Source organism: Rhinoderma darwinii, chromosome 3 (genome assembly GCF_050947455.1).
Source record: "Rhinoderma darwinii isolate aRhiDar2 chromosome 3, aRhiDar2.hap1, whole genome shotgun sequence".
NCBI lineage: Eukaryota > Metazoa > Chordata > Amphibia > Anura > Rhinodermatidae > Rhinoderma > Rhinoderma darwinii.
Window position 1 is genome coordinate 274705076 of NC_134689.1, and position 144179 is coordinate 274849254.

At 44.7% G+C, this 144179-nt stretch overlaps 1 protein-coding gene across 1 annotated transcript; it reads right to left on the bottom strand.

Moving 5' to 3' along the window:
- Nucleotides 1-9290: 9290 nt before the first annotated feature.
- Nucleotides 9291-63919, bottom strand: AQP9 (aquaporin 9). The gene is made up of 6 exons (XM_075857943.1): nucleotides 63702-63919; nucleotides 57379-57505; nucleotides 42451-42588; nucleotides 25598-25716; nucleotides 21970-22187; nucleotides 9291-9893 (listed from the first exon to the last, which is right to left on the bottom strand). The coding sequence occupies exons 1-6, from the start codon at nucleotides 63882-63884 to the stop codon at nucleotides 9719-9721; spliced, it is 960 nt and encodes a 319-aa protein (XP_075714058.1). The 5' UTR covers nucleotides 63885-63919; the 3' UTR covers nucleotides 9291-9718.
- Between the last annotated feature and the right edge of the window lie 80260 nt (nucleotides 63920-144179).

The window sequence follows — 144179 nt, forward strand, 5'->3', positions numbered from 1 at the left end:
TCGGACAGCTGAGACCCCCACAGTTTACAAGAAGGTGGGTCCCGTACCCCTCAGTTCAAACGAGGGGTACGGGACCCCCGTTCTCGTAAACGGTGGGTGTCCCAGCTGCCGGACACCCACCGATCATTAGTGCACCTCCGGTCGCATCACCTCCTGCTGATCGCTCGCACACACTTGTCAGGAGCGGGGCAATGACTGTATTACACAGCCGCAGCCCCGCTCACTGCATTCATGTATAACAATTCTAAGTTGTGCAGCCGCACGTATCTAAATAGTATTGATGCATCACTACACGACATTACACAACATTACATTAAACATGTTGCAATACTTACCTGACCTGCTGCGGTGCCCTCCTGTGCTGCTCTGCTGTCCGCTCCCCATACAGCGCTTCTTAGACTGAGTCTAAGACACGCCCAGTGTTCTCGGATTGGCCACAGCTGCTCTGTCCAATCCATTAACAGTGGGCGTGTCCTACAGACTAAGGGGCGCTGGTGAAGTGCACACCCCACCCTCTGCACTGTAAGTGACCAGGCCAATCAGGTCACGAGTAAAGTTTTTAATTTTAAAAAAATATGAACCTCCAGCCGCCCCCCCCCCTTTTTTTCTTTGTCTGATCGGGGGAGGGGGGAAGGTGGGCAAGGTACCCCACAGTGTGAAATCTGACTTGTCTGCTATAATCTATGCCAGTTTCCTAGAGTAAATTATATTAAATTTGTTGGGTCAAATTGGCTCCGCCCCTTTTGGTAAACCATGCTCTTTTTCACAAAAATTGAAAGGGTGGCGTAATAAGGGCCCTTTTGTGACCTTTTTACACCAGAGAACTGGCATAAGGTTAATAAATTCCCCCCACGTACTACGAAACCATAGGCACTGTGTGTGCTGCCGTATTTTACTTCCAGTTGGCACCATATTCTCAACTACAAGAAATGCTACTAGAGGAAAACACCTCTGCAATAATGCATCTGGTGGAACATGCCACATTTTTTTGTGTTGATTCTGTATGAAATAATTAATCAAATCGGGAGTGTCCATAGGTACAGTAAGGTATCATACACTTCTATAGGAGCCTTAGTACGGTTCTGTACACCTTAGAGCCATAAAAAGGCCAAGTGCATAAGGCCTAATACTCATGGAAAGGGATTTTGTAACAACTACTGAAGAGTCTCAACTTTTAGCAAGTTATAGATAAGGTTGGTCCGAATTTGGTCCGAATTTCCCTAAAATGTGGGGTTTGTTGCACGCGAATCGCAGGACAATGCTGGCCGCCAATTTACATATTAAGGATCACATGACCTTGGACGCGTGTCCCTATAATGCCTCGCAGGCAACCTGCCGAAAAAACACTGCGGTAATCCCATCTTCTAGCACAGCCAATCTTGTGGGATATAGGTGGATGAAATTACGGAAGAGACTAGCACTCGGCGGGGGGTGCAACCGCCCGGGGCACAAACGGTCCTGGAATTGCCGGGACTGTCCCAAATTTACGGAGACAATTCCTGCAAATTACTGTCCCGGGAGGTTTCCCAGCAAATCTTGCCTCTTCATATTCAATTGTATCTGTGTCCTCGGGGCGCAGATACAATTTAATACTATGGTGGAGCAGGAAACTATGGGTTTTCTACCATTTACTATGCTACAGGCCACATTAGGCCTGCAGCCTTTGAGACGTTGGGACATGATCCTTGCGAATTGCAGCGTGATGATGTCACTGGACCGCGTCCCGACGCCTCATAGGCTGCAGGGCTGAGGAGGCTGTGGAGCTCCATTCTTCGAGGAATTCTTCTTTGGGGACACCTGAGCACTATCTACAGGGAGGTTGTGTGGCACTATCTACAAAGGGTGGAGTGTGTGTTACTATCTAAAAAAGTGGAGTGTGGCACTATCTATAAAGCGTCGAGTGTGGCACTATCTACGGGAGGTGTGGCACTATTTACAGAGGGAGAGTGTGGCACTATTTACAGAGGGATTGTGGCACTATCTACAGGGGGCAGTGTGGCACTATCTACAAAGGGAGGAGTGTGTGGCACTATCTAAAAAAGGGGGAATGTGGCACTATCTACAGGGGGTGTGGCACCATCTACAGAGGGGGAGTGAGGCATTATCTATAAAGGGGGGAGTGTGTGGCACTATCTACAATGGGGGAGTGGGGCACTATCTACAAGGGGGGAGTGTGGGTCTTTCTAAAATCTAGTTACATCGACATTTTTGAATAAACACATTAAAATGATTAGAAACAACACTACTCTTGCCTATGAGCTATGTATGTGATTTCATTCTATCTTTTATACACAGGCGCTTGCTCTGCTCTTATTATTAATGTTGTAAGCATTATTTGATTTTGGAGGGGGGGCACTTAATTTACGCCCTGTTGGCCAAATTCCCTAGAAATTGCCCTGGAAATTACTAATCCTGGCTTGCCATTGAAGAGCTTGAAAGGGGTTGGATACAGTCCTAGAAGACATCAGAGTCAGAAACAAGTTTCCAGGGTAAGCGGGGCACTTGCAATTTTGTAGAATTTAATAGGACCAAAACGAATTGGACGCCCAACTCGATTGAATCGGACCCAAAACAAATTACGGGAAATTTTCTCATCTCTAGTTAGAACTTATAGGAAAAGCAGTTGAGATTACAAATTCTCTCATATTGCTGTACTACAGTACAAAGGAACACTCGATCTCTATACTAAAGAGTCAGTATATGCTGACACATTTTCCAAAAATGAATTATCAGAATAGTACAAACCCTTTCAAAGTAAAGTGTCTAGAAGAGTGTCAGCACAATAATGTGATTCTACAGTCTACAGACAGGTTCTTTTTATTGCCTGTTTAACACAATGATCTTTTTTTTACATGATTTAGGTTATTCTGTTGAAAATCATTATCATCATTGAAAACACTTTCTTTACTTACCCATGAAAAAGTGCAGTATTATTTTTACATTGTATTCTTTGTATTTATTTGGTCGTTTCCATTATTAATCAAATTAAGCACTTACGTGTATCAGTATGATATCTAGTTTTTTGTATAAATGATGTAAAAATATATTGTACTGTCTCATTTAATATATCAGTGTATAATAAAAACTCGTTGTTTCAGATAAGAAAGAACACAGCACTCACCAAATGTAATGTAAAAGCAGTTTTCCTGTATTCATACATTTTCAAAACATGTGGCATTGTGGATACAGTTTCAACATGCCAGGTGACGGCCGGTTTGCATAAAAACGCGCTTTTTCCAGGCCCCTGATAATCCTGAACCCGTAACTAAAGCTTAGCCCTAAAATAAATACACTAAAAAAAAAAAAAAAGCTTGGCTACTTTTCCTCCCAATTGTATTGACATTTTAGTAGTTTTGGATTCTGGGTTTGATTCACAGAAAGTCAACCACTGCCTTGAGTTTTTTACTGTGTTTATTTGCATATATTCCCACGCTCCAAATACCTGCTTAGTATCATTAACCTTCTACAAATTGAACCTACAGTGTGTGGGTATTGGGTTGTGATTTAATTACATCTTCATGTTTTCTCTTGTGCTGCACTTCTACTATGGAATGCTCTTTTTTGGTGAACATTATTTGAATGTGTTTTTCTAAAATGTACATACATGAAAATGGGCAGTTGTGCTTTTACACTGCACTTTCATAAAATTTGTACTTTGGGATTATGACCCTTTAAACATAACACAATTCCTGACTGCATCCTCCCGCTCTACTCTATCCCATACACCTCTATACAGTAGACTTTATACTTGTCTAGATCACACAGAGGTGGCTCATTTAGCCTTATTTATAACAAACTTGTAATCATATGTGGCAGATGCACTGAACAAAACAAGTGCTTTCACCATCTGTATCATGACCGTCATTCTTTAGCTTGTAAGTTCTAAGGAGCAGGACCCTCTATCTTTGTGCCTCATTGTTTGTATACTCACTTAGTTTTTCCGTATCTCCCATTCATATAGGATAGCATCTGTGCATGCACACGCACCTCTGTGCTGAAAACATTCTCAGGATTGGTCCTAGCAGCCAGATCCCTACTGATTACATGCCTATGGCATATCTAATTGACACATAATTAAATTGTTTAAGTCTTTAATTTTATATACAATTTATAAAATACACATGAAAACTTACTGGTACTTCTATACAAGGTTTGATGAAATTTTAAAGCTGTTTAATTATCATGAGATTTTAATATTATTCATACGTTTGAATATCGAGAGTAGTCAATGCAGAATGCAGCTATAATGCCATGGTCAAGACATTTTCTCATGTCCTATGCCTCATTGTTGTTATCACTGAGCCCACTGATTCATTTTTCTTGAATCTGCTGTCCATGTATTGTAAGTTTGTTCTAGGGTTGGGGGTGAACTCGAGTGCGTAGAATTGTATGGTTTCAGCAAGGGCTTCGGAGTCTCATACACATCAGGCAGCATTTTGATACATTTTTTCCCAAGTACATTGTTAATATTATATTCACACTCTGCAGCAAACTTTCCAATTATTATTATTATTTTGTTTTACTTTACAGCACTTCATATATGTATACATTCAATGGGTTACAGTTTGTATAAGCGGCAATTTTGCATATTAATTACTGCATTTGGGCTTCATTATAAATACAGTAGTATGCCTATAGTGGGTAAACCTTTAACCAATGCAGATGAGAGCTACTTTGTATATATATATTTTATATATATATATATATATATATATATATATATTTTTTTTTTTTTTTATATACATATATATATATATATATTTATTGATTATGTATCCAGTCAATCACTTGAACTGTATAGTAATTGAGTCTGCCATGTGTGGTAATGGAAACATATAATATCAAATGCTCAATAAAAAGAGAAAACATTGTTATTATATCGTTCTTATTATCACTGTATAGAGAGTAAACATTATAGCCGAGGTCTACAGATGGCATGCATAGAATTGATGGTCTATTCATACTATAAAAAGAGTCCCATAGCATAGCTATAAGGGTTGCAGAAGAGGCAACTGAGCCCCAACAACTTATGGCGTACAGTTCTCCCAGTCACATAAGACCCCAGAATTATAAGAATGTGGTACACAGGTTTTATTAAATTGCACAATGCTGTGATCATGCTAGACAGAACTATATTATTATACAAAAAAATATGTATATATATATATATATATGCTATGCAGCATGTCATTTTGAGATTTAGTCGCATTTGAAGTCATTGCCAGTTAGTGTTTTCACTGCCATCATGACTATTTTTTTTATTTCTTTTTTATCCAACAAATGCAAACATCTCTACTAAAGAAAGGAGGAAAAACTTCATAAAGGGAGAATATACACATATAATGCGAGAGTAAATTTGGTCATAATATCTTAGTGAAGCTCATTGTGCCCTAATTTCCTTTAAATAGTTTGAGAAAATATAAAGACTAATAGATAGTCTATACATGTTTTTTATTTCAAAATCAACTTTCATTAAAGAGGATCTATCACTAGTGTATTAATGCCCTATCTCCTAACTAATCTAATAGGCGCTTTGCTGCTGATAACTACAGTGTAATTTTTTTTATAAAAAAAACCTTAATTATTTGCAAAGTTATGAGCATTTCTTAAATATGCTAATTTGGCTATACTTGCCAAATGGGAGGTTACTCTTTCTTTTCACTCTGGGTGGTGTAGTGTTTTCTGTCTGATGCTGTCCAATCAGCGTCATACAGTTCTCCTCTTCCCAGTCCAGCCCAACACAGCGTGATCATATAGTATACAGCTCCCATTCCCGACTGTGTTTTCAACTGGTTATAGATTCGAATCTCATCTTTCATATGCCACCAGAACCACTGTTCTAGCTAGTCCACAGCCCGAGATATGACTATTTGAAGTGATCCCCCTTCCGGTCTAGACTGTCTCTCATACTGTGTGTGAAGCAGCTTCATGCTGATAGGGCAGCTTCAGAGGCTGTGTGGTAGCTCCACCTCTGGAGAATCGCTGGTGTTGACACCCACTTGTCTAGTATATTCCTCATTTGCACATTTAGATAAAAGCTCAGAACTTTTAACATAACAAACATTTTGGGACACAATTTTCACAATTATCAGTGTTACAGTGCCTATTAGATTAGTTAGGAGATTGGGCATTACTAAACTAGTGACAGATCCAATTTAAACTAATCTGTTTAGACCATCCTCCCAATACTCATCAATATCTGCCTTAGAACCCAAGAGGTAGTCAGAGGCAAAGCTGGACCTTCATGTGAGTTGACGTGTAAATTATGATAATCTGTAATGTATATTCACATACAAACTACAAAAAAATATGTGTTTATATGTATAGTGATCAGTGAGGGATCTTAGTCTTGTGTGATTATATCATTTTAGTACATAAAATTAGTATTGCATGTCATAGTATCTCATATGTTATACGGGTCAGTGGGGTTTGCCAGCCACAGGAGACCAATAACAATTGCACACCCTAAACCTCATATAGCAGTATGTATGTAGTTAAAGTGTAGCTAAATGTTTGACAAACTTCTGACATGTCATAGTGACAAGTCAGAAGTTTGGATTGGTGGGGGTCCAAGCACTGAGTCCCCCACCAATAGCTAGAACGAAGCAGCTGAAGAACTCGTGTGAGCGCTCAGCTGCTTCGTGTCTGTTCGACTTTTTCCAGAAAGCCGATGTATCGGAGTACGGGCTCATAGACTTTCTATTGAGTCCGTACACGATACATTTATTTCCGGAGAAAGCCGAACAGACACGAAGCGGCTGAGCACTCACACGAGCACTTCAGCTGCTTTGTTCTAGCGATTGGTGGGGGTCTCAGTGCTCGGACCCCCACCAATACAAACTTCTGACATGTCACTATGACATGTCAGGAGTTTGTCAAACCTTTAGCTACCCTCTTTAAGAGAGTGCAGCGCAAGTAACATGCACACTTTACTATCTACAGCAGGGGTCTCAAACTCGGCCGGGTAAGTGGGCCGCATATAGAAAAAATGGGAAGTTGACGGGCCGCATTACTTTCAAATTTGATGCAATACAAAATTATTGTTAATCAATTAGTTATTTGAACTACTATAACACTATATTACTAGAATAATAATACTACATTACTATAATAATAGCGCTAGGTTTAAAATTTGAGATATTTCTCCACGTGCTTATTTCAACAATCCAGCTTTCCAGTTTAAGTGTCGCTAAATGCAGTCCGCGGGCTCAGTTAGCACACATGTCAAGATTGGGCAGCCCCTTTTTAGATAGTGCCGCAGTGCCCTCTGTGGATGCTGCCGCAGTGCCCTATGTGGATGCTGCCGCAGTGCCCTCTGTGGATAATGCAACACACCCCTAGATAAGGCCACAGTGCCCTCTGTAGATAAGGCCACAGTGCCCTCTGTAGATAAGGCCACAGTGCCCTCTTTAGATAAGGCCACAGTACCCTCTGTAGATAAGGCCACAGTGCCCTCTGTAGATAAGGCCACAGTGCCCTCTGTAGATAAGGCCACAGTGCCCTCTGTAGATAAGGCCACAGTGCCCTCTGTAGATAAGGCCACAGTGCCCTCTGTAGATAAGGCCACAGTGCCCTCTGTAGATAATGCAACACACCCCTAGATAATGCCAGTGTCCTCTTCAGATACTGCCACACACCCACTTGTAGATAATGCCACAGTGCCCTCTGTAGAGGCTGCCACAGTGCCCTCTGTAGAGGCTGCCACAGTACCCTCTGTAGAGGCTGCCACAGTGCCCTCTGTAGAGGCTGCCACAGTGCCCTCTGTAGAGGCTGCCACAGTGCCCTCCGTAGAGGCTGCCAAAGTGCCCTCTTTAGAGGCTGCCCCAGTGCCCGCTGTAGAGGCTGCCCCAGTGTCCTCTGTAGAGGCTGCCCCAGTGCCCTCTGTAGAGGCTGCCCCAGTGCCCTCTGTAGAGGCTGCCCCAGTGATGTCAGGGGCTTGCACAGAGCTGGAGTCCCGGAGCAGAGCCGCTTCTGGCACTCTGCCTGGGATTCCAGCTCTGCTCCTGACATCACTGTCCATATATGGACAGAGATGTCAGGGGCAACCCCAGAGCTGGAGTCCCAGGCAGAGCGCTAGTAGGCTCTTCCTGGGACTCCAGCTGTGCTCCTGACATCACTGGGACTCCTGCTCTGGGGAAGCCCCTGACATCATTGTCGATGTATGGACAGCGATGTCAGAGGCTTCCCCAGAGTCCCGGAGCAGAGCCCGGGACTCTGCTCTGGGGAAGACCCTGACACACTGTCCATATATGGGAAGCGATGTCAGGGAATTCCACAGAGTCCCGGAGCAGAGCCTGTACTAGCGCTCTGCCCGGGACTCCGGCTCTGGGGAAGCCCCAGACATCGCTGTTCATATGTGGACAGCGATGTCAGGGAATTCCACAGAGTCCAGGAGCAGAGCCGACACCAGCGCTCTGCTCCGCTCTGGGCAAGACCCTGACACACTGTCCATATATGGGCAGCGATGTCAGGGAATTCCACAGAGTCCCGGAGCAGAGCCGACACCAGCGCTCTGCTCGGGACTCCGGCTCTGGGGAAGCCCCAGACATCGCTGTTCATATGTGGACAGCGATGTCAGGGAATTCCACAGAGTCCCGGAGCAGAGCCGACACCAGTGCTCTGCTCAGGACTCCGGCTCTGGGGAAGCCCCAGACATCGCTGTTCATATGTAGACAGCGATGTCAGGGAATTGTCCACAGAGTCCCGGAGCAGAGACGACACCAGCGCTCTGCTCGGGACTCCGGCTCTGGGGAAGCCCCAGACATCGCTGTTCATATGTGGACAGCGATGTCAGGGAATTCCAGAGTCTCAGAGCAGAGCCGATACTAGCGGCTCTGTGTCCCGCGGGCCGCAGATGACAGCCCCAGGGGCCGCGTGCTTGAGACCCCTGATCTACAGCATATCATGGTGCAAAATATTTTATGTGAATTTAAGGGGGAAAAAAAGTGGGTAATCCATTTAAAGCTTTAAAAGTATAAACTAAGTTCCCAATGATTGGCTTCATATTCATTTTTTGACTGTGGGGGGTAGCTGAACAGTTTTTGAGGTCACGCTGGAAGAAATAATATTTGAGAAGTTAACAGTAAAAAGAGTTACAATAGAAGATCTGACATGTTTCTAGAAGCATTTTTCCGGCCCAGTGGGTTTGAGTAGCTGTGAGACACTGAATGTTTATGGCTTCATAGATTGACCTCACTAGCAGCATAATTGATAGCAGCGCATCATACATTTTCTTGTAGATGGGAAACAGCATCTTACTGAAGTGAAGTTCTTGGCCTTTGACAGTAAAATCATTTTAACACACAGCAAATTTTAATGGTATTGATGATTGATCACAGTTATTACACATTAATGCATGACAGGACCAATTACCTGCATATACCTCTGTGACCCAGTCCATGGTCCATTAGTGCTTCATTAAGAAGGATGATTTATGCCTGAGCAATTAAGGGACATTATGACTATCCCCTGATACTTTTATGTTGGAGATTGAAGGCTAGAAATAAAATACTAATGAGAACCTTTAAAAACTCTCATATTTTGTTTTAATTCTGACTTATAATTTTGCGTAATTAGTTAAGTCACGTCTTAAAGTTATATCACCATAAACCAATCACAGAATGTCCATGTTCAAATGAAAAAGGCATGTTGGCTTATGCACCCAAGACCATACAGCCCATGGATGTCAGAGTACAGTCCAGTGAAGATTTGCAGTCTCTCAGGCCATGCTGGCAAGTTCATGTTTTTCAAAGTGATCAATATCAAGGTTATGATTCAAGGCGTCTGGTTCCTTTTTGTGATGAGCTTCGATGCATAGAATGTATATGTAGGCCCCAATAACAGCTCCACACATTGGTCCAACCACAGGTATCCACCAAAAGTTATTGCCAGCTCTGTGTATGTGAAAAAATGGGAATGGTTAACGCCAAGAAATAAGAACAAAGATATGGTATGTTTCACTAGATGTTAAAAGGGTTTTCTTTTTTGGACAATAACTATTTGTTAAAAGGATTCCTTCACAATAAGCTGATCGCAAATTGTCCCCCTGCTGGAACCCCCAGTAATCGGCTGTAATATGTGGGGAAACTTGGCAACAACAGTTAAATTTCCATACAGCATCACCAAAAGGAAAATAAGGCAATACACAGTGTCCATACTAATCAATGAGTTTTTCTTTGTAATGAAGGACAGGTGTAATGTCTGCCACTTCCCGCCACCGTGGTTTACTTAACTGCTACCGGCATCCTCCTTCTTCTCTTCTCTGAGTACGGCGCCTGCGGTCTCCCACTCCGCCGACGCTCTGCCCTGGGTCCTAGAGTGCACACACTCTCTCCTACTCTGTTAAATGGTCAGCGCATGCCAAATTTATTCACCCAGCTTTCCCTGGATATTTAAGTTCCTCTTCTTCCTTTGCTCTTTGAAAGGGTATTTTGGTTCTTTCTAGTGTTCCGAGTGTAGCTCTGCTATTTTGTCTATTTGATTACCTGTGTTTTACCTCCGCATGTACCATCCTTGCCTACCGTCTGCCCCGACCTCTTGCCAGGGAACATTGACAAACTACTGCCCCCTGCCCTGACCACTTAGTGACCCATTACGAACCTTGCTGCCTGCCTTGACCTTTTGCTATACCTGACTACTCTTACTTGTATTTCACCTGTTATGTTGGCCATCACAAAGAGAAACTAGTCTGGAGGTAGAAACCTGGGGTACCCGTGCAGCAAAGTCCAGATCCCTGTATAGGGGTTAAAGGGTGAATACCTGGGGTTCCCTTAGACTCCGCACCCCGGTTTAGCCCTATGTCAAATCCATTGGTGACAAAGTTGGTTTACACCCCCCCCCCTGCTCGGCCCGTGACAGAATATCTCCTGGGCCCCGTGACAACAGGGCAGGAACAGAGAGCAAGAGACACTCTTTAGTGATGCTCTACAGTCTGGCCAAGAGATAATAATCCTGAACAGAGGACCTCCTCTATTACCTCAGAATTTCTAGTAGGATAAATGTATTTTCTAAACTGGACAATCTTTTTTGATGTGTAGAAATTTGCTTGGATAGAAGTCACTTGGAGAGCCATAATAAGGGTGTTTGAAATTTATTATTTGTATTATTATTTTTAGGTGTCCAGATTTTTTTTTTGAGATCTAGCTAAATTTAATAGGGAATGTCTCATATATTTAATTTTAGTTTTATTAATTAGATTTAATTCTGTAGAAGTAAAATTATGTAGGGTTTTTTCTCCTTTTATATATTGATTTTATAGACAGCACAGAATGGTGTCTGTGCTTTATAGCAGCTGAAATGAATGGAAGTCATTTGATAGAGAGAATATTATATTCTTTCAATCTCCAGGAAGTGATGGAGCCCAGCCCCCTCTTCCAGAGAATTACAGACAGTGGCGGATTATCATATGGGCGTTTCGGGCGGCCGCCCGGGGCCCGAGGCTTCCAGGGGGCCCATGGCAGCCCGAAACGCACATTATCTCGTAAATCTATTCAGCGCGCTAGCGCTGCTAACGGCCGAAGATGGGGAGGAGCAGGGAATTCGCCGGGATCCAGGGGTAGGACACGCCTCCCTGACAGTGCGGGCCGCCGCCATTGAGTAACAGAACAGCGACGGACGGCTGTTCTGTTACTCCAAAGCAGCAAGAGAAGAGCCGGCGGGCGGTCACCGGCGCTGAGGTCAGTACAGGATTATCCTCCTGCCCAACTGGTTCCCGACCGCTGGCTGTATTTTTACGGCCAGCGGTCAGGGACGGGTGCTTAAAACCCGAGCCATAGACTTTCTACGGCTCGGGTTTTAACTTGCTGCCCGCGCGATCGGGCAGCTGAATGTCGGGTCTCCGGCTGTCAGTGACTGCCGGGGACCCTGAGGAGAAGACAGAAGCAGCTTTCGCTGCTTCTGTCTTCTCCGATGTCTTCTTACACAGCGTTGAATGAACGCTGTGTACAGGAATAGAGACAGCAGCAGCGGCGCTGTCTCTATTCCTCCCGGTGATCATGTGACAGGTCACATGATCGCCGGGTGCCGTTAGTGGCAGACTGTTGCTGGGTCTTACTAGACCCAGCACAGCCCTATTAGTGACAATCGTCACTGTGAGAGGGCTGATTTCCCCTGTAACTGGGGCTGCTGTGCAGCTCCAGTTACAGTGGAAAAACATGGTGTAAAACAAAGAGAAAGTAGATATAAAGTTCCCCAAAGGTCTTTTTTGACCTTTGAGGATCAGAACATAGTAATAAAAAATAGTAAAGTGCAAAAAAAATAAATAATAATAAATACACATAAAATACCCACCCCAAAAAAAACGTTCCCCCCCCGCCAATCATTGTTGTAACGCTAGCGCTGACCCAATTACCCTAATATAGACATGTAATATATTAAAATTTACGGTAGACAATGACGATCACAGATAAAAGGTCTATTTTAGGGTAAAACAATGTTATTACCAAAAAAAAATAGCTGAAACGTAAAAAAGCTTCTTTTTTTACTATTATTTTCAAACTTTATGAATAAAAATTCTAAAATGGCAAAAAATGTGTGCATAAAAACGATAAAAAACGAAACCTGCATTGTCTACGGAAAAAACGTCGCAAAAATAACGTCGGTTTTATTTTTTTTTAATAAAAATGTGTGTTTGGTGCAACTTTGTAATTACGTTTTATTAAAAAATATTTTTACTTTTTGAGATACAGCTGCTTTGTATCCTGTATCCGTCAGGTCAGCAGGACTGACGGGATCAGTGAAACGGGCCCTGCGCTAAATTATAATCTTAGATGTGATAGATTTGAGGTGGATCCTGCGTGTCACTGATCCCGTCAGTCCTGCTGACCTGACGGATACAGGATACAAAGCAGCCGTATCTCAAAAAGTAAAAATATTTTTTAATAAAATCAATCAATCACACTGATACACAGACATACTATATATATATATATATAATTATAATATAAAGTTTTTAAATGTGTACATAACCTTGTGGCACTATATACAAGGGGGAGCGCTGTGTGGCACTATATACAAGGGGGAGCTCTGTGTGGCACTATATACAAGGGGGAGCGCTGTGTGACACTATATACAAGGGGGAGCGCTGTGAGGCACTATATACAAGGGGGAGCGCTGTGAGGCACTATATACAAGGGTGAGCGCTGTGAGGCACTATATACAAGGGGGAGCGCTGTGAGGCACTATATACAAGGGGGAGCGCTGTGAGGCACTATATACAAGGGGGAGCGCTGTGAGGCACTATATACAAGGGGGAGCGCTGTGAGGCACTATATACAAGGGGGAGCGCTGTGAGGCACTATATACAAGGGGGAGCGCTGTGAGGCAAGGGGGGGCTGTGTAGTGCTATCCACCGTGGTATGTGTGTGGCGCTCTTTATAGGGGGGGCTTTTTGGTGCTATTTACAAGAGGGGGAGGGCTGTGTGGCGCTCTCTACAGGGGGGCTGTATGGCACTATCTATAGGGGGCTGTGTGTAACGCTCTCTACGAGGGGGATGTGTGATATATAGAGGGGGCTGTGTATGGCGATATCTATGGGGGTGTGTAATATCTACAGGGGCTGTGTGTGGCACTATGTACAGGGGGCTGTGTGTATGGTGTTTTACAGTGTGTGGTATTATATTCAGGCGCGCAGTGTTTGGTGCTATTATATTTAGGGGTACACTATGTGGCACCATGATAACTTTATTTTCGTTTATAGGTGTGGAAATGTTGGAAAAGTGAGGAGACGTCTAAGTGGCAAATTCTGCAGAAATGAGTCATGGCCGGGAGAAGTCGTCATGAGCGCTGGACCGGATGGAGAAGAAAAGAGGAAAAAAACTACTAGAATCTGAGACGTCGTCACCTGTGAGTCACTAGATTTATAGAGAATCTGTCACCTCTCCTGACATGTTTATTATAGGAAATCCTTGTATTTCACAAAAAGTCTTTCTGCGGTCCAGGACTGATAGACAATTCCCCTTGTCAGAAGGTTGTGTCCCTGCACAGTGTGATCCTGTCAGTATGTAGGGACACCGCGCTGTGACAAGGGGAATCGTAACACTGTTAATGCTTGCCCAAAAAGGTAGTGTTAAAAATAGTTACGGTGAGGAAGGGGGGCCCAAGTTTGGGTAACAGCCCAGGGCCCATGGTCTACTTAATCCGCCACTGATTACAGAGTAAGGGTTCTATTACACAGCCTAATATGGGCTGTGAAAGCGAGAGAGACAGCTCGTTTGTTAGTGCTCGTTTGCTTCTTTCACAGGAAACAATGATTGCTTATGTTTGGGGATGAGTGATCGTTACTACGATCGTTCGTCCACATACATTTCCATCATGTCGACAGCACATCTCCCTGTTTACACACCATCTACAACGATAATATTTAATGTTTCATAAACTAGCAGATCAGACGACTAACGAGCGTTTGCTCCTTCGTCGGCTTATTGTTGCCCTGTTTACACAGGGCAATGATCAGGAACGAGTGTGCATACAAACGCTCATTTGCCCGTTCATTGGCCCGTGTAATAGGGCCTTAAATGCATACCAATCCTTATCTTTGTATATAGTGCTAAGTGTTGCTATCCTACCTTACCTACTACCTCCAGCAGTGCAATAGAGCCATCATTTAATCCCTTACCCCCTAATGATAATGAGATAACTAACCCAGTCTACAGGAAAGCTGTAGTTTCAGTCTATTGTGATTGCTCTAGTGGCTATTGTGAAAACTGAAATCGATTTATTTATGGCTATGTTACACCAAAAAGTAGGGAAAAAAATCCTTTAATGTAATCAGTTATGATAAAAAGTGCTCAGTAAAAACAAGTCAGCGAGTGTTACTACACCCACTGAACCATGCACCAAGCTGATGTTCAGGCAGGGCTGCACTGTCCATGAGGCGAGATGAGTTTCACCCTCGCTGCCACACTCTCCTGCACTATAATTGTATCTGCATCTATAGGATGCAGATACAATTACATGCATAAGCACTGAATGGCAGGGCACGTGGGGCACCATCTACAGGGGGGCTTTATGTGTGGCACTAACTACAGGGGGCTATATTTAAGGCACTATCTACAGGGGGGTGCTATATGTGGGGCACTATCTACAGGGGGCTGTATGTGAAGCACTATCTTCAGGGGCTACTATCTACAGGGGGATCTATGGGGACCACTATCTACAAGGGGTCTATGTAGGGCACTATCTTCAGGGGCTCTATGGGGGGCACCATCTACATGGGGCTCCATGGGTTTGGTATCTACAGGAGGCTCTATAGGGGGCTTTATGTGGGGCACTGTCTACAGGGGGCTCTCGCTGGGGCACTGTCTACATGGGGCTCTATGTGGGGCACTATGTGGGGCACTGTCTACAGGGGGCTCTATGTGGGGCACTGTCTACAGGGGGCTCTATAAGAGGGACTCTATGGGGGACACTATCTACAGGGGGCACCATGGGGGGCACTATCTACAGTGGGCACTGAGTGAGTGTGTGTGTTGGACAGTGTATGGTGCTGTTATACTCAAGGAAAAAGTGTATAGCACTATTAAAATTAGAGATGCAGTCTATGGTGCTATTATATATAGGGGCGTAGTGTGTGGCACTGTAAAAGAGCATGGAGTAATAGTGGGGTCCACTGGCTAGTGTCGCCCACTACTACTACCTCCTTTAAATCAGGGACACTAGGGTTATGCCTAGTTCCCCTACCTTTTTCTTATACCAACGTCAATATAATTGCTTTTGCTATTAATTAAAGGGAATGTGTCTGTAATGACGAGGTAGGGAGACAGACAGGTGAGCCCTAATCTACCCGCCACTCAGTCCCTGCCTACTTGCACGACCCGTCCTAGGCGACGGCGTACAACTGGGCGATGGTCCCTATGCTCAGTATGTGCATGACAGACAAACAGACAAGGGTACACAGAAGCTAAGGGAAGTGGGGCAGTTTCCCACGGCAACACCGTGAGCAACAAGAGTAGTGAACGAGCCGAGTCAAACCAGGAGTGTACGAGGTACCAAACGCAGAGCAGCAGCGTAGTCAGTAAAGCCAGGGTCAAAATGAAGCAGAGGTCAATAGTAATAGCTGGAACAGCAGAGCCAGTAAACGAGAAAGAATCACAGGCAAAGACAAGAAGCAAATTAAGGTATACATAGACCGAGGGTGGGAGCTAGAACCGTCTGGCCAGGCTGTGATAGGTTCTCCCACTCCTCAGTCTACCAGCCTGAGTGGTAGCAGATCGAGTCACTCTATCAGACCTAGGAGCAGATGCAGACTGATTAACGACAGGTGTCGATACAGAAGCTGTGTCTGGCAGATCCTTTACAGTACCCCCCTTTTATGAGGGGCCACTGGACCCTTCCTAGGTGGACCTGGCTTATTGGAGAACCGAAGATGGAACCTCCTAAGCAATACCCCAGCGTGAACATCCCGGGCGGGTACCCAAGTCCTCTCCTCAGGCCCGTATCCTCTCCAATGGACCAGGTACTGGAGGGAGCATTGGACCATCCTGCTGTCCACAATCTTGGCCACCTCGAATTCTACCCCTTCAGGGATGAGAACAGGGACCGGAGGACGGGGAGCAGCGTTTCAGGAAGGAGGCATGAAATACGTTGTGTATTTGAAAAGACGGGGGTAACTCCAGCCGGAAGGAGACAGGGTTAAGGACCTCAATGACCTTGTACGGCCCTATAAACTGGGGAGCAAATATTTGGGATGGAACCTTAAGGCGCAAATTTTTTGAAGACAGCCACACCAGATCCCCGACCACAAACAAGGGGTTAGCAGAACTTCTTCTATCTGCCTGAGTCTTTTGGATAATCTGGGATGCCTTTAGGTTCTTCTGAACCTGGGCCCAGACTGTGCACAGTTCCCAATGAACGACATCTACCTTGGGATTGTTGGAACCACCAGGTGAATCGGAGGAGAACCGTGGATTAAACCCAAAATTACAGAAAAAGGGGGAGACCCCTGACGAGTTACCGACCCGGTTATTAAGGGAAAATTCGGCGAGGGAAATGAAGGAGACCCAATCATATTGACAGTCAGAGATAAAACACCTTAAATATTGTTCTAGAGACTGATTAGTCCTCTCAGTTTGGCCATTAGTTTCAGGATGGAAGGCCGAGGAGAAGGACAGATCAATCTCCAACTTTTTACAGAAAGCTCTCCAAAACAATGAAACAAATTGTACCCCTCTGTCAGAAACAATATTGACAGGAACCCCATGGAGATGCAGGATGTGTTTGACAAACAAGGTAGCTAACGTCTTGGCATTGGGTAGTTTCTTGAGGGGCACAAAGTGGCACATCTTTCTAAAGCGGTCTACTACAACCCACACCACCGACTTGCCTTGAGATGGAGGCAGATCGGTGATAAAATCCATGGAGATATGGGTCCAAGATCTCTGGGGAATGGGCAAAGAACATAGTAAGCCCACTGGTCGGGACCTGGGAGTCTTGGACCTAGCACAAATTTCACAAGCGGCGACGTAGGCCTTATAGTCATTAGGCAACCCAGGCCACCAATAGTTTCTAGCAATGAGGTGCTTGGTACCCAGGATGCCTGGATGGCCAGATAGTGCAGAGTCATGATTTTCCCTGGGTACCCTTAGCCAGAATTGCAGGGGAACAAACAGCTTGTTCTCAGGAAGGTTCCCGGGAGCTGAACCTTGATCGGCCTCAATTTCGGAGACTAAGTCAGAATCAACAGAGGATATTATTATACCTGGGGGCAAAACACAGGCAGGATTTTCCTCCGAAGGAGGGCTGGCCATGATGCTACGCGACAGTTCATCAGCTTTCATATTTTTAGACCCAGCCCTATAGGTGACCACAAAGTTGAATCTAGTAAAAAACAACACCCACCGAGCTTGTCTTGGGTTTAGCCTCCGGGCAGATTCTAGGAAGACCAGATTCTTGTGGTCGGTAAGGACCAGTACCTGGTGCCTAGCCCCCTCCAAGAAGTGGTGCCACTCTTCAAATGCCCATTTAATGGCTAAGAGTTCGCGGTTGCCCACGTCATAGTTACTCTCAGTGGGCGAGAACTTCCTGGAGAAGTAGGCACAGGGACGGAGATGGGTGAGGAACCTGGTACCCTGGGACAAGACAGCACCCACTCCCACCTCGGAGGCGTCAACCTCCACGATGAATGGCTCCATTTGGTTAGGCTGAATCAGCACTGGGGCAGAGATAAAGCACTTCTTACTTAAGGATCTTAAAAGCCTGGGCCGCCTCCGGAGGCCAGTGGAGGAGATCAGCACCTTTGTGAGTAAGATCCGTAAGAGGCTTAGCGATGACCGAGATGGAGGCCTCCGAGGTGGGAGTGGGTGCTGATTAACCACCGGCGTCGACACAGAAGCTGTGTCTGGCAGATCCTTTACAGTGTCGCTATAAATTTTTTAAACTTTTTTAGTTAAACAATCATTATTTGAGTGATTACACATTTATTTAATTTTTTCACAAGTCAGGAAATATTATAAATTAGATTTCCATGTGCTGGTCACCAGAGTGAGCCGTTCCCAAAATTGCAGCATGGTCAATGTAGTAAAGCAACCTCATTGCTTTATGCTGCAAATTAGGGGTAGACACACTCGCTGTAGTGTCCTCACACAATCCCCCCTCCCTTATTCTGGCTAGTGCCAGGAGAAGGAGGGGGTTGCAACTTCAAACCTCCTACACTGTGTGCCGCCATTTTCTGAGCGAATGCACAGTGTAGGAGGATTAGATACGGTGCTAAGCAGACAGTATAACACTAACATACACAAACATAATACACACAACACAAACATAACTTACCTGTTCCTGTCGCCGCTGCCTCCTCCGCTCCTATTCCTTGCGCCTTCGCTTCCTTGAACATATGGCCGGAAGCCGCGGCCGGAAGTCATCATCTGACTGTCTGGCAGCAGCTTCCGGTCCACATGAAAATGGCGCTGGATTTCGCTCTGCTAATGAGCTTCGTTTTGGTCTGTGTGGGAGCGGCGCACACAGACGGCATACGCTGCAGTGAATGGAACGGCTCCCGTTCCCATTCTCTATAGGGATGTATGTGCCACATTCCATCTCTGTATGTGTCGACAAATCGAAAATTTCATGACACCATCCCTTTAAGGGAATACGACCGTATAGTAGAAATGAAGGTAATATTTATATATGCAAAATAATGGCACCTAGATAAACCAAACACAGTAAATAGTCACAGTATAGTATCAGTGTATCCCAATACACTTAATATCTTAATATGTATTGAATACACTAACACAACACGTGGTACAGTATAAACAAGGTATTACAAGTACTAATCTATACCACCACCCACTTATCCAAACATACATATAAGTTGTGTTACAATACACTACACGCTCACTATTTCTGTCTCACTCCCTCCTAAATTTAACTGTCCCTGCATTCTAAGGGTTAATAGGGGATGTGGAAGCTAAAGGGTTACCAGGGGATTGTCAAGTATGCAGGTGGGAAAAGGTTAACCGGGGATGTGTAGGTAGGTCAGAAAGGGTTACCAGGGGATGTGAACAGGGGATGTGCAGGTCAGCAAGGGTTACTCAGGGGCAGCAAGGGTTAACTCAGTGGCAGTAAAGTTTAACTAGGGTCTCTGGGGAAGCAGGGGTTAACTCAGGGGCAGCAATGGTTAACTATGGACTCAGGGGCAGCAAGGATTAACCAGCGGCAGCAAGGGATAACTATAGATGTACTCAGGGGATGACAGGTGGAGAGAGAGTTAAAGTGTAGCTGCGGCTTCACTTGATACTTAGCGTTGTGGTGAGGAGCCGGAGACAGGAGACAGGAGCCAGAGCAGGAGACAGGAGCAGGTCGTTGGTGGAGGGTGAGGTCCCACTGGAGAGCTGTGCTCCATTGGTGGTGTGGGAGGCGGGACTCAGCTGAGGTGAGCCAGACATTGGTGGACTGGTGAGAGCAGGTCCCAGCTACTGAGCGCACCGACGCATGGCTATTTAAACCCTGCCGGTACACTCGTAGCGGGTTGAGTAGCGCTCGCCCCCGGCTAACATGGGTCAGCGCGGTGATATGGAGTCACCAGCCAAGAGTGAACGCGAGAACGCCCATGCGCGCGCAAAGATATTAATGGAGACAGGAGATCAAAGCAGTATCTCCTGTCTCTATCACTAATAACTAATTGTCCTGCCTTGTTGTGAGGCCGTTGCTCATGACCAGGGCTGTGACATTACATACACTATATACACTATATATACATATACATATATATATTTTAGGGGACACTTCCATTTACAGGCACCATGAGAATTTTATCTTCCTTTATCTTCCTTTATAAGTGCAGAAAAGTGAGAAGCTGAAAACGTTAAACTTCCCCTTGGACCAATTGATGAATAATCGCTGCATTGATTAACTTAATTATTTTCTACTATGATTAGAAATTAGCGAATATTGCATCCATTTAAAAAAAAAAAGGTGATAGAGAAGAGATTGGTAGTGAGCTCAACATATCAAGTGGTACAACTTTGACTGTAGAGAAGAATTACTGTAACAACAAAAAGGACCGAAAGCAGCATTGCATATTTAGGGACATGTCATGTCAAACAAACTCACTAGTGTTTGGCTTATGCGCCTTAATCCTGTCTGAGATAGATATAAATCCAAATCAAAGGTCGTTATACAAACCAGTGATATAGAGAAGAATATAAAAAAGAATTATGGACGGAGTAGCTGGATATCTTGGTCTTTATCTCCTGTTACTATTTTGTGTGATCTGACCGTATATATGAATAATGAAGTCATAACCCAAGTCTTTCTATGAAAAAATAAAATGAACTTTATTATTATCATGAGGTCCAGTGGCACTGGTAGCATCGGGCATCCGGGGCATAAGCCCCATATTTTTGGCCTGGCACCCCGGATCCCCAGGCGACTGCCACATTCAATTGTATCTGCGTCCTTGGAACGCAGATACAATTCAATACTATGGCGGAGCAGGGAGCTGTCAGCTCCCGGCTCCTCTATTCACTAGGCTACAAGCCATGTCCCTGCATCGGGCAAGTCTATGCATGTGGCTGAGGAGGCCTGCTGTGCAGTTCTGTTCATCGTGGGAACAGGGCTAGGTGAGTTTAGGTATTATTATTTGTTTGGGCAGCACTATTACATAATGGGGACACTATCTACAGGGGGCGCTGTGTGGCACTATCTACAGGGGTTGGAGTGGCACTATCTATGGAGACTGTGGCATTCTCTAGAGGGAGCACTGTGTGTGGCATTATCTACAGTGAGCATTCTGTGTGGCACTCTCTACAAGGGTGACTGTGTGTAAGACTCTCTCTACAGTAGGCAATGTGAGTGGCACAATCTACAGGGACTGGTGTGTTACTCTCTACCGGGGGACCGTGTCTGACTATCTCTACAGGGAGTACTGTGTGTGGCACTCTCTACAGGGGGCACTGTTTGTGACACCATACAGGGGGCACTGTGTGTGGCAGTCTCTACAGGGGGCATTGTGTGTGGCAGTATCTACAGGGGGCACTGTGTGTGGCATTCTCTACAGGTGTCTATGTTTAGGTCCTTCAGGCATAACTTTGCTTTGGACCACAGAAATGCCAAATCCGCCCCTGGGGGTAAGTACAAGAATACTTGCTGCTGGAGCCCTGTATCTTAGCCTATCATGTGTGATAATGACTGCTGGGGCCCTGTATCTAAGCCTATCATGTGTGATACTGTCTGCTGGGTCCCTGTATCTAAGCCTATCATGTGTAATTCTGTCTGCTGAACAGCGATATCTAAGCCTATTGTGTGATACTGTCTGCCAAGCTGCTTTATCTAATCTTATCATTTCTGATACTGTCTGCTGAGACAATGTTTCTATTTCTATCTAGTGGTGTAGCAATATCTAGGGGGTGTAGTCTTTTAGATATGCTGTCTCTGAATTATATAATTTTTTTTGGGGGGGGGGAAACATATGCCTTGGGGCTTGTGCCCCTGATCTTTTAAGACCCTAGTAACTCCCCTGATTAGGTCACTTACGTAAAAACTTCTGAGCCCCAGCCAGCCAGAGCTGTAAAGATTCTTGGGCCTAAATCTCTGGCTGGGTTCATAGCTCCTCCACAGTTAGATCCCAGTGATAGTCCTAATGCCAGAATGAGGAGTCCAACAGCAACTGGCTCTAGTCCATTGGGGGCTGCTATGTTCTTTTTGTCAAATATGGCAAACACCAAAATAAGCAGCAGTGCAGTAGACATCATCTGTGCAAAGGGAGAAAACAGTATTTTAAGTCCTAGTGTAAAAAAAGACAGAGCATAATAGATTTAATTAAATGTTTCATTTTTATTTTTTTCCTGCTTATATCAATTTAACACTATTCACGAAAAAATTCTGATCTTTCACTGCCGTGAACATTTTAATTAAAGTCACAATAAAACAGGCTCGCAACAGTTATTTAGACTCTGCTACTATATGTCTGGGATGTAAAGGATGTATAAAAAAAAGTGTCTGCATTTTTCCAGTGTCAGTCTTTTTTTCTAATTTTGTACAACTATTTTAATAAAGAGCATTTATCTATAACATATTTGGTTATTTTTAATATCTTAATACACTATATAGTCAAAAGTATGTGGACATCCCTCCTAATTATGAAGTTCAGGTGTTTCAGGCATACCCATTGCAGACAGGTGTGTAAAATTAAGCACCCAGCCATGCAATCTCCATAGGCGAACATTGGAAGAACTCAGTGACTTTAAACGTTGCACTGTCTTAGGATGCCACCTTTGCCACAAGTCAGTCAGTGAAAATTCTCATCTGTTAGATCTGCCACTGTCAGCTGTAAATACTATTATTGTGAAATGGAAGCGTCTAGGAGTAATTCCATGAAGCGGTAGACCACACAAACTCACAGAGCGTGTTCACCAAGTGCTGAAGCAGATGGTGTGTAAAAATCGCCTATTCTCTATTGTATCACTTACTACAGAGTTCCAAACTATTATTGGAAGTGACATCAGCACTAGAACTGTGTGTCCAGAGATTCATGACATGTGTTTCATAAATCCTGTTTTACTATCTGGCAGTATGATGTACGAGCCTGAGTTTGGCAGATGCCAGGAGAACACTACCACTACCATGGTGCCTTCTGAAAAAATATGGTGGAGTATATAGCGGTTAAAAGAAGGAGAACAGAAGACGCTTCATAGAGTGAGTACATCAGATTTAGGTGAGCGTTTTCTCTGGAGCAGGAAAAAGGGAGGCTCACCTTTAAATGTTGTTCAAGGATAGGCACAAAACTATTGCAGGGTGTAGTAACAGCAAGGATGCTGCCGGTGTCGATATCCCTAGGTCGTCAGGTACCTGCCTCGCCAGGGAGAGTAATGATGTAGATATAGAGATGGAGACCAATTTGGGATCCACTGTAAAAATAAGACACCCTCAGAGCACAAAACTTCCACGACTCAGTAAGTTGCTGATAAACGGTTTTTTTAGTAGAAGACAAAATAAAATGAATAGAATGAAAGTCTCTGAAATACTAGTCAGAGACTTTCATACTATTCATTTTATTTTGTCTTGTTCAAATAATAAATAGTTTATCAGCAACTTACTGAGTTGTGGAAGTTTTGCGCCTGGAGGGTGTCTTATTTTTACAGTGGTTCCCAATTTGGTCTCCATCTCTATATCTACCTTAAAATTTGGTGCTTAAGGAATAATTGTATGCTTCCAACTTTTTAGCAACAGTTCGGGGAAGGCTCCTTCCTGTTCCATCATGAAGTGAGATGTATAAAGACATGGTTTGATGAGTTTGGTGTTGAGAAACTCGAGTGCCCTGACCTCAACCCCATCAAAGAACTTTGGGATGTAAATGCTCTTTTGATTGAATGGGCACACATTCCCTCAAAGACACTCCAAAATCTTGTAGAAAACCTTCCTAGAAGAGTGGAGGTTGTTTTAGCCGCAAAAGCAGGCCCAACTCCCTATTAATACCCATGGTTTTGTAATAGGATGTCTAACAAGCTCATATAGGTGTGATAGTCAGGTGTCCTCATACTTTTGGCCATATAGTGTAAATCAGCTGCGAAAGCAAGGTGACGATCAATGTTAAAACATTACAGCCCCCACAGATGTCATCACCAATTTTCCCTAGAGTCCTGAACTGCAAATCTGCAACGTTGCAAGAGAGGGACATCAAAGCATAATTAGGCCAATCTTCCATTCACATATCTGGGAAGTTGGAAGGGTAACTATATCAGTTGTCACCGATGATTGGGCATAGCTACTAGGGTACTAGGCATAGTAGATACTATGGGACCTAGTAGCCAACGAGGCCTCCTTCACTCAGAGGTGCAGTTAAAGTTTTTGTTGCCTATATAGTGCAGCATAGGCTATTATTAAAGAATAATGTAATGGAGACTGTGTATGCCTTGTAAATACCTGTTTTAGTTGATGGGCTATTTATGGGTTGTCTGCCGTCTTAGTTCCTTCTTCCTCTCTGATATGGTTCCCCTAATGCCGCCTACGTTTCCCATTATGCCTCTGGCTTTGAAGATGGGGCAGAGTCTTATCACACTGCACTTGCTCTTCTCTAAGTTCTTTCTAAGTGCAGTAAGTGATAGATCAGTGACATTCTGTACTCACACTTCTGTACTCACACTGCAAAGTCTCAGTGTATTCCTATGGTATGCAGCTTCACACTGCTCTCGTTGCCTCCTGCATGTCACATATCAGTGACATACTGTAGAAATTCTGTCCCCTAACTCATACTGCATAGTCTCAGTGTAGTCCTATGTGATGCAGCTTCTGCCTGTTTCCACTGCTTCCTTCTAGTCATAGATTTATCTGCCAGTTCTTACAAGCGGAAGACAGCAAGGAGCAGCATCTCATAGAAATACACAGGAGATTCTGCACAGCACTCACACATAGTATAGACAGTCAGTATGTCAGTGTAAGATAGAGAAGTTTTATAACTCTGCAGCTAATCATTGAATGGACTCGCCTATTATATCACTGCACTCCTACGCCCTTAGACAGGGCAGACATTATTTCTTTAGCAGCACTAAATGCATGGGTAATATACAGGGGAACAAGGACGGGGATTTGATAGGTGATGATGTAATCCTGTAGTTCACAGATAGTCTACACATGAGAGCTGTGGTAGTCAGACGGAGATCACATGACACAGCTGCTCATAAAGAAAAGGGTTCAAAATGTATAGATGCAATTGAGCTGGGAAGAAACGAATGACACTGCTAGAATATTGTTGGTGAGTTAGCCTAACTTGTGCTAATTTTTTGCCAGAGTGCTTCTTTAATGATAACTGTAAATGGTGAAAGGGGCTGTGAATAAAAAAAAAAGACACATGGGATACTGTGGAGACCAAAATAATCATTAGGTTCTCATTTGCTGCTGAAGGTGGTCATGGTAAAAAGGTTACCACTCTACATTTTACTATGAAGCCCCATGGTGACTTGTAACACCTCTTCCTTCCTACGATAGCTGTCTGTTTCCAGATCTACATGGCACAGTGGAGGATCTGATTATGTCCTTTCCTATGAGAAATCAATTGTGCCACATACATCCAACTATAATGGTATTATATTCTGAATCACACATTATTACTTATCACAATAGTATCAAAATATAAATGAGCATTGATATAATCATTTGAACTTACTTGATCTGCAAGTCCATTTATTGTTGAAAGATATGGAGATGGATAGGTTGCAAAAATATGTGCTGTAGCATTTGGGCCAGTTACTGTAAGCACTCCTCCAGAATATTTCATTAATGCATCTGTAAAACACGCCAAAATGTTTGCTCTTAATGCATAATATGACATGTTTAAAGCACACACACAATTCTTAGCTCTTATGTACTTTTGTTGAATTATAATGTCTTATGATAAACTTTTCTCATAGTATGACTGTTTTGCTCTAAAAAAAAAAGGGTTATGTGTGCTTATGAAAAATAGAGAAAAGTATCTATATGTGTCTGAATGGTTACCGGATGATGCCCCCATAGCTCAGTAGTTATTTTTGTACAGCACTGTTGTTTACATTTTGCTAATGCTTGCTGTGGGCAAGATTACCAATGTATATAACTCCCATGATTCCTCTCCCCTCTCACAAACATTGCCTATATTATGGTGTACGGTAGTGTTGTAATTACTCACTGTCTTCACAAACAACAAATAGTTTGTGATTAATGAGGGAGAGTGAACCCATGAAAGTAATTATTGAATATCATTTACCATTCAGTAGAAAAATCCATAGTATAGAGGGTTAATAAGTATGTAAAGACATTTGTCAGGCCTTGAAAGTCTCAGTAAATAAATGTTTTGAAGAATTATAATAGACTGAAGTTTTATGGCCTCAAGATAAGGTTTTCATGTTTTAATGAGACTAAAGGCCCTTTTACACCAGCCAATAATCGGCCGATGCAGCGAGCGCCGTTCAACGAGACATCGTTGATCGGCATTTGCTCCTGTCGCACGGAGCTATGGATGGGGACGAGCGGTCGTTACTCCGATCGCTCGTCCCCAAACGTTATTATCATGTTGGCAGCACGTCTCCCTGTTTACACAGGGAGATGTGCTCCCGACAACGATATTATTTTACTTTTTTAAAACGATACGACCAGCAGATGATGGAGTGTTTGCGCGATCATCTGCTGATCGGTGCCCTGTTTACACAGGGCAATTATCGGCAACGAGCGTTCTGCCCGATAATCGCCCAGTGTAAAACCCCCTTAAAAGTCTTTGCCATGACCCAAAACAATTATTCCACCTGCAAAATTAACAAGCTGGAACTTTATAGATATATATATATGCTTCCATAGTTTCTTTATGCAAGTAATATATTTATATACTATGACGTGACCTTTAATGGGATTGGTTAAGCTACCTCTATAACTGGGCTGGAACTAAGTCATATATGAATGCTATTGTTCTTCAAACTTGTATTGGCTTTTTGTGTATAAATTAACCACACGAGGCCTCAAGCACAAGAGAAATGCCACATGTGTGAGACTGATGAACATCCGTTTCTATGTGATCTTTCCGCTGCATCGTTATCTTGATTTGGACTCCGAGGCTGGATTCTTCGAGTACCTTTAGCTTTCCCTAACCCAGGCTACTCCGCCAAACCTGTACCTGATTTACTGTGTGAATGTAAGTTGAAGTAGTATATCCCTACATGAACATCTATCCCTGACTGTATAAATGTGAGAGAGCGTATGCCTGTATGTGGGTACTTGGACAAGTTAGGGAGAACTTAGCTGTGGTTAGGTGCCTAGATGGGCTATAAGAGCTAGTACTGTATAGTCGATTATTTGGACGATGTTCACAACTGCTATTTGGGTATTGTATGACACTATACATAGATTTGCACCATATATAACATTATTATTTGCACAATATGGCATGCCTCTGTCATTCCAAATTCTCTCTGTAATGCCTTTCCTAATGTTTGGAAATGAGTTATTAGCTATAATATTGAAATATATATTGAGCTATAATATAACTGCTAGTGACTAAGGCTAAGACTAAGTCTTTTTACACTTCTTTGACGTGGAAACCGTGTCAAAAAACGCGCCAGAAACTTCTAAAGATGCCTCCCATTGATTTCAATGGGAGGCGGAGGCGTTTTTTTCCAGCAAGCGGTAAAAAACGCTTGCAGGAAAAAGAAGCGACATGCCCTATCTTCGGGCGTTTACGCCTCTGACCTCCCACTGACATCAATGGGAGGCAGAGAAAGCGTATTTTGCTTCATTTTTGCCCGTGGCGCTCAATGGGCGCGAGCGAAAAACGCCACGACACACGTGCAAACGGCATGCAGGCAGATTAAAATCTACCTCAAAATTCAGTTTGGAATTTTCTGCCTGCAAAAAACTCAGTGTAAATATACTTAACAGGAGCAGAAAAGATTGGCAGACATTTTCTCATAATAATCCATTTTATATATCTATATATATTTACAGTCTAATTACACTTCTGTAATTGTGAGTATATAAATATAAATATATGTATATATGTATATATATATATATATATATGTATATATATGTACACACAATTACAAAAGTGTAATGAGACTGGGACACAGCTTCACTTAACTTGCTATTCCACTCTATTTACAGGTATACAGTGCTACTTTTCTTCAGCACTTGGTAATAACAAACATGAAGAGCTACAGATATTTGTTTTGGACAGTGTATTCTTCCCGAGAGTTTAGAATCTACAGGACTGGGATGTGATACAACTGATGAAAGTACCAGTACCAGCCACGTGTAATTAAAGAAACATTAAAAAAGAAAACTGCTATATACCTTTGCTTTAAGGTATATAAGATTAACAGTGACCCATGAAAATGGGAGGTTTCTCTCACGTTCCGTGGGTATGTGGACCCACTGGGTCATACAGCTGTAGCGGGATAGCAGCTAGCCAAACAGAATACCAAGTCAATGTCTATAGTCCGAGTAAGGGTACCTGTGGTAGTTCAGAAAGTAGCGATGGTTAGGCTCGGAAGGGGCCTTGGCAGCAGACACCAGGCTTGATGCAGCACATCAGACATGATCGGTGGCACAACACGACTCCAACTCTTTAAGGCACAGGAACAAGGTAGCACAGGATACAGGTATCAGAAACGGGAACACTGGGAACTGGAAAACACTAAGGGACTAAGGGAACATTTTCAAGGACTGACACGGGTAAACACAACAATGCTCAGGCAATGAAGGAAGGGGCAGGGCCCTTGTTATAGTCCAGAGTGTGTATGGGCTAATTACTGATTTTCTTCATGTGCATGCGCTGGCCCTTAAAGGCCGGGCACGAGCGTGCACCCTACGGGGCACAGCAGAACGAAGCGGAAGTGAGCGTTGGTGTCTCCTGAGGAGGAGATGCGGGCGAGTGCTCACAGATCCATGGCTGCGGGCGTCGGGTGGTAGGTTATCCCAACGGTCTGTGGCCATGGGCGTTACAATATCCCCCCCCTTACGCCCCCTCTTCTTGGGGCCAGAGTGGGAGAGAAACTTCTTCATGAGGGTAGGAGCATTGAGATTCTCCTCTGGCTCCCAAGACCACTCTTCTGGACCAAACCCACTCCAATCCACCAAATAAAAAGTTCTTCCTCCCACTTTTTTGGTGTCCAAGATCTCCTTAACCTCGAATGTATCTGATCGACCGCTGGAGGAAACTGCAGGACTAGGAGTCTTGGTGTAGCGGTTTAGGACCACATGCTTCAGGAGGGAAACATGAAAGGAGTTGGGGATCTTGAGGGTGTGATGAAGCCGAAGCTTTTAGGAGACAGGACTGATCTGCTGTAGGATCTTGAAGGGTCCGAGGAACCTGGGACCAAACTTGTATGACGGCACCCTCAGCCGGATATTTCTAGAGGATAGCCAGACCTTGGTACCCGGGAAGAAACTGAGGAGGCTCTCTTCTGTCTGCCTTTCGTTTCATGCGGTTGTCAACAGCAGAATAGAGGATCGGGTTTGCTGCCAGATCTGCAGGAAGTCCCTGAATGCAGAGTCAGCTGCGGGCACCTGGGACGTAACTGACACTCTCGTAGATAGTTCGACATGATCTGATTGATTCTCTCGACTTGACCATTGGACTGGGGTTGGTAGGCTGTGGAAAAGTCCAACTTTACATCGAGGAGTTTACAGAGGGCTCTCCAGAACTTTGGGGTGAACTGAACCCCCACGATCAGACACGATATGCAGAGGTAAGCCATGCAGGCCGAAGATGTGTTGGATGAAGAGGTTGGCCATACGAGAAGCAGAAGGTAGGCTGGTCAGTGGAACAAAATGAGCCATTTTCGAGAATCGGTCCACCACCACCCAGACCGTGCTGCATCCAGCAGAGGGAGGCAGATCCGTGACAAAGTCCATTGCTATATGCTGCCAGGGAGCATTGGGCACCGACAGTGGCTGGAGAAGGCCAGCAGGCTTGGAGTGAGCAACCTTGTTAGCCGCGCACACCATGAAGGACGAGACAAAGTCCATGATGTCTTTGGGCAGCATGGGCCACCAGAAATGACGGGCAATGTCCCCAGCGAAGAATTCTTCTTCTGTCTGCCAGGCGTACAAAAGTCCTCCCCGGAGGGATGTCTCTAATTTGCAGAGGGTTGACAGAGACAATGCAGGACGGATCAATGATGTTTTGCAGAGACTCCATGGCATTCTCAGTCTCAAACGAACTGGACAATGTATCGGCCCCCACATTTTTGTCGGCAGGGTGGTAGTGGTGCTCAAACTGGAACTGGGCAAAGAACAAACTGGGCTTGCCGGGGATTCAGCCGACTGGAGATAGGTGATGTTCTTGTGGTCGGTAAATATCAGAATAGGGTGAGCTGCGCCCTCCAGTAGATGTCTCCACTCCTCCAGAGCCAACTTGATGGCCAGTAACTCCTGATCCCCAATAGAGTAGTTGCGCTCTGCGGAAGAGAAAAGTTTAGAATAATAGCCACATATCACTGCCTTGCCTTTGGGACCTCTCTGAAACGGAAGTGCGTCTGCACCAACCGAGGAGGCGTCCACCTCCAACGAAAACTGTCGAGACACATCAGGATGATGGAGGGTAGAGACTGACATGAAGGCACTCTTCAGGCTATTAAACGCAGATTCTGCCTCTGGAGTCCACACCTTGGCATTCATGCCCTTTTTGGTGAGGGTAGGGATGGGCGCCGTCAGTGAAGAGAAGTTTGGGATGAACTAACGGTAGAAGTTGGCGAATCCAGAAAAGCGCTGTATGGACCTTAAGCCTTGAGGGAGTGGCCATTCCAGGACGGACTTTACCTTCCAGTATCCATCTTGAGGTCTTGATCCGAAATGATATAGCCCAGGAAGGGTAGAGAATTTTTCTCAAACACGCACTTCTCCGGTATGGCATATAAGTGATTCTCCCTTAATCGCAGCAGAACTTGACGGACGTGTCTCTGCTGAGTCGTCGGGTCTGGAGAAAAGATCAAGATGTCATCGAGGTAGACCACGACACAGACGTAGAGGAGATCTCGGAAGATGTCATTGATGAACTCTTGGAATAACGAGGGGGCGTTACACAGGCTGAAAGGCATTACCAGGTATTCATAGTGCCCATCTCGGGTGTTGAATGCCATCTTCCATTCGTCACCCTGGCAGATCTAGATTATGTTGTGAGCCCCCCGTAGGTCTAGCTTAAAAAAAATCTTGGCTCCTCGTATGCGGTCAAACAGTTCAGAGATTAGTGGCAACAGATATCTGTACTTGACCGTGATCTGATTGAGACCCCAGTAGTCGATGCAACTTTTTGACAAAGAAGAACCCGGCCAGGGAGGAGGACCTTTGTATAAAACCCCTCTCCATATTCTCGTGGATATAAGCGGACATAGACTGGGTCTCTGGCAAGGAAAGAGGGTATACCTGTCCACGAAGAGGTGACGCATCTGGAACCAGTTCAATGGGACAGTCATACGCCCTGTGTGGGGGCAGCGTCTCAGCCTCCTTCTTGCAGAAGGCATCCGCAAACTGCGAGTAGTGAGGGGGTAATCCTGCCAACGACCGAGGAAGAGAAGGTTGGGGTGGATGGATCTTTCCTTGACAGCTGTTGAGACACTTGGGACCCCACTGGAGAACCTCACCAAAATTCCAGTCCAGGACTGGGGCATGTAGTCGAAGCCAAGGCAGACCCAGCAGCACAGCCCTGGGCAGGATGAGGAAAAAAATTAGCTCTGAGTGAAGAGCTCCAACATGGAACCTCAGCGGTTTGGTCTTAGATATACAACTGGATCAGGCAGAGACAGACCGTTCACTAAGGCAACAGCCAAAAATGTCTCCAGGGGAACTGTGGGCAACTGGAGGAGATCCACTAGGTCTCTCTGGATAAAATTGGCTGCAGATCCAGAGTCCAGATAGGCCGATACCCAGTGGGTCTTCCCGCCGGACACTATGGTCACGGGGAAGGACAGTTTTGAGGAGAGTTTTTTATCCAGCGCTGTATTGCCTAGGGTTGTCTCCCCAACCAATCCTAGGCATCTGAGTTTTTTGGCTTTAGCGAACACAGACGCACAACATGGCCTCCGAGGTCGCAATACAGACAAAGTCCCAAAGTGCGTCTGCGTGGTTTCTCCTGGATGGATAACGTAAGCTGGTCCACCTGCATAGGCTCCTCAGGTGGGCCAACTGGCGAGGGCAACAGGGATTGCTGGAAAGTGGGGGCAAGCCTGGGGAATCTTCTCTCCCGACGAACCTCTTGAGAATGTTCCCGGAGGCTCATGCCAAACCGGCTGACGAGACCCGTCCCGGCTCCTCAAATACTGTGCGAAATGTCCGTAAGAACCCCTGGAATTCACAGGTCTCTGGTCCTTGACACTCCCAAATAGGATTCGCCCATGTTAATTCCTTGCCAGAAAGAAGCGAGATAATGAAAGCAATCCTTGCGCCATCAGAAGGGAACGATCTGGCATGTAGAGTGAAGTGGATCTGGCATTAGTTCAGAAATACCCTGCAGGTACTCGCGTCTCCATTGTAGCGAGGCTGTAGTAGCAGCAAGAATTGGGGATCAGCACTGGTACTGGCAGGAGGTGTAGCAGGAGGAACAGCTGGGGTAACTGGAATGGGAGCTTTGGAGACTGCAGCTTGCGCATCCAGCCGCTGTGCAATGGAGTTCACTGCCAGGAGGAGTTGGTCCTGTCGTAGCCGAAGGTCTCGCAGGTCTGCTTGCATGGTTTATGACATCGTCATGGTCTTGGGTTGACCACCGGGGCCATGGTCTGAGCGTACTGTCACGTTCTGTGGGTATGTGGACCCATTGGGCTGTACAGCAGTAGTGGGACAGCTGCTGGCTAAACAGAGTATCAAGTCAATGTGTATAGTCCGAGTAAGGGTACCTGTGGTAGTTCAGACAGTAGCGATGGTTAGGCTCGGATGGGACCTTGGCAGCAGACACAAGGCTTGATGTAGCACAGCAGACGTGATCGGTGGCACAACACGACTCCAACTCTCTAAGGCACAGGAACATGGTAGCACGGGATACAGGATACGGGTAGCAGGAACGGGAACACTGGGAACTGGAAAACACTAAGGGACCATTTACAAGGACTGACACAGGTAAACACAACAATGCTCAGGCAATGAAGGAATGGGCAGTGCCCTTCTTATAGTCCAGGGTGAGTATGGGCTAATTTACTGATATTCTTCATGTGCGCACGCTGGCCCTTTAAGGCCGGGCACGAGCGTGCGCACGCACCCTACGGGACACAGCAGAACGAAGCAGAAGTGAGTGTTGGCGTCTCCTAAGGAGGATATGCGGGCCAGCGCTCACAGATCCATGGCTGCGATGGGTGAGTAATCGCTCAGTCTGTGGCCATGGGCGTTACAGTTTCTATGCATTACAACAGTGGTTCCCAAACGTTCTGAGGCCGGGACCCACTTTTGGCTGAGTCTATTTTACATAGCCCCATTTGAAAAAGTCCCTGCAATATCGAAAAAAATTATAATGCTCTTGAAAACCAAAGAACACCATCCAAAAAACTACCAAAATAGAAGTATATGGTGCAACAATGGCACAAAATATTCAGTCTGGCGTATCTGAACATCATTTGTAGCTAGATGGCACTGGAGTCTTCTGGAGACAATTTAATAATAAAGTTAAAAAAAATAATGCTAATTATGTGCCTGTTTTTCAGAAACTAGCTTCTCAAATCTGGGCTCTGTGTTTCATAAACATACAGTGATATAATTTTCAAGTTCAAGGCGATTTCTTGCTTTTGTTTTGATGGCAGTCATAGATGAGAAAGTTATTTCGCACAAATACAAGGTTGCAAATGTAATTTTAAAAAATTAAGAGCTTATTTTGCAAGCTCGAGGTAATCTTTCATTCTTTTTATCCAAAACTGGTCTACGTTTTGGGAAAAAAAATCTAGTTTCAACATTCCATCAGTATATACCACGTTCCAAATTATTATGCAAATGTTATTTTTCGCTGATTTTCCTATCTAGTCGATGCAAATGACAGTCAGTATAATCTTCAAGCCATCAACTGTTGGAGTAGAATGCAAATTTTATTGAACAAATCTCCTAATGATAACCAGATTTTTTTTTAGAAGTAAAAAACTTATTTTCTGCTTGAATATCTTTGCAGGATGTCAGAATAGCCTCCCAGAGCTTCTGTTTTGATGTGAACTGCCTCTCACCCTCAAAGATATTTTGCTTGAGGATGCTCCAAAGGTTCTCAATAGGGTTGAGGTCAGGGGAACATGGGGGCCACACAATGAGTTTCTCTCCTTTTATGCCCATAGCAGCCAATGAGACAGAGGTATTCTTTGCAGCATGAGATGGTGCATTGTCATGCATGAAGATAATTTTGCTACGGAAGGCACGGTTCTTCTTTTTGTACCACGGAAGAAAGTGGTCAGTCATAAACTCTACGTACTTTGCATAGGTCATTTTCACACCGTCAGGGACCCTAAAGGGGCCTACCAGCTCTCTCCCCATGATTCCAGCCCAAAACATAACTCCGCCACCTCCTTGCTGATGTCGCAGCCTTGTTGGGACATGGTGGCCATTCACTAACCATCCACTTCTCTATCCATCTGGACCATCCAGGATTGCACGGCACTCATCAGTAAACAACACGGTTTGAAAATTAGTCTTCATGTATTTCTGAGCCCACTGCAACCGTTTCCGCTTGTGAGCATTGTTTAGGGGTGGCCGAATAATAGCTTTATGCACACATGCAAACCTCTGGCGGATACTACACCAGAGGCACCAGCGGCTTCAAATACCTGTTTGCTGCTTTGCAACGGCATTTTAGCAGCTGTTCTCCTAATCCTATTAATTTGTCTGGCAGAAACCTTCCTCATTATGCCTTTATCTCAACAAACCCGTCTGTGCTCTGAATCAGCCACAAATCTTTTCACAGTATGATGATCACGCTTAAGTTTTCTTGAAATATCCAATGTTTTCATACCTTGTCCAAGGTATTGCACTATTTCACGCTTTTCGGCAGCAGAGAGATCCTTTTTCTTTCCCATATTGCTTGAATCCTGTGGCCTGCTTAATAATGTGGAATGTTCTTCTTAAGTAGTTTTCCTTTGATTGGGCACACCTGTAAAACTAATTATCACAGGTGTCTGAGATTGATTACAATAATCCAAAGAGCCCTAAGGCCTCATGCACACGACAGTAGCCATGTGCTCGGCCGTGATTTTCGTGTCGGCCGGCTGCGGACTGTCAGCCGCGAGCCGCCCGCAAATCGTACATTATTTTCAATGAGCCCAGACCGCAGAACACGGCCGTAATAAGACAGGTCCATTCTTTCTGCGGTGCGGGCTCCCGGGCCGTGCACGGACCGTAAAAACTACGGTCGTGTGCATGGCCCCATAGAAATGAATGGGGCCGCAATTCTCTCGTGGATTTTCGGGGGAATTGCGGCCGCAAAAGCACGTTCGTGTGCATGGGGCCTAAGACACAATACCACCCATGAGTTTAATTGAAAAACAAATAATTAAATGTTTATGACACTTAAATCCAATGTGCATAATAATTTGGAACACGGTGTATATTTCAATGAGGTTTTCCTTCATTTTTGCTGGAATTTCTGTCAGTTGAATGAAACTGCCTGAAAACGCATTCAGTATCCATCTGTGACTGTCGTACTTGTTTTGAGTTTCTTCTGGGAAATACTCAAGAAACTGTTGTTTAAAATTGTGCAAACTTAATTGCATGTCCTTATGAATAGGCTCAGAATTTGCTGTATCATACGTAACCAAATCTTCCATGAGTTTTTGAATACACTGAAATGATTCAAATTCCTTTTTGTCAAGTGACGTCGTCCAGAAATCAAGTTTCTTTATAAATCCATTCATTTTATCCCTGGCTGAGATTATGTTAACATCTCGGCCTTGCAAACTACTTGTAATGTCCGTGGCTGCGGGCTGTCTGCTCCAACCACGCCCTGACAGCCGCAGCCACGAGTCGGCAAGCTCTGGCCCCAGCTTCCGCCTCAGGAGACGCCAGCTCTCGCGTCCACTCACCTCTGCTGGATCCCGTAGGGTGCGCGCGCACGCTCGTGCCCGCTCTTAAAGGGACAGCGTGCGCACCGGACCTCATGTACGAACTTTGACCCGTGAGTACCCTGGACTATAAGAGGGGTCCAGCCCCCTAGTTCTATGCCTGAGCGTTGTTGTGTTTCCTTAGTCTGTCTATGCAAATGATCCCCTAGTGTTTCCTGCTCCCAGTGTTTCCTATTCCTGTACCTGTATCCCGATCTAGTGCCGTACTTGCTATAGTCCTGCTGTGCTGGATACCATGCTCGTCTGCTTCCCCACGCCTGACGTCCGCCTGCTGCCTAGTTCCTGCCAAGCTACTTTCTGTGCTGCCACAGGTACCCTATATCCTATAGACTTAGACCTGCGCCCTGTTGGACAGCTGCCTTACCGCCAAGGCGGTACGGCCCAGTGGGTCCACAGACTCTTCGTGACAGTACGCTCAGGCCATGGACCCCGCTGGCCGGTTCAAAACTATGACGACGACACATGAGATGCGAGCAGATATGCTGCACCTCTGGTCCCGACAGGACCAACTCCTCCAGGCGTTGAACATTCTTGCACGTCGGCTGGAGGCACAAGCTGCCGTTCCTCCTACTACACCTCCTGTCAATGTGGGTCCTCAGTCTACACCTCTTGCCAGTATTGACCCACGTGTTTCTTTGCCACTTCCTGACCGCTATGATGGAGAAGCAAGTACCTGTCGTGGTTTTCTTAATCAATGCCAGATTCACTTTAGCCTGTATGCTAGGACATTTTCGTCTGATGGTGCCAGGGTCGCTTTCATTATTTCTCTCCTCACCGGAAAGGCCCTTGCATGGGCGAAACCTGTCTGGGAGAGACAAGGACCAGAGACCCGTGACTTCCTTGCCTTCCTTCTGACTTTTCGCATGGTGTTTGAGGAGCCTAGACGGGTCTCATCTGCAGCGGCTTCTTTGATTGACCTGCGCCAAGGAGACACCTCCGTGAGTGAGTACGCCATCCCCTTCCGCACCCTGGTGGGAGAGCTCGCATGGAACAATGAGGCTATAATCAGTATAAGTTATCTACCCAAGAGAGGCAACGCAGACGCCAATCTGGACTCTGTCTTTATTGCGGCCTTGATGGCCATCTGGTGCGCCTGTGCCCCCAAAAATCCCAAAACCTAGGGTTGCTTGGAGTGACGACCTTGGGTAAAGATGGACTTCTGTCTAAATTGTCCATACCCGTGACTATAGTGTCCGGCGAGAGAACACATCAGGTCTCTGCGTATCTAGACTCGTTTGGCTCAGCCTTCGCTGCCTCGGTCATTGGCAGGATTGCCGGGTCATTATGCTGCCTTTTCGGTCTTCAGCAAGAGGGTGGCGGAGACTTTGCCTTCACATCGGGCGTGTGGCTGCCCTATTGAACTGATACCTGGTGCATCTCTTCCCCGTGGTAGGGTATATCCTCTCTCCTTGCCAGAGACTCTGTCCATGTCCTCTTATGTGAAAGAGAACCTAGAAAGTGGCTTCATACGAAAGTCTTCCTCCCCGGCAGGAGCCGGGTTCTTCTTCGTCAAAAAGAAAGATGGCTCTCTTCGTCCTTGCATCGACTCCCGTGGTCTTAACCAGATAACGGTGAAGAATAAATATCCATTGCCACTGATCTCCGAACTGTTTGATCGAATACGTGGTGCAAATTTTTTTTCTAAACTAGACCTGCGTGGGGCTTACAACCTACTCCGGATTCGTCAGGGCGATGAATGGAAGACAGCATTTAACACCCATGATGGACACTATGAGTATCTAGTAATGCCCTTCGGCCTATGTAATGCTCCCGCTATCTTCCAGGAGTTTGTGAATTACATTTTCCGTGACCTCCTCTATGTTTGTGTTGTAGTCTACCTTGATGACATCTTGATTTTCTCCCCAGATCCTGTGACGCACCAGAGACATGTCTGTCAGGTTCTGCTACGGTTAAGGGAGAATCGTCTGTACGCCAAGTTGGAGAAGTGCGTATTTGACAAGGATGCTCTACCCCTTCCTGGGCTACATCGTCTCGAATCGAGGCCTCAAGATGGACCCTGAGAAGGTAAAGTCTGTCCTCGAATGGCCATGTCCTAAAGGCTTGAGGGCCATACAGCGCTTTTTGGGATTTGCTAACTTTTACAGGCAGTTTATTCCGAACTTCTCCTCACTGACTTCTCCCATCTCTAAACTTACTAAGAAGGGTATGAACGCCAAGGTGTGGACTCCCGAGGCAGAGTCCGCATTCAACAGCCTGAAGAGTGCCTTCACGTCAGCCTCTATCCTCCATCATCCAGACGTTTCCCTACAGTTCTCGTTGAAGGTGGACGCATCCTCTATCGGTGCTGGTGCACTCCTGTTCCAGAGAGGCCCCAAGGGCAAGTCAAGGGTATGTGGATACTTCTCTAAGCTCTTCTCTTGCACAGAACGCAACTACTCGATTGGGGATCGGGAGTTACTGGCCATCAAATTGGCTCTGGAAGAGTGGAGACATCTACTAGAGGGCGCAGCTCACCCGATCTTGATTTTTACGGACCACAAGAATCTGACCTACCTCCAGACGGCCCAAAGGCTGAACCCTCGTCAGGCCAGGTGGTCACTGTTCTTTGCAAGGTTTCTGTTTGAGCTTCATTATTGCCCGGCCGACAAGAATGTGAGGGCCGATGCCTTGTCCAGGTCTTTCGAGACAGAAGACACCATTGAGAATCCACAGAATATTATCGATCCATCCTGCATTGTCTCGGTCAATCCCCTGCAGATTGGGGACATTCCTCCTGGGAGGACTTTTGTGTGCCTGGCTGATCGTGGAAGAATCCTCCGCTGGGGTCACTCCTCTAGACTGTCAGGTCACGCGAGGTTACGTATGACCCGGGATTTGATTGCTCGTCATTTTTGGTGGCCCTCTCTGCCCAAGGATCTTGTGGACTTCGTTTCTTCCTGTGCTGTATGTATAGCCAACAAGGCCACCCACTCCAGACCTGCTGGCCTGCTCCGCCATTGCCTGTGCCCAATGCTCCCTGGCAGCATATAGCTATGGACTTTATCATGGACCTGTCTCTCTCTACTGGATGTAGTGCTGTCTGGGTGGTGGTGGACCGATTTTCGAAGATGACCCACTTCGTTCCTCTGACCGGTCTTCCTTCTGCTCCTCAGTTGGCCAAATTATTTATTCAACACATCTTCCACCTGCACGGCTTGCCACCGAATATTGTGTCTGATCGGGGGGTTCAGTTTACCTCGAGGTTCTGGAGAGCCCTCTGCGGACTTCTTGGCATGAAGTTGGACTTTTCTTCTGCCTACCATCCTAAGTCTAATGATCAGGTCGAGAGGATCAACCAGATTTTGGAGAACTACCTACGCCACTTCATCTCCAAACAGCATGATGACTGGGTGCAGCTGCTCCCATGAGCGGAGTTCTCCTACAACAATCACACCAGCGAGTCTACTAGGAATACACCATTCTGCATTGTCTACGGCCAGCATCCACGAATTCCTCTCCCGGTGCCTGATACTTCCGAGGTACCTGCAGCTGACTCCACGTTTAGAGACTTTTTGCAGATCTGGCAGTAGACTCGATCCTCCATCCCAATGGCAGTGGACCGCATGAAACGGAAGGCAGACACAAGGAGACGAGAGCCTCCTCGGTTTCTTCCTGGCACTAAGGTCTGGCTGTCATCTAGGAATATCCGACTGAGGGTGCCATCATGTAAATTTTCCCCCAGGTTCCTCGGACCGTTCGAGGTCCTGCAACAGATCAACCCTGTCGCCTACAAGCTTCGGCTGCCTCCTACCCTCAGGATTCCCAACTCCTTCCATGTCTCCCTCATGAAACCGATGATCCTAAACCGCTATTCCAAGACTCCCAGCCCTGTGGTTGCCTCCAGCGGCCCCTCGGACATCTTTGAGGTCAAGGAGATCTTGGACACCAAGAGAGTGAGAGGAAAGACTTTTTATTTGGTGGATTGGAGGGGGTTCGGCCCCGAAGAGAGGTCCTGGGTGCCAGAGGAGGACCTCAATACTCTTCTGAAGTTTCTCTCTCACTCTGGCCCCAGGAAGAGGGGGTGTAAGAGGGGGGATACTGTAATGTCCGTGGCTGCGGGCTGTCAGCTCCAACCTCCCCCTGATAGCCGCAGCCACGAGTCGGCAAGCGCTGGCCCCAACTTTCTCCTCAGGAGATACCAGCGCTCGCGTCCACTCACCTCTGCCAGATCCCGTAGGGTTCGCACGCACGCTCGTGCCCGCTCTTAAAGTGGCAGCGCGCACACCGGACCTCATGGACGAACTTTGACCCGTGAGTATCCTATATCCTATAGACTCAGACCTGTGCCCTGTTGGTCAGCTGCCTTACCGCCAAGGCGGTTTCGGCCCAGTGGGTCCACAGACCCTTCGTGACACTACTATTCAAAGTAGGCCAGTCTAAGAAGCCAAAGAGAATTTTAAAATAGATTTGCATATTATGATTTCTCGTCTTGCTGGTACATGAAAAGTTCTGTTCTTAACTGGAAAAGTCTTGTCAACACATTACCCCTGGAAAGTCATCTTACTTCCGTGTGGTACAGAAGATTTTCATATAACGAACCCATGTCTTCACAGATTTTTCTGAAAATTCGAAAGCTCTTCCTTTGATGGAATTTACGGCTTTATTGACTGATTTTAAAACACAATCCATTTCAGCTGGTAATGATTTTGATGCAAGAGCTTCTCAATGTAGAAAACAGTGTAGCCACGTAGCATTTGGCATTCTCTGTTTTAATCTGACAATGAGACCACTTCAATGTCCTGTCATTGCTTTGGCACCATCGGTGCATATTTCAATGCATTTTGTCCAGTCGATATCGTGGTTACTAGTACTTTGCATAAAAGTGTAAAATAAACGGTTTCCAGTAGTATTGGTTTCTAGTGGCTTACAAAATAAAATATCTTCTGTAACACCATTCTCTGTATCATATCTTACAAAGACTATCAATTGGGTGCAGTTGGAAATATCTGTTGATTTGTCCATGTGTAATGAGTCATACATGCACCTTTTCAAATTTTTAAGAACTTGTATTTTAATATCTTCTGCCATGTCGCTGATCCTTCTTTGAATGGTATTATTGGAGAGAGGTATTTGCTTTTGCTTATCAGCCACTTTTCACCAACCAACGGTTCACTCTCCAGGTTTGACTCGGCTCGTTCACTACTCTGTTGCTCACGGTGTTTCCGTGGGCAACTTCCCCTCTTCCCTTGCTTCTGTGTTCCCTTGTCTGTTTTGTTTGTCATTCACATAGTGAGCATAGGGACCGTCGCCCAGTTGTACGCCGTCGCCTAGGACAGACTGTGCAAGTAGGCAGGGACTGAGTGGCGGGTAGATTAGGGCTCATCTGTCCGTCTCCCTACCCCGACATTACATAATCACAGGCACAGTCAAACCTGGAGAGTACGCGGTAACAAAAGCAGAACAGGAGAATAGTCAGTCAAGCAGGGTCAATATGAAGCAGAGGTCTATGGTATTAGCAGGAACAGCAGAGCCAGGAAACACAAGAATCACAGGCAAAGGACAGCAAATGAAGGTATAAATAGACCAAGGGCGGGAGCTAGAACCGTCTGGCCAGGCTGTGATAGGTTCTCCCACTCCTCAGCTTACCAGCCTGAGTGGTAGCAGATCGAGTCACTCTATCAGACCTAGGAGCAGGTGCAGAATGATTAACCACGGGCGTCGACACAGAAGCTGTGTCTGGCAGATCCTTTACAGCTGAGCTCCATCTTGTTTTTTAGACTAACGTTACACAATGATGCAACCTAGAACGCAAGTCGTCGGAAACATCGAAATCACAAATAAATTTTACCACGACTTGTGGGGCGACATCGTGTCACCATGTAGCCCTAGCCTACAGAATAAAATACTAGACAAAACTTCATCTACTTCATTTTATTATTATTATTATTTATTTAGACTCACAAATAATAAGCATCAGAGATCATCTTTACATTAATGTCTGTGTGTGAACTTACAGGATACAGTCAATCAGGTATCTCCATGCGAATCTCCACTATTACTATATCAAGTTTGCAAAAATTTGTAAAATCTAATTGTCATACAAGATAACATATCTCACCAGCATCTAGGGTTAGTAAAACCTTTTAATTCTCCAGAACTCCTCTGTGTTTAATGAGAAAAATAAAGTGTATGTCATTTTCAAAGATATTTGATTTCATGTTGGGATGAACCACATCTTCACATATTGGGTCACACACTTGGCCCAGTAATGACATCAAGCTCGTATTGTACTGTGCATGGATATCTTTAGTCTTCATTGTTATGATGGTGATGTATACCTTGTGGGATCTGCACTAGCATAGCCAAGTGTACAATTAATGTTGTATTGCGCCTACTACAGTATCTAACCTGATCTAGAATTCTAGGACTGGCACTTCACTTCTTAGCACACCAACATATAGAGACTTTTAGGCTGTGTATACTGTGTATGGAATGGGATCCACTGGAACATATCTTTACTGTAATACGCAGAACATACCATAATAAACACCAAAAACAGCTGCAGATCCAGTGATCGCCCCCAGGAACTGTGCACTCACGTAGAAAGGAAGTTTGACCCATGACATCTTTCCAGTCATACACATGGCAAAAGAAACTGCTGGATTGATGTGGCCACCTGAAACAACAAAACAGAGTAGATATATTTTACATTATAGATTTAAATTACCAATGTCTGTTATGCTGTTGTTGTCTGTAAGGATATTGTGTTTATGTTTATGTATATGGAGTTTCCATTAACAAACAGAGAAATGGAACAACAGAGTGGAACATAAAAACACAGCAATATCTAATATACAGAACCAATACGGAGAACAACCAAAATCCCCCTCCACATCATAAAAATATTTTACTAAATGTAACATATATCATATATGGGGGGCATACACATGGTATAAATGGTGACAACTCACTACATGGAAATAATAACCTAAAAAAAAAGAGTCTATAAACCACTAATGCGGTATAAAGCATGTAAACTTTATTAAATACAAAAGCATAAGACACATATAATAAAAATTCTGAGATGATTACCACAGTGTGATAGATGGATACCAGGCAGCAGCAAGTTAGACGGACATAAGTGCGGACGCACGTCTCGGAAACCCTCAGACAAAGGCTTCCAGCCGAAGCGCACGTCGGGGTGCTACTTGCTGCGCTAATCATCTCTGAATTTTTAATATATGTGTCTTATGCTTTTGTATTTAATAAAATGGACATGTTTTATACTGCATTGGTGGTTTATAGACAATTTTTTAGGTTATTAATATCTAATGTAGAGTATAATATTACCTTATATGACATTTTATTTACTTCAGATAATAAAATGTTTGTGGCTTGCAATTATTTTATTTTTTTTAAGAGCGATATTGATGTTGGGTCTGAATACCAAGTGCACCATTGATTTACTAAAATTACACTGAACTAAATCATTGTTATCACAATAATGTATATACCCTAAGGGCTTGTCCACACAAAACGGAATTGTTGCAGAAAATTTCTGCAGCAATTCCGTTGAAAATCAAAGGCTTTCCGCTGCGGCAAAAACTTACCATTTCCTGCGGTTTTTGCAGCAGAAAATGGTGCGTAAATTGCTGCCTTTTTCCCAATGTTAGGAGATGGAGACGTCTCCTCTTAAAAACGCAGCAACTCTGCACACTATCTGTAGAAGTAATTGACATGCTGCGGTCTGAAAAATACGCACCGCAGGTCAATTTTGCCTCTGAAATTTTACACAACATGTGGATGAGATTTGTTAAATCTCATCCACTATGCTGCTCCTGTATTCTGCTGCGTTATTGCTGCCCGAAATTCTGGCCGGAAAAAACGTTGCAATTCCGCAGCGTGTGGATGAGCCCTAATAGGCACATATGGTAGTTACCAAAATGCAAATGGTTTATACGATTGTGACACAAGTAAAGACTTGCCATCAGGTATTTTGCTACTAGCATTTTAATTATAACATCATAAATCCAAATTATAAGTGTAACTTGTCATCAATAATATTATGGAAAAAAATGTCATCATCAGAGAATTACAATCTAACTAATAATTATGGAATATTTACTCAGAAAGAAATTGATTATGTAGCGTTAGCCAGCATTGATACCATATACAGTACATGTTCATTTTAATTTGTATTCTCAGTCTAGGTCTTGTTTTTATAGTCTTATGGAGTTTACTCATTGTTTATTCCATATTAGATTAGCTGGAGTATTCCTACATATCTAGAATTTTTGTATGTAGAACAACTGCTCAAAGCATACATAGCACTTCTAAGGCTATATTCACATCACCGTTCCTTTCCGCTGAGGAGTTCCGTCTGAGGTTTCCGTTGGGTTAACCTCTCAACGGAAAGGCAAACGGAAACCTTAGTTTCCGTTTCCCTCACCATTGAACTCAATGGTGATGGAAACCTAGCTAATGGTTCCGGTATGCCACCGTTGTGACAGGGTTCTGTAGTTTTGATGGAATCAATAGCGCAGTCGACTGCGCTATTGGTTCCTTCAAGAACAGCGGTATTCTACACTAATAAGATACTAAATTCCAGCTATGGATATCTGTAACCTTTGAGTTACAAATAGTGGCCTTGATTCCTTGAGTTTCTGTTTGTTTGCTCTTAAGGTCGCTATGTCTTTGTACAAGTAAACATAGATATTATGTATCATGTGAAAGGTTTTTGCCCCTCTGTAGATAACTATTTACATGGACACTAACTTTTAATACAACTTGTACTAATCTAATAGAGTACCTGATATCTAGCAACTTTGCAATTTATTTTCTTCAAGAAATGTTCTGTTTTTATGCCCATGCCTTCATTTTGAAGTCTTGTAGCCACCAGCTTGGTGTACTATGTACTTTGGACTGTGACACACTCACTAGTATTGCATTTTTTCTTCCTACATATTATACAGACATATTCTAGTTCTGTCTGTTTGCCCGTATTTGTCTATCTTTTCCCACGAATCAATAACAGGGCTGATTTAGGTTGGGTTCACACGACCTATTTTCAGACGTAAACGAGGCGTATTATGCCTCGTTTTACGTCTGAAAATACGGCTACAATACATCGGCAAACATCTGCCCATTCATTTGAATGGGTTTGCCGACGTACTGTGCCGACGACCTGTCATTTACGCGTCGTCGTTTGACAGCTGTCAAACGACGACGCGTAAATTGAATGCCTCGGCAAAGAAGTGCGGGGCACTTCTTTGCAACGTAATTTGAGCCGTTCTTCATTGAAGTCAATGAAGAGCAGCTCAAGATTACGGGCGTCAAAGACGCCTCGCATAATTCGAGGAGGAGCTTTTACGTCTGAAACGACGCAGCTGTTTTCTCCTGAAAACAGTCTGTCTTTTCAGACGTAAAAGGAAGCTAGCGTGTGCACATACCCTAAGGGTATAATGGGTAGGTTCCAGTGCAGGATCGCCCTTGTCAGGGTGACTATTCCACCGTGTTAGACAGGGGTTACAATAGCCTTTACCAGGGATAGTCCTCTACGTTGTCATTCCCTACCCCATCCCTAAGACAAGAATTGCATTTATACTTGGGTTGTGTCACACCAATTGGTACTTTATGGTTACTGTCGACTATATAGACATTATAGTTAGTATTTTTTTGCCCATATGTGTTTAGATCACCCCTTTACTTCCCTATAATTATATACAACATCAGTGTGTATTTAAAGTGCACTAGGTAGGCTCAAGTGCAAGAGTGCCCTTATCAGGGCGACTATTCCGCCATGTTAGGCAGGGGTTCGAATAGGGTAGAAAAGAGAGAGTTTTCCCATATCGATATTCCCAATCCCCTCTCCTATAGATATGAATTATATTCACTTGGTACTGGTGTTGTTTTGCGCATTTTTTTTGTATATTAAAGGCTACGTTTGAAAGTGGTGGTCCTTTCTGTGAAAAATATTTCATTGGATCCCCCACTTTGTTCTGTATATAGCTTGCTGACAGCTGTTTGGTCAGTACTGTGATTCCATGACTGTGTAAACAGTCACTTCATCGTTTCTGGGACATGTAAGTTCTCTTCTCTCACTTATAACTAAAAAGGTTCATGTAAGGGCTAATGCTGGGTTCTCATGTCATGCTAAAAATGCATTTTTTTTTGCCTCAAATTGCACCAAAACCACACCATTTTGCTGCAATTTCACAAAAATCACAGCAAAGTGGCACAAGGACACTTTACAAAATCCCCTGGCTTTTTAATACCACCTTTTTTGATAAAGCGCAAAGGTTATTTCTCTGCTATCCAGAGTGTCTATCAGCTATATCGTCCGATTCCTACAGCTTCCTAAAACTGTACATGGGAAAATCAGAATTATTTCCCTCCTCACTCCTCTCTTCTATCAGATCTTGCAAAAAAAAAAAAAAAAACATTCTTCTATGTGGCCTCCCATCTAACACTCTTGCACCCCTCCAATCCGTTGCATGTTTAATCTACCTCTCAACTTGTTCCTCTCCTCTCTGCCATTCCCTGACATGTGCTGGCCAGATAATGTCAAGTGCCCTTGGTGCCCCGGGCTTGTTAAAGAAGTTTTTCTGGAGTATATATTGGCCTATGCTTAGGATATAGACCATCAATGTTTGACCCCCGACCTCCGGTACCCCCACAAATCACCAGGACCAAGTGAATGGGGCTGAGCTGTTGTAACAGGCACAGCTGTACATATGAATAAACTTGTGAGCGCTAATTCTGCTAATCTGTGGGGATTCCGGGGGTAGGACCCTCAGTGCTCACACATTAAAGATCTATTCTATGGATAGTCCAAAAATTTAAACTAGGAAACCCCTGTGGGTTTTTTCTTGTCTTTTGGTATTTCTTTTTGCAGAATAACTATACTAATTACATTATTTCAAAAATAAAAATATCAGAAGAAAGGCTGTGGAGTACAAGGAAATAACAATGCTGGCTATGCTGGGGCTTTAAACTGTTATCAACTAGCATTCATTTAGCTCAGTTAAAATCTAAAAAGCTAAAAATTATCAACACATATGTGATAGCAATTTTGTTCCCAAGCAGACAGCTACTATATCGACATTGTGGCTGTTCACACACTTACTGTCATACAGCAAAGTTTATGGATCTTATGTACATAGTTTATATGTGCACTTCTGGGAAAATGTGCGCTAAAGTTTATCTGGCTAATAGTATGTGGTACCTGGCCATCACATCTACACATGAGCTTGTCAGATATCTCATTTCCAAACCATGGGCGTTTATATGGAGTTAAAAAAGCAAAAGAGAGACCCCCTAGTGGCTGGCAGGGATGAATAAACAATGAAGAGAAATGTGCCGAGGCACAGAAGTCCCAGTTTCCCAGCCACCAGTCGATTAGTGTCAGTAAAGGCAGTTAAAATATAACTTTTATTAATGTATCAAACAGACAGACAACAATGAAGAGTAAAAATTGTATCAAGAGACGGCCAGTATGTATCACAGGAGTCAATGTACATGCACCCAGCACATCGCTGGACGCAGTGAAAGAGACTGATTCGGCAGCTGCAGACTGCCGTGCATAGGAACAGTCCCACACGAGTAGAGGCAATGACTGGGCCGTCAGTGATTTATTAAAATGGCGATAGCCCCCCCGACATGTTTCGCTGCAGAAGCAGCGTCCTCAGGGGATAACACGGGGCTAATCACGGAGCTTAGCCCCGTGTTATCCCCTGAGGACGCTGCTTCTGCAGCGAAACATGTCGGGGAGGCTATCGCCATTTTAATAAATCACTGACGGCCCAGTCATTGCCTCTACTCGTGTGGGACTGTTCCTATGCACGGCAGTCTGCAGCTGCCGAATCAGTCTCTTTCACTGCGTCCAGCGATGTGCTGGGTGCATGCACATTGACTCCTGTGATACATACTGGCCGTCTCTTGATACAATTTTAACTCTTCATTGTTGTCTGTCTGTTTGATACATTAATAAAAGTTATATTTTAACTGCCTTTACTGACACTAATCGACTGGTGGCTGGGAAACTGGGACTTCTGTGCCTCGGCACATTTCTCTTCATACTTTATATGGAGTTAAACCCCCAATTGAGACTATTACAGCTTCCACTCTTCCGGGAAGGCTTTACAAAAGATTTTGGAGTATGTCTGTGGGAATTTGTGGAAATTATGCCAAATTAACATTTTTGAGGTCAGACACTGATGTTGGACAACAAAGTCTGTCTCAAAATGGGCATTTCAATTCATCCCAAAGGTGTTTCATGTGGCTGTGGTCGGGGCTATATACAGGCCACTCGAGTTCCTCCAAACCAAATTTTTCAAACTATGTCTTTATAAACCATGCTTTATGCACAGTCATGCTGAAACAGGAAAGGGCCTTCCCCAAACTGTTGAAACAAAGTTGGAAGCATACATATCTTTGTATGCTGTAGCACTACCGTTACCATTTGTTACCATTTGTTGGAAATAAGGAGCCTAGCACAAACCCTGAACAACAGCCTTAGACCTTTATCCCTCCTCCACCAAATTTTATAGTAGATGCTATGCCTTCCATTCGATAGCAGTCTACTGGCACCCGCCATACCCAGATTCATTCATCAGGCAGCTGGATAGGGAAATGTGATTCATCAGTCTAGAGAACACGTTTCCACTGCTCCAGTGGCGTAACTACCGCTGTAGCAGCCGTAGCGGCTGCTACGGGGCTTGCAGCATGAAGGGACCCATGCCGCCCGCCTGCACGGGCCCCCCCATAGCCGGAGGATCCGCTAGCAGCCGCTACGGCTGCTACAGCGCGACGCCACTGAATTGGGTTGTTCCTACAAAAGACATGTGGGATCGCTGGGACGCCCAGCGATAAGGAGAACGGGAGACCGAAAGTCCCCCGAAGTTCTCCATGACAAACCTCGGACTTCTGGGGTCTGTCGGCTGCTCCATAGAAATGAATTGTGCACCAGTCGCGCTCCTGCGCATGTGTGACTAGCGCTCCTTTAATTTTGATTGAACTGCGCAGATCCTGGAAGTCCAAGGTTTCTCATGGAGAACTTCGGGGGACTTTCGGTCCCCCGTTCTCCTTATCGCTGCCAGTGATCACACATGTATCCCCTATCCTGTGGCATCTCTTTTGTAGGACAAACTATAGGCTGGTCTTTTTTGGGGGGTTGGGGGCTGTATGGCGTTACCTACAGGAGGGGTTTGAAGCTGTATGGCGTTATCTACAGGGGGGCTGTATGGCGTTATCTACAGGGGGAGGGCTGTATGGCGTTATCTACAGTTTGTGCTGTGTGGCGTTATCTACAGGGGGAGGGCTGTATGGTGTTATCTACAGCGGGGCTGTATGGCGTTATCTACAGGGGGAGGGCTGTATGGTGTTATCTAAAGGGGGGCTGTATGGCGCTATCTACAGGGGGGCTGTATGGCGTTATCTACAGGGGGCTGTATGGCGTTATCTACAGTGGGGGCTGTATGGCGTTATCTACAGGGGGGATGTATGGCGTTATCTACAGGGGGGCTGTATGGTGTTATCTACAGGGGGGCTGTATGGCGTTATCTACAGGGGGGCTGTATGGCGTTATCTACAGGGGGAGGGCTGTATGGCGTTATCTAAAGGGGAGGGCTGTATGGCGTTATCTACAGGGGGAGAGCGGTTGTAATGACGGGGGTGGGGAGACAGACAAGTGAGCCCTAATCTACCCACCACTCAGTCCCTGCCTACTTGCAACGACCCGCCCTAGGCGACGGGGTACAACTGGGCGACGGTCCCTACGCTCAATAAGTGCACGACAGACAAACAGACAAGGGTACACAGAGCTAGGGGGAGAAAGGGGCAGTTGCCCACGGCAACACCGTGAGCAACAAGAGAAGTGAACATGCCGAGTCAAACCAGGAGAGTACGAGGTGCCAAACGCAGAGCAGAACAGTAGTAAACAAGCCGAGTCAAACCAGGAGTGTACGAGGCACCAAACGCAGAGCAGAAGAGTAGTCAGCAAGCCGGGATCAATAAGAAGCAAGGACTATGGTACAAGAAGCTGCAGCAGGGTCAGGAAACCAAACGAGAAGAATCACAAGCAAAGGAGGAACAGGAAAGGCAGGTATAAATAGACAGAGGGCGGGAGCTAGCTCCGTCTGGCCAGGCTGTGATAGGTTCTCCCACTCCTAAGCCTGCCACCCTGAGTGGTGGAAGATGGAGTCAGTCTCACAGACATAGAAGCAGGTGCAGACTGATTATCTATGGGCGTTAACCCCGAAGCTGTGCCTGGCAGATCCTTTACAGTACCCCCCTTTTATGAGGGGCCACCGGACCCTTTCTAAGTGGACCTGGTTTACTGGGGAAACGAAGGTGAAACCTCCTGACCAATATCCCAGCGTGAACATCCCGAGCGGGTACCCAAGTCCTCTCCTCAGGCCCATATCCTCTCCAATGGACCAGGTACTGGAGGGAGCCTTGGACCATCCTGCTGTCCACAATATTGGCCACCTCGAATTCTGCCCCCTCAGGGGTGAGAACAGGGACCGGAGGTTTCCTCGAGGGAGCCAAGGACGGGGAGCAGCATTTAAGGAGGGAGGCATGGAACACGTCGTGTACTCGAAAAGATGGGGGCAACTCCAGTCGGAAGGAGACAGGATTGAGGACTTCAATGACCTTGTACGGCCCTATAAACCGGGGAGCAAACTTCTTGGACGGGACCTTAAGGCGCAAATTTTTAGACGATAGCCACACCAGATCCCCGACCATAAACAAGGGGTTAGCAGAACGTTTTCTATCTGCCTGAGTTTTTTGTATGCTCTGGGACGCCTCTAGGTTCTTCTGAACCTGAGCCCAGACTGTGCACAGTTCTCGATGAACGACCTCTACCTCGGGATTGTTGGAACTACCAGGTGAAACGGAAGAGAACCGTGGATTAAACCCAAAATTACAGAAAAAGGGGGAGACCCCTGACGAGTTACTGATCCGGTTATTAAGGGAAAATTCGGCGAGGGGAATGAATGAGACCTAATCATATTGACAGTCAGAGATAAAACACCTTAAATATTGTTCTAGAGACTGATTAGTCCTCTCAGTTTGGCCATTAGTTTCAGGATGGAAGGCAGAGGAGAAGGACAGATCAATCTCCAACTTTTTACAGAAGGCTCTCCAAAACAATGAAACAAATTGTACCCCTCTATCAGAAACAATATTGACAGGGACCCCATGGAGACGCAGGATGTGTTTGACAAACAAGGTAGCTAACGTCTTAGCATTGGGTAGTTTTTTGAGGGGCACAAAGTGGCACATCTTACTGAAGCGGTCTACTACAACCCACACTACCGACTTGCCTTGAGATGGAGGCAAATCGGTGATAAAATCCATGGATATATGGGTCTAAGGTCTCTGGGGAATGGGCAAAGAACGTAGTAAGCCCGCTGGTCGGGACCTGGGAGTCTTGGACCTAGCACAAACCTCACAAGCGGCGACGTAGGCCTTAACGTCTTTAGGCAACCCAGGCCACCAATAGTTTCTGGCAATGAGGTGCTTGGTACCCAGGATGCCTGGATGGCCAGATAGTGCAGAGTCATGATTTTCCCTAAGTACCCTTAGCCGGAATTGCAGGGGAACAAACAGCTTGTTCTCAGGAAGGCTCCCCGGAGCTGAACCTTGATCAGCCGCAATTTCAGAGACTAAATCAGAATCAATAGCGGAAATGATTATACCTGGAGGCAAAATACAAGCAGGATCTTCCTCCGAAGGAGGGCTGGCCATGAAGCTACGTGACAGTGGATCAGCCTTAACATTTTTAGACCCAGCCCTATAGGTAACCACAAAGTTGAACCTGGTAAAAAATAACGCCCAACGAGCTTGTCTCGGGTTTATCCTCCAGGCAGATTCTAGGAAAACCAGATTCTTGTGGTCGGTAAGGACCGTTACCTGGTGCCTAGCCCCCTCCAGGAAGTGGCGCCACTCTTCAAATGCCCATTTAATGGCTAAGAGTTCGCGGTTGCCAATATCATAGTTACTCTCAGTGGGCGAAAACTTCCTGGAGAAGTAGGCACAGGGACGGAGATGGGTGAGGGACCTGGTACCCTGGGACAAGACAGCCCCCACTCCCACCTCGGACGCATCAACCTCCACGATAAATGGCTCCATTTGGTTGGGCTGAACCAGCACCGGGGCCGAGATAAAGCACTTCTTAAGGACCTCAAAAGCCTGGACAGCCTCAGGAGGCAAGTGGAGGAGATCAGCACCTTTGCGAGTGAGATCCGTAAGAGGCTTAGCGATGACCGAGAAGTTAGCAATAAACCTCCTGTAATAATTAGCGAACCCCAGGAAGCACTGTAAAGCCTTCAGGGAGGCAGGTTGGACCCATTCTGCCACAGCCTGGACCTTGGCGGGGTCCATGTGGAATTCATGAGAAGTGAGGATTTGGCCCAAAAATGGTATCTCCTGCACCCCAAACACACATTTTTCGGTCTTTGCAAACAGTTTGTTTTCTCGAAGGACCTGGAGCACCTTCCTGACATGCTCAATGTGGGAGGACCAGTCCTTGGAAAACACAAGTATGTCATCAAGGTACACTATAAGAAATAACCCCAGGTAGTCTCTTAAAATCTCATTTATGAAATTCTGGAAGACCGCGGGAGCATTACACAACCCAAAGGGCATGACGAGGTATTCGAAATGACCTTCGGGCATGTTAAACACAGTCTTCCACTCATCCCCCTCTTTCATGCGGATAAGGTTATATGCCCCCCCGTAGATTAAACTTAGAGAACCATTGGGCCCCCTGAACCTGATTAAAGAGATCAGGAATCAGAGGAAGGGGATACTGGTTCCTTACAGTGACCTTATTCAAGCTTCGGTAGTCAATGCATGGCCTAAGACCACCATCCTTCTTCCCTACGAAGAAGAAGCCAGCACCTACCGGAGAAGTAGAGGGGCGAATGTAACCCTTGGCCAGGCATTCCTGGATATACTCTCTCATGGCTTCACGTTCGAGACAAGAGAGATTAAATATCCTACCCTTAGGGAGCTTAGCTCCTGGTACCAAATTGATTGCGCAATCATATTCTCTATGAGGAGGTAACACTTCGGAGGCATCCTTAGAGAAAACATCGGCGAAGTCCTGAACAAACTCAGGTAGCGTGTTCACCACCTCAGGGGGAGAAATAGAATTAACAGAAAAACATGACGTCAAGCATTCATTACCCCACTAAGGGTAAGGTCCCCAGAATTCCAGTCAAACGTGGGATTATGCAACTGCAACCAGGGAAGGCCTAAAACCAAATCGGATGATAATCCCTGCATTAACAGTACAGAGCACTGCTCCAAATGCATGGAGCCAACAAGGAGTTCAAAAACAGGGGTATGCTGTGTAAAATAACCATTAGCAAGAGGAGTGGAGTCGATACCCACTACCGGGACAGGTTTAGGCAAATCAATCAAAGGCATAGCTAGAGACATAGCAAATTCCACAGACATGATATTAGCAGAAGACCCTGAATCCACGAAGGCACTGCCGGTAGCAGACCTACCACCAAAAGAGACCTGAAAGGGAAGCAAGATTTTATTACGTTTCATATTTACGGGAAATACCTATGCGCCCAAGTGACCTCCCCGATGATCACTTAGGCGCGGAAGTTCTCCGGCTGCATTCTTACACTTAGGACAGTTGTTCACTTGATGCTTGTCATCCCCACAGTAGAAGCAGAGACCATTCTTCCTGCGGAAATCTCTACGTTGTTGGGGGGACATGGAGGCCCCGAGTTGCATAGGTACCTCCGAGTCTTCCGGGGAGGAACGAAGCAACGGAACCTCGGGAGGCATCATGGGGGAGTCAGAGGAGAAAACATCAAGACGTTCAAGTCGTCGTTCCATGAGACGTCGGTCAAGTCGTACCGCTAAAGCCATAACCTGGTCTAGGGAGTCAGAAGAGGGATAACTAACTAGCAGATCTTTCAGGGCGTTCGACAGACCCAACCTAAACTGGCACCTTAAGGCAGGGTCATTCCACCGAGAAGCTACGCACCACTTCCTAAAGTCAGAGCAATACTCCTCAACAGGTCTTTTACCCTGACGTAAGGTCACCAGCTGACTCTCGGCAAAAGCAGTCTTGTCAGTCTCGTCATAGATGAGTCCGAGAGCAGAAAAGAAAAGATCAACGGGGGAAAGTTCAGGGGCGTCAGGAGCCAAGGAGAAGGCCCATTCTTGGGGCCCTTCCTGGAGCTGGGACATAATTATACCCACCCGCTGGCTCTCCGAACCTGAGGAGTGGGGCTTTAAACGAAAATAGAGCCTACAACTCTCCCGAAAGGAGAGAAAAGTCTTCCGGTCCCCTGAGAACCGGTTGGGCAACTTGAGGTGGGGTTCAAGAGGTGAGGTGAGGGGGACTACCATGGTAGCATCAGGCTGGTTGACCCTCTGAGCCAGGGCCTGGACCTGTAGGGAGAGACCCTGCATTTGCTGAGCCAGGGTCTCAAGGGGGTCAATAGTGGTGTCAGGGACCAGGGTAGACTAGGTATGGGCTTGTGATTATGTAATGACGGGGGTGGGGAGACAGACAAGTGAGCCCTAATCTACCCACCACTCAGTCCCTGCCTACTTGCAACGACCCGCCCTAGGCGACGGGGTACAACTGGGCGACGGTCCCTACGCTCAATAAGTGCACGACAGACAAACAGACAAGGGTACACAGAGCTAGGGGGAGAAAGGGGCAGTTGCCCACGGCAACACCGTGAGCAACAAGAGAAGTGAACAAGCCGAGTCAAGCCAGGAGAGTACGAGGTGCCAAACGCAGAGCAGAAGAGTAGTAAACAAGCCGAGTCAAACCAGGAGTGTACGAGGTACCAAACGCAGAGCAGGAGAGTAGTCAGCAAGCCGGGGTCAATAAGAATCAAGGACAATGGTACAAGAAGCTGCAGCAGGGCCAGGAAACCAAACGAGAAGAATCACAAGCAAAGGAGGAACAGGAAAGGCAGGTATAAATAGACAGAGGGCGGGAGCTAGCTCCGTCTGGCCAGGCTGTGATAGGTTCTCCCACTCCTAAGCCTGCCACCCTGAGTGGTGGAAGATGGAGTCAGTCTCACAGACATAGAAGCAGGTGCAGACTGATTATCTAAGGGCGTTAACCCCGAAGCTGTGCCTGGCAGATCCTTTACAGCTGTATGGCGTTATCTACAGGGGGCTGTGTATGACTCTATCTACAGGGGGCTGTATGGTGCTATCTATAGGGGGCGCTGTGTGGCGTTATCTACAGAGGGAGGGCTGTATGGCGTTATCTACATGGGGCTGTATGGCGTTGTCTACAGGGGAGGGCTGTATGGCGTTTTCTACAGGGGAGGCTGTATGGCGTTATCTACAGGGGGAGGTCTGTAAGGCGTTATCTACAGGGGTCTATATGGCGTTATCTACAGGGGGCTGTATGACATTATCTACAGGGGGAGGGCTGTAAGGCGTTATCTACAGGGGGGTTGTAAGACGTTATCTATAGGGGGCTGTATGACGTTATCTACAGGTGCTGTATGGCGTTATCTACAGGATAGGTCTGTATGGCATTATCTACAGGGGGCTGTGTATGGTGCTATCTACAGGGGGCTGTATGGTGCTATATATAGGGGCGCTGTGTGGCGGAATCTATAGGGAGGCACTATCTACAAGGGGGGTTGTGTGATACCCAGGGGAGGGGGGGGGCAGTCAAACTTTGCTATGGGGCCCAGTCTTTCCTTATTACGCCCCTGAGCGGAGGAGTGTGTTACACCACTCCAGCCGACGCTTAGCATTGTGCATAGTGATCTGGGGCTTGTGTGTAGCTGCTCGAGCAGGGAAACCCATTTCATGAAGCACCCGACACAAAGTCCTAGAGGACAAACTGACTTGTGGCAAAGATTGCATCCTATGATGTGCCACAATGAGCACTTCAGTGCAACCCATACTACTACCAATATTGGTCTATCGATATTGAATGGCCGTGTGCTTTATTTTATGCACCTATTTTCAATGGGGGTGGCTAAAACACCTGAACTCAATAATTAGGTGGGGCATCCACATACTTTTGGCCATAGAGGCTAAATTACAGTATATTTTAGGCAGTTGTTCATTTTATATATATATATATATATATATATATATATATATATATATATATATATATATCTTCATACAGATACAGTATATTACCGATAACACACATATAAAAGTATTTTGCTTATCTTCATTGTATCTACCTCCAAATGAAGTATTTTTTAATGCACAACCTGTTATAACATGTCTATATTTGTATCCATTCATTAACAATATTAAGCAATATTCCGTATAGATGGAGCCACCAGCCTTCAGCATTGTATTTTCCATTTTATTGCCATAAATTTATGGTAAGTTTGTCTTTCAATGCGTGAATTACTATTGCTTAACTGCCTGTTGTATAACCAAGTGCTTTCACATTATTGCAAATCCAATTTATATGCATCTAAGTGATATAGAGGCTTTAAAAGGAGACCATCTCCATTCACAAATACAATTAGATTTTTGATCTTTGATCTTTATTATTGAACACCAGCTGCTGAGGTTAGTGTATACTTGGCTTGCATTATTCTGTCACCTATATGATACGTAAAATATCTGTCGATCAGTCATCGAACTGTAATAAATGTCACGTTTGTAAGGAAGATGAATCGATATATTGTTTGCTGTCCTGTTTCTAGACAGTGGGCAGTGATTTAAAGACCTATTCCAGCAATGCCGTACAAACATGCAGAGCAGGAATATGAAGTAAATTGCTGTTCGTTGATCGGCGGTCATTTACACGGCCCATGTCGGGCCGTGTGATATTACATCAAGAGGCTGCGTGTAACCTGTATGGAAGTAACATTTACCCACACGGATCTAACATTTATCACCTATCAAATGGATAGATGATACACATTATCCTCTGGAATACACCTTTAAAGGGTTTACGTGGGGACCAAAAATTATTAGCAGTGTACTCACTTGCCTAGAAACAGGACAGCAAACAATATATCGTGCATCCAGATATTACACTAAAGTCTATAGTAAAATATGCACTAAACACAACTGCGTTTTGGTTTGTGTTTTTTTTTGGGCAATTTTGTGGTCAGTGGTGTTTTTTTCCAAATACAACATGCACTGGGTATTTTCTTTTTTTCTATGCGTTTTTTTCTACAGGCTTCACTAGAAGATCTCAAAAACGCCATAAAAAAAGCATGTACAAAATGACACCACATGAAAAAGACCACCAAAAACACCACTAAAAATGCCATAAAGAAATGCATGATACATATGAAAACTGCTAGCGTTTTTAGAAGCGTTTTTTTTAATGCAGTTTGATGCAGATTTGAAACACCAGAAAAGTTGTGTGTGTGAAGGAGGCCTAAAAGCTGTACCTGGGAGTTATTATGTAGGGTGTTGAATTGAATTGGTTTCTTTGACATTTAAAAAAGGTTGTCAAAATATTCTATTTGCTTACCTGACACTCCCCCTGTTGCGTAGATCGCCATAGTGACTCCCAGTGCACAGCCAACAATAACCCCCAGGGTTCCTCCAGACGTTCCATAGTTGAGAACAGATGTGGCAACACTACAACATGTGAAGGTCTAAATTTGAAAGAAAAATTACAAATCAACAAATCTTTATATTATTATATTCTTAGAATTCTGTGCAGAAATTTCGCAGACTTTACAGTAGCAGCAAAGTGGATGAGATTTTACAAATCTCAGGTCCACATTGCGGAAATAAATAGCAGAAAAGTTGTGTGGAAAGTGTTCTGAGGTGCAAATTTCAAATCCGCAGCATGTCAATTTATGCTGCGTAGCCCGTAAACTTCAATGGGGAGCATAAATTACGCACTAAAATACGCAAGTTGAGTTTTGTTGATTCCGCCGCAGATTTTGTGTTGCAGAAAATCTGCAGTACATCCTAGATTGTAATTAATAACCTCCAAATGCAAAATAGTAGTGGGCTAGGCAATGTCCCTACTGGACAACCTCCCTTTTATAATGAAAAGGCAACTCCATAAGAGATATATACACAAAAGAAGCAGAGTACAAAGCCAAGTATATATTAAAACTAGCAAGTTTTTATTAAGTACACATAAGAACAAACATATTAAAAAGGTACATGAAGAAAGACTCTATATAATGTAAACACAGGTAAATGGTCCAGCCAAGTATATAATGGATGTTATAATATAATCCTTATATTAGAGATGTATGAACTGGGCGGTATATTGTCATGTAGACCGTTAGTTCACTGTATGTAGACCATTCAATTGTGGACAAAAGTGTCCAAAGGGTAAATACCACAACAGGAAAACTAATATTATCATTGGTAATTCAGATAAACCTTACCCATATCAGAAGTCTTGGAGACCTGGATGCCTGTATGTTAAACCCCGATGCGCGTTTCGCGATGTCCGCTTCCTCAAGGGGTGTGTGGTGTCTAACTATAGTGGGCCCTAAATAGTATGTAACCCAGATAATTTCTATTAATTTTAATTATGTTTCCCACGTTTCCCACATCCGTAGGTTCTCAGTGCCCCTTGAGGAAGCGGAGATCGCAAAATGCGCGTCTGGGTTTAACATACAGGCATCCAGGTCTCCAAGACTTCTGATATGGGTAAGGTTTATCTGAATTACCAATGATAATATTAGTTTTCCAGTTCTGGTTTTGTCTTAAAAAAGCATGCAAAAGCTGCAACAAATCTGCACTGTGTGATCAAGGCCTTATAGTTCATCTACAGAATAATAGCTTATCAACATGGCAATAAAAAGGTTGGATCCAAATAGGGACAGCAACAATATGTATTAAATTGTTTTTAAAAAAAGTACATTCAAAAGTGTATTGTAGATTGTACTCTTCTCCATGCAGTATGAATAGGTAAAGTGTTTCTAAATAAAAAAAAATCCAAGCAAAATTATACAAATCTGGAACTCTCAACTTTTGAAAAGTGATTTTAATAAACATGAGTCACAGGACTTCCACACCGGTCTTTATACTGGTGGAGTGCACACATAGAAATGTTCTAGTGTGGTCTTATTATCAGAATAACTTGGCGGCCTGTGGCCTTGAATAGTGCACCATAGTCTGTTGTGAAGTAAAGTAGTCTGCTGTTAGACAGATAAGGAGGCCAAGGGGATTTTGTAGTCCTTGGCTGCCTAGGAGACGTTTATTTCACTACCTGAGAGTATATTTCTGGCATATGGAATGTATACCATCATAAGGATTGTCTACTTTAGATAAAGTGTCATGCTAAGGCATATTAACGTAATAGAGGGAGGTATCCTACTTGTGTCTCGCTCTATGGTCGGGTCTTCACGTAGCGTAAACGCTGCAAACTTTCTGAAATTGAATTCTGTACGGAAATTCCGCTGCATTTATAGTAGCAGCAAAGTGAATAATATTTAGAAAATCCCATGCCCACGCTGCAGGGGACAAAATGCAGAAAGTGTTCTGCGAAGCAACTTTAAATTCCGTAGCATGTCAATTTATGCTGCGGGTTCTGTGCGGTGATGCTGCGTGTTTGGTCCATAGACCTCAATGGGGAGCAGAAATTCCACAACAGATTTGTTTTGTTGCAGTTTTTGCAGCGTTGACGCAGTGGAAACGCAGTAAAAACCTATGGAAATCGGCAGGTGCGCATATACTTTGCTTTAATCAATGTTTAACATTAATTCTGATGGTAAAAGCGCTGTGGGAAAAAAACACAGCATTTCCGCAGCAATATGCTCAGCAAAAACACACTATTTGGTGCAAATTTCTGTGACAAATTTATCTGCGATTTTTATTTTTTTTTAATACCGCTGCAGATTTTCTGTTGCAGAAAATCTGCAGCGTATCCTGTGTACCCTAAAGGACCCGGCGCATCTGTGCATTATACATTCATTGCAATGGACTCTACAATCTAATGCCTCATTAGCCCTGCAGGAAATTGACGCTTTGGCTGGATTCACACGAGCATGTTCGTTCCGTAAATGACGGAACGTATTTCGGCCGCAAGTCCCGGACCGAACACACTGCAGGGAGCCGGGCTCCTAGCATCATAGTTATGTACGACGCTAGGAGTCCCTGCCTCTCCGTGGAACTACTGTCCCGTACTGAAAACATGATTACAGTTCGGAACAGTTGTCCCGCTGCGAGGCAGGGACTCCTAGCATCGTACATAACTATGATGCTAGGAGCCCGGCTCCCTGCAGTGTGTTCGGTCCTTGACTTGCGGCCGAAATACGTTCTGTCCTTTATGGACCGAACATGCTCGTGTGAATCCAGCCTTACTGGCCTCTTCTATGGAGATAACATCTGATCACTGGGGGTCCCATCAGCAGGATACCCCATGATTGGTTCATCTTAAGGTACGGTATAGTGGCCACTAGTCATGGCTTGTCCAACCCCTTTAAAGGGAATGTGTTGCTAGCAAATATTTTTTTTTTTTTTTAGTTAAACAATTAGTGTGTAGCTGATTAAACATTGTTCTAATTTTTTTTATTTTTTTCACGAGTCAGGAAATATTATAAATTAGATTCTAATTTATAATATTTCCCAGTGCTGGTCACTAGATGGAGCAATTCCCAAAATTGCAGCATTGCATGTGGTAAAGCAACCACATTGCTTTATGCTGCAAAATTGGAAAAAAATCCCTCGCTCTAGTGAGCTCTCAGAATCCCCCCCTCCTTTATCCTGGCTAGTGCCGGGAGAAACGAGGGGATTGAACGGTCAAACCTCCTACACTGTGTGTCACCATTTTTTGAGCTAACACACAGTGTAGTAGGTTTACATACAGTAGTAAACACACACTGAAACACGAACATACATAGAAATAACTTACCTGCTCCTGCCGCCGCCGCTCCCTCCGGTCCGTCCGCTCCGTCTGCTGCCGCTGCTCCAAATGCACAAGTCCGGAAGCCGCGACCGGAAGTAGTAATCTTACTGTCTGGCCGCGACTTCCGGTCCACAGGAAAATGGCGCCGGACGGCGCACAGTTCAACTTGGACTGTGTGGGAGCGGCGCATGCGCCGTTCCCACACAGACGGCGTACACCATAGTGGATGGAACGGGCCCCGTTCGCATTCACTATGGGACTGTAGCTGCCGTATTCCATGTCTGTATGTGTCGTTAATCGACACATACAGAAATGGCAAAAAAATGGCAGCCCCCATAGGGAAGAAAAAGTGTAAAAATAGAAAAAAGTAACACACAAATAAATATAAACGTTTTTAATAAAACACTAACATCAAACTGATATAAAACATTTTTTTTTTGGTGACACTGTTCCTTTAATTATTACTAAAGAAACGAGAATGATTATACACGCTTTCATAACTTATGGCTGCAGCCAACACTGAGTACTATAAGAAGATATATAATGTATTTATTGTTGCGTAATTGAATGAAAAAACTGATGCATTGCAACACAGAAAATCTGTAGCAAATTAATTTTACAATTTGTACTTTTGTAATTTACAATAATAATCGTAATTAATAATGGCTATAAGTTTTATCGTTTACACCATTCATACCGAAAGGACCAGTGTAAACTTTAGTTGTCCGGTTTCACCAAATTAATGTTATTTTTTGTATAATAAAAACTTATACGATTTTCGAATATACTTTCTGTATTAATGTCTCCCGGTTTTCACTATCTCTGCTTGTTGTTATTCAGCAGGAACATTTATTGTTTACTTCCAGTGGATAAAATTCTGTCCATGGTCATGTGATGGACACACAGGTGCACAGGCCGTTAGAAGACACAACTCTGATACACATACTGTAACTGTAACGATCAATGCACCTGTGTGTCCGAGAAAGAGACCTTCCTGAAAATCTATGACAAGTGCCATTATAGGCATAAACATTTAGAATGCAAACCTTGGATGGCACCAGGATACCAGGCAATAGGAAATATTATGGCAGCATTTTGCCACTATTCTCAGTATATTCAGAGTTCCTGTTGGTATTGTACACAGAGTTCATTGCACCCTATTTTGAAAGGCGGATGAACTGTGACTTCTAATCAATACGTAAAGTTTAGGACAAAAGTACCAAGAGTTCAGGGATAGGGCCCATGTGTAAAAGCCTTTGGTCTGCTCACATTTCCCTGGCATAAAAAAAGTAAAAATCAGTCATGTAAACTCTGTATAAATAAATTCACTTGTTTGTCACAACTTGTTTGATTTTCCTCATGAGGATGGGCATTCAGGGCACATTTCAACATGTTTCGGCACAAGGTAATCTTTTGTGGGAGCAATACATAAGTCACTTGGAGTTTAAACATTTAAAAAAAAAAAAGTTAAATTACATATTTTTCTCGCTGATGTTTTAAGACACAGAATTCTTTATGAAACAAATACCAAAACACAATCTGTGATAGTGAGGTTCACATCTGTATGTGTGTCACGTGCAGATTGCTGCTTCCAAGCCCTAGGGTTGTATCTAGGAAGTGCTGACCTGACAGAAATAACTTTAAAAAAAAGAAAGGAAGTTACAAAACTAAAAAGTCACATGATTGAAAACAAGTCTGCAGCAGAAATGTGCAGCGTTCAAGCCAGCAAATAAATAGTATTGATAAAAAGGATTCAGAGCAAATAATGGTCCTACGAGGACAGGACAGGAATCCATACTTGTTAATCATTAATGTGAGGTCCCCTTGGGCACTGTTTTGTTGGGACAGGTGTGTATGTGTGTGTGTGTGTGTGTGTGTGTGTGTGCGTGTGCGTGTGCGTGTGCGTGTGTCTGTGTGTATGTGTGTGTCTGTGTGTGTGTGTCTGTGTGTCTGTGTGTGTGTTTGTGTGTGTGTGTGTGTGTGTGTGTGTGTGTATATTCATACCTTAATCCCTTGAATTTTTTTTTTCTTTTTGCATTCAGGCAGGCATAACTTTATGTAGTACTTTATGTAGGTGGCATATTTTATTACATATACGTTACGGTTTGATTTATATTCATTTTTATTTTGGCAAGCAAATCCATTTCAGGTTTTTTTCTACAGCATGCACCGATCATCATAAATTATGCAATGAATGTATTGTTCAGGTTGTTACAGATGTGACCATACCAAATATGTGTGTATTATTTCATGTTTTTGGACTTAAATCTGTTCTACTGGTCGAGCATGTGCAATTGTACACCACAATCTCTGTATAGCGGTATAGTTTCTCTCCCTGTGCTGTGATTCCGGGTATGCCCTCCCTCGCAGCACAGGGCATAGCACGCGTTTCACCATAGCTACATGATCCTCTGTATTGTATTGGAGCTTAAAAAAAATTCAATAAAATTGTAATATTGCAGTCATGACGGAGCCATTTTCTTGAACAAGCTACGCTAGAACAAAGGGGGAACCCAGAACAAAGTGAAGGAAAGCACACTTAGAAAAGTAAGATTATGAGGGCATAGGGGATTATTTTTTACTAAATCTGGCAGGTACTGGGGTAGGAAAACATAGGATTTTGGTCCAACTCCTTTAAGAAATTGCTTTCTATGAAATCCCCGTATATATTAGTCTAGGTTCCCCCGAATAGGAACCTACACTTTAATATTATTTTACTATTTAACCATATAGTGATTATAAGAGCATATATAAAAGTGGATTAAAATGACATGACATTATTAACTAGATCATATAATTGTACATATCACTTTTGTATTCTATCTACTACAGTTAATCATAAAGAACTTATACTGTTTTGTCTTACACTTGGAAATATTCTATATTTCATATTACAAACATAGTCAAACAGGCTTCAGAGAAATGCACACATCAGCAAGTACGCATAAAGAAACAGGAAAACAGCGGACACTTACTACCAACAGACATGTACCGAAAAATTCAGAGAGGGTTTCCTTTGCCAGACTGTTCCTCAGGGCTATTCTTTCTAAACAGCTCCTGTTTTCCTTCATGTCTAAGGTGCTGTACTTGCTGCTCCTCCTGTCGCCCTTGGTGGCGTCAGCTTCAGACATCCTCTTCTGCAGATTTTGGGTTCCCATTTAACTATTAACCCACGTGGGAAAGTGTATACTGTGTGCATCAGCTCCACTGAATGGCCTTATTCATATAGTGCCAGGAAAGTCTATTTCCTGGACTGCCATTGGCTAAATTAAACTATGTAAATAAAAATTAAAAAAAAGCACAGCTCATCCTAAAATTATTCCACATCATTTTTTTAAATGTGCATTTATAAAATATCATATCATGTGAATGACAATGTTCTGATTGAAAGGTATAATTGGAACCCACGCCTTAAGTTATTATATTTATTATAACTTAGCGAACTTTATTACAGTAAATATAAAAGCAATGTATAGAATGCATTGCTTATTTATGTCTATAGAAACATTTTAATTCTACACAGAGTTAACAAAGACCGTCGGGAACCATTCGAGCGTCGGCGCTGGAGTGGCAGAGGATTTAACCCCTTGAGGACACAGCCAATTTAGTTTTTTTTCATTTTCGTTTTTTCCATTGTCACATTCCAAGAGCCATAACTTTTTCATTTTTCCATCATAATAGCCATATGAGGGTCTGTTTTTTCCAGGGCGAGTTGTATTTAACCCTTTAATTTTTCTATTTGTGCCTCTCTGCCTTTCAGCAGCCATAACTTTTTTATTTTTTCATTGAGGAGTCCTTATTTTCTGTACTATTTTTTTTCGCAGTTTGAGTGTAGTAAAAAATATTTTTTGCTGTGTGAATATAGAAAAACAGCGATTGCCTGAATAGTTTTTCTTGTTTATATTTTATCCTGTTCATGTTTCACACTAAATAACCTGTTAGATTATTTCTTCAGGTTATTATGGTCGTTTAGATACCTAATATGTGTAGGTTTTTTGTTTCTTTTAATGTAGTGGCAATAAAATATATTTTACGCAAAATATTACTTTTTTTTTTTTTAGACATTTTTTTTAATGTATTTCTTTTTTTGCTACTTTTTTTTAATCCCATTATTGGATAACTTTATTTATAACTATATTTTTTTACTTATAATGTATTAGCATACTTTTGTATGCTAATACATTACACAGTGTCACTATGACGCAGGCTGCTGTTAGGGCAGCACATAGTGTGCCCTAACAGCAGGCAAACTGTGCAGACAGCCCTGGGGTCCTTTCTAGGTCTCCAGGACTGACTGCACAGGGATCCTCCGGTCTTTGATTACATCACCGGGTTTCCGGTGACACGATCAAAGCTCCTGCTTAGAGAATGAGCACTCACAGGAGTGCTCATCAGCCTCTTCTACAGCGACATTAAAAGACGTTGCTGTAGACGAAGCACCTGCACCACCTGCCGTCAAAAGACGGTGGGCAGTCGTTAAAGAGTTAATGTATCATATAATGTATAATGTAAATTATTTTATAAGGTGAAATTGAAAAAAAACCCTGGTAATTCCGCCATCGTTTTTGGGGTTTAGTTTATACAGCATTAACTGTGAGGCAAAAATGACATGTTAACTTTATTCTGTGGGTCAATACGATTACAGCAATACCAAATTTATGTCGTGTTTTTTTTATCTTTTACAAAGTAAAGATAAAAATTTGTTTTGTATTGCCATATTCTGAGACCCATAATCTATTCATTTTTCCATCCATAGAGCTGTGTGAGGGTTTGATTTTTAACGCGCCGTGCTGTTGTCTTTATTAATACCATTTATGGGGTACATGTGTCTTTTATCTTTTTTTAGGCTTGCTTCACACAGCCATGTTCAATCCATGAGATACGGACCGTATGTTGGATGTAATTCCCAGAGCGAACACAGTTCAGGAAGCCAGACTCCTAGCATCATAGTCATCCATGATGCTGTAAGTCACTGCCTCCCATACTGAATACTGTCCCGTACTGAAAACATGATTACAGTATGAGACAGCATTCCCGCGGGGAGGCAGGGACTCTTAGCATCATAGATAACTAGGATGCTAGGAGTCCGGCTCCCTGAACTGTGTTTGGTCCGGGAAATATGTTCAACATACCGTCCGTATATCACAGGGATTGAACACGGCCGTGTGAAGAAAGCCCTAGGGGAAGGCATGGTGACCAAAAAGCAGGAGCATGAATTGTGGTGTTTTTTTTTTTACAGCGTTCACCGTGCCGATAAATATCGTTATATTGTAATAGTTACGATTTTTTTCGGATGTGAAGATACCGATTATGTATATTATTTTTTATTGTTTACAATACTTTAGGGGAAAATTGCAAAAAGAATTTTTTTTCACTTTAATTTTTTTTTCCTGTATTCCTAAATACTATTTATTTTCTACATTCTTTTTTAATCCCACTAGGGTACTTGGACATGTGATTGTTTGATCGCTTGGACAATACACTGCAATTCTTATGTATTGTGCTCTTTGCTGTCTTCTATAAAGCTCTGCCTCCGGCAGACCAGGGAGCCTTCATTAGGCCCCTGGCTGCCATGGCAACCTTTGGGCAGTCTGCGATAGCATCAGTGGGGGAGCGATGGAGTGACAGAAGGATCCTCCTCCTCTGTCTAACGGCCAGAATTGGCGTTATCTCCAATCCCGGACAGTAGTGTGAGGAGTCATCTGTAATATACAGTTGATACCCAGTGCATATCAAGCCCGGTCACCCTGTGATACCTCTCTAAACTCCCCCCTCCCGACTATAACGTACACGTATGTCAAATGTCAGCATAACGTTTTTTGAGCTTTGACTGCTTTCTCCTACAGGCTATCCTACCCCTGTAACAACGAGCGCTTTTCTTCACTGCAGGGAAAGCGTTCATTGGTTAATAGTTACAGGCTATGTTTGTGTGACAGGTGTTGTTCAGTAACCAATGAGCACTTTCCCTTACTACAGTGGAAGCACTTATTGGTTAAAGAGGCTCTGTCACCACATTATAAGTGCTCTATCTCCTACATAAGGAGATTGGCGCTGTAATGTAGGTGACAGTAATGCTTTTTATTTAGAAAAACGATCTATTTTAAACCACTTTATTAGCGATTTTTAGCTTTATGCTAATGAGTTTCTTAATGCCCAAGTGGGCGTGTTTTTACTTTCGACCAAGTGGGCGTTGTACAGAGGAGTGTATGATGCTGACCAATCAGAGTCATGCACTCCTCTCCATTCTTTTACACGTTCTTACTAGAACACGATCTGCAGCCACATACACAGACATTAACGTTAATCAAGTGTCCTGATAATGAATATACATGACATCCAGCCAGGACGTCATGTGTATTCAGAATCCTGACACTTCTGAATCTTTTCTGTGAGATTTCCAGCAAGGGAAACAAAATCTCTTTTACCTCGTAATCTCGCGAGATTACGTGTGGCTTGCTGGAATCTCACAGAAAAGATTCAGAAGTGTTAGGATTCTAAATACACATGACGTCCAGGCTGGAGGTCATGTATATTCATTATCAGGACACTTGATTAACGTTAATGTCTGTGTATGTGGCTGCACATCGCGTTCTAGTAAGAACGCGATGCTGCTGTGTAAATGAACGGAGAGGAGTGTATGACGCTGACTGGTCACTGATTGGTCAGCGTCATACACTCTGTACAACGCCCACTTGATCGAAAGTAAAAACACGCCCACTTGGGCATTAAGAAACGTAATGCTTTTTATATAGAAAAACTATCTATTTTAAACCACTTTATTAGCGATTTTTAGCTTTATGCTAATGAGTTTCTTAATGCCCAAGTGGGCGTGTTTTCACTTTCGACCAAGTGGGCGATCTTAACCCTTTCCCGCCGCAGCCATTTTTCGGATTTTCACTTTTGTTTTTCCCCCCCGCCTTCCAAGAGCCATAATTTTTACAATTTTTCCATTGTAGATTTTCATGGCACCATTTATTGCACCATATAATGTAGTGGGGAATTGTAAAAAAAATATTTGTGGGGTGGAATAGGAAAAAAAACAGTGATTCCTTTATCTTTTGGGGGTTTTGTTTTCATGTTGTTCACATGCGGTGAAAATGCTAACTTTATTCTGCGGGTCAATACGATTATGGTGATACCAAATTTATATAGGTTTTTTTTTATGTTTTACTACTTTTACAACGAAAAAACTGCTTGTTAAAAATAAAATGTGAGTTTTGTTGCCATATTCTGAGGGCCTAACTTTTTTATTTTTCTGTCGCTTGAGCTGTATGAAGGCTTATTGCGGGGCGAGCTGCAGTTTATATTGGTACCATTTTGCGGTATATGAGACTTTTTGATCACTTTTTGTTCCATTTTTATGTGGCAGATGAAGTGTCACTGTACCTTAAATGTATGGAAATTTGCATTCAAGCCCACCTGCCCATGACATAAATGTACGTCATGGGGTGGGAAGAAGTTAATTCTTCTCCGACCAGAGTGTTTTTTGCTTATAGAGGTTTTCCCCAGGGATGTCATTCTAAAAAGAAAAATGCCGGGGCTATAATGTCTGATGAGATAGACAGCAGCGGTACTGTCCGATTAATCTAATATTTTTGTGTGTCGTCATGGATATATACTGTGGTTAGTTATTGCATCATTTCTAGGCTCGGGGACCCGCACCTATCTCTAGAACGGGGCCCCTAAACCCCGTTCTACTGCTCTGTGTTGTGTCTGGAGCGTGTGATTTCTGACCATGAATTACAGAATCAGCATAGCTCGCTGGGTAGTGAATGGCAGAAGTGAACGTAGTAGTGAATGGCAGTTACGGAAGCAGCGTAGCATCTGAGCTATGCTGTTTCTGTAACTACCATTCAGTTCTATAGGACTTACGGAAACAGCGTAGCACAGCGAGCTACACTGTTTCCGTAATTCATGGTCGGATATCACATGATTCAGCCACAACACAGGGAGATAGAACAGGGTTTAGGGGGCCCCATTCTAGAGATAGGTACGGGTCCCAGAGGTGGGACCTGCATCTATCTAACATTTATGACATATCCTGTGGATATGTCATAAATGTCTCTGATGGGAAAACCCCTTTAAGAAAATTGAAGTGCTGGTTGCGAACAGGTTTAGGCAGGTTGTTAGCAGATAAAAATCTGTTACCATTAAAAACATATTTTAAGTCCCATATATTAACCTACCGACTGAGTAAGTACTCTTCTTCAATTTGACTGATCATTAATAGTTATGAAATATTCATTGTGTTGTCCAGGGGCGTTGCTAAGGTCTTAAAATATCAGGGAGACATCCTGAGGCATAGAACTGGTGCCAGATAATTTTACCTTTCATTAAAACGAATCGATGTATGATAGTATACCTCTAAATTATATATAGTAATACAGTTACCATGTAACCCCACTATACAAGGGCCAAATAATAGTGCCAAATGATTACTACATATTACCACCACATAATGTCTGAATAACACAACACTTTCCTGAATAAAAAAACACTTTACAAAGACCAATGTTCCCACCATACAGTGACCATATCATGGTACATACCAGTTCTAGACAGACGTTCTGCAAACCATATTAGTGAGTATAGTACAATTAAATCCAATAACTTACAGGTGATGTCTTCTCTGATTGCTTTCATTTACTTTCCCTTTTCTTCTCCCCCTGACCCAGATCGCCATTATGACTTCAGTTAAACTTCAGAATGTTAAAGAAAATAACTACCTAACTTTCAGAGAAGTTTTATTTTGCAGTGTCACCTTCAAAAAAGTGCCTCTTTTTTCAGAAGTCCAATAAAACATTAGTATGAATAATTGAGTTTATATTGTGATCTATGATTGCATCGGAACAAAGTATAGTCGATAGGAAAGGAAACTGTATAGCGTTGTGTATCCCAGCAGTCTGGAGCCAAGTGGAACGATCATCAGTGGACATGATGTGGTAGGGATATCTCACGGCAACCCTATAAGAGATTCATTGCAAACTTCTCAAGACATTACATTATTGGTCAAATTGTTTTTAAGATACCCAAGAATATAAACCTTCTTAGTACGAAGAGAGTGTTTAATGGTCTTTCCTATTTTAACTCATTAATATACCCTTCTCCCACCTACAAATCACCTTGTCCTATTCCTTGTTCTTATTCTCCTATTGTTGAAGGCCGCTCTACTTTAGTTGGCTATTACACATAAAAAAAATCTCCATATTTCACATCAATGTGCTCTTACATATATACTTTTTGAATTATGTCAGGAACAAACACCTGTTTTGGTTGAATTGAATGCTGTGTATACCATTGAAAGTAATTTGTTTTTTTAAAATAAAAATGTCAGTGTGTTTGCTGCAACTTTCAAATAAGTTGTTATTAACAATTATTTTAACTTTTTGAGATACAGCTGCTTTGTATTCTGTACCATAGGACTGACTGGTTCTGTAAAGGATCTGCCAGGCACAACTTCTGTGTATACGCCCATAGGTAATCAGACGGCACCTGAGTCTATGTCTCTGAGACTAACTCCAGCTTCCACCACTCAGGCTGGCAGGCTTAGGAGTGGGAGAGCCAATCGCAGCCTGGCCAGACGGAGCTAGCTCCCGCCCTCTGGCTATTTATACCTGCCTTTCCTGTTCCTCCTTTGCTTGTGATTCTTCTCGTGTGGTTTCCTGGCCCAGCTACAGCTTCTATCTATTTGATCCTGCACCATACTGACCCTGGCTTACTGACTACTCTCCTGCTCTGCGTTTGGTACCTCGTACACTCCTGGTTTAACTCGGCTCGTTCACCACTCTTGTTGCTCACGTTGTTGCCGTGGGCAACTGCCCCATTTCCCTTAGCTTTGTGTACCCTTGTCTGTTTGTCTCGTGCACTTACTGAGCGTAGGGACCGCCGCCCAGTTGTACCTCGTCGCCTAGGGCGGGTCGTTGCAAGTAGGCAGGGACAGAGTGGCGGGTAGATTAGGGCTCACTTGTCCGTTTCCCTACCCCCATCATTACATAATCACAAGCCCATATACCTAGTCTACCCTTGTCCCTGACTCTACTATGGACCCCTTGAGACCCTGGCCCAGCAAATGCAGGGTCTCTCCCTACAGGTCCAGGCCCTGGCTCAGAGGGTCAACCAGCCTGACGCTACCATGGTAGTGCCCCTCACCTCACCTCTTGAACCCCACCTCAAGTTGCCTGACCGGTTCTCAGGGAACCGGAGGACTTTTCTCTCCTTTCGGGACAGTTGTAGGCTTTACTTTCGCTTAAAGCCTCACTCCTCAGGTTCTGAGAGCCAGCGGGTGGGTATAAATATGTCCCGGCTCCAGGAAGGGCCCCAAGAGTGGGCCTTCTCCTTGGCTCCTGACGCCCCTGAACTTTCCTCCGTTGATCGTTTCTTTTCTGCTCTCGGACTCATTTATGACGAGACTGACAGGACTGCCTTTGCCGAGAGTCAGCTGGTGACCTTACACCAGGGTAAAAGACCTGTTGAGGAGTATTGTTCTGACTTCAGGAAGTGGTGCGTAGCTTCTCGGTGGAATGACCCTGCCTTAAGGTGCCAGTTTAGGTTGGGTCTGTCGAACGCCCTTAAAGACCTGCTAGTTAGCTATCCCTCTTCTGACTCCCTAGACCAGGTTATGGCTTTAGCGGTACGACTTGACCGACGTCTCAGGGAACGACAACTTGAACGTTTTTGTGTTTTCCCCTCTGACTCCCCCATGATGCTTCCCGAGGTCCCGTTGCTTCGCTCTTCCACGGAAGACTCTGAGGTACCTATGCAGCTCGGGGCCTCCGTGTCCCCCCGACAACGTAGAGAGTTCCGCAGGAAGAATGGTCTCTGCTTCTATTGTGGGGATGACAAGCATCAAGTGAACACCTGTCCTAGGCGTAAGAATAAGCAGCCGGAAAACTTCCGCGCCTAAGTGATCATCGGGGAGGTCACTTGGGCGCACAGGTATTTTCCGTAAATATGAAACGTAATAAAATCTTGCTTCCCTTTCAGGTCTCTTTTTGTGGTAGGTCTGCAGTGCCTTCGTGGATTTAGGGTCTTCTGCTAATATCATGTCTGTGGAATTTGCTATGTCTCTAGCTATGCCTTTGATTGATTTGCCTAAACCTGTCCCGGTAGTGGGTATCGACTCCACTCCTCTTGCTAATGGTTATTTTACACAGCATACCCCTGTTTTTGAACTCCATGTTGGATCCATGCATTTGGAGCAGTGCTCTGTACTGGTGATGCAGGGATTATCGTCCGATTTGGTTTTAGGCCTTCCCTGGTTGCAGTTGCATAATACCACGTTTGACTGGAATACTGGGGAGCTTACCAAATGGGGTAATGAATGCTCGACGTCATGTTTTGCTGTTAATTCTATTTCTCCCCCTGAGCAGGTGAACATGCTACCTGAGTTTGTTCAGGACTTCGCTGATGTTTTCTCTAAGGAGGCCTCCGAAGTGTTACCTCCTCATAGAGAATACGATTGCGCTATCGAATTGGTACCAGGAGCTAAGCTCCCTAAGGGTAGGATATTTAATCTTTCTTGTCCCGAATGTGAAGCCATGAGAGAGTATATCCAGGAATGCCTGGCCAAGGGTTACATTCGCCCCTCTACTTCTCCGGTAGGTGCTGGCTTCTTCTTCGTAGGGAAGAAGGATGTTGGTCTTAGGCCATGCATTGACTACCGTAACTTGAATAAGGTCACTCTAAGGAACCAGTATCCCCTTCCTTTGATTCCTGATCTCTTTAATCAGGTTCAGGGGGCCCAGTGGTTCTCTAAGTTTGATCTACGGGGGGCGTATAACCTTATCCGCATCAAAGAGGGGGATGAGTGGAAGACTGCATTTAACACGCCCGAAGGTCATTTCAAATACCTCGTCATGCCCTTTGGGTTGTGTAATGCTCCTGCGGTCTTCCAGAATTTCATAAATGAGATTTTAAGAGATTACCTGGGGGTATTTCTTGTAGTGTACCTTGATGACATACTGGTGTTTTCCAAGGACTTGTCCTCCCACATTGAGGATGTCAGAAAGGTGCTCCAGGTCCTTCTGGAAAACAAACTGTTTGCGAAAACCGAAAAATGTGCGATTGGTGTACAGGAGATACCATTTTTGGGTCAAATCCTCACTCCTCTTGAATTCCGCATGGACCCCGCCAAGGTCCAGGCTGTGGCGGAATGGGGCCAACCTGCCTCCCTGAAGGCGTTACAGTGTTTCTTGGGCTTTGCTAATTATTACAGGAGATTTATTGCTAACTTCTCGGTCATCGCTAAGCCTCTTACGGACCTCACTCGCAAAGGTGCTGATCTCCTCCACTGGCCTCCTGAGGCTGTCCAGGCTTTTGAGGTCCTTAAGAAGTGCTTTATCTCGGCCTCGGTGCTGGTTCAGCCCAACCAAATGGAGCCATTTATCGTGGAAGTTGACGCATCCGAGGTGGGAGTGGGGACTGTCTTGTCCCAGGGTACCAGGTCCCTCACCCATCTCTGTCCCTGTGCCTACTTCTCCAGGAAGTTTTCACCCACTGAGAGTAACTATGACGTGGGAAACCGCAAACTCTTAGCCATTAAATGGACATTTGAAGAGTGGCGCCACTTCCTGGAGGGGGCTAGGCACCAGGTAACGGTCCTTACCGACCACAAGAATCTGGTTTTCCTAGAATCTGCCCGGAGGCTAAACCCGAGACAAGCTCGATGGGCGCTGTTTTTTACCAGATTCAACTTTTTGGTTACCTATAGGGCTGGGTCTAAAAATATTAAGGCCGATGCACTGTCGCGTAGCTTCATGGCCAGCCCTCCTTCGGAGGAAGATCCTGCCTGTATTTTGCCTCCTGGTTTAATCATTTCTTCTATTGATTCCGATTTAGTCTCTGAAATTGCGGCTGATCAAGGTTCAGCTCCCGGGAACCTTCCTGAGGACAAGCTGTTTGTTCCCCTGCAATTCCGGCTAAGGGTACTTAGGGAAAATCATGACTCCGCACTATCTGGTCATCCAGGCGTTCTGGGTACCAAACACCTCATTGCCAGAAACTATTGGTGGCCTGGGTTGCCTAAAGACGTTAAGGCCTACATCGCCGCTTGTGAGGTTTGTGCTAGGTCCAAGACTCCCAGGTCCCGACCAGCGGGCTTACTATGTTCTTTGCCCATTCCCCAGAGACCTTGGACCCATATCTCCATGGATTTTATCACCGATTTGCCTCCATCTCAAGGCAAGTCGGTGGTGTGGGTTGTGGTAGACCGCTTCAGTAAGATGTGCCACTTTGTGCCCCTCAAGAAACTATCCAATGCCAAGACGTTAGCTACCTTGTTTGTCAAACACATCCTGCGTCTCCATGGGGTCCCTGTCAATATTGTTTCGGACAGAGGGGTACAATTTGTTTCATTGTTTTGGAGAGCCTTCTGTAAAAAGTTGGAGATTGATCTGTCCTTCTCCTCTGCCTTCCATTCTGAAACTAATGGCCAAACTGAGAGGACTAATCAGTCTCTAGAACAATATTTAAGGTGTTTTATCTCTGACTGTCAATATGATTGGGTCTCATTCATTCCCCTCGCCAAATTTTCCCTTAATAACCGGGTCAGTAACTCGTCAGGGGTCTCCCCCTTTTTCTGTAATTTTGGGTTTAATCCACGGTTCTCCTCCGTTTCTCCTGGTAGTTCCAACAATCCCGAGGTAGAGGTCGTTCAACGGGAACTGTGCACAGTCTGGGCCCAGGTTCAGAAGAACCTAGAGGCGTCCCAGAGCGTACAAAAAACTCAGGCTGATAGAAGACGTTCTGCTAACCCCTTGTTTATGGTCGGGGATCTGGTGTGGTTATCGTCTAGGAACTTGCGCCTTAGGATTCCGTCCAAGAAGCTTGCTCCCCGGTTTATTGGGCCGTATAAGGTAATTGAAGTCCTCAATCCTGTCTCCTTCCGACTGGAGCTGCCCCCATCTTTTCGAATACACGACGTGTTTTATGCCTCCCTCCTTAAACGCTGCTCCCTGTCCTTGGCTCCCTCAAGGAAACCTCCTGTTCCCGTTCTCACCCCTGAGGGGGTGGAATTCGAGGTGGCCAAGATTGTGGACAGCAACATGGTCCAAGGCTCCCTCCAGTACCTGGTCCATTGGAGAGGATACGGGCCTGAGGAGAGGACTTGGGTACCCGCCCGGGATGTTCACGCTGGGGTATTGGTCAGGAAGTTCCACCTTCGTTTCCCCAATAAACCAGGTCCTCTTAGAAAGGGTCCGGTGGCCCCTCATAAAAGGGGGGGTACTGTAAAGGATCTGCCAGGCACAACTTCTGTGTATACGCCCATAGGTAATCAGCCTGCACCTGAGTCTATGTCTCTGAGACTGACTCCAGCTTCCACCACTCAGGCTGGCAGGCTTAGGAGTGGGAGAGCCTATCGCAGCCTGGCCAGACGGAGCTAGCTCCCGCCCTCTGGCTATTTATACCTGCCTTTCCTGTTCCTCCTTTGCTTGTGATTCTTCTCGTGTGGTTTCCTGGCCCAGCTACAGCTTCTATTATTTGATCCTGCACCATACTGACCCTGGCTTACTGACTACTCTCCTGCTCTGCGTTTGGTACCTCGTACACTCCTGGTTTGACTCGGCTCTTTCACCACTCTTGTTGCTCACGGTGTTGCCGTGGGCAACTGCCCCATTTCCCTTAGCTTTGTGTACCCTTGTCTGTTTGTCTCGTGCACTTACTGAGCGTAGGGACCGTCGCCCAGTTGTACCTCGTCGCCTAGGGCGGGTCGTTGCAAGTAGGCAGGGACAGAGTGGCAGGTAGATTAGGGCTCACTTGTCCGTTTCCCTACCCCCATCATTACAGGTTCAGTCAAAGTGGATCCTGCATGTCTATGACACTCAGAATCCACCTGTTATTCTTCACATTTAATTTAATAACTTAGATGTGATAGATTATAGGTGGATCCTGCATGACACGCAGGACCCGCTGACACTGAACCCGTCACGTCCGCGGGACTCACGGATTCAGGTCTTAGCAAACAATACAGCTGCTGTACCGAACCCACTTTCAAAGGTTTAGGCTATGTTCACACGGAGTATTTTGGGCGAGGAATATCTGCCTCAAAATTCCGTTTGGAACTTTGAGGCAGATATTCCTCTCCCTGCATGTCGATTTTCGCGGCAATTATCGCGCCGTTTTTCGCCCGCGGCCATTGAGCGCCGCGGGCATAAAACAGCGAGAAATACGCTTTCTCCTGCCTCCCATTGAAGTCAATGGGAGGTCAGAGGCGGAAGCGCCCGAAGATAGGGCATGTCGCTTCTTTTTCCCGCGAGGCAGTTTTACTGCTCGCGGGAAAAAGACGCCGACGCCTCCCATTGAAATCAATTGGAGGCGTTCTCGGGCCGTTTTTGCAGAGTTTTGCGACGAGGTTTCCGCGTCAAAAAACTCGGCAAAATACCCCGTGTGAACATAGCCTTACATAGCCTTTAAAGGGTTTATTAAGACTTGAACATGTTAAAGAGGGTGTATAAGATTAGGAAAAACAAAGCTGCTTTCTTCCACTCTTGTCCGAGTCTGGCAATACAGCACAGTCTCACTAAGCTGCACTGCCACAGACAGTCCATGGAAAAGAAAGCAGCAGTTTTAACAGAAGAAAGCAGTAATGTTTTTATAATCTCATACAACCCCTTTTAATCATAATAATAATAATAATAATAATAATAATTAGGGTATGTTCACACGGCCTATTTACGGACGTAATTCGGGCGTTTTTGCCCCGAATTACGTCTGAAAATAGCGCCTCAATAGCGCTGACAAACATCTGCCCATTGAAAGCAATGGGCAGACGTTTGTCTGTTCACACGAGGCGTATATTTACGCGCCGCTGTCAAATGACGGCGCGTAAATAGACGCCCGCGTCAAAGAAGTGACCTGTCACTTCTTTGGCCGTAATTGGAGCCGTTATTCATTGACTCCAATGAATAGCAGCGCTAATTACGGCCGTAATTGACGCGGTGTTCAAGCGCCTGCACATGCCGTTACGGCTGAAATTACGGGGATGTTTTCAGGCTGAAACATCCCAGTAATTTCAGCCGTAACGGACGCCCTCGTGTGAACATACCCTAATAGTTATAATAATAATTTAAAAAAAAAACAGTGGTCTTGTGACCTATTTTATCCCTGTCAATTCTACTGCCGTGTCCCCTTAGGGTATGTTCACACGCTTAGCAAAAAAAGTCTGAAAATACGGAGCTGTTTTTAAGGGAAAACAGCTCCTGATTTTCAGCCGTCTTTCAAGCAAACTCGCGTTTTTCGCTGCGTTTTTTATGGCTGTTTTTGGAGCTGTTTTTCTAAAGAGTCAATGAAAAACGGCTCCAACAATGGCTCAAGAAGTGACATGCACTTCTTTTTCACTGGCATTTCAGGGGCCTGGAAGAAGCCGGAAATGCAGGCGAAACGTGCGTCGGGACATGGTAACGTGTTTTAACTTTCCAATGTAGCCTCCAAGCCTGCAATAATTCTTGTCACCGGCAAACAGGTAAGGTGCACATCTTTATAAAAAAAAAGCCGTGTATGTGGGTTATTTAAACTCACAGGCATCTGCAATCACCATTCTTCATGTCTGCCGCTCACACCGGTTCCGTGAAGTTAGGTTGACGGCATCAGATCTAATACTTACCCTCCTGGTTCCTGTTACGTGCATCTCACACTGCGCAAATACACGGTAAGGCTATGTTCACACGGAGTATTTTGGGGGAGGAATATCTGCCTCAAAATTCCGTTTGGAACTTTGAGGCAGATATTCCTCTCCCTGCACGCCGATTTTCGCGGTAATTATCGCGCCGTTTTTCGCCCGCGGCCATTGAGCGCCGCGGGCATAAAACAGCGAGATATACGCTTTCTCCTGCCTCCCATTGAAGTCAATGGGAGGTCGGAGGCGGAAGCGCCCGAAGATAGGGAGTTTTACTGCTCGCGGGAAAAAGACGCCGACGCCTCCCATTGAAATCAATGGGAGGCGTTCTCGGGCCGTTTCTGCCGAGTTTTGCGACGCGGTTTCTGCGTCAAAAAACTCAGCAAAATACCCCGTGTGAACATAGCCTTACAGCGAGAGCTGCGAGCCTGCTGAGTCCTGTCGCAATATTCTTTATCTGTCTCTCTACCTGTGTCCCAACTACTCTGCCGGTGATATGCATCCCACCACTACCCGATGGGGCCTCTCCACTGCTGGGCTTTAATACAGCCCGGTGAAGAGACTAAGGCTGCGTGTCAGGCAATGAATGTACATTTATTACATAAATAGTGTGGTCTAGCCCTACCAGACAGCCTTTATCACATTGCGTAGCCACCCTGGGACAAGGATATATATAATTGTTGCCTATAGGCACAGGCTCATGCTATACTCGGACATATAATCCATAGTGCAATAATAGGGGACATTTGCACTTTTCAAGGCTATACAACATTGGATTTTTTAATCTATTCATTATTAATTAAAAAAAAAATATTTTTTATTCATATTTCTAATTATTTTCATAAGACGCATTCTTTTCCCAACTTCCCTTCCCCAATGTCAATTTCTAAGTCTATCTATGGCCACAAAGGTTTCAACACATGTTTAAGTCTCCTCCTCGGGTGTACACTTTATGAGCCGAGAAGTAAAACGTGTAATCCCGGCAACAGCATTGCAGTCCCTCCAAGTGTCAATCACATCAATAAAGGGGAGAAAACGTGCCATAGATAAACTCGTGTGGGAGAGGGAAATTGGCATGGAGTGACTGATACCCGATTTATCCAAGCATACATCCATGGCTAAATTAGAATCTTTTCTCATAATTATTGGACCTTCCACCAATGAGTGCAGCTGGCGCCACATGGTATGAAAACAACCTGACTTGATGGGTGTTGGGTGCATAATATGTGAGAAATGTGATGGGGGATCAAGAAAGGTACGTGTGCCCATTAGAAAACGATCCTCAGGATCTGTGAAGATGTTGTAGGGAATAAAGGGGACAAAACCCAACTCTGCATTTTTGGTGGATATGCTGGGTATATGCCATATGAAAATACGACAGAGTAGAAGAATGAGAGAGGTAAGTGTCCTGTAGAAAAATAATGGATTTATAATACAAAAATGCTTGTCAGCGTTTCAATGGCTCAACGGACCGTGTGAAGGGTCGGTGAGAAAATAGGACATGTCCTATTTTTTCAAGCTTCTTGCATCCCTCCATAGAATCTAGTCTATGGGGGATGCTCAATATCGCATCCTGCAGCGCAGAGCACGGATGCACCTCGGACGTGAAAAACTGCAGTTTTTCACGTCCGAGATGTGCAACGCCCGTGTGAATCTAGCCTTAGGGTGAAAACAAGGGGAGGCATATCTGTATGTTTCAGGCAACCCCTAATAAGAAAACCATACCTTCAAGAATGGTTCTCAATGTGGACATTAGCAGTATCAAGCTGGTATTACAAGTCTTCCAGCATTTTAGAGTTTTGGTTCACCAGAAACATGGTGAACCCAACGTGAATTGCAGTAATTTTGAAACATAGTTTGTCCTTCTCCCCCTTCAAAGTCTGGATACACATATAAAATGTCCTCTTTTGTTTGGGCTTGTGGCCTGGTAGATGGTCGTGGAGGAGGGGGAGTTCTTACGGAATCTATGTAAATTCTGGCAAAGAGTCGATTGTACCTTTCTGCACAAAAGCCAACGGCGGACTCTGTCCCTACCCTAGGGTATGACGGAATACAGCAGGAACATCCTGGGAGAGTGGCTGTGAGGCGACAGGCTGCACCCTAGGAGAAGAAGGAGGAAATAGTTGTGCTCACTGTCACGATCACAGGGTATGTGGACCCACTAGGCCACTCCGCCGCAGCGGAGAGGCAGCTGACCAGGTCACAGTCTATCCAAAAGTCTATAGCAGTTCGTAACACTTGGGTACCTGAACTAGTACGGACAGTGGCTGTGGCTTCAGCACGGATGGAGGTCAGCGCAGCAGGTAGCGCCAGACGTGGCAGGCAGTACAAGATGTGGCAGAAGACACCGGACGTGGCAGAAGACACTGGACGTGGCAGAAGACACTGGACGTGGCAGAAGACAGCAGGAGAAGTAGACACGAATCTAACTCTAGAAGGCACAGGAACAAGAACACAGCACGGGATACAGGAACAGGTGACAGGGCACGGGTAACAACAGGAACAGGAAACACTAAGGGACCATTTGCAAGACAGACTTGGGATAAACTAACAATGCTCAGGCAAGGATCGGAAGGGCTGGGGCCATCTTATAGACCAGGAAATCATGTGGATTGATGATGATGATTGTTTTAAGGTGCGTGCGCTGGCCTTTTATGAGCGGGCACGAGTGTGCGCGCCCACCCTACGCGACACAGCAGACCAGAGCGGAAGTGAGCTCTGGCATCTCCTAGGAAGGAGATGGGGGACCAGCGCTCATGGATCCATGGCTGAGGGTGTCGGGAGGTGAGTAAACCCGACGGCCCGTGGCCATGGACGCTACAGTATCCCCCCTCTAACGCCCCCTCTTCTTGGGGGCAGAGCGAGAGAGGAACTTCTGAATGAGAGCAGGAGCACTGAGGTTCTCTTCCGGCTCCCAGGACCTCTCCTCAGGACCAATCCCTCTCCAGTCCACCAAATAGAAAGTCCTTCCTCCTACCCTTTTGCAGTCCAGGATCTCCCTCACCTCGAACACATCAGAAGAACCGCTGGGAGCAACTGTGGAACTAGAAATCTTGCTGTAGCGGTTCAGGACCACTGGTTTCAGGAGGGACACATGAAAGGAGTTGGGGATTCTGAGGGTAGGATGCAGCCACAGCTTATAGGAGACAGGGTTTATTTTGTTGCAGAATTTCGAAAGGACAAGGGAACCTGCAAGCAAACTTGTATGAAGGCACCTTCAAACGAATGCTCCTAGAGGATGGCCAGACTTTGGTACCCGGAAGATACTAAGGCAGCTCTTTTCTCTTAGTATCTGCTTTTCGCTTCATGCGATCGACTGCCAGCAAAATAGAGGACCGGGTCTGTTACCAGATTTACAGAAAGTCCCCAAATGCAGAGTCAGCAGTGGGTACCTGAGATGTAGTCGACACTGGAAGAGGGACTCCAGGATGCTGACTGTACAAAATGTGAAATGGAGTGGAAGTGGTGGACTCACTTGTGTGGTTTTTGTACGAGAACTCGGCCCATGGAAGTAGCTGTACCCAGTTATCGTGCTGTAAAGAGATGAAGTGGCAGAGATAATTCTCCATGATCTGGTTGATCCTCTCAACTTGCCCATTGGTCTGGGGGTGATAGGCTGAGGAAAAGTCCAATCTCACATCCAGGAGTTTACAGAGGGCTCTCCAGAACTTTGAGGTAAACTGAACCGCCCAGTTGGACACAATGTGAAGAGGCAAGCCATGCAAGCGAAAGATGTGTTGAATGAAGAGACTCGCCAGTCGGGGAGCAGAAGGTAGGCCGGTCAGCGGGATAAAATGTGTGATTTTAGAGAACCGGTCCGCCACCACCCAGACAGTGTTGCATCCTGCTGAGGGGGGAAGGTCTGTGACAAAGTTCATCGCAATGTGCTTCCAGGGGGCATTGGTTACAGGCAGAGGTTGAAGCAGGCCGGCAGGCTTGGAGTGAGTAACTTTGTTAGAAGCACACACCGTGCAAGAGGAGACAAAGTCCAGAACATCTTTGGGTAGCATGGGCCACCAGAAGTGACGAGCAATCAGGACTCAGGTTTTACGGACACCAGTGTGCCCAGCCAGTTTAGAACTGTCCCAATGAGAGAATTCTTCTCCTGTCTACCAACCGAACAAAAGTCCTCCCTGGAGGGACGTCTCTAACCTGCAGAGGATTAGCAGTGACAATGCAGGATGGATCTATGATAGTCTGAAGGTAAATCCACCGTGTCTTCCGTCTCAAACGATCTGGACAGGGCATCGGCCCTCACATTCTTGTCAGCAGGACGGTAGTGGAGCACAAACTGAAAAACGGGTGAAGAACAGCGACCACCTGGCTTGACGGGGATTTAGTCGTTGAGCGGACTGAAGCTAGGTAAGGTTCTTGTGGTCGGTGTAGACCAAGATGGGGTGAGCTGCGCCCTCTAGAAGATGTCTCCACTCCTCCATAGCCAATTTGATGGCCAGTAGCTCCCGATCTACAGTAGAGTAATTGTGCTCAGCAGAAGAAAAAAGTCTTGAGTAGTAGCCACATACTACTGCCTTTCATTTGGAGCTCCTCTGGAACAGATGTGCACCTGCACCAACAGAGGAAGCGTCCACCTCCAATGAGAACTGCCGAGATACGTCAAGATGATGGAGGATCGAAGCTGAAGTGAAGGCTTTCTTGAGGCTAATAAATGCGGACTCTGCCTCTGGAGTCGACACCTTGGCGTTCACACCCTTCTTGGTAAGGGTAGAGATGGGAGCCGTCAGAGATGGGAAGTTTGGAATAAACTGCCGGTAGAAATTCCAGGACAGACTTTAGTTTCTCAGGATCCATCTTAAGACCGTGATCCGAGATGATGTAGCCCAGGAGGGGCAAAGACCTCTTTTCAAAGACACACTTCTCCAACTTGGCATATAAACAATTCTCCCTTAGTCGCAGAAGAACCTGACGAACATGCCTCTGATGGGTCATCAGATCTGGGGAGAAAATCAAAATATCATCGAGATAAACTACAACACACATACAGAGGAGATCTCGGAAAATATCATTGACAAATTCCTGAAACACTGCGGGAGCGTTACACAGTCCAAAGGGCATCACTAGTTATTCGTAGTGGCCATCATGGGTGTTAAATGACGTCTTCCATTCGTCCCCCCGGCGAATCCAGATTAGGTTATAAGCCCCCCGCAGGTCTAGCTTAGAAAAAATTTTGGCTCCTCGTATGCGATCAAACAGCTCGGATATAAGTGGCAATGGGTATTTGTTCTTGACCGTGATCTGGTTGAGACCACGGTAGTCAATGCAGGGTCGAAGAGATACATCTCTCTTATTAACGAAGAAGAAGCTGGGGAAGAGGAACTGTGGATCCGGAACAAACAGGAGGAGCAACGGGCAGTGGTACAGCAACAGCCTCTGGAGGATGAACCGGAGGTGGAAAAGTGAGTAGATCCAGACGGACCAAGATAGAATTCACAGCCTCAAAGAGTTGATCCTGACGTGTGCGTAGGTCATGCATCTCCGTCTGTATCTTCTGGACTGCGGTCTTGGGATGGCCAGCGTGTTCCATGGCCTGAGCGTACTGTCACGATCACAGGGTATGTGGACCCACTAGGCCGCTCCGCCATAGCGGAGAGGCAGCTGACCAGGTCACAGTCTATCCAAAAGTCTATAACAGTTCGTAACACTTGGGTACCTAAACTAGTCCGGACAGTGGCTGTGGCTTTAGCACAGATGGGGGTTGGTGCTGCAGGTAGCGCCAGACGTGGCAGGCAGTACAAGATGTGGCAGAAGACACCGGACGTGGCAGAAGACACTGGATGTCGCAGAAGACACTGGACGTGGCAAAAGACACTGGATGTGGCAGAGGACAGCAGGAGAAGTAGACGCGAATCCAACTCTAGTAGGCACAGGAACAATAACACAAGACGGGGTACAGGAACAGGTAACAGAGCACGGGTAACAACTGGAACAGGAAACACCTAGGGACCATTTGCAAGACAGACTTGGGATAAATTAATAACGCTTAGGCAAGGATCGGAAGGGCTGGGGCCATCTTATAGACCAGGAAATCATGTGTATTGATGATGATGATTGTTATCATGTGCGCACGCTGGCCCTTTAAGAGCGGACACGCGCGTGCGCGCGCACCCTGCGGGACACAGCAGACTGGAGCGGAAGTGAGTGCTGGCGTCTCCAAGGAAGGAGATGGGGACCAGCGCTCACGGATCCATGGCTGTGGGCGTCGGGAGGGGAGTAAGCCCGACGGCCCGTGTCCATAGACGCTACACTCAACATATGATATCTGGTGGATTTGGACTGAGGTATGGTCCCTATTTAGTGCTGTATTAAATGCACTCTTCCATGTTCTTGTGGCGGACCCAATATTTATGATTTTTTTTAAATGTAATGCAATCTCTGTGGATACTGTAGCATGTTATTTGAAGGTGTGGCAGCCTTCAATGTCCTGTTCCTATTCTCCAATGTATTGTATCATGGTTCATTATAGTGCTATTCTAGTCCTCTTTCTCTAACACAATTTGGACTGTCCTGTGATCTCCTTGACACCGTATATGGATGTGCATGGAGCTAGTTCCTTCTGAAAGAACCTGTCATAAGGCACTCTCGACAGAGACTCCTAATTATTACTTTTACCCTTGCAATTGGACATTTCATGTCTAGTCGTGATTTAACGGTCAATTGTTTATTTTGAGCCTTGTTATATTGTATTACCTTGTTTGATCATGTCAAGTTTAAGGCCCTATTACACAGGTCAATGATCGTGCAATCAGGGCAAAGATCAGCCGATGAACGATCTGCACTTTTATGTAGAATCAAAAATCATCGTTGTTGGCAACACATTTTTCTGTGTAATCAGGGGGATGCGCTGCCGACATGATGAAAATGTATAGGGACGCGCGATGATCAATCAGCTGTCTTGTTGATCGGCACTCGTTTACATGTTGGGCCCTTTAGTAGTACCCTTAGTCTTGAACTGAATCCCTCTGCGAAAGGCAAATGTTTTTGTACTTTTCTGTGCAAGCTATAATTCAATAAAGCTATTTGTAACATATTATTATAAAATTATGGTAACGTCGGCGGTCGCTGACCACAAACTCTTTTCATCCTGCCGACGCCTTTCTCTCCAGAGATTACAGCACATGCGGACGTCCTGTCCCGCAGTGACCACAGTGACCAAAACGGTGCGCGTGAGCTCAGTCCAGCCTTAAAGAGCCAGAGTGCACACATGTGTGAGATTGACCTGATTGCTCCCAGATCACCCTGGACTATAAGAAGGGCCCTGCCTCTTCCTTCATTGCCTGAGTATTGTTTGTACCTTCCCGTGTCAGTCTTTGCAAATGGTCCCTTGAGTGTTCCCCAGTTCCCAGTGTTCCCGTTCCTGCTACCTGTATCCTGTATCCCGTTCTACCGTGTTACAGTGCTGTACAGAGTTGGAGTCGTGTTGTGTCACCTCCTACACCTGTACCTGTTGTCTGCCTGCTGCCACAGTTCCATCCGAGCCTAGACCATCGTTACTGTCTGTACTGCCACAGGTATCTTTATCCGAACTATAGACTTTGACTTTGTACCCTGTTTGGCCAGCTGCTATACCGCTACGGCGGTACGACCCAGTGGGTCCACATACCCACAGATCGTGACAATTATATAAAAAATAATTCACTAGAAGGAAGTTCCAGCTTTTTCCTACCAATTATTTTGGGCTGGCTCATTTGAAGCCAAATCAAAATTCCTAATCAACTTTTTAGTGAATAATAATTATGATCATATTAATTCTATATAGTTACCTGATAGTTGTGTGTCATTTAATACCTACTGTAGAGAACTTCTGCCATTGTCTGCCATATAATTTTCTGATCATTGTCTGTGGATGATATTTATAAGTAATTTATTGGTCTGTCTTTGACGTTGGTTCTATAGATACTGAGCAATTTAGGTAAATACTATTCTTCTAGCCAAACACTATCTGTTCTTAAAACATGAGAACTTAATAACGCAGCCCAGTCTAACAAATATTTGATTATTTTGTCACAACTCACTACCTATGGTTTTTGTTTACAATTTTCTACTTCAGGTTACTGCAGCAGATGTGTGAATATACCCTAGCAAAATACAAATGGAAAGATGTGCCATTTAATGGCAGGGACGTAGCTAGGGGGGGGGGCCAGGTGGGGCATATGCCCCGGGCGCAACTTAGAGGGGGTCGCCAGCGCCACCTCCCCCTGACCTATAATTGTACCTGTGTATATAGGACACATGTACAATTTGAAGCAATGAATGGTCGGGTACGTTCCGTGCCCGGCTATTCAGCTCTTTTGTACCAGTGAAGCGACATCGCGCTTCCGTCGCTGAAAGGCGCTGACTGACAGGGAAAGTCATTCTGCCCAGCCAATCAGCGCCTTTCATAGACGCTTTGTTCAACCCCCAGGAGACCTGCGCAGAAGAGAGCAGGTCTCCTTTGCTGCCGGCCGGCGTGGGAGCGGGATTAAGGTGAGTTTAAATAGTTTATTTTATTGTAATAAAAAGTGTGTGGCATTATCTACAAGGGGGGCTTCATCTACTGGGGGGCTTTATCTATGGGGGGCTTTACAGGGGGCTTTATCTATGGGGGGGCTTTATCTTCAGGTGGGGCTTTAACTACAGGGGGGCTCTATCTACAGGGGGGGCTATATACTGGGGTGGGCTATCTATGAAGCACCATATACAGGGGTGGGCTATATCTACAGGGGGGCTATATACAGGGGTGGGCTATCTATGGAGCAGTATATACAGAGGTGGGCTATATCTACAGGGGGCTATATACAGGGGTGGGCTATCTATGGAGCACTATATACAGGTGTGGGCTACATCTACAGGGGGGCTATATACAGGGGTGGGCTATCTATGGAGCACTATATACAGGGGTGGGCTATATCTACAGGGGGGCTATATACAGGGGTGGGCTATCTATGGAGCAGTATATACAGAGGTGGGCTATATCTACAGGGGGCTATATACAGGGGTGGGCTATCTATGGAGCACTATATACAGGTGTGGGCTATATCTACAGGGGGGCTATATACAGGGGTGGGCTATCTGTGGAGCACTATATACAGGGGTGGGCTATATCTACAGGGGGCTATATACGGGGATGGGCTCTCTATGAAGCACTATATACAGGGGTGGGCTATATCTTCAGGGGGCTATATACACTGGTGGGCTATCTGTGGAGCACTATATATAGGGGTGGACTATATGTTGAGCACTATATACAGGGGTGGACTATATGTGGATCACTATATACAGGGGTGGACTATATGTGGAGCACTATATACAGGGGTAGACTATATCTACAGGGTGGCTATATACAGGGGTGGGATATATCTACAAGGGGGCTATATACAGGGGTGGGCTATCTGTGGAGCACTATAGGGAGAGCTATTTGTGGGACACTATATACAGGGGTGGGCTACATGGGGGCACTATCTATGGGGGCACTATCTACAGGGGGCTCTATGGGGGGCACTATCTACAGGGGGCACAGTGTGTCTGTGTGGGACACGGTGTATGGTGCTATTATAATTAGAGGTGCAGTGTATGGCGCTATTATATTTAGGGGCGTAGTGTGTGGTATAATGAGAATTTTATCTTTATTTATAGATGTAGAAATGTTGGAAAAGTGAGAAGCTGAAGACATCTGAGCGGCAAACCGCAGAAATGGGCTGTGACCGGGAGAAATCATCATAGGCGTCTGGACCGGATGGAGAAAAAGAACTAGAATCTGAGACCTTCACCGGTGAGTCACTTAATGAAAATGTTTATTCTGCCTCTAATCAGTAATGTAGTCACTGTATGATTTGCAGCGAGATGATGGGGGGTGTGATTATGATATGATTTATTTTTTGTGAAACAGCATCTCCCAGCATATCCTCATCATTGTTCGGGCCATGCTGGGAGCTGTAGTTTTACGCCGTACATACCTATACGGCAGGGGTTGCACTAAATTGAGCTGTATTTGTGCTGGTGTTGTATTTATGTACTGAGCTTGGTTCTGGTGCTGTATATATGTACTGAGCTTGGTTCTGGTGTTGTGTATAGAACTATAATGCTTGTAAAATGTAAAAATGTTTTTATGCTCGAGTTACATACAAAGAAATGTGGAAAAGAAATGACGCGTCATTGATTGGTAGAGAAAACAAACACGGTGAGGGGAAGGAGATGTCGGGAAAGAGGTTGGGGGGGACGCCAAACTGAATCTTTGCCCCGGGTGCTGAAGAACCTAGCTATGCCTCTGGTTAGAGACCCTGATAATTTTACTAGACATACTGGCCTTCATACAGTACATAGAAAATGTGGAAACTAAAAATATCAGTATTGCCTATAGCCTATTACCTATACCAACCAGAATTTTAGAGAGAGTGATCTCGGACCAGGATATAAACTATAGAGGCAGACCATACGGCTGTTATAGGGCTCTAGGATAGAGACGACCCACCCCTGGTTGTCCCATCCATTTTGTTACTGGGACGCAAGAATCTGTGCATGACTCCCCATCTATAGGAATTGCATTGTTAGCAAACAAGGGCCATGGAAAGGGCATGGCGAGGAAAACAAACACTAGGCCTTTCTGTCCTAGGATGCAAAATCTGGCACCCAAATATGGCACACTCACTTCTATGTAAATCATTGTCTGAGTCTCTGGCATTAAATGGTCATAGGCCCCTTACCAACCAATATAGATAAGATACACTTGGTTTGGGTACACTAATTGCCTTTGAAGAGCATTTATCACTTGCATATTTGTGCAGGCCTGGACCCCTTGCTGCTCATTTATTAAAATGGTAATGTCGATTGTAAAAGCAGCGGGTCGGATGGGCAGGACGGGCTGCCCACTCTGTGACATTAAGAGCAGGCCACCAGGAATCTGCCTGCTAGGACAGATTGTCAGTCTGGACCTTGGGTGTATTCCTATACACTCTGACACTATCCAATCAGTTTTGACAGCGTCAGAGTGTTTAGCTGTAAGGGTATTTTCACACGCACTGTTTTCAGACGTAAATCAGCTCCGTTATTTCAGCCGTAATGGCATGTTGAGGCGCTTTTCGCTGCGTCCATTACGGACGTAAATGAAGCTGTTTTTCCATGGAGTCAATGGAAAACAGCTCCATTTACGTCTTAAGAAGTGACAGGTACTTCTTTGACGCGGGCATCTTTTTTACGCCCCGCCTTTTGACAGCGGGCGTCGGCACAGAACATCGTAAGACCCATTCAAATGAATGGGCAGAAGTTTGGCGACGCTATTGAGCCGCTAAAACGCCAGAATTACGTCCGTAAATAGTGTGTGTGAACCCAGCCTAAGGCTGGAAACACACAGAGTTTTTGTTGCAGATATTGAAGGAGTTTTTTTAGCCAAAGGACTGAATTCAAAAAGAATAGCAAATATAAACAAATAAATTATACTGCTCCATCCTCCGGGATCCACTTCTGGCTTTGGCTCATAAAAATGCATCAAATCTGCACCAAAAATTTCATGTGTGTTTCCAGCCTAAGAGTCTGGGGATGATTCCAATCCCATGGCCAGAGGTCATAAGTTCCATTTTGTTTGCATTCTGTGTGCTCGGCTGGAGATTCAGTATTTAAGTAGCTGTCCCTTTAAATACAATGTGTTGTCATTTAACCTGTTCTCCTATCATCTCCAGGAACTGGAGATGATAGAGGAAGACATGTTGTGGAAATGGCCAATTTGTATGTTATGAGTTCGATGTCATTTATGCTGTATTGCATTTGTGCTTTGTTATGCTGTGCCATAACAGCAGTAAGGGCATGACAAGCATGGTTATGCTGCATGCCTCATTCTGGGGGCAGCCCTCAACTGTTATAGACAGCTGTTCCCGTCTAACGGGTTAAATGCGCGGGCTACAGCCTATTTGTGTGGAGTGCTGCTGCTGAAGTGTAGGTATGGCACAAGTGCTGGGTAGTGCTGGAAGTACGTGAATGCCCTGGGAGCCAGAGTGGGTCTGGAGCATTGGTGGGTGACGGGCAGGAGCCTCCCCATAATTATATTTGGAATAGGCTCCAAGTCAGAAGGCCAAGTAAGGTCCTGGATCGAAGCGGACGTGCTCCTCTATCAAGGAGGGTTGCCAAAATTCTGTCCTTCAACTGGGTAGTGAGCCAGCCATCATAGTCTGAACCAAGTTGAACCAGATTTCAAGAGACTGTGCCTCATGTCTATATCTACCAAGAAGTGTTGTATTACTGCCTGATTGCGAGTGTGTACGTGAGTAACACCGGTCTAAATAAAGAACTTTGCTTTTGCCATAAACCCTGGTCTCTATTACATTTTTTCGCAACTACCCTGCGCATTGGCCTCATATCACTATGGCTGTCATTACATAGAGACACACCCTGTTTGTGAGGGAAATGGGAACACTCCAGTACATATATTAATACATTTGAACCCCTTAGTGACCAGCCTTTTTTAGGCTATAATGACCAAGCTATTTTTTACGTTTTCCATCATCTCATTCAAAGAGCAATAACTTTTTTATTTTTGTGTTGACATTGCTGTATAAGGTCTTGTTTTTTGCGAAACAAGTTGTATTTTTTTAATAGCACCATTTTGTGGTACATATAATTTATTGATTAACTTTTAGTAACTTTTTTTTTGAAGGGAATAGAAAAAAAACAGTAATTTTGCCAAAGTTTTTTGCTTCCTAAATTTACACTGTTTATCATGTGGTATAAATAGCACAATCATTTTATACACCAGGTATTTACGATTGCAACGATACCAAATGTATACAGTTTTCTTATTTTTTACTACTTTTACACAGCAAAAACACTTTTTCTTAAAAAAAAATTTTTGTATCTCCATATTTGAAGGGTCATAACTTTTTTATTTTTCCGCCGATGCAGTTGTATGAGAGCTTTTTTTTGCAGGTCGACTTGCAGTTTTTATTGGTAGCATTTTGGAGTACATGCGTCTTTTTGATCACTTTTTAATTCAAATGATTTTTTATTGAAGTTTTTCAGACAAAGAAAACAAAGGAGCATCAAAATCAACCCTGTCTCATAATAGCAAAAGACATTGAGGAAATTTACAAGCCAAGAATACTCAGGATATTAGAAAGTATAAAAATGCAGCATAGGAAATTTCCAATACAGTAAGTCCAATACATGTTGAAAAATGAACAAACTAACAGGTCATGTCATATTAGACTAAGCATGTTCATGACGACAGTGTACATTCAATTCGCAAGTACAGATTATACATACAAACAGCAACAACAATAACAGAAACAGAATTACTGTGAACAAGCCTAACAAGGATTCAGTAATTAAAGAGGCTCTGTCACCAGATTTTGCAACCCCTATCTGCTATTGCAGCAGATAGGCGCTGCAATGTAGATTACAGTAACGTTTTTATTTTTAAAAAACGAGCATTTTTGGCCAAGTTATGACCATTTTTGTAGTTATGCAAATGAGGCTTGCAAAAGTCCAAGTGGGTGTGTATTATGTGCGTACATCGGGGCGTTTTTACTACTTTTACTAGCTGGGCGCTCTGACGAGAAGTATCATCCACTTCTCTCCACAACGCCCAGCTTCTGGCAGTGCAGACACAGCCGTGTTCTCGAGAGATCACCCTGTGTCGTCACTCACAGGTCCTGCATCGTGTCAGACGAGCGAGGACACATCGGCACCAGAGGCTACAGTTGATTCTGCAGCAGCATCAGCGTTTGCAGGTAAGTAGCTACATCGACTTACCTGCTAACGCCGATGTTGCTGCAGAATGTATAAATGTGTTGTCCTTTACAGTAGTGTCAGATTCCCTTGGAATGTAAGATCCATATGACTATGAATAAAATGTTTAACCCCTTAATGCACCAGGACGCACCGGTACGTCCTGCATTGAAGTGCTTTAAGCCACAGGGACGTACCGGTGCGTCCTGGCTAAAAACTGTCACCCTGTTAAAGGACAAGGTGACAGAACTGTGCCGTCAACTGTTTATGACAGTTGATCGGCACAGTAAGACGGCAGGGGACCATTCACAGCGGTCTCCTGCCGGCGATCGCTGTGATTGGTCAGTCATAGCAGACTGACCAATCACAGCTCTATGACGTGTGTATGTGATGACGCTGGCTCAGAAGCTGAGCCAGCGTTATCACCGCTGGGAATCAGCTGTCCGACGCCCCTCTGCAACCCCTTCGATGCATCGATAAACGTGATCGATGCATCGAAGTGGCTTGTAGCCTGTCGGCGATGGTTGCCACGGGCGCGGGTGTCAGCTGTTTGTCACAGCTGACATCGTGCCCTAATGGCCAGGACCGGAGCTAGGCTCCGATCCGGCCGATTAACCCCTTAGATGCAGCTATCGCTGCATCTAAGTGATTAGATCGTACCCTATGGTTGCTAATAACAACCATCGCAACCCGCGAGTGTTCCGATGGTTGCTATGGCGACCATAGCCTAACAATCGCTTCCTAGTACGGAAGCCTATCAGGCCCCGCCGGGAGGCGAAGCCTAATAGGCTTGCTGTCAGTGAATCGCTGACAGCTCTAATACACTGCACTATGTAGGTAGTGCAGTGTATTAGAATAGCGATTAGGGCTTCATGCCTTCAAGTTCCCTAGTGGGAAAAAAAAAAAGTTAAAACAAGTTAATAAAAATGTTGTAAAAAAGTTAAAAAAAATACGTTTCATGTTAAAAAACACTATAACAGCCTTTTTTCCTATAATAAGTCTTTTATTATAGGAAAAACCAAAAAACATAAAAAAAAGTACACATATGTGGTATCCCCGCGTCTGTAACGACCCCAACTATAAAAATATCACGCTATTTTATCCGTACGGTGAACACCGTAAAAAAATTAAATAAACAACGATTCCAGAATCGCTGTTTGTTAGTCACTACCCCTTAAAAAACAGAATAAAAAAAGGGATCTAAAAGTTGCATGTGCCCCAAAATTATACCATTAAAAAACGCAGCCCGTCCCGCAAAAAACAAGCTCTCCCACCGCTTTTTTGACGGAAAAATAAAAAAAGTTATGGCTCTCAGAATCTGGTGACACCAGAAATAAATTATTTGAAACAAAAGTGATTTTATCGTGCAGATGCTGCAAAACATAAGAAAAACTATATATATATGGTATCGCCATAATCGTACCGACCCGCAGAATAACGTAAAATTGTCATTCATAGCGCATGGCGAACGCTGAAAAAAAATAATAATAAAAAACATCAGAATTGCAGGTTTTTGGTCACCTTGTTTGCCAAAAAAATGAAATACAAAGTGATCAAAAAAATCGAATGTACCCCAAAATGGTACCAATGAAATCTACAGATTGTCCCGCAACAAATAAGCCCTCACACGGCTCCGGTGGAGAAAAAATAAAGACGTTTTGGCTCTCAGAATATGGCGATGCAAAATGTGCAAAGTGCGCAAAAGCAAATAAGATCGGGTGCCATTTATCAGTGCGACACCGGCCACATATCTGCGGATTATTATTTATTTACCCCATTATTATACTCTCTTATTATACCCCTGATGTACTCCGCACAGCTTACATATGCCCCCACATCATAACTGAAATACCAGCAAAACCCCAAACAAAACAACTAGCGAGCAAAATCCACGCTCCAAAAGCCAAATGGCGCGCCCTGCAGCGTGCCCAAGCAGCAGTGTACGTCCACATATATGGCATCGCCATACCCGGGAGAACCCGCTTAACAGTTTGAGGTATTTGTCTTCAGTGGCACGAACTGGGCACAAAATATTGTGCACTAAAATGGCGCATACCTGTGGAAATTTGCAATTTTCACTTTGCACCATCCACTAAGCATTCATTTCTAATAGAAAAAAAAAAACCTGTGTGGTCAAAATGCCTTGAGGGGTGCAGTTTCCAAAATGGGGGTCACTACTTGGGGGTTTGTTTTACTATTTGACCTCAGAGCCCTGCCGTTGTGGGCTAATGCTGCAAAAATCACCAAAATAGGTCTCACATGCGCCTTTCACTCCTAAGCCCTGTCATATGACCAGGCAAATGATAATTGCCTTGAGGGGTGTAGTTTACAAAATGGGGTCACTTCTCAGGGTTTTGCACTCTACTCTGGTACCTAAGAACGCTCTGCAAATGTGACATGGCGCCCCTACACCAGTCCAGCAAAATCTGTGCTCTAAAAGCCACATGGCACTCCTTCCATTTTGAGCTCTGCCATGTGCCCATACAGCAGTTTAGGGCCACACATGGGGTATTGCCGTACTCGGGAGAAATTGGGTAACAAATTATGTGTTGTTTTTTTCTCCTATTACCCCTTGTGGGAAAAAAAATTGGGTGCAAAACTACATATTTTCGGGAAAAAATTTTTTTTTTTCATTTTCACTGCCTCATTCTAAAACAATCTATGAAACACCTGTGGGATCAAAATGCTCAGTACACCCCTAGATGATTACCCTGAGGGGTAAAGTTTCCAAAATGGAGTCACTTCTCAGGGGTTTCTACTGTACAGGTACTTCAGGGGCTCTGCAAATGCGACATGGCGCCCAAAAAACAATCAACCAAAATCTACATGCCAAGTAGCACTCCTGCCATTCTGAGCCCTGTGGTGTATCCAAGCAGCAGTTTATGACCACATATGGGGTATTACCGTACTCGGGAGAAATTGCTTTACAATTGTAGATTTTCATTTTCACTGCATAATCCCAATAATTCAGCAAAAAAACTGTGGGGTCAAAATGCTCACTATACCGCTAGATCAATTCCACGAGGGGTATAGTTTCCCAAATGGGGTCACTTTTGCCGGGTTTGCACTATTTTGGCCCCTCAGTGGCTTTGCAAATGTGACATAGGGCCGCAAACCATTCCAGCAAAACTTGAGCTCCAAAAGTCAAATGGTGCTCTGTCCTTTCTAACTTCCGCCATGTGTCCAAACAGCAGTTTATTACCACATATGGGGTATTTCTGTGCTCAGAAGAGTTTGCTTTACAAATATTGGGGTGTTTTTTCTCCTTTATCTGTTGTAAAAATGAAAAAATCTGAGCTAAAACTACATTTTATTAGAAAAAAATTTAGATTTTCAATTTTACTGCATAATTCCCATAAATTCAGCAAAAACCGTGTAGGGTCAAAATGCACATTACACCCCTAGAAAAATTCCTTGAGGGGTGTAGTTTCCAAAATGGGGTCACTTTTGGGGAGTTTCCACTGTTATGGTCCCTCCAGGGCTTTGCAAACACGACATGGCACCGAAAACCATTCCAGCAAAATCTGCGCTCCAAAATCCAAATGGCCCTCGTTCCCTTCTGAGCCCTGCCGTGGGTCCAAACAGCAGTTTATTACCACATATGGGGTATTGCCGTAATCGGGAGACATTGCTTTACAAATGTTGGGGTGCTTTTTCTCCTTTATTGCTTGTAAAAACTAAAACATCGTATGTTTTTTCAGAAAAAAAGTAGATTTTCATTTTCACAGACCAGTTCCAATAAATTTAGCAAAAAACCTGTGGGCTAAAAATGCTAACTATACCTCTTGAAAAATTTCTTGAGGGGTGTAGTTTCCAAAATGGGGTCACTTTTGGGGGGTTTCCACTGTTTTGGCACCACAAGACCTCTTCAAACCTGACATGGTGCCTAAAATATATTCTAATAAAATAGAGGCCCCAAAATCCACCAGGTGCTCCTTTGCTTCTGAGGCCGGTATTTCAGTCCATTACCACACTAGGGCCACATGTGGGATATTTCTAAAAATTGCAGAATCTGGGCAATAAACATTGAGTTGCATTTCTTGGGTAAAACCTTCTGTGGTACAGAAAAAACTGTGTTACAAATGAATTTAGTAAAAAAAAATTGAAATTTGTAAATTTCACCTCTACTTTGCTTTATTTCCTGTGAAATGCCTAAAGGGTTAAAAAAAAATCTGAATGTGGTTTTGAATACTTTGAGGGGTGCAGTTTTTAAAATGGGGTGTTTTATAGGGGGTTTCTAATATATAAGGCCCTCAAAGCCACTTCAGAACTGAACTGGTCCCTGAAAAAATAGCCTTTTTAAATTTTCTTGAAAATGCGAGAAATTGCTGCTAAAGTTCTAAGCCTTGTGAGGTCATAGAAAAATAAAAGCACGTTCAAAAAACGATGCAAACATAAAGCAGACATATGGGAAATGTTAACTAGTAAATATTTTGTGTGGTATTAATATCTGTTTTACAAGCAGATACATTACAATTTAGAAAAATGCAGATTTTTGCAAATTTTCTCTAAATTTTGGTGTTTTTTACAAATAAATATTGAATTTAACGACTACATTTTTTTCAGTATCATAAAGTACAACATGTCACGAGAAAATAATCTCAGAATCGCTTGGATAGGCAAAAGCATTCCTGAGTTATTACCATATAAAGTGACACATGTCAGATTTGCAAAAATCGGCTGTGCCACAAGGCCAAAATAGGCTGTGTCCTTAAGGGGTTAACTCTAATATACCTAAACATTTTGTTTTCTGTGGGATAGAAAAAGATGCAATCAAGTTTTCAAAACTCAACAGAGTGTTATTATTAAAAAGTTGGTCACGCGTCATAATGTCTTTCAATTTCCAATTCCCAAGGTCCATGTCAATAATGGCCAATTCTAAAAAATCCAATGGAATATACGACCTAGGTATGTGTAAACATTCTGTGGAGTTCACATGTATGTGTGTCCAACAAGTCAAAGTTGCTTTAGTGAGTGGAGATAGCCCCTCCGGAAGTGGTAACCTTTCAAGTGGTAGGAACAACAGGGCCTTTAGGTGCCATGATCCCAAGTAAGACGCTTCAATATGTACCCAATGTTTTGAAACGTCCTCCTCCCACCAATACACCGCTTGAGCAGCCAAGGTCGCCACATAATAATTATATAGGTGAGGAACCCCCAATCCCCCTGAATTCTGAGCCTTAAACATTACGTGAGTAGCAATTCTCGTTGTTTCTTTGCCCAAATGAAGGTCATTAATATACGTTGAATTTGTTTGAAATATGATGTGGGGAGTGATATAGGGAGAGTCCTAAACAGGTACAATAGTTTTGGTAGCAAAAGCATCTTAAACGCTGCGATTCTGCCCAGCCAGGAGACTACTACCTTCAGCATTCTGTCAATTTCAGCTTGAATCACCTTATTAAGTGGAACGTAGTTTGCTCCAAATAGATCTCTATGTTTTTTAGTCAATCTAAGGCCCAAATATGTGATATCTGACATGTTCCAAACAAAATTATATTTAGACTGGAGAAAATGTATAGAGGATGTTGATCGATTCAAGGGAAGGATCTGTGATTTCTGTGTATTGAGTTTATAAAGAGATACTCTACTGAAATTTAGTATGCATTCCATAGCTGCTTCTAAATAGGATTAGACAAAGACAAAATGAAATAATCTGCATATAATGATATAGTATGTGTCCTCTAACCTATTTTAATGCCATGGACCGCCTTGTGTAGTCTGAGAAGTTGAGCTAACGGTTCCATAGAAAGCACGAATATAAGGGGTGACAAAAGGCAACCCTGTCTAGTTCCATTCGGAATTCTAAAATCTTTAGATAGAACCCCATTCGTAGAAATTTTTGCCGAAGGATCTCAGTAAAAGGCTTGTATAGCTGACATTATGACACCCGAAAACACAATTTTCCGCAGAGTCGAGAAAGCATCCAATCACGAAATACGGTCAAGCGCTTTCTCCGCATCCAATGCAAGCAAAACAGAAGGAATGTGTTTTTGTTCAATGAAATGTAACAGATCAATTATTCTTCTGGTGTTATCTGAGCCTTGTCGTCCTTTTATAAAACCGGTCTCATCATCTACTATTAGGTGGGGCAAAATAGGGGATGATCTATTCGCAATTATTTTAGCGTATAATTTCAAATCAATTGTTCTTCTGGTGTTATCTGAGCCTTGTCGTCCTTTTATAAAACCGGTCTGATCATCTACTATTAGGTGGGGCAAAATAGGGGATAATCTATTCGCAATTATTTTAGCGTATCATTTCAAATCAATGTTAAGTAACGAAATTGGTCTAAAATTTTGAGGTTAGTCAGAGGCTTTTCCCGGTTTCGGTAGAGTAATTATTAAAGCCTCTTGATTTTCTCTAGGGAAAGAGCCAGAAGTTTGTACTGCTTGGAAAAATCTGCATAAATATGGCGAAAGGATCTCTCTAAGAGATTTATAGTACGTGTTTGTGAGGTTGTCTGGACCTGGTGCTTTGTCTGGGGGCAGCGTAAATATTATATTATTTATTTCAGATTCTGAAATCGGGGCATTTAGAGTGTGTAATTAATCTGCTGTTAGTTTGGATAGGGGAATGTTATCCAGAAAAGCTTGAATGTCTTCTGTAGTTGGATGTGACATGAACGGATCTTTATTTAAATTATACAAAGTTTCATTAAAAATCTTAAAACGATTGGCAATGTTTACCGGATGTGAAATTTGTTCTTGTGTGGTAGGGTCAAGTAAAAAGGGGATTCTTGTTTTTTGACGCTGTTGTTTAAGACGGGAAGCTAGCAACTTTCCCGCTTTATTATCTTGCGAATAATAAAGTATTTTCGTTTTGCGCAAGATTTTCTCATACTCAGAGCCCATAGCTAATCTCAGTTCTTGACGAAATTTGCGTAAACTCGCGGCTTGTTATGCCGATGGAGCGACCTTATTTATAGTTTCTAGTTTGTATATTTGTTCCGTAAGGTTAGTAATTATAGCCAACCGTTGTTTCTTTTCTATATGTCCCATACGGATCAGGGACCCTCTTATGTATGTTTTATGAGCATTCCAGAGCGAATTAATATGTATCCCCCAGTATCATTAGTTGCAAAGTATTCATTAAGATCTCTCAATATGTCTTGTTTATATTTAGAGTGGGCGAGGAGGAAAGGGTTACATCTCCAGACGATGGTGCGGTTGGCATTGTTATGTTCCTTCAGTGTTAGGGTATGTTCACACGACAACGCAAAATACGTCTGAAATTACGGAGCTGTTTTCAGGCGAAAACAGCTCCTGAATTTCAGACGTTTTTGCAAGTGGAGGCATTTTTCGCGGAGTCCATTACAGACGTAATTGGAGCTGTTTTTCAATGGAGTCAATGAAAAACGGCTCCAATTACGTCCCAAGAAGTGACATGCACTTCTTTGAGGAGGCCGTCTTTTTACGCGCCGTCTTTTGATAGCGGCGCGTAAAAAAAAGCCCGTCTGAACAGAACACCATAAGACCTATTGAATTCAATGGGCAGATGTTTGACGACAGTTTGGAGCGTTTTTTTCGGCCGTAATTCCAGGCGTAAAATGCGGCGTGTGAACATACCCTTAGGGTTATAGCCGCATGGTCAGACCATTTAATGCATTCAATAGTTAAATTAACCATAAGGAGTAACAAGTCTTTATCAATAAAAAACATATCGATTCTAGAATAGCAGTTGTGTGGGCTAGAGTAGAATGAGAAATCCTTCTCTGTACCATGGTGTAACCTCCAGCTATCATACAACTCTTTATTCCAGATCAATGACCGTAGCAATGGTTGATCAGATCTGCTACTAGAAGTGGAGTCCAGAGCTGTATCCATTACCATGTTAAAATCTCCACAAATGATCAATTTGCCTGCCTTATAGTTATCAAGTGTTCTAAACATTCTATGCAGGAATTGTATTTGATGTGTGTTCGGGACATATAAGTTTACTAACGTATATTTTACATTGTTAATGAGACATACCAACAATATAAACCAGCCGTTGGGGTCTACATGTAAATGCACTAATTGAAACGCTACCGTGTTCTTAATAGCAATTAACACCCCTTTGGATTTTGTCTTGTAACAAGAATTAAATATGTGCGGGAAAGCGTGGGGCTTAACACAGTGTGCATGCTTAGAGAGAAGGTGAGTCATCACTATTACACCCTAATCTAAACAGTGTTGAGTTGAGGGCCCTCAGGGATTTGTCTGGTGATGTGTCCCTGACGATCAAGCCAGCTGACAAGGGCGGGGCCTTGGTCGTCATGGACACATCGCTATATCTTGACGAAATTACGAGTCAAGTGAATGATGTCAGTGTCTATGAAAGGGTTCATGGAGACCCTAAATTTAGGATACAGCAGAGGATTTCACACATACAGCAGGCCCTAACAGCGGGGATCATTGATAAAGATCTGTCTGAATTCTTAATGGTTACACATCCGGTTACCCCAGTTATTTACTGTCTCCCCAAGACACACAAATGTCTACACAAACCCCCTGGACGCCCCATCTCTGCTTTATCCCACATTCAGGACACGACAGATTTTTTAGTAAAATTATCCAATGTATTCTTAACCAGTGACGTTATATTAGCGTCTTTTGACGTCTGTAGCTTGTACACATCCATTAACCACAATAGGGGACTTAAAATGGTCAGTGAGGCCCTTGCAGGGTCTGACTTTTCCGACATAGGCGTACAATTTCTTATGGACCTGTTAGAGGTGGTTCTCACTGAGAACTACTTCTTGTTTTCTGACTCCTTCTACATCCAGAGAAGGGGGACCGCCATGGGCTCTAATGTGGCTCCGACGTATGCCAACATGTTCATGGTGGCCCTCGAGGAGCGACACATCTATGTATCCCACCACTTTAGTCATGTGCTCAGGTGGTCGAGATACATAGATGATATATTTGTCATCTGGACTGGCACTATGGCACAACTTTTAGACTTCTTCGAATTTCTTAATTCTATAGATGAGGACATCAAATATACGATGGAATCCTCTATTAGGAGTTTACATTTTTTGGACACTCTGGTCTATAGGGCGGGTGGCAGGCTTGTTACTGACCTATATCAAAAGGATACTGGGAAACAAAGGCAGGATCCAGCGCTGAGATGCGTTTAAAATGGAAATCGATTTTTCCAAGTTTAATGTTATAAGTTAAAAGGAAGTCCAGTGGTATAGGTCCAGGGTGTGCAAGAAGTGGAAGGAGGGTATCCTCTGTGGCCTACGCGTTTCGGACGACGCTGCGTCCTTAGACTTGGCTGTCGATCGCGTCTTGGAGTTTCATCCCAGAGCGAGTCCTGGAACGCAACCAAATTAAATAAAACTTTAATAAAATGACAAACATACAAACCTATGTCATCTCTAGGATGAGTCCTGGAACGCAACTGAATCAAATAAAACTTTAACAAAATGACAAACACGCGATCTGACATGTGTTTCAACAAACACACATACATATACAAAAAAAGCATTGGAAATACAATGATACAATAATAATAATTAAAAGTTCAATTTCTACATTGTCCAAACCCTTGTTTAATATTTATTCATGGTAGCAGGATATTCATGTACGATGTTTGCGTTCCACTACAAGACAACCATGGCACGCAATCACCTTTCACTCACCAGCTGTTCCTACCATTACGGCATATATAAGACAGCGCGCTCTTTTTTGAAAATTAACCACAGCCAAGTCTAAGGACGCAGCGTCATCCGAAACACGTAGGCCACAGAGGATACCCTCCTTCCACTTCTTGCACACCCTGGACCTATACCACTGGACTTCCTTTTAACTTATAACATTAAACTTGGAAAAATCGATTTCCATTTTAAACGCATCTCAGCGCTGGATCCTGCCTTTGTTTCCCTGTTTCCTACTTGTAACCCGTGTGCCGACACGAGGAACCGGGCGCTATCAACGACACACTGGAGTGTGTCAGGTGAGCTGGAGGATTTCTCCACATGTTTCTTTTGATACAATTTTCGGTCAAGTGTCTCCTCACGAGCTCCCTATGTGCAACCAGTGAAGTCATCATATCTACAATGCATGCACAACTTTCATATGTACCAGGTGTATGTTGAAGTGGTTTAAAACGTATTATTCTATATATCAAAGCACAAGGCCACAACTTCCCAAGAAACTATATACAAGTAACATGTTTCATGGATACAATTCCTAGACAAAGAACATTTTTTTGGCTTCAGCAACCCTGTGTTTTGTTTTTAACCCAACTCGCTTTGTACTTATGACTTGGAGAAAATTCTCAGTATTCAAAAACTATACCAACAATATGACTCATGATAGCAAGCACACTCGCTTTGAATTAGCGGAAAAAGTATTTGGTCACCATGATAACCTTCCGGAAAAAAATCAAGATATGGAAGACCTTTTCCACATGCTAGAAAAACACCTAGCTCAGCAAGCAAAAATCTGGTGGGACTTGACCACCCTCAAAAACTACATTGCAAAAAACATGATCCCCAGAGGCTTACGGCTCAGAAAAACACCAAGTTTCATTTACAACGAAGAATTCCAGAACCAATGGAATCAAGTTCTCTCAACCTGCTCCATCAATCTAATGAAATTAATAACGGAACAAGAAGAACAAAAACTAAAAGAATTGGACACTCACATATCAGAAACAAGCAAATCATTAGAAACATTTGTCAACTCACCTTCCTATGATCTCCTTCACAACAGAACTTCAGCAGCTATTGACAAACTCGATCATGCTATTGCAGAAATAAAGAAAAATAAATTTCAACGAGATACAAAGGATTACACCAGTAATGAAGTATATAATTGGAGTCACAAAACAAGGAACTATACCAGACCAAGACCTATCCTGAAGAAAAGGAATCAACAATTCAATCAATATAGAGATCTACCCAATAGAGTCAGTTTTAGCTCGACCGAATTAGAATCTGCAGATGGTACTTCAGAAGATGACATCAATCAAACGTGTCCCCGTCTCAATTACAGTTCAAAAAACGGGGAAGGAGGGGCGGCAGGAAACATAAGCCGAACAAATCAAGAACAAAACCGTCGCCTCCGCCCAAGAAAATACCAACAATACCGATAACCAATGTCACCAATCTATCTTCTACTGTGTTGACTCCAGAGCAGAATGAAGCATTAACATTAGGGCTTAATTTTGCCCCTAAGAAAAATTTCAATCTATTCAACACAATATTAGATATTAATAAATTCATACGTAATTTAACGGTCAAAAAACACTTCCTCCAGAATGAAACTAACTCTGACTCTACACCAATGGAGTTAACATCCGCAATCACATCGTCAGATGAGACCAGATCCAAAGCAACGATAGCATCAATACCCACAGACTTCACATTTCAAGAACTCTCAACCATGGTATCCCTAGACCATTTACGTAGTGAAACAGACAATCAAATTGTCACGATGGCACACAACTTTACTACATCAAATCCGAAATTTTATCCTATCAGCTCACGTACGGATTCAATGGATCGTTTCCAAACTGTCATAGAAAAAGAGCTACATAACCTCGCAGACAGTCTTAAAAACAAACATCCAAAAACAAACATGTCAACAAAACTAAAAAAAGCAGTAAAATCACTACAAGAGAACAAAGATATAACTATTAAAATGTCAGATAAAGGTGGCAATGTCACAGTTTTGAATAGAAAAGATTACGAACAATCAATCATCAATATGCTATCTGACAAAACCACTTATAAAATCTTGACCAGAAACCCTGTCGACATAATCAAACACCAGATGAAAAAACTACTGGAAGACGGTTTACAAGACGGTTTCATTACCCAGAAACAAAAGGAGTATATTTACATCGAACAACAAATTACTCCCATAATCCATGCGCTACCCAAGGTCCACAAACAAACAGTACCTCCACCTATGAGACCGATAGTCTCTGGTATAGGATCAATCCTAGAAAAGCTATCAGAATGGCTAGATACATTATTACAGCCTCTAGCACAAAATACACCTGGTTTTTTAAAGGATACAAAACATGTCCTTAATATATTTCATAACAAAATTTGGGAAAAAAACTTTTCCTGGCTTACATGTGACGTCGTGTCACTTTACACGTCAATTCCTCACGAAATAGCCTGTACTGCTCTCAAATTTCATCTAATGAAATACAGTACATATGAAACAAATTTCCAAACCTATATAATAGAAGTACTCATGTTCCTATTAACTAATAATTATTTTCAATTTGACACGAAATATTACTTACAACTAAAAGGTGAGTCCATGGGGGCTAAATTCTCTCCATCAATAGCCAATATAGTGATGTCATGGTGGGAACATTTCCACATTTTTTCGCCCAATAATACGTACAGCAATTGTATAGAATGGTACGGTAGATATATCGACGATATTCTGATTATTTGGAAAGGAGAAATGGACATCATACCCGAATTTGTAGCAGCACTTAACAACAACAAGTGCAATTTAAAATATACCTATCATCATGATACTTCACAAATTATATTTCTAGATTTGGAACTAAAAGGAGATGAAGGCTTTTTCATTTCAACGAAAACCCATCGTAAACCCACAGCCACTAACAATATTCTTCATGCAAAAAGTGACCACACAATGCACACAATCAGAGCCATATCTCTGGGTGAAATGCACAGGGCAAAAAGAAATTGTACCAGCCAGGACCAGTTCGAGCTTGAACAAAAATCAATACAAACAAGATTACAAGAACGAGGTTATCCGAAATGGACATTGACCAGAGCCAGCAACATTATAAATCAAAAATCAAGAAAACAACTTCTTGGTCAACAAAAAACTGTAAATAAAAAACAAGAATCACAATCGGTTGCCAATCAACCAACACTCATCTTACAACAAAGTAATCAATTTACCAAAATAAAAAGTATAGTTAACAATTACCTGCCTATCCTCATGGAGGACGACACATTACGCACAATTCTATCAGGAGGTTGCAGGATAGTAGCTAAAAAAGCCTCCTCTTTGGGCAACACTCTGTCTCCCTCGCTATACACATCTAATGCTAAGACAACAACAACATGGTTAGAAACCAAAGGCTTTTACAGATGTGGCCAACATCCATGTAAGACCTGCTCTTATGTATACCCAACAAAAAATTTCAGTAATTCTACACAAACAGACAATTTTACAATTCAAAATTATATTAATTGTAATTCAGAGTCAGTTATTTACCTAATTGAATGCACGGAATGTCAACTCAAATATGTTGGTTGCACAATTAGAAAATTTAAGACGAGAATCTTAGAACATCTGAGCTACATAAGAAACGCAAATATTCTCAATATATCCAATGCGGCCAAACATTTTATTTCTCATCACAACAGATCCACCAAAACTTTCCGTTGCTATGCCATTGAAAAAATTCAGCCGCCAAAGCGAGGTGGAGATATCAAACATAAAACTCATCTAAGAGAAGCGTATTGGATATACAGGCTAAACACAAGATACCCAGAAGGTCTTAATTTAAAGAAAGAATTGATGTATCTCTATTAATTCATTTATAAACGTAATGGGTTCTAATCGAAAAATATGCCACCACGATAACTAAATAAGACCAAGCCATCATATCCAAACCACTCCGAGGTATCTATACATTCCAACTCAGGAATTTTTAAACAAGCACCTCCACACATGTACAGACATAATATTTGCTAGTTGCCTTGTACATACGAATAGTCACTATATCCCAGTCATGTATTATGTAAGTTTCCTCACACCACCAGATATAGTTGTGGTCCAACCTACACTTCCCCACATCTTATCCTCGTTAACGCCAATCAGAGCCCCGTTCTTATGATCATAAAATAAAAATTTACAAGACACACAGTCTTACATATTAATTCGGAACATACAATATATATTTATACATTTAAAATAAATATATATTTTTCTAAGTGAGCAAATAGTCATTGTACTAAAACATGAAACAAAGACACAAATGCAAATCAAACAATACTTGCATACAACAATATCCAATATTGAGAAACAAGACAGGTAAATTCCACAATATAAAATTTACACTTTGCTAAATCAGTGGTGATCTACATAGTAACCATCACCATACAAGATCAAAGAATTTTTTACAAAGCAATATTACTTACCTATGTTTGGTGATGGATCCGGACACGGTTTGAAGTCAGGCTGTCGATCGCGTCTCGGAGTTTCATCCCAGAGCGAGTCCTGGAACGCAACCAAATTAAATAAAACTTTAATAAAATGACAAACATACAAACCTATGTCATCTCTAGGATGAGTCCTGGAACGCAACTGAATCAAATAAAACTTTAACAAAATGACAAACACGCGATCTGACATGTGTTTCAACAAACACACATACATATACAAAAAAAGCATTGGAAATACAATGATACAATAATAATAATTAAAAGTTCAATTTCTACATTGTCCAAACCCTTGTTTAATATTTATTCATGGTAGCAGGATATTCATGTACGATGTTTGCGTTCCACTACAAGACAACCATGGCACGCAATCACCTTTCACTCACCAGCTGTTCCTACCATTACGGCATATATAAGACAGCGCGCTCTTTTTTGAAAATTAACCACAGCCAAGTCTAAGGACGCAGCGTCGTCCGAAACGCGTAGGCCACAGAGGATACCCTCCTTCCACTTCTTGCACACCCTGGACCTATACCACTGGACTTCCTTTTAACTTATAACATTAAACTTGGAAAAATCGATTTCCATTTTAAACGCATCTCAGCGCTGGATCCTGCCTTTGTTTCCCTATTTCCTACTTGTAACCCGTGTGCCGACACGAGGAACCGGGCGCTATCAACGACACACTGGAGTGTGTCAGGTGAGCTGGAGGATTTCTCCACATGTTTCTTTTGAAAAGGATACTGATCGCAATAGTGTATTACGATATGAGTCAACATCCTCGACGGATGGTGGAATCACTACCTTTTAGCCAAATGCTAAGGGTTAAACGAATAGTGGCAGAGCCCCAATGTCTTGGTCCACGCCTTGATGAGATGAGTGACAAGTTTGTTGAGCGTAGATACCCTCTACAAATGACAGTATGTAATCTACTTTTTTTAAATGTACACCTGGGTGATTTATTAACTACTTATGCAATGTTCTCACTTGGACTGCTTATTGTCTGTACCAGTCCCTTATTAAACTGTATGCACACATGTAATTTTCACCCCTAGTTATGTCTGTATTTTATAATCGCTTTATTTGTAATTTATTATATATTTATTTAATACTTTTTACTTGATCACTGCTTTATTGTTTAATGACTCTGTGAGTCCTTAAATACTTGGTTTTTGAATGTGTTTTACTATGCTTGAGAAAGATCCTGAGGGATTGAAACGTTGCATGGGTGATTCAAGGTTTTCTAAGTTTTGGAAGTGCTTCCTCCTTGTCCGTTTTTCTGTCCGATATTGTGGACCTTGGACCGAGTTCTGAAGAGGCGTGAACCGCTTTGGCGGTTCAGTGCTGTGGTATTTCTCTACTCTTGTATGTAAAGGACATCACAAGCTAAGGATTTAGCCTTTTTCCACATAAAGTTGCGTTTTTGGGTAGTGTTAAGCCCATTTACATTTAGAGATGCTAATTTAAGAGTCATTGGTTACAGTAAAAGGTGTGCTGCAGATCCATTCCCTTATCCCATTTGTTTAGGACATGTACATACATAGCAATATGCAGAGGAAGTGAACGAGAAAACCATCTGATGCCATTCCAGAGTACAAAAGTATCAATGTGAGAGAAAATATTGGTATCAAGAATTTCAAAAGGACATTTGTTCTGCCCTGAAAATTGCAATAATTCAAAGCCATATATAAAGCACAGTTTTCAACACAGAAATAATAGAAAACCACAAAATATAAAACAAGAAAACAGCAAAGGCTGGAAAACATATGTGTATGGGGGAAGAAAGTCAGTATCAAGTGGATTCAAGATGGACGTCTTGTGCGCCAAAAAAATAATTCTATAACGTACCCTCTACAAAGGCATCTAGGTACCTTCAACGATGCGGTTGAGATTGTCGAGAGTTCTGGTGCAATTCTACCGCCACATGCGGGCAGCGCGCTCACCGGACATCGTGGATGAACTTTGACCCGTGAGTACCCTGGACTATAAGAGGGGTTCAGCCCCCTAGTTCGATGCCTGAGCGTTGTTGTGTTCCCTAGTTTGTCTATGAGATGGCCGCCCACTGTGTTTCCTGTTCCAGTCCCTGCTCCAGTCCCTGTACCTGTTCCAGTTCCAGTTCCTGTTCCTAGCATTTCATACATTCCCGGTCTGGCACTAAGCTGTGCCAAAGTCGTGCCCTGCTGCATCCCCATCTGACCTGCTTCACCTCGCCTGATGTCCGCCTGCTACCTAGTCCCAGCCGAGCCTGCCCTGCTGCTGTCTGAGCTGCCATAGGTACCTATAGAACTATAGACTCTCACCTGCTCCCTGTTGGCCAGCTGCCTTACCGCCAAGGCGGTATGGCCCAGTGGGTCCACAGACCCTTCGTGACAGTACGCTCAGGTCATGGACCCCGCTTGTCGATTCAAGACTATGACGACGTCACAGGAGATGCGAGCGGATATGCTGGACCTTCGGTCTCGACAGGACTAACTCCTCCAGGCGTTGAACATTCTTGCACGTCGGCAGGAGGCACAAGCTGCCGTTCTTCCTACTACACCTCCTGGCAATGTTGATCCTCAGACTACACCTCTTGGCAGTATTGACCCATGTGTTTCTTTGCCACTTCCTGAACGCTATGATGGAGAAGCAAGTACCTGTCGTGGTTTTCTTAATCAATTCCAGATCCACTTCTGCCTGTATGCTAGGACATTTTCGTCTGATGGTGCCAGGGTTGCTTTTATCATCTCACTCCTCACTAGCAAGGCTCTTGCATGGGCGAACCCTATCTGGGAGAGACAAGGACCAGAGACCCGTGACTTCCCTGCCTTCCTCCGGACTTTTCGTGAGTGAGTACGCCATCCACTTCCGCACCCTGGCGGGAGAGCTGTTATGGAACAATGAGGCTCTGGTGTCTGCATTCTGGCATGGACTATCTTCCAGAATTAAAGACGAACTTGCCGCCCGGGATCTGCCGTCTACCCTGGATGACCTCATCTTTCTGTCTGCCCGGATTGATATACGGATCCGTGAACGCCTCCAAGAGGTTCAACGGGAGGGAGCCCTTCCTACTCTGGTTCCTACTTTGCAGCAACCCCTGCTGTCCTCAGATGTCGATCCTTCTAAGGAGTCGGTAATAATGGACCAGTGTAAGTTATCAATCCAGGAGAAGCAACGCAGACGCACATCTGGACTCTGTCTTTATTGCGGTCTCGATGGCCATCTTGTGCGCCTGTGCCCCCAAAGATCCCAAAACCTAGGGTTGCTAGGAGTGATGACCTTGGGTAAAGATGGACTTCCGTCTAAATTGTCCATACCTGTGACCATAGTGTCCAGCGAGAAAATGCATCAGGTCTCTGCGTATCTGGACTCTGGATCCGCTGCTAATTTCATCCGCAGAGATCTGGTGGACCTTCTGCAATTGCCCACCACCCCTCTGGAGAGCCCGTTGACAGTTGCCTCAGTGACTGGACTACCTCTGCCAGACCCAGTTATAGCTGTGACCAAGCTGCTGAGGCTCCAAGTGGGAGCCCTTCACTCTGAACTTCTGCCGTTCTATGTCCTACCCAAAGCTGTTAATGCTGTGTTGCTGGGCCTGCCTTGGCTCCGACTGGACTGGAATTCTGGAGAGGTTCTCCAGTGGGGCCCTGAGTGTCAAGGTCGTTGCCTGGTGCGGATTCGTTCGGCTCAGCCTTCGCTGCCTCGGTCATTGGCAGGATTGCCGTGTCATTATGCTGCCTTTTCGGACGTCTTCAGCAAGAGGGAGGCGGAGACATTGCCCCTACATCGGGCGTATGACTGCACTATTGAACCGATTCCGGGTGCATCCCTTCCCCGTGGTAGGGTATATCCTCTCTCCTTGCCAGAGACTCTGTCCATGTCCTCCTATGTGAAAGAGAACTTAGAAAGGGGCTTCATACGAAAGTCTTCCTCCCTGGCAGGAGCCGGGTTCTTCTTCGTCAAAAAGAAAGATGGCTCTCTTCGTCCTTGCATCGACTACCGTGGTCTCAACCAGATCACGGTGAAGAATAAATATCCGTTGGCACTGATCTCTGAACTGTTTGATCATATACGTGGTGCAATTTTTTTTTCTAAACTAGACCTGTGTGGGGCTTACAACCTAGTCCGGATTCGCCAGGGTGATGAATGGAAGACTGCATTTAACACCCGTGATGGACACTATGAGTATCTAGTAATGCCCTTCGGCCTGTGCAATGCTCCCACGGTCTTCCAGGAGTTTGTGAATGACATTTTCAGTGACCTCCTCTATGTTTGTATTGTAGTCTACCTTGATGACATCTTGATTTTCTCTCCAGATCCTATGACGCACCAGAGACATGTCCGTCAGGTTCTGCTACGGTTAAGGGAGAATCGTCTGTACTCCAAGTTGGAGAAGTGTGTGTTTGACAAGGATGCTCTACCCTTCCTGGGCTACATCATCTCGAATCGAGGTCTCGAGATGGATCCTGAAAAGGTAAAGTCTGTTAAGGAATGGCCACTCTCTCAAGGCTTGAGGGCCATACAGCGCTTTTTGGGATTAGCCAATTTTTACAGGCAGTTTATTCCAAACTTTTCCTCACTGACTTCTCCCATCTCTAACCTTACTAAGAAGGGTATGAACTCCAAGGTGTGGACTCCTGAGGTAGAGTCCGCATTCAGTAGCCTGAAGAGTGCCTTCACGTCAGCCTCTATCCTCCATCATCCGGATGTCTCTCTGCAGTTCTCGTTGGAGGTGGACGCGTCCTCTGTCGGTGCTGGTGCACTCCTGTTCCAGAGAGGTCACAAGGGCAAGTCAAGGGTATGTGGATACTTTTCCAAGCTCTTCTCTTCCGCAGAACGCAACTACTCGATTGGGTATCGGGAGTTACTGGCCATCAAATTGGCTCTGGAGGAGTGGAGACATCTACTAGAGGGCGCAGCTCATCCGATCTTGATTTTTACAGACCACAAGAATCTGACCTACCTCCAGACGGCCCAACAGCTGAACCCTCGTCAGGCCAGGTGGTCACTATTCTTTGCAAGGTTTCAGTTTGGGCTTCATTATCGCCTGGCCGACAAGAGTGTGAGGGCTGATGCCTTGTCCAGGTCTTTCGAGACAGAAGACACCATAGAGAGTCCACAGAACATTATTGATCCATCTTGCATTGTCTCGGTCAATCCCCTGCAAATTGGGGACATTCCTCCAGGGAGGACTTTTGTGTGCCTGGCTGATCATGGAACAATCCTCCGCTGAGGACACTCCTCTAGACTGGCAGGTCACGCGGGGTTACGTAAGACTCGGGATTTGATTGCTCGTCATTTCTGGTGGCCCACACTGCCCAAGGATATTGTGGACTTTGTTTCTTCCTGTGCTGTATATGCAGCCAACAAGGTCACCCACTCCAAACCTGCTGGTCTGCTCCAGGCATTGCCTGTGCCCAATGCTCCCTGGCAGCATATAGCTATGGACTTTATCACGGACCTGCCTCTCTCTGCTGGATGCAGTGCTGTCTGGGTGGTGGTGGACCGCTTTTCGAAGATGGCCCACTTCGTTCCTTTGACCGGTCTTCCTTCTGCTCCTCAGTTGGCCAAGTTATTTATCCAACACATCTTCCACCTGCACGGCTTGCTGCAGCATATTGTGTCTGATCGGGGGGTTCAGTTTACCTCGAGGTTCTGGAGAGCCCTCTGCAGACTTCTTGGCGTGAAGTTGGACTTTTCCTCTGCCTACCATCCTCAGTCTAATGGTCAGGTTGAGAGGATCAACCAGATTTTGGAGAACTACCTACGCCACTTCATCTCCAAGCAGCATGATGACTGGGTGCAGCTGCTCCCATGGGCGGAGTTCTCCTACAATAATCACACCAGCGAGTCTACTAGGAATACACTGTTCTGCATTGTCTATGGCCAGCACCCACTAATTCCTCTCCCGGTGCCTGATACTTCCAAAGTACCTGCAGCAGACTCCACGTTTAGAGACTTTTGCAGATCTGGCAGCAGACTCGACCCTCCATCCTAATGGCAGTGGACCGCATGAAACGGAAGACTGACACAAGGAGAAGAGAGCCTCCTCGGTTTCTTCCAGGCACTAAGGTCTGGCTGTCGTCCAGGAATATCAGACTGAGGGTGCCATCATGTAAATTTTCCCCCAGGTTCCTCGGACCATTAGAGGTCCTGCAGCAGATCAACCCTGTCGCCTACAAGCTTCGGCTGCTTTCCACCCTCAGGATTCCAAACTCCTTCCATGTCTCCCTCCTGAAACCAGTGATCCTGAATCGCTATTCCAAGACTCCCAGCCCTGCGGTTGCCTCCAGCGGCCCTTCGGACATCTTTGAGGTCAAGGAGATCTTGGACACCAAGAGAGTGAGAGGAAAGGACATTTTATTTGGTGGATTGGAGGGGGTTTGGCCCTGAAGAGAGGTCCTGGGAGCCAGAGAAGAATCTCAATGCTCCTACTCTTCTGAAGAAGTTTCTCTCTCGCTCTGGTCCCATGAAGAGGGGGCATAAGAGGGGGGATACTGTAATGTCTGTGGCTGCCAGCCATCAGCTTCAACCTTCCCCTGACAGCCACGAGTCGGCAAGCGCTGGCCCCAGCCTCCTCCTCAGGAGACGCCAGCGCTCACGTCCACTCACCTCAGCCGGATCCCACTCTTAAAGGGGCAGCGCGCGCACCAGACATTGTGGATGAACTTTAACCAGTGATTACCCTGGACTATAAGAGGGGTCCAGTCTCTCTGAGTGCCGTGGTTATTAGGATCAAATTTCTACGCATTTGTAGAGTCGCTGCCGATAGATCAGTGAAGACCGAAATCATCCTAAATTGAGATGGTATCCTATCTTTCTTTCTGGTAGCTTCCATCAGACGTTCCTTGATATGAAAAAAGTGGTTACGTGCCAGGACATCTCTTGGAACATCAGCAGCGAGATGTTTGGGTCTGGGTAAACGATGTATTCTGTCAATAATCAGATCCCTCTGGGAGCACTCTGGAAGAATGCTTTTAATAAATTCTTGTGCGTAGGTGTTGAGATCTCGTGGGTTAATTTCCTCGGGAATACCCCAAAATTTTATGTTATTGCACCTTGATCTGTCTTCTATGTCTGCCAATTTAGCTTTGACCAGGGCCAGTTCATCTGACATGTCATAGTGCGCATCTATTAAATCATTATGAGTTGAAGTAACTTCTCCCATTTTGGTTTCTAAATTATGAACTCTGTGTTCAACCTCTTGCACAGATGTAGATAATGGGTTAATAAGGCTTGCCAAACTTGTATGTAGAGATTGATGCAAAGCTTGTAACATATTCTTCATCATCAGTTCAGTGACTGTGTTTGAAGAGGAAGGTAAATGTCCCAGGAAATCGCAAGTTTCTCCCATAGGAGTGTGGCAGATTAGATGTAGCAGATATTGAGGGGTTACCCTGTCTGGAGACTTTTCAGGACTTAGAACTCCTTGCTTCTGTTTCTCAGGACTTCTGGCCGAGGGAGAAGATAGCGCCGATATGGCCGACCCACGTGGTGTGGAGCATTGATGGCGGGTGTCGGCTGCCTCGTGGTGACACCCGAACTCTTTCTTCTGGCGAGTCCTCTGCTCCTGAGGTAAGTAAGGAGACACCAGCGGGTCTGAGTTGCGCCATTTGTGAGCAGTAAGCTACGACAGCTGAACCGGTGTGAGATCCGGCAGTGGCTCTGAGACCAAAGATCCTGCATGTGAGCCGGCATCTGTGTTGTCCCCTTCTCCATGAGTCTGGAGGGGGTAGAAATCAGTGAGTTTCGCCGGTTTTGTCACCGATCTTTTTCTCCTCAGCATTCCCAGGGTCAGCAGGAGTATTTTTTAGAGATAATGAGCCAATTGTGAGGCTTTCAGCAGCTATTTAAGTCGCGATGGTGCAGGAGCTCACAAGTTAGACGTCCATCTCCCTCCACAACCACGCCCCCTTTTTAATCACTTTTTATCACATATTTTCTAATGCAGGGTGCACAGAAAACAGCAATTTTTGCATTGTTTTTTATTTAATTTTTTAACGGCGTTCGACAAGCGCGTTAAATAATGTAATAGCTTTATAGTTGGGGTCGTTATGGATGCAGCGATACCAAATATGTGTAACTTTTTAACTTTTTTTCATAATAAAACATTTTGTGAGGGAAAAAAGTGGGTTTTTAATTTTTTTACTTTGGATTTTTATTCATTTATTATCAACTTTTGTTAAACTTTTTTAAACTCTGATCACTTTTATAATACACTGCAATATTTCTGTATTGCAGTGTATTACTGCCTGTCCGTGTAAAATGGACAGGCATCTGCTAGGCCTTGCCTCTGGCATGGCCTATCAGGCATTAACTAAAGGCATACCTGGGGGCCTTATTAGACCCCCAGCGGCCATAGGACACACCGGTACCCTGCGATCGTATAGAACTCCATCTCTCTCTGCAAAACCACTTGTAGTGTCCACGGCCACGGACCATCGGGATTACTTACCCCCCGGCGGCCGCAGCCATGGATCTGTGAGCGCTGGCTCGCATCTCCTTCCCAGGAGACGCCAGCGCTCACTTCTGCTCCGGTCCGCAGTGTCCCGCAGGGTGCGCGCACGCGCTTGTGCCTGGCCTTAAAGGGCCAATACGCATACATGGGAATCATCATCATCAATTAGCCCATGATTCCCCTGGACTACAAGAAGGGCCCTGCCCCTTTGCTCATTGCCTGAGCATTGTTAGTATTCCCATGTCAGTCTTGCAAATGGTCTCTTAGTGTTATCCTGTTCCTATTGTTACCTGTGCCCGGTTACCTGTATCCTGTGCTGTGTTCTTGTTCCTGAGCCTGTTAGTGTGTTGGGGTGTGGGTGTTCTTGCCGTCATAAACAGTCCTCACTAAGGATTTGGCAAATGATGCTCGTATTTATTTTGAGCAAATACAAAATAAAACAACAACAAAAAGCAGGTACATTAGGGGTTGAATTGCAGCTGCCTTCATATCGAGCAGCACCCCAATCCTCAGATCATATGCTCTTAACTGAACCTGTCCCACCCTCCTCTGGGTGCACTTAAATACAGAATATTCTATTTCCCAGAATTCTACAGTCTTAAAGGGACACACACATTTGTATTTAAATTTCAAAACACATATACAGTGAAGGAAATAAGTATTTGATCCCTTGCTGATTTTGTAAGTTTGCCCACTGTCAAAGTCATGAACAGTCTAGAATTTTTAGGCTAGGTTAATTTTACCAGTGAGAGATAGATTATATTAAAAAAAATAAAGAAAATCACATAGTCAAAATTATATATATTTATTTGCATTGTGCACAGAGAAATAAGTATTTGATCCCCTACCAACCATTAAGAGTTCAGCCTCCTCCAGACCAGTTACACGCTCCAAATCAACTTGGTGCCTGCATTAAAGACAGCTGTCTTAAATGGTCACCTGTATAAAAGACTCCTGTCCACAGACTCAATTAATCAGTCTGACTCTAACCTCTACAACATGGGCAAGACCAAAGAGCTTTCTAAGGATGTCAGGGACAAGATCATAGACCTGCACATGGCTGGAATGGGCTACAAAACCATAAGTAAGACGCTGGGTGAGAAGGAGACAACTGTTGGTGCAATAGTAAGAAAATGGAAGACATACAAAATGACTGTCAATCGACATCGATCTGGGGCTCCATGCAAAATCTCACCTCGTGGGGTATCCTTGATCCTGAGGAAGGTGAGAGCTCAGCCGAAAACTACACGGGGGGAACTTGTTAATGATCTCAAGGCAGCTGGGACCACAGTCACCAAGAAAACCATTGGTAACACATTACGCCGTAATGGATTAAAATCCTGCAGTGCCCGCAAGGTCCCCCTGCTCAAGAAGGCACATTTACAGGCCCGTCTGAAGTTTGCAAATGAACATCTGGATGATTCGGAGAAGGTGCTGTGGTCAGATGAGACTAAAATTGAGCTCTTTGGCATTAACTCAACTCGCCGTGTTTGGAGGAAGAGAAATGCTGCCTATGACCCAAAGAACACCGTCCCCACTGTCAAGCATGGAGGTGGAAACATTATGTTTTGGGGGTGTTTCTCTGCTAATGGCACAGGACTACTTCACCGCATCAATGGGAGAATGGATGGAGCCATGTACCATCAAATCCTGAGTGACAACCTCCTTCCCTCCACCAGGACATTAAAAATGGCTCGTGGCTGGGTCTTCCAGCACGACAATGACCCGAAACATACAGCCAAGGCAAAAAAGGAGTGGCTCAAAAAGAAGCACATTAAGGTCATGGAGTGGCCTAGCCAGTCTCCAGACCTTAATCCCATCGAAAACTTATGGAGGCAGCTGAAGATCCGAGTTGCCAAGCGACAGCCTCGAAATCTTAATGATTTACAGATGATCTGCAAAGAGGAGTGGGACAAAATTCCATATAACATGTGTGCAAACCTCTTTATTAACTACAAAAAACGTCTGACTGCTGTGCTTGCCAACAAGGGTTTTGCCACGAAGTATTAAGTCTTGTTTGCCAAAGGGATCAAATACTTATTTCTCTGTGCAAAATGCAAATAAATATATATAATTTTGACAATGTGATTTTCTTTTTTTTTTTTTATATAATCTATCTCTCACTGGTAAAATTAACCTAGCCTAAAAATTCTAGACTGTTCATGTCTTTGGCAGTGGGCAAACTTACAAAATCAGCAAGGGATCAAATACTTATTTCCTTCACTGTATATTATACATAAACTACATATTATACGTATTCCATACTTCATGCCTCCTTTTAGAAGAGAAAAGGAGCTTACAATCTCTATACACATAACCAAATCATACAAAAGAAAAATACATATACTTTGTGTGGCTGCAGCTCTGTCTCACCTGGCATTAATCAAGTGCCTCCTATATAAACCCACCACACCTTCCATTCAGGTTTGGTCACATGCAGTTAAGGTGCAGGTAATGCTGTGTGTTATTGGGGAATGCTGAATCAGTTTGTCTGTAGAAATAATAGTGGACAGAGACAAAGGTTTGCTGGCCAGCAGGTGAAAGAGAGAGAGAGATACACAAGCTAATTCACTATTCACCCTCAACATAGTGTGTCCTACTGCACCTGCCGTTATTTGCCACATCCAGTGGCTTCTGCCATGTCGAGTGTCATCTGCGACTTCCAGTGTTATCCGCCACGTCTGGTGCAACCTGCTGTCATCCACCATGTCTGGCGTAACCTGCTGCATCCATCTTTATCCGTGCTAAAGCCTAGGCCACTGTCTGGACTATTCAGGTACCCTAGTGCAGGACTTTGTATTGCTTGGGTGCTCTGTTTGGCCAGCTGCCTCCCCGCTACGGCAGTGCGGCCTAGTGGGTCCACATACCCACAGACCGTGACACCACTCAGATGCAGCACTCGCTATTGAGCGCTGCATCTGAGGGGTTAAACGAGCGGGATAGATACTGGAGGTAGCTGAGAGCAGGGAAATTTAACGGCTTCCTGCTTTGTTTACTTATTCTGATGCAGTACCGTAAAAAGGCTACTGCCTCGGAATAAAGCCCGTTAGTGGCCGCCGTAAAAACACTAATGGGTGGTTACTAATGAGTTAGGGACTAAAAATAGAGGAATGGCACGAGTTCCTAAAAGAAAAGATGCTTCAGGATTGTTATTTTATAGGGAGTTCAAGTATTTACTACAACAGACATATAAGGAGAGGGGATAGGTATTCTCTAAAGGAATTGACAATTAGCTGATCACATAGTGTCCCCTTGCTGGGGTCCCCAGGAATCAGCTGTTATCTGTGTGGAAATCTGGCATTAAGGGTTCCATTTCCCTACTGCACCACCACAGGGAAAATTAAGCATAACACAGTGCCCATAAAAAACAATTGATTCTCTATGTAATGCAGTACAGGACAGGTCCTCCAGAGTGAGGGACGCTTTTGGAACCAGTCTCTGCTCTAAGAGATAAGGATCCTGAACAGAGACACTCAGGAACCACTGACACTGAACCTGTTAGTGCTGCTGACCCAACGGATTCAGGTCTCAGCGCAAGGTACTTTAAAGCTGTTCTGTATACAGGATACAAAGCAGCTGTATCTCAAAAAGTAAAAGTAATTTTGAAGAAAAAGACATGTTTTTTTATTTATATATATATATATATATATATATATATATATATATACAGCTTGAGAAAGGTTCTTTGACGGACCAAAACGTCGCTGCTCACTTGAGGTGAATTAATCCCTGAATGTGTGGTACGAGCGGTAAGTCCAAAAAACAAAGTGTTCAGTAATACGGGTGATGAACTGGAGCCAAAAGATCAAGGATCAAATACTGAGTAAAAGGTCATCGGAAACTTTAGTGTGAACCCAATGTAATGTGGGGCTTGGCAACCAAACTGGTGAGACAAGAATCAGGCGTTCCAGAACTGTAGAAACACAAGGAAGGTTATGACAGGGCAGATAGGCAGATTTCTTCTAGGACAAGTAAAAGTATAGGCATCCTGGTTCTAAATCATATATTCTATACTTAACAGATAGCTACTTGCCAAATTTCATAATTTCCAGACCAAACTAATCATTATAGTCAGGTTAATAACAGCCTCAAGCATATGTGAACCAGGGATTAAATATACTTGTAAGTTAAAAAAGAAGATATAAGGTTGTGTTCACATGTGCATAGGAGGCTCTGTCAAACTTGCGCTATACTTCCCTTTATAACAACGGAACCCTTGATGGAAATCGGCTGTCCTATTGTAAGGCAGTGGGTTCCATTCGGCGCCAGTGGTATTCGTCGTGCAGGGGCGTAGCTAAAGGCTCATGGGCCCCGATGCAAAAGTTCTTATTGGGCCCCCCCCCCCGCAAACTTCTCATGGCCGACGGTCCGCAGCTTTCAGCTGCATCGCTGGGTCTCCTAAGTGACCCAACAATGCAGCACTAGCAGCCAGGGGTGTCACTAAGGGCTTAAAATGTCAGGGGAAATAGCCCCAATACATATGTGTCCACCCAAAAAAAAATGTGTGTATAGGAGACAGCATAGCATATCTATAGCACTACGACCCTATAAACTATGGATAGGATTAGATACATTGGCTCAGCAGACAGTATCACACATAGGATTAGATACAGTGGCTGAGAAGACAGTATCACACATGATAGGGTTAGATACAGTGGCTCAGAAGGCAGTGTCACACATGATAGGATTAGATACAGTGGCTCAGCAGACAGTATCACACATGATTGGATTAGATATAGGGCCCAGCAGACAGTATCACACATGATCGGATTAGATACAGGACTCAGCTTGCTGACATTGCGGCTCCAGCGCTGGACCCAGGAAAGGTAAGAATAATAATTTTGCTTCTTTATGTGTTACTGATTATTTTTGTGTGTTTGTGTTTTTTTACAGGTTCGGTTGTTGGACTTCGGATACGAGGACTTCAATGACGGCGTTTTTTTATTCTCAATAAAATGGTTGTGTTTTTTTATTTCAATAAAATATTTTTTCTATGTGCTTGTATCTTTTTAAACTTTATTATCACCACCTTAGTAATGGCCGCTGGCTGATTAACAACCTCCATTACTAAGGCGGGGTGTTAAGGATCTGCCAGGCACAGCTTCTGTATCCACGCCCATAGGTAATCAGTCTGCACCTGCTTCTATGTCTGTGAGACTGACTCCATCTTCCACCACTCAGAATGGCAGGCTTAGGAGTGGGAGAGCCTATCACAGCCTGGCCAGACGGAGCTAGCTCCCGCCCTCTGTCTATTTATACCTGCCTTTCCTGTTCCTCCTTGCTTGTGATTCTTCTTGTTTTGTTTCCTGGCCCTGCTGCAGCTTCTTGTACCATTTGACCCTGCTTCATATTGACCCTGGCTTACTGACTACTCTCCTGCTCTGCGTTTGGTACCTCGTACACTCCTGGTTTGACTCGGCTTGTTCACTACTCTCCTGCTCTGCGTTTGGTACCTCGTACACTCCTGGTTTGACTCGGCTCGTTCACCACTCTTGTTGCTCACGGTGTTGCCGTGGGCAACTGCCCCTTTTCCCTTGCTTCTGAGTACCCTTGTCTGTTTGTCTGTCGTGCACTTATTGAGCGTAGGGATCATTGCCCAGTTGTACCCCGTCGCCTAGGGCGGGTCGTTGCAAGTCGGCAGGGACTGAGTGGCGGGTAGATTAGGGCTCAATTGTCTGTTTCCTTACCCCCATCCTTACATAATCACAAGCCCATATACCTACTCTACCCTGGTCCCTCACACTACTATGGACCCCCTTGAGACCCTGGTTCAGCAAATGCAGGGTCTCTCCCTACAGGTCCAGGCCCTGGCTCAGAGGGTCAACCAGCCTGATGCTACTATGGTAGTGCCCCTCACCTCACCTCTTGAACTCCACCTCAAGTTGCCTGACCGGTTCTCAGGGGACCGGAAGACTTTTCTCTCCTTTCGGGAGAGTTGTAGGCTCTATTTTCGTTTAAAGCCCACTCCTCAGGTTCTGAGAGCCAGCGGGTGGGTATAATTATGTCCCGGCTCCAGGAAGGGCCCCAAGAATAGGCCTTCTCCTTGGCTCCTGACGCCCCTGAACTTTCCTCCGTTGATCTTTTCTTTTCTGCTCTCGGACTCATTTATGACGAGACTGACAGGACTGCCTTTGCCGAGAGTCAGCTGGTGACCTTACGCCAGGGTAAGAGACCTGTTGAGGAGTTTTGCTCTGACTTTAGGAAGTGGTGCGTAGCTTCTCGGTGGAATGACCCTGCCTTAAGGTCCCAGTTTAGGTTGGGTCTGTTTAACGCCCTGAAAGACCTGCTAGTTAGCTATCCCTCTTCTGACTCCCTAGACCAGGTTATGGCTTTAGCGGTACGACTTGACCGACGTCTTAGGGAACGACAACGTGAAAGTTTTTGTGTTTTCTCCTCTGACTCCCCCATGATGCCTCCCGAGGTTCCGTTGCTTCGTTCTTGCACGGTAGACTCGGAGGTACCTATGCAACTCCGGGCCTCCGTGTCCCCCCAACAACGTAGAGAGTTCCGCAGGAAGAATGGTCTCTGCTTCTATTGTGGGGATGACAAGCATCAAGTGAACACCTGTCCTAGGCGTAAGAATAAGCAGCCGGAAAACTTCCGCGCCTAAGTGATCATCGGGGAGGTCACTTGGGCGCACAGGTATTTCCCGTAAATATGAAACGTAATAAAATCTTGTTTCCCTTTCAGGTCTCTTTTGGTGGTAGGTCTGCTACCGGCAGTGACTTCGTGGATTCAGGGTCGTCTGCTAATATCATGTCCGTGGAATTTTCTATGTCTAGCTATGCCTTTGATTGATTTGCCTAAACCTGTCCCGGTAGTGGGTATCGACTCCACTCCTCTTGCTGATGGTTATTTTACTCAGCATACCCCTGTTTTTGAACTCCTTGTTGGCTCCATGCATTTGGAGCAGTGCTCTGTACTGTTGATGCAGGGGTTATCGTCCGATTTGGTTTTAGGCCTTCCCTGGTTGCAGTTGCATAATCCAACGTTTGACTGGAATACTGGGGATCTTACCAAATGGGGTAATGAATGCTTGATGTCATGTTTTTCTGTTAATTCTATTTCTCCCCCTGAGGAGGTGAACACGCTACCTGAGTTGGTTCAGGACTTCGCTGATGTTTTCTCTAAGGAGGCCTCCGAAGTGTTACCTCCTCATAGAGAATACGATTGCGCTATCGATTTGGTACCAGGAGCTAAACTCCCTAAGGGTAGGATATTTAATCTCTCTTGTCCCGAACGTGAAGCCATGAGAGAGTATATCCAGGAATGCCTGGCCAAGGGTTACATTCGCCCCCCTAATTCTCCGGTAGGTGCTGGCTTCTTCTTCGTAGGGAAGAAGGATGGTGGTCTTAGGCCATGCATTGACTAACGTGACTTGAATAAGGTCACTGTAAGGAACCAGTATCCCCTTCCTTTTATTCCTGATCTCTTTAATCAGGTTCAGGGGGCCCAATGGTTCTCTAAGTTTGATCTACGGGGGGCGTATAACCTTATCCGCATCAAAGAGGGGTATGAGTGGAAGACTGCGTTTAACACGCCCGAAGGTCATTTAGAATACCTCGTCATGCCCTTTGGGTTGTGTAATGCTCCCGCGGTCTTCCAGAATTTCATAAATGAGATTTTAAGAGATTACCTGGGGGTATTTCTTGTAGTGTACCTTGATGACATGTTTTCAAAGGACTGGTCCTCCCACATTGAGCATGTCAGGAAGGTGCTCCAGGTCCTTCGGGAAAACAAACTGTTTGCGAAGACCGAAAAATGTGTGTTTGGGGTGCAGGAGATACCATTTTTGGGTCAAATCCTCACTCCTCATGAATTCCGCATGGACCCCACCAAGGTCCAGGCTGTGGAGGAATGGGTCCAACCTGCCTCCCTGAAGGCGTTACAGTGCTTCTTGGGGTTCGCTAATTATTACAGGAGATTTATTGCTAACTTCTCAGTCATCGCTAAGCCTCTTACGGACCTCACTCGCAAGGGTGCTGATCTCCTCCGCTGGCCTCCTAGGCTGTCCAGGCTTTTGAGGTCCTTAACGAAGTTCTCGGCCCCGGTGTTGGTTCAGCCCAACCAAATGGAGCCATTTATCGTGGAGGTTGACGCGTCCGAGGTGGGAGTGGGGGCTGTCTTGTCCCAGGGTACCAGGTCCCTCACCCATCTCCGTCCCTGTGCCTACTTCTCCAGGAAGTTTTCGCCCACTGAGAGTAACTATGATATTGGCAACCGCGAACTCTTAGCCATTAAATGGGCATTTGAAGAGTGGCGCCACTTCCTGGATGGGGCTAGGCACCAGGTAACGGTCCTTACTGACCACAAGAATCTGGTTTTCCTAGAATCTGCCCGGAGGCTAAACCCGAGACAAGCTCGATGGGCGTTATTTTTTACCAGATTCAATTTTTTGGTTACCTATAGGGCTGGGTCTAAAAATATTAAGGCTGATGCACTGTCGCGTAGCTTCATGGCCAGCCCTCCTTCGGAGGAAGATCCTGCTTGTATTTTGCCTCCAGGTATAATCATTTCCTCTATTGATTCTGATTTAGTCTCCGAAATTGCGGCTGATCAAGGTTCAGCTCCCGGGAACCTTCCTGAGAACAAGCTGTTTGTTCCCCTGCAATTCCGGCTAAGGGTACTTAGGGAAAATCATGACTCCGCACTATCTGGTCATCCAGGCATCCTGGGTACCAAGCACCTCATTGCCAGAAACTATTGGTGGCCTGGGTTGCCTAAAGACGTTAAGGCCTACATCGCCGCTTGTGAGGTTTGTGCTAGGTCCAAGACTCCCAGGTCCCGACCAGCGGGCTTACTACGTTCTTTGCCCATTCCCCAGAGACCTTGGACCCATATCTCCATGGATTTTATCACCGATTTGCCTCCATCTCAAGGCAAGTCGGTGGTGTGGGTTGTAGTTGACAGCTTCAGTAAGATGTGCCACTTTGTGCCCCTCAAAAAACTACCCAATGCTAAGACGTTAGCTACCTTGTTTGTCAAACACATCCTGCGTCTCCATGGGGTCCCTGTCAATATTGCTTCTGACAGAGGGGTACAATTTGCTTCTTTGTTTTGGAGAGCCTTCTGTAAAAAGTTGGAGATTGATCTGTCTTCCATCCTGAAACTAATGGCCAAACTGAGAGGACTAATCAGTCTCTAGAACAATATTTAAGGTGTTTTATCTCTGACTGTCAATATGATTGGGTCTCATTCATTCCCCTCGCCTAATTTTCCCTTAATAACCGGGTCAGTAACTCGTCAGGGGTCTCCCCCTTTTTCTGTAATTTTGGGTTTAATCCACGGTTCTCCTCCGTTTCACCTGGTAGTTCCAACAATCCCGAGGTAGAGGTCGTTCATCGGGAACTGTGCACAGTTTGGGCCCAGGTTCAGAAGAACCTAGAGGCGTCCCAGAGCATACAAAAAACTCTGGCAGATAGAAGACGTTCTGCTAACCCCTTGTTTATGGTCGGGGATCTGGTGTGGCTATCGTCAAAGAACTTGCGCCCTAAAGTCCCATCCAAGAAGTTTGCTCCCCGGTTTATAGGGCCGTACAAGGTCATTGAAGTCCTCAATCCTGTCTCCTTCCGACTGGAGTTTCCCCCATCTTTTCGAGTACACAACGTGTTTCATGCCTCCCTCCTTAAACGCTGCTCCCCGTCCTTGGCTCCCTCGAGGAAACCTCCTGTCCCCGTTCTCACTCCTGAGGGGGTAGAATTCGAGGTGGCCAAGATTGTGGACAGCAAGATGGTCCAAGGCTCCCTCCAGTACCTGGTCCATTGGAGAGGATACGGGCCTGAGGAGAGGACTTGGGTACCCGCCCGGGATGTTCACGCTGGGGTATTGGTCAGGAGGTTCCACCTTCGTTTCCCCAATAAACCAGGTCCATCTAGAAAGGGTCCGGTGGCCCCTCATAAAAGGGGGGTACTGTTAAGGATCTGCCAGGCACAGCTTCTGTATCCACGCCCATAGGTAATCAGTCTGCATCTGCTTCTATGTCTGTGAGACTGACTCCATCTTCCACCACTCAGGATGGCAGGCTTAGGAGTGGGAGAGCCTATCACAGCCTGGCCAGACGGAGCTAGCTCCCGCCCTCTGTCTATTTATACCTGCCTTTCCTGTTCCTCCTTGCTTGTGAGTCTTCTCGTTTTGTTTCCTGGCCCTGCTGCAGCTTCTTGTACCATTTGACCCTGCTTCATATTGACCCTGGCTTACTGACTACTCTCCTGCTCTGCGTTTGGTACCTCGTACACTCCTGGTTTGACTCGGCTTGTTCACTACTCTCCTGCTCTGCGTTTGGTACCTCGTACACTCCTGGTTTTGACTCGGCTCGTTCACCACTCTTGTTGCTCACGGTGTTGCCGTGGGCAACTGCCCCTTTTCCCTTGCTTCTGTGTACCCTTGTCTGTTTGTCTGTCGTGCACTTATTGAGCATAGGGACCGTCGCCCAGTTGTACCCCGTCGCCTAGGGCGGGTCGTTGCAAGTAGGCAGGGACTGAGTGGCGGGTAGATTAGGGCTCACTTCTCTGTTTCCTTACCCCCATCATTACACGGGGCTTAATGTTAGCCGGTGCAAAGGCCAACATTAACCCCCATTATTATCCCGGTACCCACTGCCACCAGGGTTACTGGGAAGAGCCGGGTACAAACCAGTACCCGTCCATCTGTAGTGACGGGCAGGCAACAGGGTGGCCGCAGGCTGGTAGTATTAGGCTGGGGAAGGCCAAAAACAGTGGCCGATACCCACCCTGGTAATGCTGCTGCTGTGTTGTATCTGGCTGGTTATGAAAATTGGGGGGGGGGGACCGGCGGCCATTACTAACGCGGTAGTAATATAGTTTAAAAAAAAACACAAAGACATAGAAAAAATATTTACATCGAAGTAAAAAACGATTAGTAAACGTGTTAGGCTTAGATACAGGGCCCATGTGTGATACGGCCTGTGGGACCCTGTATCTAAGCCTACCACAAGGTAGGCTTAGATACCGGGTCCAGCAGACAGTAATCTTATACAGTATAAGATTACTGTGTGCTGGGGCCCTGTATTTAAACCTACCGTGTGGTAGGCTTATATACAGGGCCCATCAGACAGGATCACACATGGGCCATTTATCTAAGCCTACCATGTGATTGGCTTAGATACAGGGCCCAGCAGACAGGATTACACAATCTGTTATCCTGTCTAATGGGCCCCCTAAGCCTGCTACATCGCAGGCTTAAAGGGGTTGTGCAGTCCCTAAACATTGATGGCCTATCCTCAGGATAGGCCATCAATAGCTGATGTGTTCGGGGTCCGTCTCCTGGGACCCGCCAATCAGCTGTTTTGAAGGGGCCGCAGGGTTGGTACGAGAGCTGCTTCCCCTTCATTTCACTACTCGCTCACACTGTGAATCGCCGACACCGATTCACAGTGTGACCGGAATGAAGGGGAAGCAGCTCTCGTACGAGTGCTGCAGCCCCTTCAAAACAGCGGATTGGCGGGTCCCGGGAGTCGGACCCCGCCAGTCAGGGCTACTAATCTTACCTTCCTCTTCAGCCGCGGCAGAAGTTCTGTCCTCTCGATGTTGTGCGCGGCGCATAGCGCTGTGACGCCATGCGCTGCGCACAGCGCTTGACGTCAGGACCTCCGCTGCGATCCGGAACCAGGAAGGTAAGTACAGTCTGTTACTATAGTAACAGGGGCCCGCGGCCCAAGGTACTATAGTAACTTTTTATTGATGTGGTGCGGGGGGCTGTGGGCCCCCTGGCTTCGGGGCCCGGTCACAATTGCGACCGCTGCGACCCCTATAGCTCCGCCAGTACCGTCTTGTAAAGCAACAACGCAGATGTGAACAGAGCCAAATTTCATTTTGTTAGCATAGTAAAACTGATCTGGACAAATGGCTTTCATACATTTCCACACCACTTATATGGTAATGTGCAATATATAATGGGATAGATTTATAAAAGCCATTGTCACGAGATATTGGCAGATTAAATAAGATTTCTATGAAATGCCTATATGGCGCTAAGTTTACATACGCACAAAACACCTTTTGTCAAGCCTGCACCTAGCCTTTATGCTGCCTGAGGCGAACAGTAAAATAACACCCCCACCCACACCATAGGGTCGGCATAGGTGGTACAGGACAACCATAATTAGCACAGCAAAAATGATAGAACTACTGTTCACACGTTGTGGAAATCTGTTTCATACAAGTGTACAGGGTTGATAAAAATCCTGATTATACGCTGCATACATTTTTCCATTGAATTACTTACCTGCAGATAAAGGACATACCTAGCTACCCATACTCTCTATATTACACTTATCAATTAAAGACCTATATTTTCACATATGCATTAAAATGTGTACTGGGAGATAGGCGAGTGTTGGTTGGAATAAGTTTACCACAAGAACAAAACTCACTAAATAAAGACACTCCATAAATACGGTACCAGTACTAAGCTCAGTACATAAATAAGGTGCCAGCACTAAGCTCAGTAAATATATATGGTACCAGAATCAAGCTCAGTAATTAAATACGGTACCAGAACTAATCTCAGTAAATACGGTACCAGAACCAAACACAGTACATAAATACTGTCTCAGAACCAAGCTCAGTACATAAATACAATACCAGATTTAAGCTCATTACACAAATGCTTTTTTAAAACCAAACTTAGTTCACAAATACCGTACCAGAACTAAGCTCAGTAAAAAAAAATACAGTACCAGAAACAAGCTCAGTACATAAATGCAGTACTAAAACAAAGCTTAGCATTAAAATATGTATCAAATCCAAGCATAGTAAATAAATAGTGTACCAGACATAAGCCCAGTAAATATACAGTGCATTCAGAAAGTCTTCAGACTCTTTCACTTTTTTCACAATGTGTTATGTTGAGGCCATGTGCTAAAATAAAAAAAATTCAAGTTTTTCCCCATCATTCTGCGCTCAATACCCCATAATGACAAAGTGAAAACAGAATTTAATTTTTTTTGCAAATTTATTAAAAATTAAAACCGAAAATTTCGCATGGACATAAGTATTTATACCCTTAGCTATGACACTTGAAATTTAGCTTTGGGGACCTCCCATTTCTGTATATCATCTTTGAAATGTTTCTACACCTTGATTAGAGTCCACCTGTGCAAATTCATTTCATTGGACATGATTTGGAAAGACACACCCCTGTCTATATAAGGTCTCACAGCTGACAATGCATATCAAAGCAAAAACCAAGCCATGAGCAAGAAAGAACTGACTGTAGAGCTCAGAGACAGGATTGTGTGGTGATACAGATCTGGAGAAGGGTCCAAAAAAAATTCTGCTGCACTGAAAGTTCCCAAGAGCACAGTGGCCTCCATGATTCTTAAATGGAAGAAGTTTGGAACAACCAGGATTACAAATCTTCCTAGAACTGGCCACCCCACCAAACTAAGTAATCCTGGGAGAAGGGCTTGGTAAGAGGGGTGACCAAGAACCCAATGGTCACTCTGGCTTAGCTCCAAAGACCCTGTGTGCAGATGGGAGAAACTTCCAGAAGGTCAACCATAACTGCAGCACTCCACCAGTCTGGGCTTTATGGCAGAATGGTCCGAAAGAAGCCTCTCCTCAGTAAAAAAAAACAAAAAACAAACACATGAAAGCCCACCTAGAGGACTCTCAGACTGTGAGAAACAAGATTCTGTGGTCTGATGAAACCAAGATTTAACTTGTTGACCTCAATACTAAGTGTCATGTCTGAAGGAAACCAGGCACTGCTCATCACTTGCCCAATACCATCCCTACAGTAAACCATGGTGGTGGCAGCATCATGCTATGGAGGTGTTTTTCAGCGGCTGGGACAGGGAGACTGATCAGGGTTGAGGGATAGATGAATAGAGCAAAGTACAGAGATAATGAAAACCTGATCCAGAGTACCCTGGACCTCAGACTAGACCGAACCGAAGGTTCACATTCCAACAAGACAATGACCCTAAGTACACAGCCAAGGCAACACAGGAGTGGTTTAGGGACAAATCTGTGAACGTCCTTGAGTGGCCCAGCCAGAGCCCTAACTTGAACCCAATTGAATATCTCTGGACAGACCTAAAAATGGCTGTCCACCAATGGCGTAACTACCACTGCTGGTATGGAGCCTGCGGACCCCCCCATGCCCGATGGGGCCAGGCGGCATGGGATCCCTAATGCACGGTGGCATCGCTAGCACATGAGGGGGCACCGGTGCTAGTGACAGCCAGATTCATTTGTATCTGCGTCCTCAGGACGTAGATACAAATTACTATTATAGGCTGCTGGCCGCGTTAGGCATGCAGCCTATAAGGCGCTAGGAAGACTCCCTGCGCTGGCCGGCGTGATGACATCACTGCATCATGCTGGTCTGCGCATGCGTCCCGCCCGGAAGATGTGCAGCGCTCCATCCGTTGCGGGAATGGGGCAAGGTAATTTTAAAAAAAATTGTTGGTGGGGGGGTTGTGACACTATATACAAGGGGGGAGCAGGATGGCACTATATAACAGGGGGAGCAGGGTGGCACTATATATTGGAGGGGGAGCAGGGTGGCACTTTATACAACAGGGGGAGCAGGATGGCACTATATACAAGGGGAGAGCAGGGTGGCACTATATACAGGGGGGCACTATATACAAGGGGAAGCAGGGTGGCACTATATACAAGGCGGGAGCAGGGTGGCACTATATACAAGGAGGGAGTAGGGTGGCACTATATACAAGGGGGAGAAGGGTGGCACTATATACGAGGGGGAGCAATGTGGCACTATATACAAGGGGTGAGCATGGTGGCACTATATACTAGGGGGAGCAGGGTGGCACTATATACAAGGGGGAGAGCAGGGTGGCACTATATACAAGGGAGAGCAGGGTGGCACTATATACAAGGGGTGAGCATGGTGGCACTATATACAAGGGGGAGCAGGGTGGCACTATATACAAGGGGGAGAGCAGGGTGGCACTATATACAAGGGAGAGCAGGGTGGCACTATATACAAGGGGGAGCAGGGTGGCAATATATACAAAGCAGAGCAGGGTGGCACTATATACAAGGGAGGGTACACAGAGTGGCACTATATAAAAGGGGGGAGCAGGGTGACACTATATACAAAGGGAGCAGGGTGGCACCATATACAAGGGGGGAGCAGGGTGGCACTATATACAAGGGGGGTAAACAGGTTGACACTATATACAAGGTGGGAGCAGGGTGGCACTATATACAAGGGGGTAGCAGGGTGGCACTATCTTCTAGGGGGACTGTATGTCACTATTTACAAGGGGGAGGTCTGTGTGGCGCAGTCTACAGGGGGCTGTGTGTGGCGCAATCTACAGGGGGCTGCATGTGGCTCTATCTACAAGGGAGGGGGGCTGTGTGGCACTATCTACAAGGAAGGATGTGACCGCGGCCGTAACAAGAATAAACAATGAAATTATGTGACTGACAAGTGACGTCTTCTCCAATGTCTTAATAATGACTTTCCCCAGCCACGACTAATTTTTGCAGAGAGTTTTCTGCCGAGATGTCATTGTGCTTTCTAACAACACAAACTCCTTATCCTGCTGACTATATTAACAGTGTTCTTGCTGTCAATAGAGCTAGCCTCAGCCTCCTAATGCCATGGCTGATGCTGCCTTCAGTATTGTGCCTGCTACCATCCTCATACTGTGTCATGCGGCTGCTGCTACAATACTACCTGTTCATTTCAAAATAGAATTTCCATTGTGTCTTTAAAAATAATAGTGTCACATGTGGTGCTCAATAAAATAGTGCCAGACATAGTGTCCTCAATTATAGTGCAGCACATAGTACCCACTAAAATAGTGCCATACATATAAATGACTCCAAAAATAGTGCCACACACAGTGTCCACAAAAATGACGCCACATATGCTAAGTACCCCTGAACCTCACCTGTCCCCGTGTGATGTCATCACACTAGTTTTCGTTAAAAAGAAAAAGAAAAAAAGCTAACGCCGTAGAATGTTGAGTCAGGAAACTTATGGCTCCTTTTATCCCACTACTGCAACTTCTTTTATTCAACTGTATCAAGTTGAGGATACAGATTCAATTTAACCTAATCGGGTTGGGTTCTTGCTTCTACCTGATTCTGCAGTGCAGCTGTTATTTCAATGAAACGGGGAACCTGGGGAACCAGTGAAAATTGGCTGATCCCACCCCTGCACACAGGGACGTTAACACACACGCACACGCGCACAAACAAACAAACACACACACACACACACACACACACACAAACCACCGGCCAGACTGCCTAAATCAATTCAGACCTCAAACTAAATCCCGAAATAATTTCAGATCCCAGGCCAGACCCCTAAATTAATTAAGATCTCAGACAGACCCCTAAACTAATCAGAGCCCAGACCAGACCCCTACACACGCTTATCAGTTTAACCTTCCTCCTAATTGCCGTTTTTCTGCGATTTTTCAGCACAAAGCAGCACTCAAGCCATGATTTTCTCATCCTTTTCAATCCATATCTGGCTTTGTCAGGCAACACTGATTGGAGAAGAGCTGTGAACTGACAGACCTCTGCTGCTGAAGCACTCCAATTTGTGTTTTGTACAACATGCGGGGACGCACCATCCCCAAGGCAGCATTGTTCCCTGACTGCAGGGTGCAGCAAATTATTTAAAAGAAATTACAGCCCCTGAATATTTTGACATTTCAGAGCTTTTTTTTTACTTTTTATGAACAGAACAAGTTTTTATGGACTAATTGAAAAAATAAAAATTAATGATAAAAAAGTGATATGTCTATAGCGCGGAATAGATATAATTATAATCATAATTACAATCATAGCCCGTATAAACTCCTCAAGCTTTTTAGTAATATAAGTCATCACTGACACATCTACCAAAGTCCCCTATTTTTATAGACTGTCCATAAAGTTACTCAATATTTTCAAGATCATCTGTGTCAACAAGACATGATCAAGACAGGTCAGTAGCCTCTGGAATATTTATATTGACTGACAGCAAGCAAAGATCTTGAAAGTAAGAAAGTGGCGGAACTTAACATTATACAGTATAATGAAGAAGCTTTATATACAGTGAAGGAAATAAGTATTTGATCCCTTGCTGATTTTGTAAGTTTACCCACTGTCAAAGACATGAACAGTCTAGAATTTTTAGGCTAGGTTAATTTTACCAGTGAGAGATAGATTATATAAAAAAAAAAAAAAGAAAATCACATTGTCAAAATTATATATATTTATTTGCATTGTGCACAGAGAAATAAGTATTTGATCCCTTTGGCAAACAAGACTTAATACTTGGTGGCAAAACCCTTGTTGGCAAGCACAGCAGTCAGACGTTTTTTGTAGTTGATGATGAGGTTTGCACACATGTTAGATGGAATTTTGGCCCACTCCTCTTTGCAGATCATCTGTAAATCATTAAGATTTCGAGGTTGTCGCTTGGCAACTCGGATCTTCAGCTCCCTCCATAAGTTTTCGATGGGCTTAAGGTCTGGAGACTGGCTAAGCCACTCCATGACCTTAATGTGCTTCTTTTTGAGCCACTCCTTTGTTGCCTTGGCTGTATGTTTCGGGTCATTGTCGTGCTGGAAGACGCAGCCACGAGCCATTTTTAATGTCCTGGTGGAGGGAAGGAGGTTGTCACTCAGGATTTGATGGTACATGGCTCCATCCATTCTCCCATTGATGCGGTGAAGTAGTCCTGTGCCCTTAGCAGAGAAACACCGCCAAAACATAATGTTTCCAACTCCATGCTTGACAGTGGGGACGGTGTTCTTTGGGTCATAGGCAGCATTTCTCCTCCTCAAAACACGGCGAGTTGAGTTAATGCCAAAGAGCTCAATTTTAGTCTCATCTGACCACAGCACCTTCTCCCAATCACTCTCAGAATCATCCAGATGTTCATTTGCAAACTTCAGACGGGCCTGTACATGTGCCTTCTTGAGCAGGGGGACCTTGCGGGCACTGCAGGATTTTAATCCATTACGGTGTAATGTGTTACCAATGGTTTTCTTGGTGACTGTGGTCCCAGCTGCCTTGAGATCATTAACGAGTTCCCCCCGTGTAGTTTTCGGCTGAGCTCTCACCTTCCTCAGGATCAAGGATACCCCACGAGGTGAGATTTTGCATGGAGCCCCAGATCGATGTCGATTGACAGTCATTTTGTATGTCTTCCATTTTCTTACTATTGCACCAACAGTTGTCTCCTTCTCACCCAGCGTCTTATTTATGGTTTTGTAGCCCATTCCAGCCTTGTGCAGGTCTATGATCTTGTCCCTGACATCCTTAGAAAGATCTTTGGTCTTGCCCATGTTGTAGAGGTTAGAGTCAGACTGATTAATTGAGTCTGTGGACAGGAGTCTTTTATACAGGTGACCATGTAAGATAGCTGTCTTTAATGCAGGCACCAAGTTGATTTGGAGCGTGTAACTGGTCTGGAGGAGGCTGAACTCTTAATGGTTGGTAGGGGATCAAATACTTATTTCTCTGTGCACAATGCAAATAAATATATATAATTTTGACTATGTGATTTTCTGTTTTTTTTTAAATATAATCTATCTCTCACTGGTAAAATTAACCTAGCCTAAAAATTCTAGACTGTTCATGTCTTTGACAGTGGGCAAACTTACAAAATCATCAAGGGATCAAATACTTATTTCCTTCACTGTACATGAAAATGAAAACCCCCTATAACAAGGTGTGCCTAATAAACTTGCCCTTGAGTGTACATTGTATAACCCATTATCTACAAGAGGGTAAAGTGAGCAAATATTAGTTCTTTCTAGGCAATGTTTTTCCTTTTAGTTTCCTTATAGCATGAAAAATTATCACATCTGTTTCATATCCATTATGTGATGATATATAATAATGAAAGTTATAATTAGAGGTTCAGGTTGGGTTAATTAGATAAGAGATGTATTTCTTTTGTTGTAAAGGGCAATGATACAAAATGTAAAGTGGAAGACCCGTTCAAAGCACCAGATGTGATGGATGGGACTCTAGAAGCACAGTGCTCCAAAATAAATCTCTTATAATAGTGGCTGCATCTTTAGCACATGAATATTAAAGAAAAGGTCAGAAAGCACGTAACTCCAAAAACTTCATAAAGAAAAATAGGACACAATAGATCAACCTAACACGTCCATTATAAATATTAACCCCTTAAGGACGCAGTTATTTTGGGCCTCGAGGACACAACAATGTTTTTTAGTTTTTCATCACTATGTTCTGAGAGCCATATCTTTTGAACGCTTCCGTCGACATAGCCGTATGAGGAATTGTTATTTGCTGGGACAAATTGTATTTTTTAATGCCACCATTTTGGGGTACTTAATACTATATGGACAAAAGTATTTGCACACCTACACATTAGACTTACATGAGCTTTTATTCCATTCTAAATCCATAGGTATTAATATGGAGTTGGTCCCCCCTTTTGAAACTGAAATAGCTTCTACTCTTCTTTAGAATTTTTGCTTATTCATCCAGAAGAGCATTTGTGGGGTCAGACACTGATGTTGGACGAGACGGCCTGACTCGCAATCTCCATTCTAGTTCATTCCAAAGGTGTTTGATGGGGTTGGGGTCAGGTTTTTGTGCGGGCCAGTCAAGTTCTTCCACACCAAACTCACCCAACCATGTCTTAATGGATCTCGCTTTGTGCACTGGGGCACAGTCATGCTGAAACAGAAAAGGGCTTTCCCCAAACTGTTCCCACAAAGTTAGAGACAAACAATTGTCCTAGATGTCCTGGTATGTAGGAGAATTAAGATTACTCTTCATCGGAACTAAGGGGCCAAAGCCAACCTCTGAAAAAAAAACACATAGCATTATCCCTCCTCCACCAAACTTTACAGTTGGCACAATGCAGTCAGACAGGTAAAGTTCTCCCGAAATTCACCAAACCCAGACTCTTCCATCAGACTGCCAGATGGAGAAGCGTGATTCGTCAAGCCACAGAACACATCTCCACTGCTCCAGAGTCCAGTGGCGGCATGCTTTACACCACTCTATTTGACGCTTGGCATTGTGCTCGGTGATGTAAGGCTTGCATGCAGCTGCTCGGCCATGGAAACCCATGCCATGAAGCACAGTTTTTGTGCGGATTTTAATGCCAGAGAAGGTTTGGAATTCCACATTTATTAAGTCAGCAGGCGAATTTTATGCACTATGCGCTTCAGCACTCGATGACCCCGTTCTTACTTTACTTACTTTACATTACTTTCTGTGGTCTGACACTTCTTGACTGAGTTGCTGTGGTTCCTATACGCTTCCACTTTGCAATAATATCACTCACAGTTGATTGTGCAATATCTAGAAGGGAAGAAATTTCACAAACTGACTGTTTGCAACGGCGTCATTCAATCACAGTACCATGCTCGAACTCAGTGAGGTCTTTAGAACAACCCATTCATTCACAAATGTTTGTAACAGCGGACTACATTGCTAGGCGCTGGATTTTATACAGCTGTGGCAATGTGACTGAATGAAAAACATGAATTCAATGATTAAGTGTATGTGCACACGATAACGGCAAATACGTCTGAAATTACGGAGCTGTTTTCAGGAGAAAACAGCTCCTGAATTTCAGACGTAATTGCTCGTAGTCGCGTTTTTCGCGGCGTAAATTACGGACGTAATTGGAGCTGTTTTTCAATGGAGTCAATGAAAAACGGCTCCAATTACGTCCCAAGAAGTGTCCTGCACTTCTTTTGACGAGCCGTCTTTTTTATGCGCTGTCTTTTGACAGCGACGCGTAAAATGACAGGTCGTCGGCACAGTACATCGTAAAACCCATTGAAAGTAATGGGCAGATGTTTGTCGGCGTAATGGAGCCGTTTTACGCCCGAATTACGTCTGAAACTTGGTCGTGTGAACATACCCTAAGAGTTGTGTCTCAATACGTTTGTCCAAATAGTGTATGTATTAAAAAAGAAAAAAAAGCAATTCCACCAAAGTTTTTTGGGTTTTCGTTATTATGGTGCTCATCATGCAGTATAAATAACATTTTAACTAGATTCTCTAGGTTGTTCCACTTATAACGACACCATAAAAAATAATTTGTTTGTTTTTATGTGGACACATTCTTAGGGCGGGTTCACACATGGCGGAATTGCACTTAAATTCCGCTGCGGACACTCCGCAGCGTTAATCCGCAGCGGAGCCGTTTGTCCATTGACTTACACTTTAATTTAGCAGTGTTCGTTTAGACGAGGCGTAAAATTCCGCTGCGGAGCATAGGCTGCGGAGCGGAATTTGGTGTCCGCAGCATGCTCTGTCTGTTGCGGAGCAGTGGCGGACTCATGGCGGAATTTCTCCATTGACTTCAATGGAGATTCAAAGTTCCGCAATGAAGTCCGCAGCTGTCATGCACATGTCATGTGTGCTGCGGATGCGTCTTGCTTTTTTTACTTGACATTTCTTCATTCTGGCTGGACCTATGTATTTCTAGGTCTACAGCCAGACTGAGGAAGTCAATGGGGCTCCCGTAATGACGGGAGCGTTGCTAGGAGACGTCAGTAAATAGTCACTGTCCAGGGTGCTGAAAGAGTTAAGCGATCGGCAGTAACTGTTTCTGCACCCGGGACAGTGACTACCGATCCCAATATACATGTATCTGTAAAAAAAAATGAAGTTCGTACTTACCGAGAACTCCCTGTTTCTGTCTCCAGTCCGGCCTCCCAGGATGACGTTTCAGTGTAAGTGACGGCTGCAGCCAATCACAGGCCAAGCACAGGCTGCAGCGGTCACATGGACTGGCGCGTCATCCAGGGAGGTCGGGCTGGATGCCGAAGGAGGGACGCGTCATAAAGACAACGGGCGGTAAGTATGAATTTCTTTTACTTTCACTAGGGAAAGTGCTGTCCCTTCTCTCTATCCTGCACTGATAGGGAGAAGGGAAGCACTTTTCCCGCAGTCCGCAGCAGCTAGTCCGCATCAATTTTCTGCACATTTTGTGCAGATCCGCAGCCGTAATCCGCAACCCGGATTAGGTGCGGCATTGATGCGGACAGTTGCGGAGGAATTCCGCCATGTGTGGTCATGCCCTAAGGGGGGATTCACACGAGCGTGTATTCGGTCCGTGCGGGCCGCGTAGTTTTCACGCGGCACGCATGGACCAATACAAGTCTATGGGGCAGTACAGACAGTCCGTGCTTTTTGCGCAGCGTTTGTCTGCTGCGCAAAAAGCGCGACAGGTTCAATAACTCTGCGTATTTCGCGCATCACGCATCCATTGAAGTTAATGGGTGCGTGAAAACCACGCAGGTTGCACGGAAGCACTTCCGTGCGAACCGACTGAAACAGCGCACCAGCTGTCAAAAGGATGAATGTAAACAGAAAAGCACCACGTGCTTTTCTGTTTCCGAACATCCAAACGGAGTGTCTTTGCGATGAGCGAAGCCGGACAAGCGAACCGAACTTCACCGGGTTCGGCCGAACTCGTTTTGGCCGAACCCGGCAAAAAAATTATCGGTACGCGACGTCAGGAGATAGTCACTGTCCATGGTGCTGAAAGAGTTAAACTGTTTCAGCACCATGGACAGTGACTTCCGATCCCAATATACATGAACCTGTATAAAAAAAAACGAAGTTCTGACTTACCGATAACTCCCGGCGTCTTCCTCCAGTCTGACCTCCCGGGATGACAATTCAGTCCAAGTGACAGCTCCAGCCAATCACAGGCCAAGCACAGGCTGCAGCGGTCACATGGACTGGCGCGTCATCCAGGGAGGTGGGGCCCGATGTCGAGAGGCGCGTCACCAAGGACGCGTCACCAAGGACGCGTCACCAAGGCAACGGCAGGGAAGTTCTCGGTAAGTACGAACTTTTTCTTTTTTTTCAACAGGTTTTTCGATATTGTGTTCGGCATTCACTGTCGAGGGTGCTGAAAGAGTTAGCTCTTTCAGCACCTTAGACAGTGACGGGCGTCGACTAGCCTCATCTCTATGATTGTGGCTGCGCGAAAATCACGCAGCCGCGCATCATACACGGATGACACACGCAGCTGTCAAATGTTTTTTGCGTGCGCAAAACGCCGCGTTGTTTGCGCGCGCAAAAACGCAACGTTCGTCTGTATCTGCCCTTAGAGCCGTAACTTTTATTTTTACGGTTCACAGAGCTGTGTGAGGGCTTGATTTTTGCAGGTCGACTTACTACCATTTTGAGGTACATAGGACATATTGATTAACTTTTATTTGCTTTTTTGGAATGGGATAGATAGACAAAAAGAAAACTATTTCACTCGTTTTTTTTTTATGGGGTTCACCGTGCAGGATAAATAATTTGTTAGTTTTATAGTCAATTGCGGCAAAACTAATTATGTGTATTTTGTTTTTATATTTAATGTTTTTTTCCATAATAAAAGGAAGCAAAGTTAGGCTATGTTCACACGGAGTATTTTGCAGGAGGAATATCTGCCTCAAAATTCAGTTTGGAAGTTTGAGGCAGATTTTCATCTCCCTGATTTTCGCGCCGTTTTTCGTCCGCGGCCATTGAGCGCCACGGGCATAAAACACAGCGAAATACGCTTTCTCTGCCTCCCATTGAAGTCAATGGGAGGTCAGAGGCATAAACGCCCGAAGATAGGGCATGTCGCTTCTTTTTCCCGCGAGGCAGTTTTACTGCTCGCGGGAATAAGACGCCGACGCCTCCCATTGAAATCAATGGGAGGCATTTTAGGGCCGTTTTTGCCGAGTTTTGCGACGCGGTTTCCGCGTCAAAAAACTCGGCAAAATACTCAGTGTGAACATAACGTTTTCTTGAACATTTTATTGAACTTTTATTTTTTTTATTTTGAGTTCCACTAGAGAATTTGGACATGTGATCTTTTAATTGCTTATACAATAGACTGCAATATTCCTGCATTTAATTTTTTTAAACCTGTCAGTGTAAAACTGACAGGCAGCTTATTAGGCTCTGCCTCTGGCACACTCACGTGGCAGACCTGGGGCATTCTATAGGCTATGGAAATCCATGGGCACCCTACAAGCTATCTCTGTATAACCACTTAGATGTCACAGTCGCTAATGACCCTAAAATAGGAAATTTACAGCTGACACCCACTGTGGATACTATGGGAACAGTTTCTGAGCCTGCAACATCCCCGCGCTGGTCGTTTATGGCGCTAAGCAATAAATAGCGCCAGCGGCAGAGAATGTATGTCACTTTGTCAAGAGATTAAAGCATGCAGCCTCTTTAATTAGATATTCAAATAATTCGTACTATAAAAACAAAGACAGTAACAAAATTGTTTTCTTTTATATTCAGATATAGCTATTACATCGATAGTTATTAGGGTATATTCACACACAGCAGATTTGTTACAAAAAACTTGCGACTGTCCCATTTATCTAAATGGGGATAGCACAAATCCATATATATTAAAAATGCCGCCATTAGGAAATTCTGAAGCCCCATCCGGGAAGGGGTGAGAGGGGTGAGATGCAAAGTATATGGGCTCTTTGGAGGGGCAGGGCGTAGACAGTAGGGGGGCAGGAGCTCTGTTAGGGGCAAGGGGGAGAGACTGGGTGGCAGGGTTCTATGGGGGGAGCAGGGAGATGTTTACGCAGAGGCTCTATGGGGGCCAAGGGGGAGACAGTAGGCGTGAAGGGGCTCTGTGGGGGTGTAGGGAGGGGCATCATAAAACAAATCATTGCACTGAAGATTCTGCCTGTATAGAGCACAGTCATTCACCAAAATACCGTTTTGGCTGCTACCTGCAGACTCTAACATCTCCCACCACCGCGGCATGCCTGGATGAAGTCTACACTTCCATCTCACAAACGAAACCCACGTCACCTGCATAGACCCCAGGCCAAAATCCAAAATTACTTCAGACTCCTAAAATAATTCAGACTCCAACCATACCTCTAATTTAATTCAGACACCAGAGCAAACCCATAAATTAATTCAGACCGCATACCAGACCCCAGAATTAATTCAGACCCGAGACCAGACCCAAAATTAATTCAGACCCCAGGGCTTTATGAAATAAAACTCACATATCATATATAAAAAATGCATATTAGGTAACCCCATCATTGTAATAAACTATACAATAAATTAAATGTTCTTTACAGTATAATGCATTACAGTATTAAAAAATAAAAATAAACAAATCATGGAGCATTTGTACTTTTAATTATTATAAAAAAAAACAAAACAACATAAATATTTAATCCTAACTAAACAGTACCCACAAATCCCCATTGCAGTCAGGTGAAAATAAAAAATCTACTATGAATTAAAGGTAAAACATTTTTTTTTAATTTTGTCTATATAGGTCCAAAATTGGGCCCTGATTAATTTCTTAATATATTTTTATAGTGTCAGAGCTCATTTTCCTCTGATACAAAGCTCTAATTTCAGCATTCTCATTTTGTGTAAAGTTCAGAACTCCATTTTTGTAACACAACGCTCCAAATTCACTGCACAGACATAGAGTTAAATGATAAAGTTATGTCTGCCTTCAGCCACCACTAGATGACACACAAATGCACAACAAGAGTTCTTTACAGTTCGATGGACCACTACGGACCGTGGATTTGCGGACTGTAAAACCAATGCAGATGTGCATGGGTCCTTAGACATGTCATAAAGGTATATTTAGGAGGGTATTGCAGCTACGATACGAATGAGTATCAAGAATGAATCAGTCTTGGTGTTGATGGAGAAATGAGATGAAATTTTATAAAGTTCAAAATCAATCAAACCGCTGGTTTAGCTAAAAAAATATTTGCCTCTATTGTAAGTATGCAACAGCTCCACTTTGCAGATGTGTATCATGTCAGCATTTGCCCTAACAGGGAACGTCAAATGTCTTGTAAGGGTATGTTCACACGTAGTCAACCAAAACGTCTGAAAATCCAGAGCTGTTTTCAAGGGAAAACAGACCCTGCTTTTCAGACGTTTTTTACCAACTCGCATTTTTACCAACTCATTTTTTTACCAACTCGTTTTTGGAGCTGTTTTCATTGGAGTCTATGAGAAAACAGCTCCAAAAACGTCTGAAAGAAGTGTCCTGCACTTCTTTTGACGAGGCTGTATTTTTACGAGTCGTCGTTTGACAGCTGTCAAACGACGACGCGTAAATAACAGGTCGTCTGCACAGTACGTCGGCAAACCCATTCAAATGAATGGGCAGATGTTTGCCGACGTATTGTAGCCATATTTTCAGACGTAAAACGAGGCATAATACGCCTCGTATACGTCTGAAATTTGGCCGTGTGAACATACCCTAAACATATATTGTAATATTTGATGCACTATATAAGAAAAAAGTTCCAATTAGGGCGGATTCACACGACTGTGAATTGCGTCCGTGCAGGCCGCATGGTTTTGACGCGGCTCGCATGGACCAATAGAAGTCTATGGGGCAGTATAGACAGTCCGTGCTTTTTGCGCAGCGTTTGTCCGCTGCATAAAAAGCGCGACATGTTCAATATCTTGCCGTATTTCGCGCATCACGCACCCATTGAAGTCAATGGGTGCGTGAAAACCACGCAGGTCGCACGGAAGCGCTTCCGTGCGAACTGCCTGTTTCGCGCAACAGCTGTCAAAAGGATGAATGAAAACAGAAAAGCACCACATGCTTTTCTGTTTACAAACATCCAAATGGCGTGTCATAATGATGGCGGCTGCGCGAAAAGCACGCAGCCGCGCATCATATGATGCTGCCTCACGGAGCAGGTAAGTGGCTTTTGCGCAGGCAAAACGCAGCGTGTTTTGCGTGCGCAAAAACGCCACGGTCGTCTGAATCAGCCCTTACTGTCACTGTCCAACAGACTGTAAAATAGAATTTGAACAGATCTTAAAGTGTCCAGAAGAGGGCAGTGCAACTCTACAGTTCCAAACTACCATCTGCCTGCAGGACAACGGTCCCTGCTGCGGCATCCAGAGGTGAGTGCTGTGGTACGACTGGGGATTTGATTAGGGTATTGGGAGAAGTGAGAGGTTTGTTGTCGGCACAGGCGATCGGTCCAGGGTTCGGTGGATTTTTCCCCGGCGGGTGGTGGGATGGTTCGCGACGAGTCCGTTACCTAGGCGGGGGATGTCTCCCTGGTTTTGGGTGATGAGACACCGACTTTGAGTTTGGGCCCAGTGCCTGATATTGCTCAAAGGGGTTCGCACTTTGCGTTTTAAGGCCCTCTGGGGGCTCATCTGAAGACTGATCTGCGGGAAAGGATCGAGAAAGGAGAATATTTGGAATTTTTTTCTCTTTTGCCTTTGGACGATTTTCCAGAGACTAAGGACATGGAGGAAGTGGAGAAGCAGAAGAAACTGGAAGAAGAGGAATGGAAGCGCAGGTACAGAAAAATTTCGAGGACGTTTGAAAACTGGTTGTGGGCCTTTTGCATTTTCGCAAGTGTATTGGGGGCGAAGTTCCCGGATAGGTGTGCTTTCTTGTTTTGCTACGTTGAAGGCATATGGGATGCCTGCAAAACTTATGGGATGCTAGCGTTGTGGCGGTACGATGAACAATTCCGCCAATGTCTGGCTGCATGCCTGTCCATGAGGTGGGATCAATTGGACCTGCCGTTATAGATGCGGTTGATGATGTCACAGCGTCCGACACCCATTCATGGGGGGGCCGGGGGACAGTCCTCCGGCCAGCCATCGGTCAACAGAATGGGAGTGTGTTGACCGTTTAACGAGGGTCAGTGCAAGGCGGGAGTTTCATGCAAATTTGTCATGAATGCTCGGGTTCTGGGGGCGCGCACCCCTACTCCAGGTGTTTCAAATGCACTGGTAAACGCCCGGGCGACACTGGGAAAGGGGGGACCCCAGTAATACTCGGTGTGATGCTCCCGTGTCGAGGCTGGTACGGCACTACGCTCCATGCAGAGTTATTACAGGGCGGTTTTTTGGAGGGTTTTCGGATTCCTGGGAGTGGTGGGCGAATAGGGGTGGCAGGTTCGGGTAATTTAAAATCGGCGGTCCAGTTCCCAGAGTTGGGTAGGATGGCTGGCCCCTTTTTGACCCCTCCTTTGATGGATTTGAGAGTGTCCCTATTGGGAATGGTGCCGAAGAAAGAACCTGGAAAATTCTGGATGATTCATCATCTTTCCTTTCCTAAGAGATCCTCGGTTAATGATGACATTGACAAGGAACTTTGTTCGGTGTCATATGCCTCCTTTGATCAGGCGGTGGATTTGGTCAGGAATGCAGGTCCTGGGGCTTTAATGGCGAAGGCCGACGTTGAGTCTGCATTTCGACTTCGCCCGATTTATCCGGATAGTCATCATCTTCTGGTTTGCTTTTTCGAAGGTGCTCTCTTTGTGGATCTTTGCCTTCCCATGGGCTGCGCTTTGTCTTTCTCATACTTTAAAGCATTCAGTAGCTTCATAGAGTGAGTGGTTAGGGAGTCGTCGGGATTTGACAGCATCATTCACTACCTAGATTATTTCCTATGCGTGGGCGCGGCAGGATCTGGAGTCTGTAATCACATCTTGAACACGCTGTTGAGAGGTGCCCGTGAGTTTGGTATCCCGATGGAGGTCGGCCCTTTGTCATGTTTGACTTTCCTGGGCCTTGAATTGGATTCGGTGGAAGGAATTGTCGTTTGCCACAAAATAGTTGGAAGATCTCAGGTCTGAGATCTCTCTGCTTTTGGGGCTCAGGAAGGTGCAGCTGCATTATCTTCAGTCGGTTTTGGGCAAACTGAATTTCGTGTGTCGAGTCATTCCGATGGCACAGGATCTTTAGCAGGCGATTAAGTAGAGCGACGTCTGCAGTATTGGAACCTCACCACTTTGTGAGGCTCACAAAGTAGCGCAGGGAGGATCTTCGTGTGTGGGACTCCTTCCTGGTTACCTACCATGGGGTTTCAGTATTCCAATTGAGATTGGTGGATTCGGTAGAATTGGGTCTTCAGACTGTTGCGGCTGGCAGCATGGGTTTCGGGAACTACTGGGTTCTAGATAGTGTGCGTCAAGGTGGCCTTGCTCTTGGTCTGGCTCTTCTCTGCTGAAGAATTTGACCTTTTTGGAGTTATTCCTGATTTTTTTGTGAGTTTGCATGTATGGGAGAATGAATTCAGAAACCGGAGGATGGTGTTTTTTTCTGCAAACATGAGAGTGGTGCAGGCTGTCAACAGCTTGTCTTCTGGGTCGGATCCAGTGATACGGCTGTTAAGGGGGCTGGTATTGCAATGCTTGCATCTGAATGTGCTTTTTTGGGTGAAACATGTGGCAGGTATTCTGAATGACGCTGATGCTCTATAGCTTTTTCAGTGGGCGCGTTTTCGGAGGGCAGCGCCGGAGGCCGAGGAGAAAGGAGACGTCTGCCCGCTACATCTTTGGAAATTTGTCGAACTGTGATGGAAGAGTTGCTGCGGAATTCGTCAGCGCCATCCACTTGGAAGTCTTATGAGAAGTCATGGTTGGACTTTGCTGTCTGGGAGGAGGAGTGGTCTGCGTCGGCGGGCTGCAGTTCGGAAGGACGGTGATTGGCTTGGCTTCTTAATGGACCGAATGGATCTGAGATGGTTCGGTTACAGAGGTCTTCGGTGGGACGGTGTGATGACCGAAGTAGTGCGTTTGGCCAGAGTGATTGGCCATCCCAAGATTCTGATCTTGCATGTCGGGGGCAACAACCTCGACAAATGGATCTGATCAAGAACATGAAGAAGCACGTGGTGCGTCTGTTGGGATTATAGCCTGGAGTTTGCTTGGTGTGGTCGGAAATGGTGCCACGGATGGTGTGGCGGCATGACAGGTACCCTGCAGCCTTATGTCGGTCTCGGGGCAAGATCGACAAGGAGATGGCAACATTTGTTCCGCTCCTTGGGGGGTGTGGTGGTGTGCCACCACCTGCTGGAAGGCGGGGCGACCGGTTTGTTCCGTACGGATGGTGTTCACCTAACGGAAATCGGGTTAGACATTTTCAATGTTGGACTGCAGGACGGCCTGGAAGAGGCCTTGGCAATTGGTGGGGGAGCGCAGCTGGCATGAGGTCTCCTTCGGCGGGGGCTTAGTCAGCCTTGGGGGAACTGGGGGCTAAAAAGGGGAGTCTGAGCTCATGCTCACTCAGTTTAAAACTGGGTGGGGCATGAGGACGATCCCCTTCCGGATAAAAGGTTAAACATATGTTCATTTATGTAAATTTGTGTTAATCTATGCTAAGTGTGACGTTATATGGCTGGCTACAAAAATTTGGTCTGTACTTATGTACAGAGTTGTTATATTTAATAAATTGCCTTGGCCATATTTTATTCCAACCTATGTGTATGTGTTTTTATTATGGTTGGTGTTAATGTGGTAATAAAGAGAGCAAGTTACCCCATTCATTGGTTATAGTTACATAAAATAGTTTACATTATTGTGGTGTGTTTTGATTGCATTAACCTCTTAACAACGAAGGACGGATATATCCGTCCTGTGCAGGTGTTAGTTCCCGCAAAAGGACGGATATATCCGTCCTCTGATCGCGCGGGTACTGCCAGTGTACCCATGTGATCAGCGGCAGGGGCACGGCTGTTCTACACAGCCTTGCTCCTGCCGCAACTGCCGGAATCGAATCGCACTCCGATTCTGGCAGCTTAACCCATTAAATGCCGCTGTC

Excerpts from the sequence above, each read along its gene's own strand:
- AQP9 (XM_075857943.1), bottom strand. The coding sequence starts at position 63,884 with ATGGGAACCCAAAATCTGCAGAAGAGGATGTCTGAAGCTGACGCCACC. Across the intron at positions 22,188-25,597 it reads TAAATGGACTTGCAGATCAA|ATGATGTCTACTGCACTGCT; the intron begins GTAAGTTCAAAT and ends CCCTTTGCACAG. Across the intron at positions 9,894-21,969 it reads TGGGGCTCAGAAGTTTTTAC|AGCTGGCAATAACTTTTGGT; the intron begins GTAAGTGACCTA and ends TCACATACACAG.